A 133,728-nucleotide genomic window follows, 5' to 3' on the forward strand; every position below is an offset into this window, starting at 1 on the left:
GACTTAGTAGATGTTACCAATACTACTTATTTGGTGTTGTTTAGTTGAGGAATCAGTGGTGAGTTGGAAGTGATTCAAGAATTAGCTTCTGTGAATAATCTGGGTGGAATAACAGGCAAAAATATTTTTAAAGAAATTGAGGAAACGCTAATTCATTACAAACTGAAGTGGAACCTGCTAAGATGTGTTACCACCAATGCTGATAAAAATACACGTTGAATTGAAAAGGTCTTCATCAAACAAATTTACAAACCTTGTGATAATGAAGGGTGTTTAAAGCCTGTAATTATTAATTGTATTATTCATCGGTAGATACTTTGCAGAAATTATTTGAATCTATTACATGAATTTCATTTGTTCTTGTGGACTTAACCATTATAAATTTTTGTTAGAAATAGAAGCTGAATGTTCTGACTTACCCTACCACATAGCAATTTGATGTCTTAGTACCAAAGTTCTACTGGGGTGTTTTGAGCTCAGGGTTTAAAAAAACTTTTTTGGGGGCGCCTGGGTGGCGCAGTCGGTTAAGCGTCCGACTTCAGCCAGGTCACGATCTCGCGGTCCGTGAGTTCGAGCCCCGCGTCCGGCTCTGGGCTGATGGCTCGGAGCCTGGAGCCTGTTTCCGATTCCGTGTCTCCCTCTCTCTCTGCCCCTCCCCCGTTCATGCTCTGTCTCTCTCTGTCCCAAAAATAAATAAAAACGTGGAAAAAAAAATTTTTTTTAAAACTTTTTTGTAATGTTTATTTATTTTTGAGACAGAGAGACAGAGTGCGAGTCAGGGAGGGGCAGAGAGAGAGGGAGACACAGACTCTCAAGCAGGCTCCAGGTTCTGGAGTTCACAGACTCCAACACAGGGTTCAAACCCACGAACTGTGAGATCTTGACCTGAGCCGAAATCTGGTGCTTAACTGACTTAGCCACCCAGGCGCCCCTGAACTCAAGGTTTAGATTGAAGTGTTTCTGAATGAGAAGACCCACTCCCAGCCATTACTGTCAAACACTGAATGGCCTTGGTAACTAGCTTTTGTTGCAGACTTGACAAGGTTTCTTAATGAATTCGACCTAAAATTATAAGGCAAAATAGCACCTATATACATAACTTATATTGCTATGAAGTAATTTTGATAATACTGTTTGAATTACAACTAATGTCAAGCTGCTTTATACACATGATGTAAAAAGTAAAAAGTAAAAAAGATCTCCATGCCCACATACATTTGTAGTAGCTTTATTTTCCAAACTCAAACTACAATTCCAGCAGCATTTTTAGGACTTCAAAACAAGTACAAAGCAAGTTTCCATATTTCAAAATCCACTTGTGTGATTGAGGCAATTCCACTTAACCTTCAGTTGGAAGTGATCAAACTCCAGTGTGGTGAAATGCTAAACAGCAAATAGCAGATGAACACTCTAACAGGATTCTATAATTGATTTTCAAATGATGAATATGATGAAGTAAAATCATATACTTATGAATTGACATCTGTATTTGGCAACACCTAATCTCCACGTCCAGCATGGGGCCCAGTCCAGGGCTTGAACTCACGACCCTGAGATCAAGACCTGAGCCAAGATCAAGAGTCAGACATTTAACCAACAGAGCCACCCAGGAGCCCCAGTGTGGAAGACATTTTTAAACATTGTGTTACAAATCAGATTTAACAGATAAATGTTGGTGATAGATTTTGATGAGAGGGAACACTAAGTCTGAACATCAATTAAATAAAATGTTATAGAAACTTCTTTGCATTAGTAGATTTGTATTACAAAAGTTGGACTCAATTATTGTTCTTTTAATCTCACAAATAAATTTTTTTTCTCTCTTGCTATACAAGTACCTATATAATATCTTCATTTTTGCCTGTTATCCACATCTAAAATATTTACTATTGGCCCTTTACAGAAAATGTTTGCTGACTCCCATTCTAGAAAACGCAAATAATCTGTAGTGACAGAAAGCAGATCAGTGGTTTCTTGGGGATGGGGGGTTGTGGAGAGGGGCAGGTGGGAGAGATTACAAAGGGTCACCAGGAAACTTTTGGAGTAATGAATGTGTTCACTATTTCTGCTGTGGTGATGGTCTCACAGGTATATGAATATGTCAAAATATATCAAAATTTTCACTTGGTATGTGTTCAATATGTTGTATTTTACTTATGGATTAATTAAGCTGGTTTTAAAAATGAATTCTGTGGGGTGGCTGGGTGGCTCAGTTGGTTGAGCATCCGACTTCGGCTCAGGCCATGATCTTGCAGTTCGTGGGTTTGAGCCCCACGTCAGGCTCTGTGCTGACAGCTCAGAGCCTGGAGCCTGCTTTGGATTCTGCCTGTGTGTCTCTCTCTCTGCCCCTCCCCCATCTGTGTGCTCGTTTTTTTTTTTTTTTTTTTCCTCTCTCTCCCTCTCTCTCTCTCAAAAATAAATAAATAAACAAACATTTAAAAATTAAAAAAAAAGAATTCTGTGAGTTAATGAATTACAATAACAGTTAAATTCCCAGTCTTACAAGTTCCTTATGTGAAATTCTGGACACTGATTGTGAAAGAATGTGATCCTAGGGTACCTGGGTGGCTCAGTCGGTTAAGCATCTGACTTCTGCTCAGGTCATGATCTCACGGTTCGTGGGTTCAAGCCCCACGTTGGACTCTGCTGACAGCTCAGAACCTGGAGCCTGCTTCGATTCCATGTCTCCCTCTCTCTTCCCCTCCCCTGCTTATGCTCTGTCTCTCTCTCAAAAATAAACAAACATTTAAAAAAATTTTAATAAAAATGAAAAAATTTAAAAAATGGGATCCTGAAACCTGGAATAGGAACGCCTTATTGAACCATGATGAAGCTGAAAATCAGTTTTCTGAGTGCTTGCCAGTAGAAGTATCTTGCCTTCCAATATCTGGGGAGATTATTGAAAACTCCATGATAACCTCACCTGGGACAGATTCCTTGGAAGAAGATGTTCATCCTCCTTAAAACAGTCACACGATTTGCAACTACGTGGATGGAACTGGAGGGCATTATGCTGAGCGAAATTAGTCAGAGAAAGACAAATATCATATGACTTCACTCATATAAGGACTTTAAGACACAGAACAGATGAACACAAGGGAAGGGAAACAAAAATAATATAAAAACAGGGAGGGGGGCAAAACATAAGAGACTCTTTTTTTTTTTTAATTTTTTTTTAACGTTTATTTATTTTTGAGACAGAGAGAGACAGAGCATGAACGGGGGAGGGTCAGAGAGAGGGAGACACAGAATCTGAAACAGGCTCCAGGCTCTGAGCTGTAAGCACAGAGCCCGGCGCGGGGCTTGAACTCACGGACCGCGAGATCATGACCTGAGCCGAAGTTGGCCGCTTAACCGACTGAGCCACCCAGGCGCCCCAAGAGACTCTTAAATATGGAGAACAAACAGAGGGTTACTGGAGGGGGTGTGGGAGGGGGGATGGGCTAAATGGGGAAGGGGCACTAAGGAGTCTACTCCTGAAATCATTGTTGCACTCTATGCTAATTTGGATGTAAATTTAAAAAAATAAAATTTAAAAAATCATAGAAATGTAAAAAAAAAAAAATGTTATCAAAGATTATTTCCCGGGGCGCCTGTGTGGCTCAGTCGGTTGAGCCTCCGACTTCGGCTCAGGTCATGATCTCATGGTTTCATGGGTTCGAGCCCCACGTCAGGCTGTGCACTGGCAGCATGGAGCCTGCTGGGATTCTCTCTCTCTCTCCCTCTCCCACCTTGTGCTGTCTCTGTGTCTCTCAAAATAAGTTTAGTTTTTTTTTAAACTAAACTTAAAAAAAAAATTTTTTTTAAACCATCACAACCCCTTCTTGATGCCATCAGACCCATAATAAGGGTCAGATTTCAGTGAGTCCAGAGGATTTAGGTGCACCCTATAGCTTAGAAGGAAATAACTTACACAGTAAAAGGACAAGACTTGACCAAGACATATCAGCAAACACCTGGAGAATATGTATGGAAGGGGATCCTAAGGATATTAGGCCAAGTTGAGCAAAATAGAGCACCAGGTTGGGTCAAATTCTTTGATGTGGGTGCACTTACTAGAGAGTCTGGAGATGTGTCGACTCATGCAGATGGAAGTGGTCCTAACAGTTTACTTGGTAAGCTGACTGAAATTTAAACTCAGCACTGGCCTACCGTAATGGAGTTGGGATGCCCGAGCTCCCTTCATAATGTGGAATAAAGAGTCCAAAGGCTTAGCGAGATAGGAGTATCGGAGTAGACTTATCATGTGCAATCAACATACCTCCCTCCTAACCGCATTCCACGACAATTCCTAGAAGATATTTCCTTCACTAAGGCATTGAGAAATACACTGGGGAGGAAAGTGCCTGCATCACTGAAAAATCTCTGTTGTTGCTCTGTGTTTGTGTAAGCCAGGTATTCCATAGAGGATTCACCACGCAATGGGTTTATCACGTGGGCTCCCTGATTTCGGTGAGGACAGGAACCTGAAGTAGCAGAGGCTATAGACAGTATATTTCCACCAAAGATATGATGGGTACATCTGCTGTAAAGGGCAGCAGGGACATGCCAGTAATCAGAAGACTTTGGCCCACAGCAATCTTTGGCAGTGGCTGATTGGTCACCATGTTCTTTTTTTTTTTTTTTTTTTTTAATTTTTTTTTTTTAACGTTTATTTATTTTTGAGACAGAGAGAGACAGAGTATGAACGGGGGAGGGTCAGAGAGAGGCAGACACAGAATCTGAAACAGGCTCCAGGCTCTGAGCTGTCAGCACAGAGCCCGACGCGGGGCTCGAACTCACGGATGGCGAGATCATGACCTGAGCCGAAGTCGGCCGCTTAACCGACTGAGCCACCCAGGCGCCCCTGGTCACCATGTTCTTAAGAACCAAAGGATGAGCAGCCTACTAAAAAGTTGTTTGATCTGTGTAACAGAAAAAAAAAATCTTGCTCTGGTAGCCAAGAAATCTAACTTGAGTCACTACATTGGGAAGCCACAGTCTCTCTCCCAGTTTCTAGACCTAAGTCAGCATAGACTCAGAGCACCTTGATTAAAAGGGAGATTACATCTCCTTGAGAAAGGAACTGTGGAGGTTTGTTGGAGTAACTGTGTATTAGGGGAAAGAAAATACCCAGACCTTTTGAGAATTACTAGATACTGGCTCTGAATTGATGCTAATTCCTTGGGGGATCCAATGGTGCTATGGCCCACCAATCAAGGTAGGGGCTGAAGGTGGTCAGGTAATAGATGGATTCTTAGCTCAAGTCCAACTCCAAGGGGATCAGCTGATCCACGGTCTCAACCTGTGGTTATTTCCAAGTTCCTGAGAGTATACTTTTCTTTTATCTTTGTGAGGTATTTTTTTCATTGAGTTTTTAATTTTAATTCCAGTACAGTTAACATACAGTGTTCTGTTAGTTTCAGGTGTACCATAGAGTGATTTAACAGTTTCATACATCAACCTGTGCGCATCACCACAAGTGCACTCCTTAATCCCCATCACCCATCCCACCACCCCTCTCCCTTCTGGTAACCATCAGTTTGTTCTCTATAGTTAAGGGTCTGTTACTCGGTTTGTCTCTGTCTCTCTCTTTTTCCCTCTATTCATTTGTTTTGATTCTTAAATTCCACATATGAGTGAAACTATATGGTATTTATCTTTCTCTGTCGTATTTCACTTAGCGTTATACTCTCTAGTTGTGTCCATGTTGTTGCAATGGCAAGATTTCATTCTTTTATGGCTGAATAATATTCCCCTGTGTGTGTGTGTGTGTGCGTGTGTGTGTGTGTACCACATCTTCTGTATCCCTTCGTCTATCGATGGACACTTGGGCTGCTTCCATAATTTGGCTGATGTAAATAATGCTGCAATAAATGTAGGGGTGCACATATCCCTTTGAATTGGTGTTTCGTATTTTCTGCGTAAACACCTTGTAGCGCGATTACTGGATCATAGAGTAGCTCTATGTTTAAATTTTTGAGGAGGTTCCTTAATATTTTCCACAGTGGCTGTACCAGTTTGTATTCCAATCAATAGTACAGGAGGGTTCCTTTTTCTCAACATCCTCACCAACATTTGTTGTTTCTTGTGGTTTTGATTTTAGCCATTCTGACAGGTGTGAGGTGATAATGTCATTGTGGTTTTGATTTGCGTATCCCTGATGATAAGTCATGTTGAGCATCTTTTCATGTGTCTGGTGGCCATATGGATATTTTCTTTGGAGAAATGTCTGTTCATGTCTCCTGCCCATTTTCTAATTGGGTTATTTGTTTGAGGGCTGTTGAGTTCTATCAGTTCTTTATATATTTTGCATACTAACCCTTTATTGGATATGTTATTGGCAAATATCTTCTTCCATTCAGTAGATTGCCTGTTAGGAGTTTTTTGTTTTTACTTTTTCACCTTATAGTTTTGTTGATTGTTTCCTTTGCTGTGAAGAACCTTTTTATTTTGAGGAAGTCCCAACAGTTCATTTTTGCTTTTATTTCCCTTGCCTGAAGAAACATCTAGAAAAATGTTGCTATGGCCAATGTCAGAGAAATTACTGCCTGTGCTCTCTTCTAGGATTTTTATAGTTCCAGGTCTCACATTTACGTCTTTAATTCATTTTGGGTTTATTTTTGTGTGTGGTGAAAGCGGTCCAGTTTCATTCTTCTGCATGTTGTACAGTTTTCCCAACACCATTTGTTGAAGAACTATCTTTTTCCCACTGGACATTCCTTCTTGCTTTGTCAAATATCAATTGATCTTATAACTGTGGGTTTATTTCTGGGTTTTCTATTCTGTTCCATTGACCTATGTGCCTATTGTGGTGCCAATACCATACAGATTTGATTACTACAGATTTGTGATATAACTCAAAGTCTGGAATTGTGATCCCTCCAGTTTTGTTTCTCTTGTTCAAGATTCCTTGAGCTGTTTGGGGTCTTTTGCGGTTCCATACAAATTTTAGGATTGTCTGTTCTAGTTCTGTGAAAAATGCTGTTGGTGTTTTCATAGGGAGTTCATTAAATCTGTAGATGGCTTTGGGTAATATAGACATTTTAACAATATTTGTTCTTTCAATCCATGAGCATGGGCTATCTTTCCATTTCTCTGTGTCATCTCCAAATTCTTTCATCAGTGTTTTATAGTTTTCAGAGTGCAGGCCTTTCACCTCTTTGGGTAAGTTTATTCCTGCTATTTTTTTTTAATTATTGGTGCAATTGTAAATGGGATTGTTTTCTTAATGTCTCCTTCTGCTGCTTCATTATTAGCGTATAGAAATGCAACAGATTTCTGTACATGTATTTTGTTCCCTGTGACTTTACTGAATGAATTGATCAGTTCTAGTGATTTTTTGGTGGAGTCTTTTCTATATATAGTATCATGTCATCTGCAAATAGTGAAAGTTTTACTTCAATTTGGATGTCCTTTATTTCTTTTTGCTGTCTGATTGCCATGGCTGAGACTACTAAAGTACTACACTGAATAAAAGGGGTGAGAGTGGACATCCTTGTCTTGTTCCTGACCTTAGGAGAAAAACTCTGTTCACTGTGGGTTTTTCATATATGGCCTTTATTATGTTAGGTACATTCCCTCTAGACCTACCTTGTTAAGGGTTTTTATCATGAATGGATGTTGTACTTTGCCCAGTGCTTTTTCTGCATTTATTGAAATGATCATATTGTTTGTATCCTTTCTCTTATTGATGTGATGTATCATGTTGATTGATTTGTGAGTACTGAACCACCTTGCATCCTGGAAATAAATGTACTTGATCATGGCATATAGTTTTTTTGATGTGCTGTTGGATTTGGTTTGCTAGTATTTTCTTGAGGATTTTTGCATCCATGTTCATCAGAGATATTGACATTGCAGTTCTCTTTTTTCGTGGTGTCTTTATTTGGGTTTGGTATCAGGCTAATACTGGCCTCATAGAATGAATTTGGAAGTTTTTCTTCCTCTTCTATTTTTTGGAATAGTTTGTGAAGCATAGGCATTAACTCTTCCTTAAATGGTTGGTGGGATTAACCTGTGAAGCCATCTAGTCCTGGGGTTTTGTTTGTTGGGAGTTTTTTGATTACTGATTCAACTTCATTGCTGGTAATAAGTCTGCTCAAATTTTCCATTTATTCCTGCTCCAGTTTTGGTAATTTATGTTTCCAGGAATTCATCTATTTCTTCTAGGTTGGTCAATGTGTTGGCATATAATTTTTCATAATATTCTCTTATAATTGTATTTCTGAGAAATTGTGGTGTTGGTTATTTTTCTTCTTTCATTTGTGATTTTGTTTGAGTCCTCTCTCTCTCTTTCTCTTTTTCTCTGTCTGATAAGTCTGGCTAGGGGGTTATCAATTTTGTTGATCTTGTCAAAGAACAGCTCCTGGGTGTTCTATTGATCTGTTCTATTGTGGGTGTTTTTGTTTGTTTTTATATCATTTATTTCTGCTCTAATCTTTATTATTTTCTTCCTTCTGCTGGTTTTGGGTTTTGTTATTGTCATTGTCATCGTCCTTCTTCTTTTCTTCTTCTTCTTCTTCTTCCTCTTCCTCCTCTTCCTCCTCCTCCTCCTCCTTCTCCTTTAGGTGTAAGGTTAGGTTGTTTATTTGAGATTTTTCTTGCTTCTTGAAGTAGGACTGTATTGCCATAAACTTCCCTCTTAGAATCACTTTTGCTACATCCAAAAGATTTTTGGACCATTATGCTTTCATTTTCATTTGTTTCCATGTAATTTTTTTATTTATTCTTTGATTTCTTGGTTGACCCATTCATTGCTTAGTAACATGTTATTTAAACTCCACGGATTTGTGCTCTTTCCAGACCTTTTGTCTTGTGGTTGACTTCTAGTTTCATAGTGTTGTGGTCAGAAAATATGCATGGTATGACTTTGATCTTTTTGATTCGTTAAGACTTGTTTTGTGGCCTAGCATGTGATCTATTCTGGAGAACGTTCCATGTCAAGATCTCTGGCAATCCTAGAACACAACCCTACTGGCAGAAGTTGATTGGAACTGAGAAGCAGGTATCTCTTTCATTCATTCATTCATTCATTCATTCATTCATTCATTCATTATTTCTTTATTTAACATGTTTATTTTTTTTTTTTAATTTTTTTTTTCAACGTTTATCTATTTTTGGGACAGAGAGAGACAGAGCATGAATGGGGGAGGGGCAGAGAGAGAGGGAGACACAGAATCGGAAACAGGCTCCAGGCTCTGAGCCATCAGCCCAGAGCCCGACGCGGGGCTCGAACTCACGGACCGTGAGATCGTGACCTGGCTGAAGTCGGACGCTTAACCGACTGCGCCACCCAGGCGCCCCTAACATGTTTATTTTTGAGAGAGAGAGAGCTCACATGCACATGCATAACCTGGGGAGGGGCACAGAAAGAGGAGGACAGAAGATCTAAAGCAGGCTCTGTGCTATCAGCAGAGAGCCCAGTGCAGGGCTCAAACTCATGAACCGTGAGATCATGACTGAGCCAAAGTCAAAGGCTTAACTGACTGAGCCACTCAGGGACCCCTTTTAGAGAGAGCGCATGCTGTCCAGTTTGTCACGGTGCCTCCTTGCTTCACTCTTTTTTATTACCAGCTTTCTCATGTAGGCATTTGTATTTGGTACCCTTCGTCTATTCTGACCTCTCCTTTTAGACAGAGACTGCGGCCTCAGAGTTCCAATCACTTGCTGTAGTCGGTAGACTTAGTAAAAGGCAAAGGCAGAGCTAGAATTCTTCTCTTCTGGGCCATATCCTGTTAGGCCTGTATTGTTTCTGCTACCAGATGCTGCCTCTTCTTGAAAAACATTTTGGCATTTATGGGGGAAGAGTGTCCTTGTAGGATGTGTGTTGGGGAGATAGAGTCGAATTTTCATCATAAGGAACATCTCATCTCGTTGCCCCAGCCACTCTCTGACATGTCTTAAGTGAGGAATATGCCCTCACTGTTTTGTATAAATGGAGTCCTAGTATCATTTGAGCCTCAAACTGGGACTACTTCTCAGATACACGCGGATAAAATGCCGTGAACACTGGTGTAGTGCCTAAGGGTATTCCTGAGAATTAAAAACTCCTCGCTTAATTCATCAATGAGTTTGTGGATGTTTAGTAGATATAATTACGTGGTTTACTCCTTTCCCTAACTTTAGGGGTGTTACAATGACATTTACTTATTTATATGTAAATTCTTTATTTTGAACATAATTTCAAACTTACAAGGAAGTTGAAAGGCTACTACAACGAACTTCAGTATGAAGTTTACCCGGAATGGGGCCCCTGGCTGGCTCAGTCAGAACATGCAACTCTTGATCTTGGGGTTGTGAGTTTGAGCCTCACATTGGGTGTAGAGATTACTTAAACATAAAATCTTAAAATAAACAAAAAAGAAAAATAAAGCTTATCCAGATCCACTAGTTAACATTGTGCCATATTTGCTTCATCATTTTTTCTGTGTGAACATAAAGAAAATACATACACATAATTTGAACCAGGTGAAAGCAGGTTGGATATATCATACTCCTTTACCCCATAGAATACTTAAATGCATATTTACTAAGAATATACTTTTACACATCTACAATAGTTATCACATTCAGGAAATTATCCTGGATGTATTATGCAGTCTATATTACAAATTTGTCCATTTTCTCCATGTCTTTTATAGCAGTTTTTTTTTTTCTTCCTGGATCTAGGCCAGGATCTAGTTCACTTTTTTTTTTAATGTTTATTTATTTTTGACAGAGAGAGAGAGAGAGAGACAGAGAGACAGAGAGACAGAGACAGAGCATGAGTGGGGGAGGGGCAGAGAGAGCGGGAGACAGAGAATCCAAAGCAGGTTCCAGGCTCTGAGCTGTCAGCACAGAGCCCGACACGGGGCTTGAACTCACAGACCACGAGATCATGACCTGAGCCGAAGTCGGACGCTCAACCGACTGAGTCACCCAGGCGCCCCTCTAGTTCATTTATTGTTAGTCATTTTAGCCTTCTTTAACCTGGAACAGTTCCTCAACCTTTCTTTGTCTTTCATGCCATGGAACAGTTTTGAAGAATACAGTCTTGCTATTTCTCTTGTATGTTTCTTTTTGTGTGTGTATGCATGTATATTTATACCTATTAACAGTATGGATGTATGGATTCCTCTTTTATTCAATGGGTTATAACCTATTACTATACTTCTATATTGTGGATCCTCAAACTGTGTCAGGTTTGGCCTCTTCACGATGGTTCCTATGTCCCTTTAATGCCCTAATACTTTTTTTAGTACTTACTTCCTGGCACAACAAAATATTCCAAACTCCCTTGGTATCTTCCTTGCTCCTCCCCAAGCTGGAATCAGGAAGGAAGCTTCAAAGGGCCCTGGGACCTGGGATCTTTCTGTGGAATATTTAGAAGCCAAGATCTGGGAACTAGGTATGTGTAAATCAGTCAATCTATCATCTATTTTTTCCCCATAAATCTTATACTGATATTTCCTGTTCTGATCCAGCCCCACTAAAGTTTTGCTCACTTCTTTCCTTCCATATTTGCTTTTCCCTACTTCCGCATGATAATCCTCCTTCTCAGCAATGTCTGTTTACTTGCATGTTCAATCCCCATACCCAAGGTAATTTCAGAATTGCTATGCCACTATCACTATAGCAAACCTACTACTAAGAACTTAAGGTTTGCAGTTCTTTTTTCTGTAGGCAGAGAGTGCCTGAAAGTTACTTGAATTAGTTCTATTTTTCCTCTTTCAGTGGGTCACTTTCACTCATCTAAAATAGAGTTGGGATCGTTTATTTATGTCTATATTCTGATTTTAGCTACCATCCATCTCTGTTGATTTCACTTTTTGAAGAGGTCGACCATTAGGGGTGCCTGGCTGGCTCAGTCAATGAAGTATGAGACTTTTGATCTCGGGGTTGTGAGTTCAAGCCCCACGTTGGGCGTAGAGCTTACATTAAAAAAAAAAAAAAATTGGGGGCACCTGGGTGGCTCAGCCAGTTAAGCATCCAACTCTTGATTTTGGCCCAGGTCATGAACTCATGATGGAGCCCCTCGTCAGGCTCCATACTGAGCGTGGAACCTACTTAGGATTCTCTTTCTCTGCCTGTCCTCTGCTCATGCTTTCTTCTGCCTCTCTCTCTCAACGTAAACTTAAGAAAAGTTTTAAAAAAAGAAAGTGTTGACCATTAAACATGATTTGAAAAGTCCAAGTTATATGAAAAGGTATACTCAAAGAAGTGTCTTCCTCTCTCCAGAGCTCTGTTGTTTTCCTTTTAAAAAAATGTTTAATGCTTCTTTATTTTTGAGGGAGAGAGACAGAGTGTGAGCGGTGGAGGGGCAGAGAGAGAGGGAGACACAGAATCTGAAGCAGGCTCTGGGCTCTGAGCTATCAGCATGGAGCCCAACATGGGTCTTGAACTCACAAACCGCCAGATAGCGACTTAAGCCAACGTCGGAAGCTTAACCGACTGAGCCACCCACGCGCCCTCTGTTGTTTCCTTCCACAAGAACATAAACAACAACCCAGGAACCCTCATTAGGTAACCGATTTTATTAGTTTGGGGGTTATACTTTTTGTGCTTTCCTTTGCAAAAATTTGCAGATACATTTGTTTCTTTATTTTCCCTTCTGTGAACAAGAGGTAGCACAGACTATAAACTTTGCTTTCTTCCTGGAAATCATTCCATATCAAATCACAGTGATATAATTTCTAAATTGCATATAGTGAGACAACGTTCCATTCACTTACCAAATAATTTGAGTGACTGTGTGCCAGCCACTGAGCTAGACATAAAAGATAGGGAAATGAATAAATATAGTCCCTGCCCTTTATAACCTCGGGGTCCGTAGAAGCAAAACCATCCCAGTACTCTGAGAGCCTGAAGGAGTGAGTGGGTAACAGGCTGTTCAAAAGAATGGACACTTGAGCTTGACGAACGAGAAGGTAGGTGAAGAAACAGCACAAGTAAAGGAAGAGTTGGAAAAGAGCAAGGTGTGTCGTGAAAATGGGAGTTTCATGAGGCTAAAACTTAGGACTTGCTGCAGGTGGAGGAGACAGAAGTGCCCATAAAGAGGCTGGAGAGGTGGCAGGGCACCCAGTGGTGCCAGTGATACCAGGAAAACGCCAGATCTGTATTATTTAGGCATCCAGGAGACATAGTCTTTAAGCTACCACTCGGATCCATTTCTTTCATAACTATTCAATTGACTACCTGTATTGTGCGAGGCACTGCAGGTACAGTAAGAGTAGGATCCCAACTCTTAGGGAGCGGACACAAGCGAGACAGAATTAAAGGAGGTCTTAGAACGAAGCGGAGCAATTTGCCTGGCAAGCACACAGGAGGGGAACCTAACACACTCGATGCCTGGAGTGAGACACGGGTGAAGGCATACTTCCCAAAAAGGAAGGGTGACTTTTAGCTAGATATTGTGCGTGTTTGTGGTAGAGGGTTTGGGAAGGCTTCCAATGCTAATGCCTGGAGTGAAGGAACATTGACATACTGAAAGTTTCACTGGGATTAAGACCAGAGTCATCGCTGCTCTACTCCATTCTCCACATTGCAGAGTACTCCTCTAAAAATGTAAATCTGGCCTCTTCCTTTTCTGTGAAAGGCTCCCCACTACTTTGAGCATAATGTCCAACTCTCATTTTTTAAAAACTTCTTTAATTTTGGGGCGCCTGGGTGGCGCAGTCGGTTAAGGGTCCAACTTCAGCCAGGTCACGATCTCGCGGTCCGTGAGTTCGAGCCCCGCGTCGGGCTCTGGGCTGATGGCTGGGAGCCTGGAGCCTGTTTCCGATTCTGTGTCTCCCTCTCTCTCTGCCCCTCCCCCGTTCATGCTCTGTCTCTCTCTGTCCCAAAAATAAATAAAAAATAAACGTTGAAAAAAAAATTAAAAAAAAAAAACTTCTTTAATTTTGTATTCCTGCCACGTTGACGTTTTATCTCATCACATCCTATTCCCCTTGCCTAGCAATTCATCACCCAACGCTGGATTCAGTGGAACTCCTATCTGTGCTCATACGCTTCACCTGATAGATCTCATCTAATTGTCTGGGTCTACAACTAGCTTAAACTCCTTGAAGACACGAAGCGGTCAAATTACAGTTGTATCCAGTGCATCCAGCCTAATGTCCTAATGCCCAACTGATTTTGAATGGATGAAGCCTGGCTTCATCGCAGAGGTGAGTATCAAGAATTTTGAATTAGACCCTAAGTACTTTGACCTTCAAACATTCTCTCCGTCACTACAGTTTAAGGGTTCATTCTAGGGCACGGAGAACCCATTTAGGTCTTAAATCACTTACGTTTAAAATACTTCAGGATTTAGCATACATTTATCTACAGCATGTTGAGTGTCTGTCAGTCTTTTATTTAAAGCAGACAAGGTCAAGAATAGCTCCTCAAGAAGCCCACCACCACCCCCCGAAGAGGGGCAGTCGCTAGTCTATACCCGGGATTTCTTTGCACTTAGACTCCGCCCACGAGCACCCAAATGGCGGAAGAACTGCACGCTACGTCGTGACATCTCACACAAATGCGGAGGCATCCTGACGCTACGCCACCGGCGTGGGCGGGGCGGCCGGCTCTTCCTTCCTCTCGGCTACTTCGGCTCCTCCCCTAGCGCTTCACACGCTCATTGTGAAGCGACAGCGGGCATCAACCCCTAGGGCTGTTCGAGACCTAGGGATTCTAAATCTTTGGCGCGCGTGAGCGCCCGCGCTGCTCCTTCCCCACTCCAAAGGCTAGGGGTGCGAGATTCGCCTTTTTCTCTCCTCTCCCGCCCGGAGCCAACCGCCCCGGTGCGCGCGGACCTCTCGCGCCGCCGTTCCCTCCTGCCCGCCCCTCCCCCTTCGGGAGCTCCCGCCCGCGCGCTCCTCCTCTTTCCCCGGCGACGCGCACGCGCGCCAGGCCGGCTCGCGCCCTCTCGCTTTCCTCCGGCCCGCGGGACCCCCCTCCCCTTCCGCCTCGCGGCGCTTCCTCGAGCCGCGGTCGTCTCTGTCCACCCCCGACACCGCGGGGCTCCCCCCCGCCCGCCAACGGCGGGTCCCCAGCTTCCCAATCCCCTTCGCTTCCCGCGCTCTCCGGCGGGGGCCTAGCCCCAGCCTCCTCTTTCCCTCCCTTCCCCCTAATTCCCCTTCCGGACGCTGCCATCATGTTGAAGCCTCAGCCGCCACAACAGACCTCCCAGCCCCAGCAGCCGCCCCCCACGCAACAGGCCGTGGCCCGCCGGCCTCCCGGGGGCACCAGCCCTCCCAACGGCGGCCTCCCGGGGCCCCTGGCCTCCACCTCGGCTCCCCCAGGGCCTCCCGCGGCCGCTACTCCCTGCTTGGGGCCTGCAGCAGCCGCCGGGAGCGGGCTCCGCCGGGGAGCCGAGGGCATTTTGGCGCCGCAGCCGCCGCCGCCGCAGCAACATCAGGAAAGGCCAGGGGCAGCGGCTATCGGCAGCGCCAGGTGAGGAGGGGTGGGTTTCCGGGCGCTGGAGGCTAAGCTGCGGGGCGGCGGCGCCGCTCGGCTCCGGCCCAGCGGCCGGCACCCGAGGACACCGCGCGTGGCGGGTACCTAGCCTGGCCACCTTTGAGGGGCGCCCGGGGAAAGTGAGGAATTCCCGTGAGGCTGGGGGTGGGCCCCCTCAGGTCCTAACAGGTCAGAGGGAAGGGGTCCCCGGGCGGCCACCGGGACATTTAAGGGCTGTGCTCAGCTCTCAGAGCCTAGTCAGGGCTCGGGCCTTAAGGGCAGGCGGGGCGCATCCCGCCAGCGCCGTCAGAACGAGGAGTTGGGGGGGTGAAGAGGTGATCGGGTCCCCGGCTCCATTACCACGAAGGGTCTCGCGGTCCCCGGCTTCAGCCAATGGGGAGTCAGCTGCGGGAAGGGGTCCCCGGCCGTAGCCAATGGAGGGGGGCGCGCGGCCCACAGTTTGGCCAATGGGGAGGGAGGGACTTGGGAGCGGGTTGCTACCACCTCCTTCCCGGTCTGGCCAGTAGGAGGGGAGCGGGGTGGGCGGGGGAACGGAAGGAGGGACAACTGGGAGGACTGCGGGCAGGGAACCTCCAGCGCGCGCGCGCTCTTCCCGTACGTGCGCGCGGATGCTCTGTCTTATGACCCGGGCATTCGTGAGCCGCGGGTAACCTACAGGGCAGGGTTTGGGAGTGTGCGTGGCGGGGTTCGCCTGGTGTTCATGGATGAGTGGTGGGCACCCCACTCGGCTTCTTCTGCGTGTGGGTTAATGGACTTGAGAGTGGCGGTACACGCAGGCGCAGTGGGTTCTGGCCGCGGAGGGGGGATTTTGGAAGCCCGTGGGCTTTAATGCGCAGGCGCAGGCCGGGCGAGGCCTCCCGGTGGATGGCTTTTGCGGCTGCGCTGTCCCCCAGCCCCGCCAACGGCCCCCTCATCGCCCTCCTCAACCGCCGGTTACATCAGCCAGCGAAGAACAGGGTTACCGGGCGATCAGTGACCCCTCCCAGAGTGGGTAATATTGAATGAGTAAAAGAGGTCGAGAGGAGGGTGGGTCCTAAAAGGAGTACCCTCCTCCCAGAGTTTGGGGCGTAAGGCTGGTGAAAATGATTGTCTTTTCTGTTTTGAGAGGTAACGTGCGTAAACTGGGTAGTTCTGAATCTGCTTTCACTTTTATGTTTGAGGTGGATTATTGGTTAACGATTACTGTAGCGTTTTTGGGGGAAGCCTGTAGTCCTGGCCCCTTGGAGGTGAGAAGGTTGTGTTGAATTGACAACCATTGCTGATTGAGGTCTGTTTTAGTGGCATTTGGAGGAAATGTGTTTACTGGCTTTTACTGTCTATGCCTTCTTCCTCTGTAAGGTGAGAGTTTGAAAATCTTGTTAATTGGTTTGTAGTCTAAATAGGCATGTTCACAGGGTATGTGATTGTCGGATACCACGTTCTTTGAAATAAATCGTATAAGAGGGATTAAACACTTTTAACTAGTTTTTTGTTTCCTCTCATAGGGGACAAAGCACAGGAAAGGGCCCCCCACAGTCACCGGTGAGTGCCTCCTCAACACACACACCCCAAAGTACAGAGGTACATGTGGGCATATGGGACAGATTAGGTGCACAGATAGTTGGGCTCAGAATAAGAAATGATGTGAGGGGAGTGTGAATATTCAGAAGGAAGGGGAGGTGTCAAGTGTCTATTTCTTCTGTGTTACTGACAGGTGTTCGAGGGTGTTTACAGCAATTCCAGAATGCTGCATTTTCTTACAGCTGTTGTGGTAAGTGGGTTCCTAGCCCGTAGGTTGTTTGAGGGATGTAGTACGCCAGTTTGCTGGAGACACTCTTCTTATTCCTCTGTTCCAGGGCTCCACTTGTGATGTGAAGGTGAAGAATGGTACCACGTATGAAGGTATCTTCAAGACTCTGAGCTCAAAGGTTAGTGGACTCAAATTAGCTTATTTTTGCAGTGGCATGTAAGGAGAATGAAATAGACTCACTGAAGATGTGAGTTGAGTGGTGTTGGACAGGCTTGTGGTGTGTGTTACTCATTTCTCTAGGCCTGTACCAGAGTAGTGCTGGAAGCACTAAAAATATGTGGATTGGAAAATTGAGGGCTGGGTACTTTAGTGTTAAAATACTAGTCCTGTGGCTAATGTTCAGAAGACTATTTGTGTGACTGTGGTGTTGGAAAAAGGTTAGAAAGGGTAGGAGAAAAATAGTCCTATTTTGACCATCACATTTCTTGATATTGACCCTTTACTGTTGGGAAATGGGATTTTTATAGTTTGAACTAGCCGTGGATGCTGTACACCGGAAAGCATCTGAGCCAGCAGGTGGTCCTTGTCGGGAAGACATTGTGGATACCATGGTGTTTAAGCCAAGTGATGTCATGCTTGTCCACTTCCGAAATGTTGACTTCAATTATGCTACTAAAGGTACCGTGTCGAGTTTTTATGCCAGACCCACTCTTTGAGTAGAGGGCATAGAGCAGTTACGTAAGGACTTGTTCTTCTTCTTCCCCCTTTACAAACATCTTTTTTTTGAGGAGGATGGCCAGATTTTTCTTTTTGAAACTGTATCTCGATACCTAAGATGCAGTGGGATGAATTCCGGCCTGTGGTGTAGTTCTTCACATTTTCCTTGCTTTGCTTTTAACTCCTTGCTTCTTTTGGACAGTTAAGATGTGGCTTGTTATGTTGCATCCACCCTCACCCACCTCTGACACACGCAAACTTTTCTTTGCTCCTGAACTACTCATTGGGGGCAGGGGGTGTTGGAAGAAGGCTATGAAGTATCTCTTGACTCCTGATCTTCAACTCTGCCCCCACAGACAAGTTTACGGATTCAGCCATTGCCATGAACTCAAAAGTGAATGGGGAGCACAAAGAGAAGGTGCTTCAGCGCTGGGAAGGGGGTGACAGCAACAGTGATGACTATGACCTCGAGTCTGACATGGTACGGTCCCCTTCCCTGAGAACCCGAGAGCTGGGTCACTCTACTGTCTGAGTGTGGGTTGTTGACTGTGATGTCGTAGAACCAAGAGTTGCTTCTGGGGAAGGGGAGAAAAATCTCTTACTGTTGCCTGTTGTTGGCAGTCCGATTCCAAATGGAAAGGTACAGAAAATAAAACAAAAATACCTGTTCTCCCAACATCTGCGATTGACAACTATTAACGTTTGCTTGAAGGTGTTTTTTTTTTTTTTTTTTTTCCTAATTAACAAAGTATAGACAAGATCGAGGACCGTGTGGACCCATGTCCCTTCCAAAAACAAGCACTACTATGAATCATTTAAAATTCCTCATGAGTTAAGGCATTATGATGCTATAGTTAATCCATACAAGAATTTTCTTTCCCTTTCTGTTGTTCCTGAATTATTTCATGTTTGAGGCATTTCATGATCTACTCAATGCTTTTAGTGATTTTGTCTTATTCTGTTTCTATACGTATACATGGATATATATACAACAATGTATTTTTTTTTTCTTTACTGGTTGGTGTTTTGACTTATTATTTTGTTGTTAGAAATAGTGCCTTACAGGGGCACTTGGGTGGCTCAGTCAGTTAAGCGTCTGACTTCGGTTCAGGTCATAATCTCACAGTTCATGCGTTCGAGCCCCGCATAGGGCTCTGTGCTGATAGAGCCTGGAGCCTGCTTCAGATTTTGTGTCTCCCCTTTTCTCTTTGTCCCTCCCCTGTTCGGGCATTGTCTCTCTCTGTCTTTCAAAAAAAAAAAAAAAAAAAAAAATAGTGCCTTGCTGAACTTTAGAACATGTGTCCCCATGCACGTACGCTAAATTTTTCTGGGACATTAACCTGGTAAGGGATTTGTTAGGTCCTGTAAGACCTTGGTTTTACTAGTTGTTAGCAGTTTGTCCTACAATTGCTAGTACTAGTTGATATTCCTGCCAGCCTTGTTTCTATTTTCCACGCCTGGTTTGGTCAGATCTTTTTTTTCAGCCTGGTGGAGGAGAATGACAGGTCATTGTTGCTTTCCTTGTTGGGTTTTAAAACATTCTCCTTCCTTCCCACCTTAGTCCAACGGATGGGACCCCAATGAAATGTTCAAGTTCAACGAGGAGAACTATGGTGTGAAGACCACCTATGATAGCAGTCTTTCTTCTTATACGTGAGTGTCTTGGTACTTCCTAGATGATGCAGTTTGAGGCCTAGGGTCGTGGCATTTGTTCATTCTTTTCTGGGTATCTAGGATGTCCTCTCCCCACTCCTAATCTGTCTTGTGTATTGTCCCCTCAAAATACCAGGCCATCTCGTTGGTAGAATTAACTGCTTTTTTGTCCGTTTATCCATGCTTTTCTTCTAGAACTTAAAACATACTGATATGTGCGTGTAAATACTCCTCAGGTTCAGAGATAGGCCTTGTTGCTCTGCCTGGGACCTAGTAGATGCCCATTAAATATGTTGAGTTGTTGAAGGGATTAAACATCCACACGCCTGAACTGGTGATAGGACCGATAGAAACGTTTTTCCTTTTTCTTCTCTTGTCCCCTGGCACTGGGGTGGTGGTGATCTGTGGTGGTCCTCTTAGGGTGCCCTTGGAGAAAGACAACTCGGAAGAGTTTCGTCAGCGGGAGCTGCGTGCGGCCCAATTGGCTCGAGAGATTGAATCAAGCCCCCAGTACCGCCTGCGGATCGCCATGGAGAACGATGATGGGCGCACTGAGGAAGAGAAGCACAGTGCAGTCCAACGGCAGGGTTCAGGGCGGGAGAGCCCCAGCCTGGCATCCAGGTGATTGCTGGGGGCGGCCTGGTCTGTTTGGGGCTCTGTACGGGCTAGGGCTGGGGCCAAGAGCTTTGTACACTCCTTTCTAAGTTTCACAGCCATGTAAGATACAGGTTAGTACGTAGTTTTCCCCAATTTTCAGGTGTAAGAGTGAGGCCTAGAGCAGATAAGTAATTTGTTCAAGGTAACAAAGATTAAAGCTTGTGGGTTTAGGGAGGAAAAAATGAGTTTGATTCCCCTTTTTTGCTCTGCAAGTTAATCCATTTGTAGGTCTTATTCTTCCCTTCATGCAAATGAAATCAGAGTGTACATGATGTCCAGTAACAGTAACCTGTAAAAGCTGTACCTTGAACTATAACGTGATACTATTTTTCTCAGAGGTCAGGATGGTAGAATGTGGAGCTTTGGCCAGGTTGGTCAGGTCAGGGATTGGCACATCATAAGACCACAAGCCTTATAGCCACAGAACATTTAACTAGAACAGATTTTCAGGTGGGGCAGTGCAAAAAGCCGGAGCCAGGCAGGGTATGTGTGTGTATACATGTACACGTGTGTTTTGGGAGGGAAAACTTCATTTTTCCAAAATGTGTGGGCTTTATGACTAATCGACCTTGCTTGAACTCTCTCCCCTAGGGAGGGAAAGTATATCCCTCTACCCCAACGAGTTCGGGAAGGTCCCCGGGGAGGAGTTCGATGCAGTAGTTCCCGGGGTGGCCGCCCTGGCCTTAGCTCTTTGCCACCTCGTGGCCCTCACCATCTTGACAATAGCAGCCCCAGCCCAGGTTCTGAGACACGTGGTATCAATGGAGGTGAGTTAAGCGGGCTTTGCGGGGCAGGGGGCGGTGGTAGGGAAGCCGATAGGAAGGAAGTGGGAAGGAGAATTGAAAGGATAGGTGGGTTGGAAGGGTGATGCGTTGGTGATAATGTAATAGCAGATACTCTGCCTCTTTTTTCCCCATCTTAAAAAAAAAAAAAAAAAAATAGGCCCTTCCCGCATGTCCCCTAAGGCACAGCGGCCTCTGAGAGGTGGTGCCAAGACTGTGTCTTCACCCAGCAGTAGGACCTCTGGAGAAGCTTCTGTTCCACCTCCTCCTGCAGGTAAAATTTCAGCAGTGTTATATGAAGAAATAAAAATTTATGGGGGATGTAAATGTCAGTTGTTGGAAAGCTGGGTTGGGAGACCGTTCCCAGATGAAAGAGATGTTTTGGGGGTTTTGAGTTTATGCTTTTTAGGAAAGAAATTTGTTTCCCTCCCGTAGAAATACCAATGTAGCAATCCATGGTTTGTGTTTGGTTGTCAGATGTCTTTTGTTTAAATTAGTTGTCAGGGTGACTGGTTGGCTCAGAGGAGCATGTGACTCTTGATCTCAGGGTTGTGAGTTCAAGCCCCACATTGGGCATAGAGCTTACTTTAAAAAACAACAGTAACAAACTTTTAAGTTAACATTTTACTTATTTTTTAAAATGTTTAATATGAGAGAGAGCATGCTCAGGGGAGGGGAGAAAAGAGAGAGAGAAATATCCCAAGCAGACTCTGAGCTGTCAGCATGGAGCCAAATTCAGGGGCCCAGTCTCACAAACCATGAGATCATGACCTGAGCCAAAATCAAGAGTCTGGCCACTTAACTGACTGAGCCACCCAGGTGTCCCAGTTGTCAGCATTTTAAGACAGGAGAAATAGAAAATTTTCAACTTCTTTGGAAATACAGAAAGTTCTGCACAGTGAGTCTGCTCCTGTAAAACATTCTGATCTTTTATGGTGCCCAGGAATCTGTTTTACCTGATTAGGTTACCTGCCTTGCTCTTCTAGGAATTTAGGTTTGACCTTACATATTAAAGGAAAAGGGGTGGGGGCGCCTGGGTGGCTCAGTCGGTTGAGCATCTGACATCACCTCAGGTCATGATCTCCTAGCTCTTGAGTTCAAGCCCCTCTCATCCAGCTCTGGGCTGACAGCTCAGAGTCCGGATCCAGTTCTGCCTCTCTCTCTCTCTCTCTCTCTCTCACTCTCTCACTCTCTCACTCTCTCACTCTCACTCTCACTCACTCTCTCACTCTCACTCTCACTGCCCCTCCCCTGCTCATGCGCTGTCTCTCTCTCCAAAAATAAACAAACATTACAAATAATTTTTAAAAAAACAGATAAACTTGATTTGGTGTTTCTAGTAGGTTCCCTATGCCCATTGTGCACTGACCAGTAACCATCGTACAGCTTTCCCTTTTCTTCCAGTGGGCCGGATGTATCCCCCACGCTCTCCCAAGTCGGCTGCCCCTGCCCCAATCTCGGCTTCCTGTCCTGAGCCCCCCATTGGCTCAGCAGTACCAACCTCTTCAGCTTCCATCCCTGTGACATCATCAGTTGTGGATCCTGGAGTAGGCTCCATTTCCCCAGCTTCTCCAAAGATCTCATTGGCCCCCACAGATGGTAAGAGCCACATGGTTGAGGGCTTGTGGACAATGTGAAGTGTGGTTCTGGACAGAAGGACCTTCAGGCATGTGTCTCTTCTTGCTCAGTAAAAGAACTTCCAGCCAAGGAACCTGGGAGAACTCTGGAATCCCAGGAGCTGTCCCGGATAGCTGGGAAAGGTGAGGATTTCCACCCCCACCCCCCACCCCCCGCTGAGGTCTAAGTGTCCTTTTAATTAGGAGAGCACCTCAGTTAGTACCAAGAGTTTTGTTGGGGTTTGGGAAACAGTAGCTTGTCAGTCATGTGATCCTAATTTGTTCTATAGAACTCTCAAGCCTTTTTTTTTTTTTTTTTCCTTGTTTTCTTCGTCCTTTGGGCTACTGGCATTGTAGCCACCTTGAAAAAAGAAATGCGTATTTTTTCCTTTTTCACTGTTTTTCATAGTCCCTGGCCTTCAGAATGAACAGAAACGCTTTCAACTGGAAGAATTGAGAAAGTTTGGGGCCCAGTTTAAGGTGAGAGGAGTATGGGAGTGAGCCAGGGTGTAAGGATGGAGGGAGGGTGAGGGGGCTTATAGAAGAGGCACAGGACTAGGTGGAATAGAAGAGATGAGACCAAGCAAGGAGGAAGGAAGGAAGGAAGCCACGCCTGGGGTCTGGACCAGCTGTCTGGGCACTGTATGTGTGCTTTTCTCCTTCCAGCTGCAGTCCAGTAGCTCCCCTGAGACCAGCCTGGATCCTTTTCCTCCCCGGATCTTAAAGGAGGAGGCCAAAGGGAAAGAGAAGGAGGTTGATGGTCTATTGACTTCAGAGCCAATGGGGTCCCCAGTCTCCTCCAAGACAGAGTCCGTATCGGATAAGGAGGACAAAGCACCCCTGCCGCCGGCAGGAGCCACCGAGGGGCCAGAGCAGCCCCCGCCACCTTGCCCAAGCCAGACTGGCAGCCCCCCGGTGGGCCTCATCAAGGGAGACGAGAAGGATGAGGGCCCTGTTGCTGAGTGAGTAGGATGGGGAGCTGGGCAGGTGTCGGGGGAGATGAGCAAACTGTGAAGATTGACTTTGTTTTTCTCTCACAGACAAGTGAAGAAGTCCACGCTGAACCCCAATGCCAAGGAATTTAATCCCACAAAGCCTCTGCTGTCTGTGGTGAGATGGAATGGGCGAAGGTGGACTGGTTTCTCTGAGGGAGGCTTGGGAGTGGGGGGAGAGAGCATGGGGAGAGAGGTCGTGAAAGTAGGGCTGCTCTAGGGCAAACGTGTCAGGGTTGGGGGCGAGGGGTCACGATATGTGTGGCAGGTTTTTATGTGTTTAGGGTTTAGCTCAGGGAGTATGTGTGTTGGGCTAGTTCTGAACATAGGTTTCATTCAGATCCCTGATTTTGGCTTGAATGACAAGCCATTTAACTTTTTGGCTTTTGTTTCCTCACCTGTATTTTGAGAATACTCGTCTCAGGGGGTTCAGCGTGAGGCTTAAGCAAGATGAAGGGTAGAGTGTATCTGGCGTGCAGTGCTCCGTTACTGTTATAAGCCCAGGAGGGGCATACAGAGATCAAAATGCACGCATCCTCTGTTGTCTCTTACTACAGAATAAATCCACCAGTACCCCGACTTCTCCGGGGCCCCGGACTCACTCAACTCCTTCCATCCCGGTGCTCACAGCAGGCCAGAGTGGGCTCTATAGCCCCCAGTACATTTCCTACATACCTCAGATCCACATGGGACCAGCTGTTCAGGTAAGAGGAGAGACCGAGTGAGTCTAGGCTAAGAGGCTTGGCTGGGCTGGTGAGGACCGGGTCAGGCCGTTCTGGGCATTTGTTAGCAAGCTGCTCAGCCTCATTTGTATCCTTGTTCGTAGGCACCTCAGATGTATCCATATCCTGTATCCAATTCCGTGCCTGGACAGCAGGGCAAGTACCGGGGAGCAAAAGGTGAGCAGAGTTGGCAGGGCTGCTCCAGCGGCAGGGGGGTGGTGCTGCCTCGTTGCCTCCTGGCAGAAGGAACTTAAGCTTGGCGTTCTCTCCCTTTCCCCAGGCTCCCTGCCCCCGCAGCGCTCGGACCAACACCAGCCAGCCTCAGCCCCTCCGATGATGCAGGCCGCCGCCGCCGCCGGCCCCCCTCTTGTGGCTGCCACACCGTACTCTTCCTACATCCCCTACACCCCGCAGCAGTTCCCGGGCCAGCCTGCCATGATGCAGCCAATGGCCCACTACCCCTCACAGGTAACTGAGGCACGGGAGGGAGACGGGAGTACAGAGCTGAGGGTCACTCGGGTTTCGGTCCTGGCTCTGGCAGGACCCGTAGCAAAGCACTGGTACTCTCTAAAGCGCAGGTAAAACGGCGTCTCCTTGCTTGCACCCTTGTGAACGTTAAACAAGGTGGTTGCGGCAAAGCCGGAGTCGTGCCGTGTACGGGTTATCGGGCAGCGCGACATGCCCACCGCTCCTCTCTTGTCCTTCCAGCCGGTGTTCGCCCCCATGCTTCAGAGCAACCCACGCATGCTGACGTCGGGGAGCCATCCCCAGGCCATTGTGTCGTCCTCCACCCCTCAGTACCCTTCTGCAGAGCAGCCCACCCCCCAAGCCCTGTATGGTGAGTTCTGTGCCCTTCCCGAAGACTGCTCCTTAGCCCTCTCCGGTGTGCTTGGCGCTGATCCCTTCCCTCTTTCCTGCTGTAGCCACCGTTCACCAGTCCTATCCACACCATGCTACGCAGCTCCATGCCCACCAGCCGCAGCCGGCCACCACGCCTACTGGGAGCCAGCCGCAGTCCCAGCATGCGGCCCCCAGTCCCGTCCAGGTGCCTGCCATGGGGGATCCAAGTGGTTGGGGCAGGAGTGGGCGGCTGGAGGAGGGGGATGGAGCCGGGGGCTCATTCCCTTCGGGCATGGTCGGGAGTCGGTGGCGGGGGGTAGGCCTGGTACCCGAGGAGTGGGGTGGCACTCACCCTTCCCCTCCCCCTAACAGCACCAGGCGGGGCAGGCCCCACACCTGGGCAGTGGACAGCCACAGCAGAATCTGTACCACCCAGGGGCCCTGACAGGCACACCGCCTTCTCTGCCACCGGGACCTTCTGCCCAGTCCCCTCAGAGCAGCTTCCCCCAGCCAGCCGCTGTGTATGCCATCCATGCCCACCAGCAGCTGCCCCACGGCTTCACCAACATGGCCCATGTTACCCAGGTAAGAGCCCAAGGGACTTGCTTTCTATGGGTCTGTTTTGCCATCAGGACCCGGGTCCTGGGGCTATCCTGCTGCCCCTTTCCTCAGTGGTCTGAACACCAGGCTTCTCGGAGCCTGTGTGTAGCTTCTGGGGTGGTCCCAGCTGGGATTTTTTGTTGTTGTTTTCTGCAGGCCCATGTCCAAACTGGAATCACAGCAGCCCCGCCCCCTCACCCTGGGGCTCCCCACCCGCCCCAGGTGATGCTGCTGCACCCACCCCAGAGCCATGGGGGCCCCCCCCAAGGCGCGGTGCCCCAGAGTGGGGTGCCTGCACTCTCAGCTTCCACACCCTCACCCTACCCCTACATCGGACACCCCCAAGGTGAGCAGCCTGGCCAGGCGCCTGGATTTCCAGGAGGAGCCGATGACAGGATTCGTGAGTTCTCGTTAGCTGGGGGAATTTGGCATGGAAGAGCTGATGGGCTGCAGGTGGGGCAGGATGCACGGGTTCTGGGAGGGGAGTGAGGGGTCTTGGAGGCAGGGCTGTCCCACAGGGCGCCCGCCGACCTGCACCTGTCTGTGAAGTATGTAGGGTGGGCAGAAGCCACAGTCGCCGCCGCCAGGGGCTTGCTCCTGGCTCTGTCCTTTGCTTCCCTCCGTCCTCGCTCAGTTGTGATCCAGCAGCCCCCCTCCCCACTGCCTCCCCAGCTCTCAGTGACCCCGACTGTCTCCTGACTTAGCCGAGGTAAGGTCAGCGCAGCAGACAGGGCCAGGCTGGGGTGTGGGGGGCTGAGCTGGGCACACGAGTAAGGGCTCTGGCTCACTGGGAAACAGCGATTGATCTGTGCTTCTGACAGCCCCATGAGACACCTTGAGGAGGCCGCTCCTACCCACACACTCCCCCCACACCCCACACTGGACGGCATTGGATGAAGGGACAGCTGCTTGGGTTCTAATGCTCCTGCTCTCTTCTCTTTCCCCTCCAACCAGTTCAATCTCATCCCTCCCAGCAGCTCCCCTTCCACCCCCCGGGGAACTGAAGATTGTCCTGGCCGCGACCTGAGACCTCCATGAGTGGAGGGAAGAGTGATCTATGTCTCTTCCCCCAGCAGCTCGGACCAGTCCCAGCCCCCCACACCCCCCTTTACCCCGGGGGAGCTGGGGAATTCCTGCCAAGCACCTTGAAGGGGGGGCGGGGCTCGAAGTGGGCAGGGCCAGGGTCCAGCGGGGGTGGGGGGTTCCTGCTCTGCCCCTGCCCATCCCCACCCCATCTTGCCCTCCCATCCTCTCATCTATCCCCCGCTGGAGACGGAAGATCTTTTATTTTCTATTATTTATAACCTCAGACTTGGGCCCCCCTGTTTCTTTCTTCCCATTAACTTGAGTGACCGGCGTGAGAGACAGACAGACAGACAGATGCCCTACAAGGATGGTTGGACAAGGACTTTTACTTTTTATTACATAAAAATATTAAAAAAAAAAATTAAAAAAAATAAAATTTTAAACTAACTTAACCTGCCTGTGGTTTCCTCTGGAAAAAAGAGTAAGATAGCAGCTGTCAAGTCTTAGGTGTCATGAGGTGGCTCCCAGCAGTGGGTGGGGACAGAACCGCAGTACAGTCTGTGGGTGCTGGTCCTTCTGCCTCTCACTGCCACACATCACCCAGCCTCCCGGGGACTGTTCTCTCATGTTGATGTTGGCCTTGTCTTGAGGTTTCAGGTTTGTAGGTAGTTTTTAAGTTCACGTTTCTAAAAAGTTAGAACGTGTGTGGCGGGGGGAATCTCAGGCTCCACACCATCAGCACAGGGTTCAGTCTCCTGAACCATGAGATCGTGGTCTGAGCTGAAATCCCGAGTCCCAGTGCTCAACTGACTGAGCCACCCAGGCACCCGTTTTAATTGAAAATCATTTCCTCCTTAGAGCATCAGGGAGGTGGCACTAGTACTCGTGGGTAGGCAGGGGTGTTTCAGATGGGACCAAAGCCAGAGAAGGTGAGCTGAGGAGCAGGGCAGGAAAAGGATTACATACCAGGCTACAGATCCAGGGTGTGAGGGTTGGAAACCTGGTAGTTGGGGGGCATGATGTGGGTATATAGAGGTAAATAGAAAACAGATGTGCATGGGTGGGGGTCCCCAGTGGAAGAGCTCTCTTAAGGGATGGCAATTGTGGTTGGGGGTGGGGCACTGATGGAAGAGGCAGCAGCAGAAAGCCAGATGAGCTCAGAATGTCTCTGGTGCAGATGGAGACCAGTCTCCGAAGTACTGAGATGGAATTGCTGTGGGTGCTGGGTGGTCCTCCTCAGGGAAGAGAACTTGGCTTCGTCCCACCAGGAATCCCGGGAAACCTTTCAGCCTTGCTCACTGACTAAAGCAAACCTGCCCTATCTTTGGACAGGACTTCTCGTGAAGTGCTTTTTGTTGCTGTCCTTTTCTTGAGCCCACTTCCGTGCTGTGAAGTCACAGGTTGGATGGTGACTCTCAAAACAGCTCTTAGGTTGGGCCTAAGAACCTCCCCACTCTGGAAGGCTGGTCAGTGTGGAACAGGCTCATTTGTCAGGAAGCAAGGCTAAAAGGTGCCCGTTAGTCCCTGTTGGAAGCTAACCTTTTTTGTTTGGGGTCAGCATCCTGGTCAGTCATTTCAAGTTTTCAAGCATTTTACTCCCCATTTATCTGGTAAAAAGTCCTCTCAATTTTAAATCTCGGTACATGCTCTAAACCTTCATCTTTGAAGGTTTTAAAGTTATACAATGAAACCTCCAATTGAAGATTGTCCTGTGTTTGGAATTGGTAATATGTAGTGGGGATAACCTATCAAGCACAGGGACCTCCTTAGGTGCTGGGTGTTGGTCCTGGAGGTGAGCAGCAGCGTCCAGTATCTTAGCGCTTAGACGAGGGCAGGTAGACGTTAACAGCCTAGTAACTACTCCCCGGGCACGGGAGGTGTGTCTGGCACCTCAGCCGAACCCATGCTGCGTCTCCCCCAGGACAGCCAGCAGTCTCCTGCCACGGCACTTTGCTAGACGATCCGACCCAATTCGCTAGACCAGCTTTCCTCCTCTCCTTATGTCCCAGTGGTTCGGACCACTTGAAAACGCAAAGCTTTTCCAAAACGGTACCACAGACGTGAACTGAAGGGCAGCACACAAGCTCATGTGTCCCAGGCTCCCTGTTTATACTCCTCCATCCTCTCCAACTTAGAGCAAGGACACGAGAGACACAACCTCCCTATTCACAGAACAGTTTATTGACCTACCTCACCTGGCAGGCCATGGGCCCCTCCTGACCAGGAGAAGTGTCCGTCTAGCTGCACTGCTAGGCAGCAGCCCATGCCCTGGGAAGGGGGCATCGAAGCAGGAGAGAACGCTGGCCAGTGCAGCCTCAAACTCAAGAGAGCCCAAGCAGAGTCCAGACTCAACTCCATTTGATGTTCTTGTCTTCCTCAGTCAGGGCCGACGTCTCCGTGACGAGGCCAGTGCCGATGGTCCGGTTGCCGTCTCGCAGGGTGAAACGCTGGCCTTTTTCTAAGATCATGGGCTGCCGCAAGATTAGGCTGAGCTTCAGGTCCTCCCCAGGCATGGCAAGCTCCTGGACAGGGCAGAGACAGGGTTCAGGCATGGCCCTCGGGGCACCTTTCCCCCAACTGCTGCCTACCAAGGTTAAAAGTTACAGGAAATGGCAGCAGGGAGATCCTTTCTGGGGACAGCTTCACTCCAGCCACCAGCAGAGGTAAACATATTTGAAGACCAAAGGACTTGTGACCAGTGTTCCTAAGGTCCAATGTTGAAAGGAAACTAGGCCATGCAGGTTTCTTAGTCACAAGACTTCTCTGAGTTGTCATGCACAGTATATAATTCTTCAAGGGAGAATGCTTTTCTGGGAGATCTTTCTGTGGGTAAATGCTAGCATGGCTAAGTTCACCCAGGCAATACTAGATGAAGACAGACTTCTCCTAAACCCATTGGGTCAGACCCATCTATCACTAGCTTCATCTACACCAGTCAAGGAAAAGTCACCCGTGTTGTCACATCTTTGGCACCACGAGTGAGGTAGAGCTGGTATGAAGAGTGTCTCTGCCACTCTTTCACGTTCCCTATGTGCACTATACCTTCCCTGGTGGCAAGATGACACGACAGGCCATGTCCCAAGTCAGAGAGAACATGACAGGCATAAAGTGAGACACAAAAGGCTTGTGGCGGCCACCCTCCTCCTTGCTGAGGATGTAAACCTGGAAGAGAGAGCAGCAAGGGTGAAGCTGTGCTTGGCTGGAAACACTGCCTCTTTGCAGAGGACAGTCTGACTCAGTGATGCCCACCATCCCCTGGAGCCCTCACCTGTGCCTCCACCTTCTGGTGGGGTTGGATGGTCCCTGGCTTGGCCATGACCAAGCCACGCCTCAGGTCCTCCCGCTTCAAGCCTCGGACCAGGGCCCCAAGGTTGTCGCCTGCCTCTGCTCTCTCCAGGCTCTTGTGGAACATCTCAATGCCTAGGAAGGAGAAGAGACCAGGGAGGAGGATCAAGGACGGAGGAAAGGCACCAAGGAGCTACAAGGGGAAATCGTGGAGCCAGCCCCCGGGGTCCCAAGGCATCTTTCCTGTACCTGTCACCACGGTCCGAATGTTCTTGCTATGTCCCAGGAACTCACACTCGTCTCCCTTCTTCAGAATGCCACGCTCTAGTGTACCTGTCACCACGGTGCCCCGGCCTGGGAAGAAACAGAACACGACCTCAGGGACCCGGGGCCAGGCTACCACCAGAGAGGAGTGCAAGTAAACACACGGTCCTCACCAGGAATAGAGTAAATGGACTCTACAGGCAGCAGGAAAGGCTTCTCTAGGTCCCGGGTGGGCACTGGGATGTAAGTGTCCACAGCATCCAGCAGCTTCTGCACAGACTTCAGGCCTAGCTCAGGGTCACGTTGCTATGTGGGGGAGGTGACAGGACTCAAATTTTCATTCTGCTTCTCCTTACTAAGAGACGCTCCCCCGACTCCCAGCAGAGCTCCGGATGCCCCTCCAGCCCCATCCTTTGCCACCAGCAGCCCCTGCCTGAGCCCGCCTTCACCTCAAGGGCACAGAGGGCAGAGCCTACGATGACCGGGGTCTCCTCCCCTTTGTAGCCAAACTCAGTGAGCAGCTCCCGGATCTCCAGCTCAACCAGCTCCACCATCTCAGAGTCCTGGACGGCATCTGCTTTGTTTATATACACCACAACGTGCTCTACTCCAATCTGTGGACGGGAAACAGAGAGACATGGTGTCCTGAATGGACCAACTCCCCACTCTTCCTCTTTCCACCCCTCCCCAGGCTCTGAGTACCTGTCTGGCCAGCAATAAATGCTCTCGGGTCTGGGGCATAGGGCCGTCATTGGCCGCCACCACCAGGATGCAGCCGTCGAGGGGGGCGGTGCCTGTGATCATATTCTGGGTAGGAGAGGAAACAGCCTAGTTCAAGGACTTCCTCAGCTCCACGTCCATCTAGCCAAGCACAGCGGTTAGGAACTGAGGCCCACCTTTCTCTGCCATCTCCTTACCACCCACCTTGGAGTGGCCGTGCCCAGATATCCGTGACCTCAACCCACACATCTTGAATATCCTAACCTCCCCCACCAGTCCAACATTTTTCCTGGCAGGAGACAGCCCCTGGCCCCACACCCAGCAACTCTCTCACCTTTACATAATCTGCGTGACCTGGGCAGTCGGTGTGGGCATAGTGGCGGGCGGCAGTGCTATACTCCACGTGAGCTGCATTGATTGTGATTCCACGGGCTCGCTCTTCAGGGGCATTATCAATCTCTTCATATTTCTTAAACTTGGCTCCACCTCCCTCGGCTAAAACTAAGGGGAAGGAAGAGAATAAACCTCTCACGTAAAGTTCCAGGAGTAGAGGCAAGGCTCAAGCCACACCCCTGAATCTCCACCTACACAAAGGACGGTCTGGGGGAATAACACTTCCTTGACCCCCTCCCTCAGCTCCTGAGCAGAGGTAACTGGGGTCAGAAAGAAACGTTAGAAGGCCTCAAGGTCCAGCCCTGCGAATTCTCTAGGGTAAAAGCCTTTGCTTACAGAGCACCGGCCACGGCTAGAAAGAAGCCACTCGGGCTCCCCAACTTCTGCATCACAAACACTTTTGTGTGCAGGGGAAATGTGTTTCCTGCATCTTCCCGCCCACCGTTCGCCCAAGTTCTGGCCCCTGGGGCCACGCCACCTCCAGCAGCACCTCCCCGGCTCCAGGTCCCGCCAGCAGAGAGGGCGTTGCCGCACGTCCCCAACCAACCCCGCTTACTTTTCGTGATGGCCGCGGTCAGTGTGGTCTTGCCGTGGTCCACATGGCCGATGGTGCCCACGTTCACATGGGGCTTGTCGCGCACGTAGGTCTTCTTGGCCTCCACGGCCAGGCCGCGGCACAAGCGGGGCAGTGCCGGGGCCTTCAGCGGCCGCAATAGACCCTGCAACAGCGGGGTCGGGCCGGTGCCGAGACCTGCGGGGGAAGAAGCTTGGAATCAGAGCGCGGGTCCGAGCCCGGCCACTCCGGACGACGCCCCAAGCGTCCCGGGCCGCCATCGCCTTCCCCGCCCCCTCACCGCTCAAGAGGGGCGTCGCGCGCAGCAGGGTGGTGGCCGCCATTGTGGTCGTACTCGCGCCCGGAGTACCCGGTCCAGGGCGCCCGCGCGTGCAGAAAGGAAAGGGCACGGGAGAGCGGAGGTCACTTCCGGCGGAAGTGAAGACAGGGAGGGCATGCCGCGGTCCCTCTAGCCTCCAGTTTTTATGGCCATCTTTACGACTTCCGGGCGTGGGACCAAAGGCGACGCCCGGAAGGTGCTGGTGTTTCGCGGGCGCGGAGGGAGGGAGACGGTTTCCACAAGGCTCGCGGACCTCGAACCTCGCGGACTGACGGGGCAACGCAGGTGTCTTTGGCGGCGCCGGGGACCGACGTGGAGCGTCCGGTCGCGCACCAGAGCCCCGCAGGCTCACGGGAGTTGTAGTTCCGGGTGGGGCGTGCTGTGTTTGCGCTGGTGGTGGGAGTCCCGTAGGGCTAGGCCGGGTCTGGAGCGACGGTCCCTGCCTCCGGGAGGCGGAGGCGGCGGCGGCGGCCCCGGCGCGGCCTGCTCGGGAACGGCCTGGCTCAAAGCACCCTGGAGTCCGACCCACTGCGGGGGTCTGGCGAGAGATCTGGCGGCCCTTGAGCCGCCGCCGCCGGAGGTAGGACCAGGCCCTGCGGCCAGGCGAAGAGAGGCGGGCCTGGGAGCCTTTCGCGGGTGGGGCGCAAGTGTGACACATCTCTCCGCCGAGTCTTTGTTTTCTTATCTGTAAAATGGGAACAGTAGGATCTACTTCATGGGGAGAGTCTGACATCTGGCTCTGAGAAAATGAGCTGGACAGGAAGCAGGAAATACGGTCCAGGGGCCTCCAGGTCCCACAGTCCTTGACCCTCAAATCCCTGCCCGCCTGGGTCACACAGCTGGCGGGGACAGCCCTGCCGTCCACCCCTGAAGCCCCTCAGCAGGCCAGGAGCTAATTCCCTTGATTTTCGCCCCACCCACTCATCCAGTTTTACTAATGATACCAAGATTGAGGAACCGGCCTCAGGTGCCTGTAAGGGTAGCCTGTCATGTTCCTGCGGTATCCCTGGCACCTGACACAGGGCGGGGCACCCAGTGAGTGCCCAGTGAATTTCTGTTGACTGAGTGCAAGGCTAGCAAATGACCTTTAGCTTTCACATCTATCATCTCATCACCTTGCAATGATAACAGCAGCTGCTTAACCCTGATTGATGTTTCCGAAACTCATCAGATCCTAAGGCTCAGTTGACGGGTTTTGTTTCAAATAGATTTCCTAATTCCTCCCTGAAAAATTATGATTCAAGAGGGTCTCTGAGCACAGATGGGGAAACTCTTTATTTATAACACACAGCTTCCCAAGCTCAAAGGAGTTTGGGAAACTCAGAACTAGAGCTTTGTGTGGATCAGGCGTTGTGCAAATGCTTTATATTGGTTCACATTCAGCATTCCCAGTGTTCCCGCTTGTGGTTGAAGCCATTCTTTCCCCGCTTGTGGTTGAAGCCATTCTTTCCCCCGTTTTACAGGTGAGAAAACTTGAGCCTCAGGGTGATTTAGGAACCCAATACCGCTAAACTCCCAGAAAAGTATGCACTTAACCACTGTACTGTCCTTTAACTGCCAATATACTTTTCAAATAAAATGAAGAACTTGCTAAGACATCTGTCCTGGCCCTCCAACCCATCAGCTCCACTTAGGAAGGCCCGGGGCCATAATTAAAAGAGCTTCTTTGTCTTTATCCTGTATTTCATTCACTCCTCTCCTAGGAATGTCTCTTAAGACACTATTGGCCACTATCAGAATATGAGACTGGGGCGGGGGGTGGGGGGGTGGTATTTGAACGAATCCCTTCTATATTAGTTTATTCGAACATGTATTAGTTTGAAAAAAAGGGGGGCGCCTGGGTGGCGCAGTCGGTTAAGCGTCCGACTTCAGCCAGGTCACGATCTCGCGGTCCGGGAGTTCGAGCCCCGCGTCGGGCTCTGGGCTGATGGCTCAGAGCCTGGAGCCTGTTTCCGATTCTGTGTCTCCCTCTCTCTCTGCCCCTCCCCCGTTCATGCTCTGTCTCTCTCTGTCCCAAAAATAAATAAACGTTGAAAAAAAAAAAATTTAAAAAAAAAAAAAAAAAAAAAGAAAAAAAGGTAGCAAATACTGCACTTAAAAAAATGAGTCAACTTAAAAGCCAGTGTTGGTAAGTAATATGGGTGGTATAAATACATGGCAGAGTTGGGCGAATGTGGTGCACGAATGACTGAAATTTGAAAAACGCCACACTCGGAAGAGTCCAGAGGGAGAAAACCTTTTGTCCCGCTGTTGACTGTAGCATCCTCTGCAATAGTTAGGAGTCTTGATTTACAGATAACAGAGTCTACGTTGGCTGGTTTGCACAGAAGGAGGACGTGTTTAAGGGTTTGGGGCAGCTTACAGAATCGTGGGACAGGCCGGAGCAACAGCTCCCTTACGGAACTTCCGGAACCTGGTAAGACAGCTATTACCACCACTGCCACCAAACCCTAAACGCCGGGGCCGAGACTCGTCTGCGACGCCTCCTGCTCATGGCACCAAAACCACCTCTGCCTCAAGAAAGTGACCCGTCCGACTTCCCAACCCTCCTGCCCCCAAAGTCCGGCAGATTCAAAGCCCCACCTGAAGGTGTCTGGCCAGAGAAGCCTAGATCGTCATAGGTCAGTGTTCTTGTATCAGAGGAGTCTGAGAGATGTCGCCCGACATCTCTCTCTCCTGTCTCCTGTCTCATCCTGTCTCCTGATGGAGAGCAGGATCGCGAGCACGGAATTTCCCCAGATGTCCAGCCGTGCTCGTGAAGAGGCTGAAGAGCAGAGTGAACACAGCTGTCCATTACGGGGAAATGGGAGCATGAGTCTGGTGTAGCCACCGGCTGAAGTAGGAATGGAGTGGGCTCAGACTTGCAGAGGTGTGGGGAGCCAGCCACCTGGGAGTGTGCTCGTGAGTGGTGCCGAATGAAGGTGGAAGGCTGGCTGCCATAGAAAAACAGCATCCGGGGGAGGGGGCGGTGGGGACAGCGACCAAGGAAGTGGAAAACAATCAGGACTTCGGGAGGCTGTGAATTTGTGTAGAGAAAGTTTTTTCTCTTTCTGACGTGTCTTTTGTATGATTATAAAGAGAGAAACTGCATTCTTTGTGCAGAATGTTGCACTCTAAAAAGGCACGCTTGAAATCAAATGGCCTTCTGGGCCCCCCCTAGCGATCTATGCATTGGAGCTCCTGCTTAACAGCATTTTTCCGTCTTCCTCCAGGCACGGCCCTGATTTTGTTGAAGGTGGCCCTTCCCTGAGTTCCAGGAATAAATCCTGACAGGTCTGCTTCTGGTGGTCCTATTCTCCTTGCCAGGGGGGTTGTTTAGGGGGTGGCTTCTTTGGGGCCAGTGTTTGGTAAGAGGAATCTCCTTTGGGGGGCTTCCAGGGAAGGGTCCCTCTTTTTTTTTTTTTAATGCTTATTTTTATTTGTGAGACACACTATGAGTGGGGCAGGGGCAGAAAGAGAGGGGGACCAAGAATCCGAAGCCGGCTCCAGGCTCTGAGCTATCACACAGAGCCCGACGCAGGGCTCGAAACCGTGAACCATAAGATCATGACCTGAGCCGAAGTTGGACGCTCAACCGACTGAGCCACCCAGGCGCCCCAAGGGCCCCTCACTCTTAAGGAGACACCGAAGAGAGAGACCGCCATCTGACTCTGGGTGTTGCTGGGTCTGGGTGTGAAGCCTGGCACTACTCTGCCCTTCTTATTTCCAGTCAGTGATGAAGCCAAAATCCAGAAGAGGGCAAAAGGCAGAGGGTTTTAGATGACTCCTTGAGGTGTGGTGACTAATGTCCTTATTATTTAAGTCAGACTGTGTCAGAGTCGTCTGTCGTCTACATTCAAATACATCCTAACAGATAAGCTGTCTCACAGCATGTAATACCCTGAGGCCTAATTCTTGGTTTCCCCTCTCTGAGACTGAGTGGCCTGAGTAGGGCCAGGACTGGGCTTCCTTTATCTCTGTATCCTCTGCCTGGCCACTGTAGGCCTCTGAATGACTGCACTTGAACCATGGATGAGGCTTCTTCCAAGGGTGCCACCACGTGGTGCTACAAACATAACGTGTCCAAAACACGACCCTCCGCTCGCCCCAGGCTGTGTGCTTACACATCTGAATACACACAGCACCAGCACCCAGTCCTGCTGGTCATCTTTCCAAAACATACCTTGAAGGTGACCACTTCTGTCTGTCTCCACGGTTGACACTGTGGTTCGGTCCAGAATCATCTGTCACCTAGGTTAGCTCCCTGGCCTCTACAATGGGTCTCCCAGCTCCCATTCCCCTCAATATCTGGCCAATCCACCCTCCACACAGCAGTCAGACCAGGCTTTAAAATGTGGATCAGGGGGTGCCCGGGGGGCTCAGTCGGTTAAGCGTCCCGACTCTTGGTTTCAGCTTCACGATCTCCCAGTTCGTGAGCTCGAGCCCTGGGTCAGGCTCTGTGCTGACAGCACAGAGCCTGCTTCGGATTCTCTCTCTCCCTCCGCACTTTCCCTGCTCACACCCTTTCTGTCCCTCTCAAAAGAAATAAACATTTAAAAAAGATAATAAAATGTGGATCGGAAGGAGCACGTGGCTGGCTCAGTCAGTAGAGCACATGACTTGATTTCATCTCATGGTCATGAGATCGAGGCCCACACGGTATAGAGTTTACTGTAAAAAATAAATAAAGGGGCGCCTGGGTGGCTCAGTCGGTTAAGCAGCCGACTTCGGCTCAGGTCATGATCTCTCGGTCCGTGAGTTCAAGCCCCGCGTCGGGCTCTGTGCTCACAGCTCAGAGCCTGGAGCCTGTTTCGGATTCTGTGTCTCCCTCTCTCTGACCCTCCCTCATTCATGCTTTGTCTTTCTCTGTCTCAAAAATAAACGTTAAAAAAAATTTAAAAAAAATAATAAAATAAATTTAAAAAAATAAATAAAAATAAAGATTCCCTTTGAAATGTATAAAGTTTAAATAAATAAAACGTGGATCAGAAATTAACCCCCCCTCCATGACTCCTTACAACACGTAGAACAAAATCCCAACCCGTAGTTTAAATGGCCAAATTGGGGGCGCCTGGGTGGCGCAGTCGGTTAAGCGTTCGACTTCAGCCAGGTCACGATCTCGCGGTCCGTGAGATCGAGCCCCGCGTCGGGCTCTGGGCTGATGGCTCAGGGCCTGGAGCCTGTTTCCGATTCTGTGTCTCCCTCTCTCTCTGCCCCTCCACCGTTCATGCTCTGTCTCTCTCTGTCCCCAAAAAAATAAATAAACGTTGAAAAAAAAAAATTTTTTTTTTAAATAAATGGCCAAATTGTATGGTGGGTGGATTATATATCAATAAAGCTGTTATAAAATTAATAATCCAAACTCCTCCCTGTGGCCCATCTCTTGGAGCCTGTCTCCTGTGATTTCCCTCACCCTCTCTCCTGGCCACACTGGCCATTCTTCTGTTCCACAGACCTCCCACGATTGTTTCTACCTCAGGCTCTTTGCAGTGGTTGTTTCCTCTTCCGGCAGCGTCCTTCCCTGTAGCTTTCCCCCCAGGCTATTTCTTCCGCCATTAAGGTCCCCCTCAACTGTCACCTTTTCTTTATTTTTTTTTAATTTTTTTAACGTTTATTTATTTTTTGAGACAGAGAGAGACAAAGCATGAATGGGGGAGGGGCAGAGAGAGAGGGAGACACAGAATCGGAAGCAGCCTCCAGGCCCAGAGCCGTCAGCCCAGAGCCCGACGTGGGGCTCGAACTCACGGACCGCGAGATCGTGACCTGAGCTGAAGTCGGACGCTTAACCGACTGAGCCACCCAGGCGTCCCAACTGTTACCTTTTCTATCTAAAGTAGCCCCCAGCTCCCCTCTACATCAGTGGTCCTGTTTGGTTTTCTTCATAGCCCCTAAATATCTGAAATTATTTTCTCAGTTTGCCTGTTGGTTGGTTTGTGGGGTTGAAGTTGTTTTCCATCTCACCAGGTCATGACCGTAAGAGCTGCTTTTTTACCCCAAGAACAGTGCCTGACACGCAGGTGAAGAACCATTGGTTGAAGGAATTATGTGTTGAAGTATTTCAGTTGAGCATTTGCGTTGGGCTTATTAAGGGTCCTGACGTTTTCAGTGGCAAGAAAGTTATGAATTCAAGTTCACGCTAAAGATAAAGGTGAGCCACTGCAACTTTTGAAGCTCTTGCTTTATTATCTATAAAATGGGGATGGAGTGATGAAGTTAAATTTTACGATCTCTAGGATTTCTTACAGCTGTAACCTCTAAAGGGAGCGTGGGGTCTGATGTCACTGAAATAAGTACTGGGCTAGCCACCAACTCAGTGACAGATGGGGCACCAGAACCTAGAACTTTGTCCTAGTGCATTCAACAGACCTATTGGAAGCTCAAGGGCATTCTTCAGTCTTCCCCACCGGCCAGCCTGGAAGTGCCTCCTCAGCGATCTCTTTGGACGTTCTCCTTGGTTCTAACCCCACTGTACTGCCCTGGCCAGGTCAGCACCAGCCTCCTCTCTGCTTCCAGTCACTACCCACCCCGCTCCTGGCCCTGGATTTCCTTCCAGACACTGAATTCTGATCACACCCCTGTCACTCAGATGCGACTGGAGACATTCCGGTTGCAAGTGCTTTGTGAATGTCACACAAAAGCTACTGAGTAGAAGGCACTTCAGAGGCGGCCTAGCTGGGTTGGCTGTGCATGGCTTCCTCCAGGAGGCCACCCCTTGAAGCGTGAAACTAGAAGGAGAAAGACTGGCGGAAGCGAGGGGAATGGTGCCTGTGGGTTCAGAGGCAGAGCCTAAGCGAAGCGAGAGTACTTTGTGTTGTCAAAATACCCTGGTTGAGCACAGCATGATGTGGAGGGGCAGGAGGTCCTGACCAAAGCACCAAAGCTGAAGTTGACATCCCAGGAAAGAGGACAAAATAGGAGAAATCCCCACCTCTTGGCGCCAGGGGGGCGCTAGGGTCAAGATGACCTCCAGAAGAATCCCTCAAGCAACCACTTCCCCTTCTGACAGAGACCCTAGCTTTCCTTTGAAGAGCCACACTCCGCAGTGCTCAGCCCATCCCAGTTTCAGACGACGGGTCCGTGATCCAGCGCTTTACCAATCAGCATCATCTAACCTTGTGATCACAAATGTTGGTTCAGGGTTAGTATTTTTGTTCCAACCCGAGCTGGTGTGCTGAAGTTCAGTTCTGACACTAACTCTGAACTAACTAACCCAAAGTTAATTCAAACCCCACAAGTAAGGGCTCCCTCCTCCACAAGAATGTCCCCGTTTGAGACGCCAGCTGCAAGGGGAGTCCCATCCGTCTTCACTTCTGACCAACCTGCTCCAGATGCAGGAGTTTCCCATGACCCCCCTCAGGTGTGATAATTTGCTAGAACAACTCACAGAATGCAGGAAAACACTTAGGATCACAGTTTTATAGTAAAGAATACAAATTAGCAACAGCCAGATGAAAAGATCACGTAGAGTGAGGTGAGGTCTGGGAGGGTCCACAGGCAGAGCTTGCGTGCCCTCCATGGAACCAGGGCATGCCACCCTCCCGGCACATCAATGTGGTCACCAACCAGGAAGCCCCATTGAGTTTCAGTGCCCAGAGTTTTTCATTTCATTTCTTAGACGTGATTGATGAAGTCCTCGCCATGTGACTGAACTCAATCTCCAGGGAAGGCAGGGGTCCAGCTGCCTCAAAATCCCAAACCTCTTGGGAGCCTGGCTGGGTCAGTGGGAAAAGCATGTGACTCTTGGTCTGGGGGAGGGGGAGTGAATTTGAGCCCCACGTTGGGTGTAGAGATTATTTACATAAATAAACGAACTTTTAAAAATCCCAAGCCTCTAATCACAAAGTTAGTCTTTCTGGTGACCAGCTTAGTGCCTGAAGCTATCTAGGGGCTTGCCCTCAGTTACCTCATTAGCAAAAACTCTGTGCCAGGGGGTGCCTGGGTGGCTCAGTCGGTTGAGCTCTTGATGTGGGCTCAGGTTATGATCTTGTGGTTCAGGAGTCCAAGCCCTGCGTCGGGCTCTGTGGAGCCTGCTTGGGATTCTGTCTCCTTCTCTCCCTGCCTCTCTCTTTCTCTCCTTCTCTCTGTCTCTCTCATAAATAAACAAACAAATGTTTTTTAGAAATTAAAAAAAAAAAGCTCTGTGCCGGGAAGCTGGGACAAAAACCAAATTCTTCACTATACAGCAGACAGTCGGGTGACCCAAGCTGAGCCGATGAGACTCAACCCTGTTGCGTTTACTGGAACTATTGGGAAAGCTATGATCTTTCCCCAGGACGATTGTTAAGCTAGTAGAAAGTACGCTTGGAGCTGCTGGTAGCCATCTGGCCACCCATGAGGGGACCATCTGCCTAAGGATTAAGACAGTCCAGAGGAAAACAGAGCTAGGAGACTGAGACCCAAGTTCAAATGGACGTTTATAAGAGCCTCTGGCTTCAGCCATGCCCGAAGTCATCCCACCTCTGATTTTTTTCAATTCTGTGAACCAGTAAGCTCCTCCTCTTTTCGTGCTGAGACCTTGAGTTGGGGGGGGGGGGGGGATGCTCTGTTACTGGTAGCTAAAAGCATCCTGAGTATCACATCCTCTGTTCCTGCGGAAGAAGTGCTTCTCCCTTTTATATGAATACTTTGGCTTAACGTGGGTCCTGGATCCTATTGTTCTACCGTCCCCCAAACCTCACTCCAATTACTATCCTTTCTACTGGATCCTCTCTCTTTAGACTTTCCATGTAATCAGGTCTCCCTCAGGACTCGGCTCTCCATATTCCTCCTCCTGTTTCTTCACCTTCACCTTCATTCCTCAATCCACCACCACTTGGCTTCTGCTTCTCCCACTTCCCTAAAATCCCTCTCACCGAAGTTGCTGAGCAGTCGCTAAGTTGCCGAGGGATAGAAGCAGAAAAATATTCACCTTCAGCCTAGAAGACTAACCTAAAGCCTGCAGAGTTCTGACAAGGATCAAATACGTGCTGGCTGCTATAGTCTTAAAGGGTCTCGTGACTGTCAGCACATCTCACCGATAGTTAATATTGAACCGAATGATAAGCACCAGAGAAATCTTGCGAAAGTGGTTTTATGAGTAGAAATTCGAAGAAAACATTTGTGATCTAATACTCCCTGCACACCCCCTCCCCCTTGAACACTAAGCATATAAACACCACCGTCATACAGCAAAAGTGCAGATCTTTCTGCCCATGGGTCTTGTCCCCGTGCTATAATAAAAGCACCTCTTTGCGTCAAAAACATCTCAAGAATTCTTTCGTGACCGTTTGTTCACGGCCACACGTCATTAGCTGTCAATGTTTTCTGTAGGAGACCATGTCAGGACCATGGATTCCTTTTTAATCGTTTGCCTGTGATGTGTCTGCCCAACTGCCCCACCCTCCCAACTTTGTTGTGTGGTTTCTCTCCCGAGAGTAAGAATGCCCAGCTTTTTTTCTTTTTTGGAGGAATGCCCTCAGGCCACTGGGGGCTTCACCTTGATAAACTGATGTCTCCAGGAATATCCCTTTGTCAAAAGCTGAGGAACGTGGGTATATGTCCCTTGTTTCTGGACAAATCTGAGGCATAACCTTCATCCAGAGCTCCCCTGCAGGATCAAGTTGAACTACTCTCTGCCTGAGGTCATACGTTTGCTTCGTTTCCTTTCCTTCCCTCTCCCGCTTCTCCCACTCTTACTGGTTTCTTCTGGTAGCACTTTTTGACTAAATCACTTGCACACAAATCCTCCTCTCAAGGTGTGCTTCTGGGAAACGTGACCTAAGACATCATCTCGGCGCTTTCTACTCCCGTGTCGCTGCCTACCTGTTAAGTGCGGCTTGTTTTCCAGAATTAGGTCTGGGGCCCTATTCTCTCTACCGATATTGCCCGCACACTCTCGCTGATGTCCGTGGCTTCAACCACTACTCACTTCTGATCGCCACCAAACTGCTTTATGCAGCTCAGTGTAGCTCTATCTCTGCTGGACAGCTCCGCCTAGTTGTCCTTGACCGCTCCTGCACTAATACAGTCGTCATTACCTACATGTGGCTACTGTAATTAATTAAAACTTAAATTCCATTCCCTAGTCACACCGGCCACATTTCAAGTGCTCAATAGCTACACACGGCTAGTGGCTTCCACATTGGATAGTGTCGATACAGAACATCTGTCGTTGCAGAAAGTTTTATCGGACAACTGAGACACATTTCCAAACCTAACTCATCATCACTAGACCCTTGCCTTTCTGCATTCCTCAACTGTGCCTCTCTCCTAGAAACAGCGGGGAGAAACCTCAGAGACTACAGACACTGGAAACTACAGAGGAAGTGTGTGTAAGGGTTTCAGGGAGGAGGGAGGAATTGACATCCTCCTCCGAACTGGGAAGATGCATGGACAAAGACAGCAATGAAGACCTTAGCCAAGGCCACCTGCGGGCTGATGTCAGCTTGGTTAGAGCAGAGGCAGAGCTGGGGGAGTACAGCTGGCTAGGCAGGAACTTGCCTTCTACAACGAATTTTTCCAACTCCAGCTGGCAGCCTCAGCCTTGAATAAACATTCTTGTGTGAGTCAGGGGATTTATCCATCTCCAGTCTCTTGTGTTCCGGGATGAGTATTTGATCCAAGCCAATCAGCTAAGGTCAGTTCTGGAAATTTGATTGCAAATCTCAGAAAAGAAGCATGCTGCTTCTACTTGAGTTGCTAAGCTATTAGGACTTAAGTTTGGAGCCAAAGAAAGCCATTTTACCACTGAGATAGGCCGGCCTGCGAGTGAGGCCAAGTGCATGGGGAAAGAAGAGCCTAGAGAAGAACCACAGGTTTCTCCTATCTTTTGGCTCTTTTATTCAACTGTCCCTGAAGAAGCTAGAGCCGCTCTTTTCAATCGCTTCGGCCAAGATTCCCCCCCTATTGCTTAGTTAGGCCAGTTGGAGCTGGGTCAGCGAGAGACCTGAGATGACTGATCTCATTGTGCTTATGATTTCAACGGCTCTCTATACCTTAATGATTCTCCATTTCTGTGTCTGGTCTTTATGTCTCTCCTGAGCTCCAGACTGTATGTCCTCTGTATGTCCACCTGCCCCCCGCGACGTCCCACAAGCACGTCCAAAGTGAGGTCTTTATTTCTGCCCTTCATCTTTCCTTCTCGTCTCAGATGGAGCCTCCTAGACCTCTTTTCCTCCGGGAAGCCAAGGTCGTAAGTTCAGGCTCCGCCTCTTCTCGGGGCCTCCACCAAGGTCACCCGCGTCTTCCCTCGCCGGGCTCCGCGGGGGCGGTGTCTGCGAACCCCGCAGCCGCAGGGCCAGACGCTCTAGGCTGCGGCGGGCCTTGGAAAGGGCCTCCTCATCTCGCTGGTTTCCGGTACCCGGTGGCTCCTCTAGCCTGCACCAGGGCCTCGAGACTCTATTCCCTAAGGTGGCTTCTCGTGGTTGACGCCTCTTCCTTTGTCCCGACTTTCCTTCGAGAGGCCGCCTGGTGGCATCCACCCCCTGCCCATGATTGCTTTTGGGGTCCCTTTTAGGAGCAAGCGGAGAAGCCCCTCAGCCGTCCGAGGGTCACCCCCCTCTCAGCACTCGATGGGTTTGCACGGACTAGGAAGGTGGCGGAACTGAGCGTATAGGTGCCCTTCCCTCTCGCAGCTCTTCTCTATGGTCGCTTCCTTCGGTGACGGGAAAAGGGGTCCCGGCGCCTGCGCAGAAGCGGCCTGGGAGCTAGTCGCGGAGTGCGGGGGGAGGGGCAGGGAGCGGGAGCTGCCGCCGCCGCCGGAGCTAACCGCGGGGACCGAGATGCAGGTGGGACCGGAACCGGAACCCCCCCTCTTCAAGTACCTCTTCCCTCGCCGCGACCCGGCCTCGGCGCCTGAGAGGAGCCCTGGGTGGGGGCGGGCGTGGGGGGTGGAGGCAGAGGCAGGAGGGGCGCTCGGCCCCGGAGAGTGCAGCAGACGGAGCTGGTCCCGAGGCGGCTGCGGCCCCGGGGAATGGGCGGGTCGAGGGTGTCCAGGGAGTAGGGTCGGGTCGCAGTGCATTGACCACCGGGCCCAGAGGGTCCGAGCCGGGAGCGGAGCCTGCACCCTCCACCACCCGCCCTTCGGGAAATTTCAGAACTGAGCCCAGAGGCAGGTGCACCGGGGGAATGTGTCTGAGGCTTGCTTGGCAGAAGAGAAACTGAGTCACCAGCTCAGGAGCCGCAGGGTCAGCGGGCCTGAAGGGGGCCGGGTCTGCCAGTGGTGCAGAGGGTTGGGCGGGCCTGTGTGAGCCGAGGTGGCCACTGCCTGGAGATCGCTCTCCCTGCTGCGTCTGCACCTCTTGGCTCGGTTCCCCTGTGCTCCATGACTCTTGCGTCTCCTGGCTTCTCGTTGGTTTGGAATTGTCCCTGTGGTTGGAGCCATCTGAATGTGTAGGATCTAGGCCAAGGAGGAAGGGGAGGGGTCGCTGGTTGTGGGTCTGAGCAGGAGTCTGAGGTTTGGGGAGACTTTCCTGAGCTGTCCTCCCCGCAGCCCTGGTGCCAGTCATCATCCAACGTAATATGGGGGAGGAACACTAACAAAGAGCCATGGGTTATAAATGCCAGGCCCAGCTCTGCCACTTGCTAGTTGTAAGAGCTTGGGAAGCCTCTTCCTTTCTCTGATTTCTCTCTTGGAAAAATTGGAACCCATAAAGATAGTAATAACGGGGCAGGCATTTATGGTGTGCTTGCTTTCTGCCAAGCCCTGACAGGTTCCGTTTGATTCTCCCCGAGAGTCTAGGAGTTAGGGATCATGAGCTCTGTTTTATAGATACACGCCCGCAGTTCCGAGAGGACATAGGATCTGTTCAAGATCACGCAGCTAATAGGTGGCCGAGCTGGGATTTCATCCCAGGTCCAACTCCACGTCCCACAGCCTTAACCACCAGGCTCACCAGCCTTTAGGGCACCCTCCCCAGTGAAAGAAGAGGAAGTGAGAAACCCTAGGGCCCCAACTCCCTGTTATGTTTTATTTACTTTGTGGCCAAGAAAGACTTGCCCTGACCCAACCCACAGTCTTCCCCCGCCTGGTGCTGCCTGGTGCTGCTGCTTCTGGGCCCCAGGCTGAAGGCACAAAGAACTGGGCTGTGGCCATTCCAAGCCTCTGTCACACCGTGCTGGGGTGCTGGGCCCTGGGGTCCGCTTTCAGGACAGTTCTGGTTTCAGTCCATCATCCATTCCGCCTCTTGACTGAGCAGACTCCCTCCCCAGAGCTGGACCTCAGGACGTGCGAGGCAGGGTCTCTAAGCGCTGCAGACCTAGCTCCCTGAGAGCTGGGGCAGGGAGGGGCTGTGACAGGCTGGTCCAGCCAGTCCCTGGGGACGAGGACTATGCAGTGGGCAAAACCGTAGACTTGGAGTTCTGAGACTTCTCTGAGCTTCGGTTTCCTCACCTATTATCAAGGTTATTAAAGCCTGTTGCAGGGAAAGGTAAGAACACATGGGAAGCATGTGATAAACCTCGAAGGACCTGTTTTGGAGAAGGGAGGTGGTGTGAGTGGTAAAGACTCCTTTTTAGAGGAAAGTGCTTTGCGGCCGCGTGTCGCTCCTGGAACCAGAACCAGGGGGAGTGGGTTGGGAAGGCAGCGGGGCAGGTGCACCTCCCTCCCCCCAGGGAGCCAGCTGAATGGGGTGGGTGGGGTGTGAGGCTCTGGGAAAGGGCAGGGAGGCGGTGTGGTGTGTTCCCCACTGCTTTCCGAGGAGTCCAGACCAGAGTGGGGAGTCCGCTCGGGGTGGGGCTCTGCCCCCAGTCCCACCTCAGCAGTGACTCGGTGTATGTGCCTCTCTTCCTTCTGCAGCTGCTGTCGCTCACCCCGTGTCTTCTGGCCGCTTCCCTCTTTGCTGCCCCTCCCCACAGGCTCCCCCTCTCCACCTCCTGGGGACCATCATGAATGGTGCCCCTTCCCCGGAGGACGGGGCCTCCCCCTCCCCTCCCCCTTTGCCACCACCCCCTCCCCCGAGTTGGCGGGAGTTCTGTGAGTCCCACGCCCGGGCTGCCGCCCTGGATTTTGCCCGCCGTTTTCGCCTCTACCTGGCCTCCCACCCCCAGTATGCAGGGCCCGGGGCTGAGGCTGCCTTCTCCCGCCGTTTTGCTGAGCTCTTCCTGCAGCATTTTGAAGCTGAGGTGGCCCGGGCCTCCGGCTCCCTCTCACCACCCATCCTGGCTCCCCTGAGTCCCGGTGTGGAGATCCCGCCACACGACCTGTCCCTTGAGAGCTGCAGGGTGGGCGGGCCCCTGGCTGTGCTGGGCCCTTCTCGATCATCTGAGGACCTGGCCGGCCCCCTCCCTTCCTCAGTCTCTTCCTCTTCTACGACCTCCTCGAAGCCGAAGCTAAAGAAACGCTTCTCTCTCCGCTCCGTGGGTCGCTCGGTCCGCGGTTCAGTCCGCGGCATCCTGCAGTGGCGGGGGACCGTTGACCCACCCTCCCCAGCTGGGCCCCTCGAGACCTCATCGGGCCCCCCAGTCCTGGGTGGAAACAGCAACTCCAACTCCTCTGGCGGGGCTGGGACCATTGGCAGGGGACTGGTTAGTGATGGAACATCCCCCGGGGACAGATGGACTCACCGATTTGAGAGGCTGAGACTCAGTCGGGGCGGGGGGGCCTTGAAGGATGGAGCAGGGATGGTGCAGAGGGAAGAGCTGCTGAGTTTCATGGGGGCTGAAGAGGCAGCCCCGGACCCAGCCGGAGTGGGCCGGGGAGGAGGGGCAGCTGGGCCTACCTCAGGGGGAGGAGGGCAGCCTCAGTGGCAGAAGTGTCGCTTACTGCTTCGAAGTGAAGGAGAAGGAGGAGGAGGAAGCCGTCTGGAGTTCTTTGTACCGCCCAAGGTGAGGCCCCGAGGAGGGTGGGGAACCGAGGAGGGTGGGGAACCACCAGGAGCGGGGCGATTGAGCCACCGGAGTGGGACAGCCCACACGCGTAGCCCTGCTCGCTTTGGTTTCTAAAGCTCCTGACTCTGGGGGAGCAGCTGTGGGCAGGACCGCAAAAGTAGTGCTGTGGTCCTTTGTCTGACTCCCTTAGGGCTTGGGAGGAAAGATGGGTCTCTGGAGGGAAGTGAAAGGGGGTCCCTGCACACCGAAAGTTTGGCTCTTGCTTTCTTTCCCAACTTAGGCGTCTCGGCCTCGACTCAGCATTCCCTGCTCTACCATCACAGACGTGCGGACAACCACAGCCCTGGAGATGCCTGACCGGGAGAACACGTTTGTGGTTAAGGTAGGGGCTCTGGGCTCCTGCCCCCTCGGGGAGCGCTTGTTCTGGGGAGAAAGCTAGGATAGCACACTGAAACAAGGAACTTGGTGACAGGAGGTGCCTGTATGTTGCCCAGGGCCTCGAGAGTGTGTCTGGGGCAGTAGCCCCTCTGGGAGGAGGAAAGGGGGGGAGGGTGTTCTTGTTGTCAGCAGGGGTGGCTAAGGGCCTCCGGACCTGGAAGTGGCCCGTGGGCCTCCTCTTGTCCCCATAGGTGGAAGGCCCCTCCGAGTACATCCTGGAGACAGTTGATGCTCTACATGTGAAAGCCTGGGTGTCTGACATCCAAGAATGCCTGAGCCCGGGGTGAGTGAGGAGCCTGACTGCTGTCACTGAGGGGACCCGGTGGGGGTGGGGAGCAGCCTTGGGGCTGCCACTGGTGAGTTGCCTCACAACACCATTTTCCCTGTCTCTGCAGACCCTGCCCCGCTACCAGTCCCCGCCCCATGACCCTCCCCCTGGCCCCTGGGACCTCATTCCTTACGAGGGAGAACACAGACAGCCTGGAGCTGCCCTGCCTCAATCACTCAGAGAGCCTGCCCAGCCAGGATCTGCTGCTGGGACCCAGCGAGAGCAATGACCGCCTGTCGCAGGGTAAGGGCGGAGCCTTAGAGCGCTGTGAACTTCAGAACCCCACCGTGCCAGGCCCAGGCCCTCCCTCCCGACTCTACCGCGCACCCCAGTCCCACCCCTCAGCCGCCTGTTGTCACCCACCGACTGCCCGTCCCTTGTCCCCGTACGTGCCACACCGCAGTTTGCCACTTAGAACCGTCGCCATCGCCGCCTCGCACGAACCCCAGGCGAACTCCCGTCCAGCCTTCCGTGTCCGGCCTTTTCTCCTTTTCCGTAAGCCTTGTGCAGATGTCCACTCTGGCTGGACATAGTGGTTCTCTTCTCCGAGCTCCCGGAACACTTTGTACACATCTTTGTTTTGTTCTTACCGTGCATTTCTGTACACGTGTCAACGGCACGAGATCTTCTCTCGACTCTGTACTTCTTGGCCTGACTAAAGATGCACAGGCCCTACCCACACACAGGCACGCCCAAAGACGTGCATCTGCCTGGCCCAGTTCACCTTTGTAGACTCCGTTATACTCTCTCTCCTGCTCCTCTGTTCTGGGTCTAGGGTTCATGGTGCCTGGCTGTGATCACTGAGGAAACAAATGGGTTAAAGAATGTTGGAGCTAAGATGGACCTTACGAGTCATTAGGTCCAATCTCCTCGTTTCCAGACCCCTCAGGCAGCTAAGACCAGGGAGGGGAAATGGCTTTTCTGAGGTCACCTGAGAGTCACTGACAAAGACGGGGGCCACGCCGGTCCGCTTCCTGCACCACTACACCTGTCTTCTGAGTGCTGACAACGTACGCCATTGCCGTAGGCTCAGGCCTGCCACCGGCAGACATTCAGCAACGCCCTGCTACCTCCCTGACCTTGTGCGAGGCTCTGGGGCAGGATAGGGGAGCCCGGAGATGCCTGAGACGAGCTTCTTGCCTTCCGTGGGCTCCCGGTCTAGTTGAGTTGACGGGCTCTCGCTCCCTCTGGAAAGCAGGACGCTAACACGGAGAGCCTGTACTTAGTGTTCTCTGAGCAGCACAGGCAGAGAGCTTCCCGGGAGCTCAGAGGAAGCGGAGAGTCGGGGAAGGTGGGATAGACAGGATACTACACAGAGGAGGTGAGAGGAAAGAACAGGGCTTGGAGGAGGAGGCAGAGGGCGAGAGCACAGCCCTGCAATGGGGGCGGGGGAGCCCGGGAGCCCTGGGCAAATCGGACAGGATGCTCAGGCTAGCATGGAGGGCACAGGAACACGAGTTAACGTGAAGGTCAGGTCGCCTAGGCTGGGCACATCGGTAGGAGGATCTCTGACGTCTCTGAGGGTTGGAGAGTTGGTCCTGAAGGCCGGAAAAGGACCCTATGTGATGCGAAAATATCCGAGGGATTCTTCGGGACGCCTACCTCCGCGACAGTCACTGTCATTTCAGCTGTCGATTCAGAGAAACTAGAGGTGCGTTGGACTCCAGGCCCTCCGGACGGTCCGTCTGTGGTCCCTCAGCAGGGCCTGAAGCAGAAGTCAGGAGCCGGAGGGGGAGAATAGCAGCGGCCGCCGCCGACAGAAGGACCCGGCATTCCGGCCGGCCGGCTGACCGTGCCGGTGCGCGCAGGACAGACTGGCTGGTGGCCGACCAGTCCTGGCAAAGAGTAGTTTCTCGGCTTCTCAACCTGGCCCTCCTCCCTTGTTTTCCAGGGGCTTACGGGGGCCTCTCAGACCGCCCCTCGGCGTCCATCTCCCCCAGCTCCGCCTCCATCGCCGCCTCCCATTTTGACTCCATGGAACTGCTTCCCCCAGAGTTGCCCCCCCGTATCCCCATCGAAGAGGGACCCCCAGCAGGCACAGCCCATCCCCTGTCAGCTCCCTACCCACCCCTGGACACTCCGGAGACGGCCACAGGTACCAGAGGTGAGAGTGTGTGTCTGCGTCCGGGCCCGGTTGCCCCCCCTCGGGAGACTCTCCTCTCGGGATCCTGAAGGATCTGACCCGGGGGAGGGAGGTGACGTGTGAGGGGAAAGCAAGGCTTTTCTTCTCCCAGGATGGGGGAGGCTTCCCTGACACCCCGGTTTCCCTCCCTCTCTCCTTCCTGAAGGATCATTCCTGTTCCAGGGGGAGTCAGAGGGAGGTGAAGGGGACCAGCCCCTCTCAGGGTATCCTTGGTTCCACGGGATGCTCTCTCGACTCAAGGCCGCCCAGCTAGTGCTGGCCGGAGGCACCGGCTCCCATGGCGTCTTCCTGGTACGTCAGAGTGAGACGAGACGGGGTGAATACGTCCTCACTTTCAACTTCCAGGGCAAGGCCAAGGTGAGTGAGGAAGAGGCCGTGCGGCACGCAGTGAGCCCGCGGGTGGAGCGGGGGAACGTGGCCGTGCAGGGGAGAGGGGCTCCCGCTTCACTCTGCTCATCCTGCCCTCAGCACCTGCGCCTGTCGCTGAACGAGGAGGGTCAGTGCCGGGTCCAGCACTTGTGGTTCCAGTCCATTTTCGATATGCTCGAGCATTTCCGAGTGCACCCCATCCCTCTGGAGTCTGGAGGCTCCAGTGACGTTGTTCTTGTCAGCTATGTCGTGTCCTCCCAGCGACAGCAGGGTGAGCAGAGCAGGTCTGCAGGGGAGGAGGTGCCCGTGCACCCAAGAAGCGAGGAGGTGTGTGTGCCAGCAAGACGGGGCGGGGGGCTGTGAGGAGGAGAGGCTTCGTTAGGGAGAGTAGGGCAGAGCAGGCTCCTGGGTGTTGGGCTTTCGGAGGGGAAGCAGGACACTGAGGACGTAGGGAGGCAGAGGTTCCTCACTGGAGCCGGGAGGAAGCAGAAGCTGGGCCGGTGCATCCCCATTCCATCAGACCCCTCTGTTCCATCATCTGTGTGTCTCTTGGATCGGTCCTCTCCAGCCTTGTCTTTGCCCTTTGTCACAATCTCACCTTGGGCCTGCCCTCCTGGGGGATGCTCGGTCTGATCCCCCTCCCCCCTCCTCCCTCGATGTCTGACGTCCCTGTCTGATCTCTCCTTTTCCCCACCCCAACGTCCCATCTGTCCCCACGTTGCCCCTCCCCCTCCCCCAGGCCGGGAGCAGGCCGGGAGCCATGCAGGGGTGTGCGAGGGAGATCGATGCTACCCCGATGCCTCCTCCACCCTCATGCCCTTCGGAGCGAGTGACTGTGTGTAAGTGTGGTCCTCCTCTCACCGCCGCCCATGATCCATCTTCCATGGACGGGGGGGGTTGCTCAGGAGACGGGATGTGGGGGAGATAGCACGTGGCTTCTGGGGGGATGAGTGCAGGGGAGGCCGCCGCAAGAGCTGGCCTCCCCTCCACAGTCTGTCTTCTTACCGTTCCTATCCAGAACCGAACACCTCCCATGACCCACCCCAGCCCCCTGAACCCCCTTCATGGACAGATCCCCCACATCCTGGGGCAGAAGAGGCGTCGGGGGCGCCAGAAGTGGCGGCAGCAGCAGCCGCAGCAGCCAAAGAGAGGCAAGAGAAAGAGAAAGCGGGCAGTGGAGGGGTCCAGGAAGAGCTGGTCCCCGTGGTTGAGCTGGTCCCCGTGGTTGAATTGGAAGAGGCCGTAGCACCAGGCATGGAGGCCCTGGGAGGCGCTGGATCTGGTGGGGACCCCGGGGCCACCCCAATGGTGCAGCTGCAGCAGTTACCACTAGGGGGCGATGGAGAAGAAGGGGGCCATCCCAGAGCCATTAATAACCAGTACTCCTTCGTGTGAGACACCCTACCCCGCTCTTTCTCCACTCTTCTTGCTCCCCAGCCCTTAGTTCATGAGATTGGGGCTGGGCAGGGATGTAGAGGAGCGGTAGGAATCCCCTCCCCACGTGCTTCCTGACCCTTGACGGCCAAGGGCATATATGTTGGTACAAGAAGAGGTTCAAGAGCCCTGTTAACTCCCCGGTTCGTACACTACAGGTGCCCCATCCCCTGGGCAGGGGATTTGGGCTCCATTACCTCCCTGAGGGGCTCTTATGGTCAGCCCCACCCCTGGGGGCCTTTTCCCCATTAACCACCCCCCCAGCCCGAGGAAGGGTGAGGGGGAAGGGCTGTCCGTTATATTAAGGTGGTTGTTGTTGTTGTTTTAAACAAAATGGAGAAGCATAAATAAATAAAAGGGTTTATCTCAGTTCCATCGTGATGGCTGTGGCCACTGTTTGCAGCGGGGGCTGGGGCAGGTGGGGCAGGAAAGCAGCCCACTTGGCGTTGCCCGCTTCAGAGCTGAGAGGCCAGAAGGCTGCGTCAGGTCAAGTCCCTGTTGCCCTCTAGCCCTGTGCTTTCGGCCCATTGCTCCCCCGTGGGCGGTCCTGTTTGTTGAGCGGTAAGTGCAGAGCCCAATAGTGCTTCTCGGGGTTTGCGGCCAAGTTCTCTTAACGGGACCGGACAGTGAACAGCAGGATCGGCAACCTCCAAGGACCCTTCTTGCTCTAAGTTCTTCAGTTAAGGCTTCCCACCCGAGGGAGAAAGCAGGCAGAGGGAGATCGTGGGGGCGGGGTTGGGGCACAGTGGCCGTGTTGGGAGAGGTTGAACGTGGCAGCCACAGAGTCTGGCTGCGGAGGGGCCCAGGGCAGGCTGGCTGCTCCCCTTCTCGGGGCCAGGCTGGGAAGCTGGGGGGTAGATGACAGAGAGCACTGGCTTTCACTCCTAGCTTTTCCTCTCCTTTGCTGTTTGGCCTAGGCCAGGTGTTAGCCTCTCCAGGCCTCAGTATCCTCACCTGTAAAATGGGAAGTTTCGTTTGGGTTGGAGCTGCTGATATGATTTGCTTGGCCTGGATAGTGTTTCCATTGGGATTTCACCTACAAGTTCAGATGACTGGCTTCTCCAGAAAATCAGAAGATCCACCCTCACGTGCTCCTCCGCTCTCTTGCCGCATCTGCTCCATCCCTACTGGCCCACTTCACTCACGTGGGCTTCCCAGCCCCGTGGGCAGGAGTTTGCAACCCCTTTCACTGCTTGCAGCGCCCCCATTAAACCCAGGCTCTGCTCTCTGAGCTGAATTGCAGCCATGGGTTTCCCAGCCCTGTGGGTGGTGGGTGTCCACAAGGAGGGGCCGGGTTCCGAAGAATCCCGCCTGTTGTGCTTCGCCCTCTCCCCTCCTCACCTCCACCCAGCGCTGCCTCTCACCTTCCTTCCCCGGGGAAGCAGGGAGCCTACGTTCTCACGCCCCTCAGCCACCGTTCCCCCACCTCCAGGAGGCCCTACCCATGCTTATGACCTTGCTATTCTGGGCCTTGCGTCCTGTTGGGAGATGGACAGGAGACAGCTGGGCTCACAGGCCACCCAGGCTGGGGGCTAGCTGGGGGAAGCCTGCTGGCTCTCCCAGTTTTGTCTAATCCCTGGGGCTCCCCCAAACCTTGGCCTCAGGAGACTGGGGATAGACTTGACCTTGCAAAGGAGGGGATGGTATGGACATCTGGGTGCTGTATTCTGGAAAGTGAGGTGGTGAGTGAAGGCTGTGGCGCCCCAGGGTAAGGAAGACATGATCCCCTCCTAATCTAGCAGCAACTGGTGCTATGAGGCTCCCCCTCCCCCTAAACCCCCGCCAGCGTCAGGAACCTGCCTTCTGAAGTGGGTGGGGGAGGGGGACAAGGAGCACCCCGCACTCCAGGACCTGCACGTCTTGGCTGGAAGAGCCTCAGAGACTGTTTCCCTCTAGCCTTGCTATAAGGATGGTTGAGCTGAAGTTTGGGACCGGTCAGGGAGTGGCCAGGCTCTATGTCCCTGTCCTTCAGAACCAGGCCTCTCCCATTAGCTTCAGCCCTCATAGGAGGGGAGGCACACCCACAACCGTGGGCTTGGAGACCCCAGCGGGAGGGATCCAAGAGAACCAGTGCCTTCCCGGTCCGCACCCCCAGGCTCCCCGACGGCCAGCCTTTTGCAGCTCTTGTCGTGTGGCTCTCCCTCTCTGGCTTCAGCTTTCCCTCTGGGAAGTTGGGGGAGGTAGGAGTCACCTTAAAGGGCCCGGCTGGCAGCAGTGTCCTGTAAAGCCTTCCTCCCTTCGGCCTCCTGCTCTCAACTCCCTCGAAGCTGCGATCCCTTCAGTCTTCCCCCCCCTTCTCCATGTTTGGGCATTCCTGCTCCTTTAAGACTGTGCCCCTGTCACTTCTCCAGGTGGTGGCGGGGAGAAGCCAGAGAGCACCAAAAGGCTTGGCAGATGCTGAGCCTGATTCTGGCCTAAGAAGGTGGGTGCTGGGCCAGATGGAGGTGCCTGTGGATGTGACCCCACTGTCTTGAGCCCCCATCCCCAGGTCACAGCTTAAGGGAGGGGTTTGTTAGAACCGTGAAAAGGGGGACAGAAGGAGCACCGTGTCCTCAACTCACCCAGAAGGCTCCCCTCCCCCCCCAAGTCCAGGCAGAGAGAAGGATAAGTATGGGGGGCTAAATCCTTAAGTGCCACCCACCCCTGCTGGCCAGCCCGCTCCCCCAAAGTGAGGCTTCCCTTTCCTTTGCTCGCCGTCTCCTCTGTCATTGTCTGCTTAGGAACTTGAGTGCCAGGGAGGGAAGCAGCCTGGAGAACCCTTTCTGTGGCCTGGACTGCTGACTGTCCATCTTAGGAAGCCGGAGGCCTAGACGCAGGAAGGACTTGAGGCTCCTTCTTCCCTTCCCTGACCTTCCACTGCTGCTCTCACTGAACCTCTCTCCTCTCTCTGCCCTCCTTTCCTCCCCTGCCCACAGCCCAGGCTACCCTCTGCTCCTCCAGCAGCTGCCCTGGTAGCAACCAAAAGACGCCCCCATCCCGGAGCAGGGGTGGGGGTGGGGGGCTCAGAGCAGCTGCTTCTACCAGGAAGCTGACACCAAGGCCAGCCGCTCAGCAACAACTTGTGGCTTTGCACCCAGCCCTGGGCCCCCACCCACCTGGCTGCCGCATGCCAGCTCCCTGCTGTCCCTTTTCCCCATTGCTCCTCAGACTTCCCTCTGACCCGGGCAGCCCTGTCTCTGTTTCCCCAGCTCTGTTCTGTCCTTATTTCCCCTAGACCTGTCCCCATCGAGCTGCCCCCTCCCCATTCCTTCCGTCTGGGACCTCTACCCTATCCAGCTTCCCAGCCCCCTTCCCTTGACACCCCTTCCTCCCTCATGCCTCTTCCTGTGGGATGTGCCCGGCACCTGAGCAGCTCTGATCCTCTCTCCCCTGGAGGAGATACTTCGGGGTCGGGGGGAGTGCAGACCACACATCATCTGGGGTCTGCCATGTGAGCCCCTTGAATTAAAGAATACAGTGGGGGATGAGGTGACCCTCATTCCATGACTGGGGGTGACTCCCGCCCCCAACCTGAAACATTTATCCCTCTCCCTCTGCCATCAGCACATTCTGTAGCCTCTTGGATTACCTGGCTGTCTGGGTATCCCGTTTTCTTGGGGGGGGGGGATTCCCTATCAGGGATGGGGGGGCCCCCGAAGGCTACATTCCCAGAGGCTGAGTTAGAGCAATGGGGAGGGGGGGTAGTTTGGGGGAGAGACAGGCAGTCCTGGCTTTGCTCACCAGGGCTTGGACACTAAATCCCTTGTTGATGGCTGCAGCAACCCCTCCCGAGGGTAGGGTTACCATCTTCTGCCCTGTCCCCTTGACCCTCTCCCCTCCCTACTTCCCCTTGTCCCTCTAGAACCATTTCCTCTGGCCCCCAAAAGGATGTTGTCCCCCTCTCCAGTCCCCTGAAGGTTGGAGTATCTGCAGACTGGGTGAGGAAGAAGGAGACTGTCACAATAGAAACAGGTTGAGAGTAGGTGGAACGGGATGGGGGTCGGGGAAAGAGAAGGGTGGAGGCCTGAGGGTAGAAGTCGGGAAGAACTGGGGGCATGAGTTTGGAACAGGAAGTTCGGTACAACCAAGGAAGTCCAGGCAATTGGGGGAGGGGTCAGCAGAAGACAGAAAGTGAAGTCTTTCCCTGCCCCCCCCTTCCCTGGGGCTGGGGCCACCTTAGCTTCCCTCATGAGTGACATCTCAGGCTGCAGCCCCACTGTTCCCCCTCTGTCAGCAGAAATATCTCTCTTCTGACCCCTCCTGCCGGAGTCTTAGCCAGCCAATCCCTGATCTGGGCGGGGGGAGCCTGGCCCCCCCTACTCCCTCATAAGGACCAGCTGGGGGCTGGGGGGGTGGCCGGCTGCTGCAAGTGGGACAGGGGTCAGAGCTTCGTGGAGGGAAGAAAATCCTGGGGGGGGGCAGGAGAGAAAAAACAAGAAACCCAGACAAACAGGCAGTTGGACGCACTGAGGAAGACCCCCAACGCGTGAGAACTCCCCAGAAGGAGCACACCGCCCCCTGGCCCCCAGGAAGGGAGCACAATGGAGGCTGCACACTCCAAGACCACAGAAGAATGTCTGGCCTATTTTGGGGTGAGCGAGACTACAGGCCTGACGCCGGACCAAGTGAAGCGGCACCTAGAGAAATACGGCCCCAATGGTAAGTGTCTCTTAGATGAAAGGCTGGTAACGCCCTCTTGCTCCCCCACAACACAGACATAGACACACACTCACACACTTAGACACACTGGAGTCTCTGCCTCCCGAGTACCTCAGGGAAGAGGTTGGCCATGGTCCGGTGACTGCAGGGGTTAAGAGGATACTGACAAAACAGGGTCCCTGAGGCTCAGAGTTTTGGGAGGTTTTCTGGGATGACCTTGGTGAACCTCAGATGCCCTTTTGGTGACCTGATTCTCTTACCTTAGCCACAGAATCCGGGGGGGGGGGGGGGGCATCAGACTGAGCCCCAAATGAATGTGTCTTTTTCTTCTTTTTCCCTGGGTAGAGCTCCCTGCTGAGGAAGGTAAGTTACTGGAATCTCTGGACTCTCTTAATGACACTCCTCCCCACACCCCCCACTCCCTTCTCCCCACCTTCTCCCGACTGACTCCTGGGGCAAATACCCTCCCCAAAGGTTAAATAAAGGCTGGCTGGGGGCAGGAGTTTCCAGGTACTTTCTCTGTGAGGCCTCCAGCCCTTGAACAACTAACCACAACTTTGGGGAGCCTGTTTCTGGACTCCTGGCGAGCTCCCTCAGTCCTTCTCTCAGTACCAAGCGGCTTGCCCATCACCCCCAGAACCTTCCTGCTTAGGCTGTGGAAATCAGGCCACTCTCAGCCCCTGGATCCCAGCCTGCACCTGGAGTCCCAGCCATTCATCCACCAGACCTTAACCGTGGGGGCCCCCTCCCCTGCCTCTTCTCCCAGGGAAGTCCCTGTGGGAGTTGGTGATAGAGCAGTTTGAAGACCTCCTGGTGCGGATCCTTCTCCTGGCCGCCTGCATTTCCTTCGTAAGTGTGGGAGGGCATCTGGGGCCGGCCGGGGTGTGGGTCGGGGATCTGGAGCATCCGGGGGGCGGAGGGGGGGCTCCGGCCCCTCTGGTCCAAGCCCTCGGCATCCTGTTCCCCAAACCAGAGCCGAGGAGGGTATGGGGGGGGGGGGGCGTGCTGATGCGCATACGCCTCGGTCCTCCCCACACCCCACAGGCAGGTTTTATTTTAAGCTTTAAGGGTGTTCTCGGCCAAAACACTGAAGCTAAGCCACCCCCGCAGCTTCAAGGGCTTCGAGGGCTCGGGTTACCCCCCCCAAACGCTGGGCTCCCCGGCTCAGGGCTCAGACACGGCTGCGCTCAGGCCACCGCCGCTCCCGGCATGCCCCGGGGCGCACAGCCGCTCCACCAATCCCCGAGCCTCCTGGCCCCCCTGCCCCGCCCTCTCGGCGCCGATTGGTCAGGGCAAAGACTCCCTCCCAGAGGCGGGAAAGAGCTGCTGGTGTGAGGGTGCCCCCAGATGTGCCAGAAGGCCCAGCCGGACCCCTTACCTGTCTCCGGGCTTCGCTGCCGGCCGCTGTCCAGACTGGGACTCCTGGGGCCCCCCCCTCCCCCCTTCACCCCGCTGGCCTGACCTTACTCGCCCTCGCCGGGCCCCTCCTAGCGGCAGGACCAACACCTGTCTGGCCCAGGAGCCCCCCTCGACACCGAGCACTCCAGCAGCCCATCTTTTAGAGTTTCTTCCTTAACATCTTAGTCCTGCTGGAAGACAAGACTGGGGGCCAAGATGTCTCCCTGTCCCCTGCTCTCCGTCATGGAGGCCCTGGAGGCCCCTGAGTACTAGCTGGCAGGGCCTCCCTTCTCCCTTCTCAGATTTGCTCCTTGACATTTGCCTGTAGCTGTTGCCCGGCAGTGGCAACAGCTGGGGTGGGGTGTGTACAGGAGGCCCCGTAACACTATCCCCCCTCCTGCTCCCTCATGAAATTGGAGCTTCCCTGCCTTGGGCTGCTGGGGAGGGCTGGCGGGGGGGGGGGGGGGGGGGGCGGGCGGGGGGCAGCGTCTGCGAGGACCACAGAGTTTTCCCTGTGGAGTTTTGTCTCCCATGGGATGGTTGTGGGGGGTCGCTGGCCTGGGTGTCCTGCGAGCTTTGTTTCCAGGCCAACAGCTCGGCCAGGGAAATCCGAAAGCATTCCCAGTTAAACCCCGAGCTGTACACGTCTACACCTGCACATTCCCGCTGCATAACAGCAGTGGCTGTGCCCCTGTGAGTCTGCACTTTGGAGCGCGTAGGACCTCAGACATGCGGGGCTGCGGTACCCGCGTGATGCCCAGCCCTGTTGCCTCCTGCACACTTTCGCAGCCTCACTGCCTTTCTTTATGTGTTCGGGGGGCTATATCACCTGTTATTCTCCCTTCCCCTGCTCCCAGGTGCTGGCCTGGTTCGAGGAAGGTGAAGAGACCATCACTGCCTTTGTTGAACCCTTTGTCATCCTCTTGATCCTCATTGCCAATGCCATCGTGGGGGTTTGGCAGGTTAGCAGTGACCCCGCCTCAGTCCTTACATCCTGACACTAAACATGAAGCCATCCTCCCTCCCAGTCTCCTCCTCCTCCGTCACTTCCTCTGGGCTTGCCTTGTTCTCTGTTCCTAATGCCAGGTTTGGAAAGGGGATGGAGTGTGGGAAAGGGGGGGGGGGGGTGGGGAGACTGGTGTTCCCACTGTCACTTGCTGGCTGGATAACCCAGGCAAGTTCCTTCACCTCTCTCAGCCTCAGTTTCCTCATTCATAAAGTGGGGTTAACAATCCTGTCCCTCAGAGTTGTGGTGAAATGTACCAGGATGAGTGTGAAGTAGCCAGCCCCGTGCCTGGCATATAGTAGCAGCTCAATAAATGTAGTTTGATTTTCCTTCTTACCTTACCACCCTCTACTTTTCCTGCCCCTTGCTTTCAGATTTTCTTTGATTCTCTTTTCTTCTCTCCTCTGAACATCCTTACCTGTTTTCAGCCATAAGTGACAGTTTCCTCGACACACACACCTACCTTCACGTGGTAGGTGTGTCTTACTCCCCTATGCCAGAAGTCAGGGCTGCATAACCTGCTCTTCCTCTGTCCTGTCCCTGTTTCTCCGAGGACTCTGGCCCCTGACCCTAATCCTCCCCGGCCAGTCCCCTCCCCTTCTACAACCTTCCTCCCTCTGATGACCCTCCTCTCCTCCACCCTGTCCCTCCAGGAGCGTAATGCAGAGAATGCCATTGAGGCTCTGAAGGAATATGAACCCGAGATGGGGAAAGTCTACCGGGCTGACCGCAAGACAGTACAGAGGATCAAGGCTCGGGACATTGTCCCTGGGGACATTGTGGAGGTGGCTGGTGAGTGATGGGAGTGAGTGGTCCAGGAAGGGAGGCCTTGAGTTCAAGACAGGGAGGATGTGTATGTTGAGGGTGGGGGCCGCTGATTCTGGTGTCTGGGAGGTAGCCAGGATGGTGGAACTTTTGCCTCTCCTTCCCAGACTCCTCAGGAGGTCACCCCAGGGCACTGTGGCCACAGCACCCCTCCCCGTCAGAGTCTCAGCAGGAACAGCCAGTCCTGTCCCTGACGCTCCAGGCGGACCCCTTGCTCCCCCTCCTCTCACCCAGCACTTGCAAGCAACAGGTGGAACCTAGTCCCTGCCAATGGCCCCGTCTCCACCCCCCTCCCGAAGCCTGGCTTCCCGCTCCTTCCACCCACCCCCAAGCTTGGTCAGCTTTAAATCTTGACCTCTCAGTGCCCTTGAGGCCTCTTGAAGGGGAAGGAGTGAGGGTAGAAGGGAGAAGGGGGGCCGGAGGCTCAAGCCCCCAACCATGTAAGGGAAACTCAGGGCCCAGCAGGGAGCACGAGACCTGGGAGGAGGGAGCTCAAGGAGGGGCCCCGCCTCTCCGGTGAGGGACACTTAATGCCTGACCAGGGAGGGGTGGGGGCCGGGTGGCTAAGATTACTGGGATTCTGCCCCCTTCAGCGGTTTTTATATTGGCCCCGCACAGGCCTTCCCACATCTCTAGGGCCCTGGCATAGGGGGATGGATCTAGGCCTCCTTCCTTCCACAAGACTCCCAAGTTGCCACCATGGGCAACCTGGGGAGAGGGAGGGAGGGCGGGCTGAAGACCCCGCTGCGCCATTACAGGGCCGCCCTGCCACGGTGACAGTTTGGAGTCAGTGCCATGAACGTCTATAAATATCGCTGGGGCTTGGGTGACAGGGTGTCCCGCCCAACTCCGTGGCCACCTCCTCCCTCCTCCGTCAGCTTCCTCCGGCATAGGAGGAGGGACCCTAGAAACAGGGAAAGGGAAACGGCCCCGCGAACCCTGTCCCCAGTACCATCTGTGGGACCAGGCGGGATTAGCAGAGCCTCTGGGGGGGTGATTAGCCTCCCCAGAGGCCCTGAAGTCCAGGGGGGCGTTACCCGCCTTGTCAGCCCACCCACGAGGTGGTTTCCCTGTACTGACCCACCCCCGTGGATCTCCCGTGGCCTGCCCCACGCTTGCTCGGCTTTCCCCAGCCCACCCCCTATTCCTTGTTTCCTGCAGACCTCCCCTGCTCTCCCATCATCTCCCCAGCTCACTCACCGAGGCTTCCTGCCTTCCCTCAGGTGCTCAGACCAGGGCCTGGCGGGTTTCTAACGTGCGTGCGGCCTCCGCCAGGCCCTGCTGGACCTGCGCCCTCTGCCCCTGCGGCTCCTCCCTCTCCTCCTGCTTCTCCCCTTCTCCCCCTTCCCCCTTGCTCCAGCTTTTGTCCTGCTTGACACTGATTTTCTCAATTTCCATGTTTTCTCCCGTTTCTTGTTGTTCCCCTGCCCCATGATTCCATGGCATTCTCTCCCCCGGATGCGCGTCCCTCAAATTTACCGTTTTCTTCAGTTCTTTTCTTGCCCTTCTCTCCTCACTTTTCTCCCTCTTGTTTCCCTCTCTGTTTTGCTGTCCCGTTACACAACTGGACCATTCCTAATTTTCCTTTTGGCTACTCGGTGCACGTTATCCAGCACGTGCTATGTGCCAGGCAGTGCCCAGGGCCCACTCACGGGCTCACAGCCCCAGGGGGAGAAAAGCGACAAGGGGGCAATTGGAATGAATGTTGGGGGGGGGGTGCTTGCTAGGGCTTCAGCAACCCACACCAAGGGCCTGACACAAGCCCAGGGTGGGCACCCAGCCCTGGCGACCCGAAGGACGAGGTAAGGTAATCAGACGAAGATTGGGCTTTTCTTGGGAAGGAAGAAAACTCCTTCCTCAACTGACTTCACTCTTGTCTGCTCTTCCCACAGTGGGCGACAAAGTGCCTGCAGATATCCGGATCCTGTCCATCAAATCCACCACCCTCCGGGTTGACCAGTCCATCCTGACGGGTCCGGGGGCCTGGGTGGGAGGATGCTTCATGCAGGGGTGGGGGGGGGAGGATTTGATGAGGCGGGGAGCTGAGGGGACACACAGGGAGGAAATTCCAGGTGGATGACAGAGAACACCCAGCAACACGACCCACTCAGAGTGGCTCAGCTTTGTTCACTGTCGCAAGCCTGAAACAAGGGGTCATGGGAGAGGGCAGGATGTTTATGCTGATGGTCCACTCTCCAGATGGTCATTGACCCCGTCCTTCCTCATGGGCATTCAGACACCCAGAGAACTCTCCCGTTCCCTCAAAAGCCCCCAAGTGAGGAACCATAGATTCTAGGACATGACGGAGGGTCTGGATGGTTAAAACCACAGCTGCTTCTGTTTCTCCACTGGGAGAGGGAGGGTGAAGAGCCAGTGAGCTTTCCCTGTGGGCCAAAGAGGCAAGGATGGGCCGGCCCGGGGCAGCTCCCTGAGCCCCTGCCCAGTGGGGTGAGGGAGGCACGGTAGGGACGTCTCCTTCCCAAGAACGTGCTCTGTCGTTGACTGTGCACCTTCACTTACGTCAGCTCGTTCGACGTTCGCCAAGACCCTGTTCCGAAGTCTATATATATATTGTCTCCATTTTACAGAGGAACAGAGGTTAAGAGATCCCAGTTTATGCAGCTTGTAAGTGGTTAAGCTGGGACTCAGGTCAACTTTTACTCTAAGTGCAATGGATTTCCCATCGCTTTTTCCAGAGTTCAGACGTCCCCCAGAACTGCTGCTCGGTCCTTACCAGGCCCTGTCCTGCCAAGCAGGGCGGGAGTTAGGGGCGGGAAGGATGGGAGAAGGACATGATGTCATCTGAAAACCCCTTGGCTCCTTCTCCACAGGCGAGTCCGTATCTGTCATCAAGCACACAGACCCTGTTCCTGACCCCCGAGCTGTCAACCAGGATAAGAAGAACATGCTTTTCTCGGTGAGCCATGCAGGGCCAGCTGTCGTGTGCTCAAGCCAGAGGCCCCGGTGTGGGAGGGACATGGCGGCATGAGAAGAGATGAGGCCCGCAGTTCGGAGGATGCAGCATGAGGGTCTCCTCTCGCCTGATTCCTCGCCTCTCATTCACCCTCTCAGGGTACCAACATCGCAGCTGGCAAGGCCTTAGGCATCGTGGCCACTACTGGTGTGAGCACCGAGATTGGGAAGATCCGTGACCAGATGGCTGCCACAGAACAGGACAAAACCCCTCTGCAGCAGAAGCTGGATGAGTTTGGGGAGCAGCTCTCCAAGGTCATCTCCCTCATCTGTGTGGCCGTCTGGCTCATCAACATCGGCCATTTCAACGATCCCGTCCACGGCGGCTCCTGGTTGCGGGGTGCCATCTACTACTTTAAGATTGCCGTGGCCCTGGCTGTGGCTGCAATCCCAGAAGGTATGGCGAGCTCTCTCTCTCCTCCCATCTGCTAATCTAATCTGCAAAGACCCCTTTTCCAAGTAGGGTAACGTTTACAGGTTCCAGGGATCGGGACCTGATTGCCTTGGGAGCTATTATTCAGCCTACCACACAAAGTCTCCCTCTCTCCCCTGTCACTGAGTCCTCACTCCTTCCTCTTCCTCCCCACAGGCCTTCCTGCGGTCATCACCACCTGCCTGGCCTTGGGCACCCGGCGGATGGCAAAGAAAAATGCAATCGTGAGGAGCCTGCCCTCCGTGGAGACTCTGGGCTGCACCTCCGTCATCTGTTCCGACAAGACGGGCACCCTCACCACCAACCAGATGTCTGTCTGCAAGGTCAGGGAAGGGGGGGCAGCTCCCTCTCCGAAGACTGCCTTTGGGATGAAATGAGCCCTTCAAAGATGGGGTTACCCCTTCCTCACTGGCAGCTTCTCATTCTGGCCAGGGAAACAAATGCTCATAGGGCAGGTAGAGTGTGATCGGCCAGCTGCGAAAAAGGCTGAGAGAGACCCCTCTGCTCACCCCACCTGCTAGAATGGTCCTCCATGGCCACACGAATCTTGAACAGCATTTCCTAAACCAGGGCTCTTAATCTTTTCTTTCTCTTTTCTCTTCTTTTCTTTTCCTTTCTTTCTTTTTTCTTTATTTACTTTCGAGAAAGAGAGAGAGAGAGAGCATGAGCAGGGGAGGGGCGGTGGTGGGGGATAGAGAGAGGGAAAGAAAGAGAATCCCAAGCAGGCTCTGCACTGTCAGTGTTCACGAACCACGAGATCATGACCTGAGCCGAAACCAAGAATCTGACGCTTTATCGATTGAGCCTCCCAGGCTCCCCGGGCTCTTACTTTTTTCTGTACCTCAGAAGACTCTTTGGCAGTATGGACAACAGTTGAAATGTAGAAAAGAAAATACATAGGATTCTGTTTAAAAAAATGCATCGGGTTACAGGGAAACCGGTGATTGCAATACAGTTACCAAAACATTTTAAAAACAAATTTGTGATTTGGTCACACACAGACAGGCTTTGGAACTAACGCATTAAGTAGCAGGAAGCCGCGATGAGCAGAGATGCTATTGTGAGGGTTCTGCAGCAATGCAGCCTGATAGGAGAGTATCTGTGATCACACTGGTGGCAAAAGCACGGCTGTTGCTAATACTGATGTGGTCCATTGCCTGCATTCATAATTGGAAGGAAATGCTCAATGTCAGAAAATAAGAGAGGTTTTTGTTTTTTGTTTTTTGTTTTGCCATCAAAGTTCACAGACCTCTTGGCAGAGGGTTGGGGTCGGGGGTCTCATTCATGGACCCCAGGCAGAGAACCCCGGCTCTAAGCAGAGTTCCGGGGGCTGGCATATCCAGGAAGAATAAATTGTTCTGAGAATCGAGGGCCGTGTGGTCAGGCGAGGACAGCTGTACCCTTAGCTCCTTTGGGGACACCCACATGCTTGCTGGCATTTGAAAGCCTTGGAGAACGCTGACCGTCAAGAGGGTGGATTCCGCTTTCTTTAACCCAGAGTTTTGCAAATTTAACTTGACCACAGAACCGCTTTATCTCGGAACTCGTCTTTAGCCCCATCCTTTCCCCGCTGGCTATAGCTCAGAGCAGGCTTGCTCCTCTCTGGGACCTTCCAGAGCCCAGGCTTCAAAGCCAGACCGCAGGCTTCTGCAACTGGGCTCCTGTCCTGTTCCCTAAAAATGAATTGATTGCCCTCATTTGAAAGTCTGGAGATGGCACAGGAAAATAACCTGACTTTCTGGCTCTTCCTGCAAAACTGGAAGATCTGGCCGCAAGCACCTTTTACCGTGCAGGTCGCTTTTTATTAACTGATCTGAAGGAGCCTCCAGTGGTGGCCTGCAGAAACCAATGACTTATTTTGGGGCCACTAACGCTGAACCCGGAGAATGGTGGCAAGGGAGTACCAGGAGAGGGGAGGCAAGCAGCCAGGAGTCTCCCATTAGTCTGTGAGCATGGGACAGGGCACTGGCCTTCGGGGATGGTGACAGACCTCTGTGCGCCTGCCCTTCTCCCTGTAGATGTTTATTATCGACAAGGTGGACGGAAACATCTGTGTCCTGAACGAGTTCTCCATCACTGGTTCCACTTACGCTCCGGAAGGAGAGGTGTAAGTCCCCCCAAAGCTCTCCCCTTAGCTTCTCGCCACCCCCCAGACACACACCCTCCACTTCTCTCCCTGGGGCCCTGCCTCTAGTTTTGTCCTTCTTCTCGTCTCCTCTTCTGCCCCAACCTTGTTCTCTCTCCCACCTGACCTCCATGTCAGTCGCCGTGTCCCTGACTGTCCCTCGCCGCTTTCCCCACGTTCTCTCTGCATCTCAGTCCCTGTTCTTCTCTCCCTGTCTCTTTTCCTTCCTTCCTCCCTGCCCCGCTGCCAGCTTGAAGAATGATAAGCCAGTCCGCTCAGGGCAGTATGATGGGCTGGTGGAGTTGGCCACCATTTGTGCCCTCTGCAATGACTCCTCCTTGGACTTCAACGAGGTAACCTCTCCACGCCAGAGGCAGCCCCTCCACCCCCTTCCCACTGACTCAGGCCTCCTCAGCAGGCCACAGGGGAAGGGCCTGCCTTGTCCCGAGTCCTGTCCTGGCCTGGGTGGAAGGGGGACGGCGGGCGCGAGAGGTGGGAGCGAGGGGCCGGGAGCACAGGGCACCTACTTGCTCTTCCTCCTCTGTCCTCTCAGGCCAAAGGTGTTTACGAGAAGGTGGGTGAGGCAACAGAGACGGCGCTCACCACCCTGGTGGAGAAGATGAATGTGTTCAGCACAGACGTGAGGAGCCTCTCAAAAGTGGAGCGGGCCAATGCCTGCAACTCAGTGAGTCTGTGCGCTGCCTCCCGTGGGGTCCTCCTTCACCCTGGCTCGCACAGGTCAGGATCCAGGGAACCTCAGGACACAGAGGCCCCCGGTCCGGCCCGGCAGGGCCTTGTGCCCCATGCCGGGACCCCAGTCAGCACAAGCAGACGGCCTCTCCACAGCTTTTCTTGGCCAGGCTGGCTCTGGGTGGAACCTCCTGCCCCTGGACTTTCCACCGCCAACTGCAGCGCCCCTGGATGGCACTTCCTCCTGCGTGTCCCTAGGTGGAAGGGACAGAGCTGGGCACACAAAGCACAAGCCCTCCATCGCGGTGCTTCCCCTTGTCCAGATGAACAAACTCCATTCTATGGATTAATATTTACTTAATGTGTATATCAAGTTCCTCTTCTATATTGTGTTTCAGCATCGCTCATTCCTTTTTTTTTAAATGTTTATTTTTGAGAGAGAAAAATTATTTAAAAAAATTTTTTTTTTAACATTTATTTATTTTTGAGACAGAGAGAGACAGAGCATGAACGGGGGAGGGGCAGAGAGAGAGGGAGACACAGAATGGGAAGCAGGCTCCAGGCTCTGAGCCATCAGCCCAGAGCCTGACGCGGGACTCGAACCCACAGACCACGAGATCGTGACCTGAGCTTAAGTCGGACGCTCAACCGACTGAGCCACCCAGGCGCCCGAGAAAAATTATTTTTGAGAGAAATATTTTTTTTTATTTTTTTTAAACGTTTATTTTTGAGAGACACAGAGAGAGAGAGACAGAGAGCATGAGCAGGGGAGGGGCAGAGAGAGAGGGAGACATAGAATCCAAAGCAGGCTCCAGGCTCTGAGCTGTCAGCCCAGAGCCCGACGCAGGGCTCGAATCCACAGACTGTGAGATCATGACCTGAGCCGAAGTCGGACGCCCAACTGAAAGAGCCACCGAGGCACCCCTTGAAAGAAATATTTTTAAAATGTTTATTTATTTTTGCGTGTGTGTGCAAGCAGGGGAGGGGCAGAGAGAGAGGGGACAGAGCATGTGAAGTGTGCTCCGCACTGACAGCAGAGAGCCTGACGCAGGGGCTCAAACTCACGACCGGTGAGATCGAACCTGAGCCAAAGTCGGACGTTTAACCGACTGAGCCACCCAGGCGCCCCTCACTCATTCTTTTTTTCTGTTTTTAGTAAAATGCTCATTGCTGCTTTAATATAAGCATCAGCTTCTCTCTTATTTATTGTTACTGTCATTCCTGGTTTACTCTGAAGTGTCTATGATGCATCTGGTGAAAAAAGGCTCTCACTGATTTCGTGGAGTGCTTATTACAGCGTGCCAGGCTACTGGGTCTGCGTTGTCCGATGACACGTCTCTAGGAGCCCACGTGTAGTCATTTCCATTTGAATTAGTTAAGATTAAATAAAAGTAAAAACCCAGTTCTTCCCCTGCACTAGCCACATTTTCCATGCCCAATAACCGTGCTCAACTGTGCCATGTTGGATGGGTCAGATTACAGAACATTCCCATCATCACGGAAAGTTCTACCAGATAGTGCCATATTGTGCCCTCCTGTTTCTGCTGGGCTTTAAACTGGATGCTGTAAGAAGGTGGCCCCAGCAGCCTTGGAATTCTCTCCATTTGTGCCGTAGGTACCAGACTGAGCTTCAGTCTGAGACAGCCTGGGATCTGCTCTGACCTCCGGATCCTTTTTGACTGTGTTTTAAGGGGTCTGGGACTCTGCCCTTCAGGCACAACATCATCGTTCTGATTCCACCAGCCTCACGTCTGGCCTCTTCCTGTCTGTCTCCTCTCTCCCAGGTGATCCGCCAGCTAATGAAGAAGGAATTTACCCTGGAGTTCTCCCGAGACCGGAAGTCCATGTCTGTCTATTGCTCCCCGGCCAAATCCCGGGCTGCCGTGGGCAACAAGATGTTTGTCAAGGTCAGAAATCAGAATGTGCCTCGGTCCTCCTCTTCTTCCGAATCCCGAGGCCCTCTCCTATCCCTGCCCCCTGTCACTGTGCCCTGGAAGAAAGACAGTAGTCTCTGAGAGCCATTCTGGTCTCCTAGGGTGCCCCTGAGGGGGTCATCGACCGCTGTAACTACGTGCGAGTTGGCACCACCCGCGTGCCCATTACAGGGCCGGTGAAGGACAAGATCCTGTCCGTGATCAAGGAGTGGGGCACCGGCCGGGATACCCTGCGCTGCCTGGCCCTGGCCACCCGGGACAGCCCCCCGAAGCGAGAGGAGATGATCCTGGATGACTCTGCCAGGTTCATGGAGTACGAGGTGAGCAGACGAAGCCTCCCGTCACCCCAGAGTCATCCGCCTCACCCCTGCACCGCCCCGGTCCTTTCCTACTTCACACGGGCCCTAGAATCACAGGACAGGACCTAGAATCTGAAAGAACATTAGGAATCCCCTAGTCCAGTACTACTTTGCTTGTGATCATGGACCTGTGTGAAGTGAGGCGTGGCGCTTGCAGACAGAACAGAGAGCCACTCGGTCACCGGGCATTCTTGGTTCTGCCGATGTGTTTCCAGAGTGAGGTATTCCTGATTCGAGAAGCAGGGCATAGACCTGAATTCTGGCGCAAGCGCCTTATCTTGCAGTGGACTGGCTCTCTCAATAGCACCAAAGTCCACTCCCTTCGTTTTCCAGACGGGACCCCTTGGCCCGGCAGGTAGCGTGGATTTGCTCAAAGCTGTAGACTGAGTGAGTGGCCCTCCTGAGGGCAGAAGCCACTGTCCTCTCAGCTCGAGTTCTTGCCCTGAAATGCACATGGTCTATCAGCGACGACGGGCTTGGCGGCGTCAGGCCTGCAGGCGCACGTGTGAACAGGGAGGATCTCTTGCCCCTGGGCTTCTGAGGCCCCCCTGGGATTTACACACCGGGCCCAGGGTCAGCTTTCTCCCCATTTCCCCCTGAGCTTCCTCCCCAGCTCATTTTCCGAGTCCTTCCCCAACCCCGTCGCTCTCTGCTGTCTCCCCAGACGGACCTGACATTTGTCGGCGTGGTGGGCATGCTGGACCCACCCCGCAAGGAGGTCACGGGCTCTATTCAGCTGTGCCGGGATGCCGGAATCCGAGTCATCATGATCACCGGGGACAACAAGGGCACAGCCATTGCCATCTGCCGACGAATCGGCATCTTTGGGGAGAACGAGGAGGTGGCTGACCGAGCCTACACCGGCCGGGAGTTTGACGACCTGCCCCTGGCGGAACAGCGGGAGGCCTGCCGTCGCGCCCGCTGCTTCGCCCGTGTGGAGCCCTCCCATAAGTCGAAGATCGTGGAGTATCTGCAGTCCTACGATGAGATCACGGCCATGGTGAGGGGACGGCAGGGCTGCGCGGCGGGGCCCACGTGCATGGGCGACGAGCAGTCTGCACAGAGTCCCCTGAGATGATGGTCTCGAGAGCTGGGGGCCCCGGGGGACTAAGCGGGGACCCTGGCCAGATGCACAGGGGAGGGTCAACCCCGGAGGAGGGGTGTGTGCCAGGCTTCACATCCCACCTTCGCTTTCTCCCCTCAGACAGGTGATGGTGTCAACGATGCCCCTGCCCTAAAGAAGGCCGAGATCGGCATCGCCATGGGATCCGGCACCGCCGTGGCCAAGACCGCTTCCGAGATGGTGCTGGCCGACGACAACTTCTCCACCATCGTGGCTGCGGTGGAGGAGGGCCGCGCCATCTACAACAACATGAAGCAGTTCATCCGCTACCTCATCTCCTCCAACGTGGGCGAGGTGGTCTGGTGAGCGGCCAGGGAGGGCACCGCGGAGGAACCCAGGGCTGGGTGGGGGTGGGGGGCGACCCCAGGTCCGGAGGCAGGATGGACGTGTGACCCCCTCCTTCTGGCAGCATCTTCCTGACCGCCGCCTTAGGACTGCCTGAGGCCCTGATCCCTGTGCAGCTGCTGTGGGTGAACTTGGTGACTGACGGGCTCCCGGCCACAGCCCTGGGCTTCAACCCACCAGACCTGGACATCATGGACCGGCCTCCCCGGAGCCCCAAGGAGCCCCTCATCAGTGGCTGGCTCTTCTTCCGCTACATGGCAATTGGGGGTGAGCAGGACGGGACCCCACAATCCTTCCCAACCCTCCGGGACACCTGCTCCCTGATGCAGCCAACTCGAGGGGCCCTCTTCCTCAACCAGCTGTTCATGGCCAGGAGCCCTCCTGACGCCTCCCCTCTCCCGTCTCTATCATAGGCTACGTGGGTGCGGCCACTGTGGGAGCGGCTGCCTGGTGGTTCCTGTATGCAGATGACGGGCCTCATGTCACTTACAGCCAGCTGGTAGGGAGGACAGAGGCGGGAGGAGGGTGAGGAGCAAGAGGGTGGCATGGAGGCTTCTGTGGGATCCCAGCTCCTCAATCCTCCCCCTGCAGACTCACTTCATGCAGTGCAACGAGGAAAACGTCAACTTTGAGGGCGTGGACTGCGAGGTCTTTGAGGCCCCCCAGCCCATGACCATGGCCTTGTCCGTGCTGGTTACCATTGAAATGTGCAACGCTCTCAACAGGTGGGGCCTGCCCACCCACCCCTGCCCTCCCACCCCTGCCGCTTCCCACCGGCCACCGTGTCCTCCCTGTCCTCTCTCTGCTCACCACTGCTTTCTTCTGCCCCCCTCTGCCTCCACCCGGCCTCCGCCTCACAGCCTGTCTGAGAACCAGTCCCTTCTGCGGATGCCGCCCTGGGTGAACATCTGGCTGCTGGGCTCCATCTGCCTGTCCATGTCCCTGCACTTCCTCATCCTCTATGTCGACCCTCTGCCGGTGAGCCTCCTCTGCCAGGGACCTTGCTCTGCCCCTCAGGGAGCCTTCCTAGGCTGGGGCACTGACAGAGGAGGGCGTCAGGCCCGGGTGGTTCCTCCCGGGGCTCTGGGCTGTCCCCTCCCTCCCGGGGGCAGCGCTGGTCCTCACCACCCCCGCCTGCCCCTCCCCCGCCCCCTCCAGATGATCTTCAAGCTCCAGGCCCTGGACTGCACCCAGTGGCTCATGGTCCTCAAGATCTCATTTCCAGTCATCCTGCTCGATGAGCTCCTCAAGTTCATTGCTCGGAACTACCTAGAGGGTAAGCCACGCCCCCCGCCTCGGCACCCTGTTCGCCCCTGGCCCCACACGGCCCCTCCCTCTGCGCTGCAAAGGCGCCTGCCCCCCCCCTTCTCAGCTGGGTGCTCTGGCCCCTTCCCCGGGCCCCCACTCCCCTGCACCTGTGCAGGCACCCGCAGCCCCCTTAGCCCTCTTGGCCCTCCGCGCCCGCCCCCGCCCTCCGTAACCATCTCTCTGTCCTCTCTGGCCATAGGATAACCCGTTTCCCCCTCCTCCATCTCTTTGAACCGTGTCACAGGTATCGCCCCCCTCTCGCCCTCGCCCCTAGCTGCTGTGCCCCCCGCGCGTCCCCCTCTCCCCCTCGGTGGCGCCTGAGGTCACTTGCGCTCGCTGCTCCACCTGGAGCCCCTGCTGCCACTGCCGCTGCCACGCTTCCGGGGCCAGGCGGGCTGCTGCCCCTCACTGTGAGGTCGGCGGCGCCCCGCCTCAGGCAGCACGGTGCGTGCTGGGCTGCGCTGCTCTGGGCGCTGAGCTGTCTGCCCGGGCTACAGTGCTGGGGAGGAGTGGGCTCTGGGACACAGGTGAGTCCAGGGGGCTGGGGAGACCCTCCAGGTGAGTGTGCCAGGGGCCAGGGGACACAGAGCCCGGGAGGGACTTTTCCCCTCCTCTCCCACCCCCTGCCTCATCCTTCCCTTTCTCCTTCCAGATCCAGAAGATGAAAGAAGGAAGTAATCAGTCCTTTTTGCCCCTTCTTCCCCGCCCTGATAGTGACGCATCTTCAGGCAGAGCTGTGGCACAGACTCCCACGTGCCCTCCCCGTCCCCCGACCCCCAACGTTTTTCTGTTTATAAACACCATGGTCCCTTTCACTTTTCCAACCCCCTCAACAACCCACCTTCCCTCCCTCCTGCTCTTGGAAAACCTCCCCTCCCCAACCCCACGGGGCTTGCAGGGACAAGGCGACGGACTGAGCTGAGCTGCTTATTTATTGAAAATAAATGACAGAAAAGTCTGGCCTTGCCTCTGTGCACATCTTGGGGCCTGGGTTGGGCCCCTGGGGACAAGCATCTTAGTGTCATGCAGTCCAGAGAGCAGCTGCCCGTCCCGGGGTGCACGGGTGGAGGGACCCGCGGCCACGCGCCAGAGGCCCCCAGCTGCCGCTCACAGCTCGGCTGTGCGTCGGGGAAGCGATGTGGCTATTACTCTGGCTCAGGAGACAGCGGCAGGAGGACCAGGACCCAGGAGGCAGCATGGCAGCCAGGAGGCCGCAGGGCTAAGCCTGCACCTTTGGTTCCCGGAGGGGGCTGGGACTCCCACCCAGGCGTCATCCTTGGGGGCAGGAGGCCAGCCACCCCTGGGAGGAGGCGCTAGAGAGACAGGGAAGCGGCAGCCCCGGCACCTCAACCCTAGGTTTGGAGAGGATGAAGACACTATCCCGAGACCCCCAAAGCCCAGGCCTCTTGGTTCAGGAGTGGGGAAAGGCAGTCTCCCCCGGGGTGGGTGGGTGCTAGCCCCTCAGGTGTCCTTGATGTCCCTGATGTCCCTGAGGGGCGCCTCATCCACGATGCTGCGCACTTGCTCCAGACTCTCGGCCTGGCGGATCCGTTCTAGGCGCACCTGTGGGGTCCGGCGAGGCAGGAGAAGGGTGCTTGGTGGGGAAACGTAGCCCCCGCCCCACCTGCCAGCCCTCCAAGGGACGAGGGCCCGGGACCAGTACACCCAGGCGCCCCATCTTCCCAACCCACAGTGAAAGTGGGTCCAAGGGAAGAAATGGGTCCTGACAGAGTGGCCTGATGCAGCGCGGGCTGGGCAGGTGGGGCTGACACACGTGGCATGCCAGGCTCTGGGCCAAGGACTCCACGTGTCCAAAGACAGACACGCACGGCCTTCAATTTCTTTTGAGCAATAACTCAGAGGAGAGGAGGACGCCGGCCTCGGGAAGAGGAAGGGAACTCCCCTAATTGGAAGGCTGTCCTCGCAGGATCTAGAACAAGCCACCTGGATCATGCCAGCCTGATGGGAAGGGGACACACTGTACCTGCAGGGCCTGGGACAGTCGTACAAAATCCCTCTGCACCTGTTCACTGGTCTCCAGCTCAGCCTGCAGCCGCAGCACCTTGGCCCTCTGTTCTGAGAGGAGGTCTGTGAGCTGGGCCTGGGGGGACAGGACGCAGAGCTGGGGCTGGCACCAGATGGGACGGCGTGCGGCCAAGGAAACAAGATGTCTGGACAGGGGTGCCCCTTCCACACCGTCCCTGACCCTGACCTCTTCTGTGAGGCCGGAGCCCGGTGGCTACCTCGGGGCCTTCCTGCCACCCGGCCTAAAGGCGACAGAAAGGGCGGGAGAGGCCGGTGGGGGTCTCCACGCTGCCGCCCCTCCCGCCGTCATGGAGTCTGGCTCCGGAGTCCAGCCTCACCTTGCTCTGTTCCTGCTGGATCCGCTCCATCTCCGTCCTCAGGCTGCACAGGGAGGCTGGGAAGTCAGGCAGGGGCCGGACGTCAGACCCGCACCCTCCCTGCCCTGCCCGCGCCCCCCCCCCCCCCCCCCCCGCCCGGCCAGGCTCCAGCCCATACTCACCCTCCATCACCTCTGCGTGGAAAGGAAAAAAGAGAGGTCAAGGCTTGTTCTTACACGGTCTCCTCTCTCTCCCCAACTGGTGCCCGGGTGCTCCCCTGTGGGGAGGTCAGCCTCCCTGGGGGCGAGGCCGGGGCGGCTCCCCTCCTCTGCCCTCACCTGTCTCCTCCCGCTGCACCCTCAGCTGCCCCTCCAGGCTGGCCCTGGCCGCAGTCTCCTCCTCCAGCGCCTCCCGGAGCGTCACGATCTCAATCCGGAGGCGCTCAGCCTCGTGCTCCCGGGCCTGCTGCTGGGCCCGCGCCTCCTGCCTCGTGTGGTGCACCAGCTGCTGCAGCTCCTGCAAGGGAGGCCGGTCACCCGCCCGGCGGGCCGGAGGCCACAGGGGCCAGCAGCCCGATTGGGACGGGGCGGGGAAGGGGACAAAGGAACGGAGGGAGGGAACTGAAAAGGGGAAAGGACCCCCGTGGCCGCTCCCAAGGAGAGTGGATGGACAGAGCCGGCAGTGAACACGTTACAGCGGCCACACCGCCAGGGCTGGAGGGACCCGCCGGCACGGCGCTGAGGGCAGAAAGTTCCCGAAAATTGCCTAGAGCGGGACACCGTTTTGTAATGCTCAGAAAACAAAAGTTAGCACTGCGCTATTTGGACAGACGCGCATGTAGAACAACAAAAATGATACCAAAAGAGAGCAAGAGAACGACAGGGGATCCACCAGGATCTCAGAGACACTGAGAGTCCCCCACAGTCCCATGGGGACACCCAGTTGTAGGATTACCCTTAGTTCAATCAAAGGTCAGGACGGCAGAAACAGAACCCAGGGGTTTACGGGGGCGCACGGAAGGAGACAGAGGCCGTAGCTCTCAGGGTGGGCAAGGGTTCCGGGTGACCTTCAGGTTCCTAATGAACTCAGTCCACAGAGCCACGCACAGGTCAACGAACACAGCTTGGTAATAAACCAAGATGACGATGAATTCAGTTTTGTGGCTCTCGCTTCAAAATAACAAACCAGGGACGCCTGGGTGGCTCAGCCGGTTAAGCGTCCAATTCAGCTCAGGTCGTGATCTCACAGTTCGTGAGTTCGAGCCCCGCGCCGGGCTCTGTGCTGACAGCTCGGAGCCTGGAGCCTGCTTCAGGTTCTGTGTCTCCCTCTCTCTCTGCCCTCCCCCACTCTCACTCTGTCTCTCTCTCTCTCTCAAAAATAAATAAACATTTAAAAACTAAAAAAAAAACCAAAAAAAACCAACAACAGTCAAATCACTGCCTCCTTCACGTCAAGCGCTCTGCAAACTCATCTTCTCTTTACACCGAGGCTGGGAAGGGGGGATGGTCCCAGGCCAATGCTCTGCTATGCGTGGAGGATAAGGGCCAGCAGGGGGGCCCCGGGCTGTCAGCACCCACACTCCCCTTACCGGCACCAAGCTGGGCAGTGACTCCTCGTGACCCTCATCCTGCTCCAGGCCCCGGGGGGCTGAAGACAGCGGCTGCTCGGCCCGGAGTCCTTGGTTTTCCTCAGTCAGCCGCTTTACCTCGTGGCTCAGGCACTTGTGTGATGTGGCCAGCTCTGCCTGGGGATGCATAGTCAGTAGGAGGGGATGAGGGGGACAGGGTGTCGCCAGAGCCCCGTGAGGCCAAACCCTGACCCCTCCTCCTGACACCCTCCGCTGCTGAGAAAGGAAGAAGCACCCTTTATTAAGTGCCTTTGACCCCCAAGCTTCTTATACACTCTTCTTTTAATTTTTTATTTTGAGAGAGCGTGAATGGGAAGGGGCAGAGAGAGACACAGAGAGACAGGCAGACAGAATCCCAAGCAGGCTCCGCGCCATCAGCACAGAGCCCGATGTGGGGCTCGAACTCACAAACCGTGAGATCATGGCCAGAGACGAAATCAGGAGTCAGATGCTCAACCGACCGAGCAACCCAGGCATCCCCTTTATACACCTGCCTCGGTGGCTTGGAGGTTACAAGTGGAGGGCCACCTCGAGTGTTTTATTTGGTCCATACTTTTTTTTGGTTGTTTTTAAGCTTCAATTACGTGCCAACTTTAGGGGCGCCTGGGTGGCTCAGTCGGCTAAGTGTCTGACTTCAGCTCGGGTCATGATCTTGCGGCTCATGGGTTCGAGCCCCCTGTCAAGCTCTGTGCTGACAGCTTGGAGCCTGGAGCCTGCTTCGGATTCTGTGTCTCCCTGTATCTCTGCCCTTCCCCCACTTGCGCATGCACACGCGCGCGCTCTCTCTCAAAAACAAACGTTAAAAAAATTTTTTTTAATTAGTTGTCAACTTTAAAAGTCAGGAGACAGCACGCAAATACCCAGGCTTCTGGCTTCTCTGGACAAATCAGAAAACCTGGCAGCATCGAGCCCGCATTCCCATGTGGCCCCGGTCACAGAGCCGAGGGGCAGCGGCGCCCTTTGCGGTCCTCTCGGCTCGGCCGCAGCGCGCCTTCCTGTCTACACCTGGCCCGGGAGAATCACGTACGTTTCCCGGCTGGACTCGGGGAGTATCCGGTTCTGCAAGCCTTGCTTTTAAGCCGCACGACTGTGCACGCCAGGTCCCACCATCTCGATTTCAAGGAGCCGAGGCAGAGGCTCCAAGCTTGTGGGGTCAGCTCAGGATCACCGAGCTGGTGCGTGGGGGGCCCCGTGCGAACGCAGAACCCTTGCTCTGACCGCAGCGCCCGGTGCCCTGGAAACCCTTCGCGCGCCCGACGGACACCAACTCCAGGGCACAGCCTGAGCCGCCGGGGGGCGGGGCAGGACAGGTGTCTTGACCTTTCCACGTGTCCCTCTCGGCCAATCCCCGTCACACTCCTCTACCTCGTGCCCGGCCCCCAGCCCTCACCATCTGCAGCTGAACCCGCTCCTGGGCCTGGCTCACGGTCCCCTGCAGGGTCCGCAGCAGCTGCTCTGAGTTCTGGACCTGGGCCAGGAGCACTTGCATCTGTGGGTGGAAGGAGGTGAGGGTGAGGTTGGGGCCAGGAGGCAGGCCGCCGCCGGGGGCCCTGCTGGGGCTGCGGCAGAGCGGGACCCACCTGCTTGGCACAGTCCTCGTTGCTCCGTCTCAGGCCCTCCTGCAGCTCGTCCCGCTCTCGGCTGATGGTCTCCAGGTCCTTCTGCAGCTGCCGGCCCTGCCACGGATGCCGGCCTCGGTCTCAGCCTCCGAGCGGAGGCCTGCCCTCCTCACCATGCCCCTTGGGCCTGCCTTCTACATCTCGGGGTGGGGGGGGCGGCATCTCTCAACCGGTCACCCTGCCTCTGTTGCCTGAGCCCCAGTTCGAGCTCCAGGGGTGGGGGGTGCCCGGGGAGCATCCGGGGAAGGGGGAGGTGGATGCGAGCACGTGGGCAGGCCGCTCCGCCCCCTCCACTCACCTCCATTTGCAGCTGCTCCCACTGGTTGTCCGGGACGAGCTGGTAACCAGGAGGGGGCAGGTAGATGCCCTCGGGGACCAGGGTGCCCGTGGACACCAGAGAGGCGGTCTCTTCCTGCTCGGGGCTCAGGGCCTGGCGGCTGCGGGGCAGGGACGTGCTGCCGGCCCCACCACCGAGGGAGAAGGAAGAGATGGAAGCGCTATCGTCACAGTTGTGGGCGAAGGCTTCGGCCGCCGCACCCCCGTCTCCACTCAGCTCCTCGAGAGGCTCCAGCGGGGGCGATGGGTCCCGGGACAGGGGCAGCAACTCCGTGGAGCCGTGTAAGGAAGGGGGAGGCCGGGGCCGTCTCTAGGGGAAGGGGCAGGGAAGAGGCTGGGGGGCCGGGGTCCTGCGGCGCCCCCTCTTCCCGCAGCAACCCCCCCGGCCGCCCCCTCACCTGGATCTCTTGAATGAGCTCCTCTGCCCTGAGCAGTTTCGCCTTCAGCTCCTCAATCTCCTGCTCCATGGGCAGCACGATCTCCCGAAGCTTCTCCGAGTCCTCGTGGGCCTGGAGGAAGGGAGGTTGGGCAGCAGCCGTCCACCTCCCGACTACTGGACCCCTAGGGTCTGTTCTGAGCCATCTCTCCAAGCATGTCAGCCCTTCTAACCCTCCCAAGAGGGTGCCGGGCCTCCCCATTTTAAAGATAAAAACACAGAGGCTCGGGGAGCTTATGCGACTTGCCCAGGTCACACGGCAGGTAAAGAAGCCAAAGTCGCGACTATCTTCCTGGTACCCACTCGCTCATTCTTTCCTTCCCCGGCATCCATTTTCAGTTGTTTCTTTTATCACAGAAGCTTGCATTTATAGTTGGGCGCATGCCCTAAATCCTACAACACCATCCACATTTCTCACCTTCCCTGTAACTAAGCATGGCCAGTCGACCAAGTTCCAGCAAAGGAGATGTAAATGCAAACTTCCAGGGCAACTCCTTAAAGGGAGAGGGTGGGCTTTTCTTTACTCCTCCCCCTCCTCCTCGACGGTTAGAATGTGGACATAATGGCTGGCACTCCAGCAGTCATCTTGGGCCATGAGGCAATAAGCTACCTACGGCAAGACAGTAACCTAAAAGGAACTTGGGCTCCTAGTGACTTGTTGACCTGGCATCAGTCCTGGAATGTCTACCTGTGGACTGTAAGGAAAATAAATTTCTATCTTATTTAAGCCACTGTTGGTTTGGGTTTTCAAATTTCATCCTAACTAGTACGTCCTTTAGTCCCATCACCCCTACATTGCTAGCAATTTCTTTTTGGTCTGCTTTCAGGTTTGGGATCCTGCTGAACCTGCACAGCCAATGCAATGGTCTCTGGCCATCCCTGAATGTCACACAGGCTCCTCTATCCAAGTACAGCCAAATCTGAACCACTCACGACAACGTTTCTCCTCCTCTAGGCGTTAGGTCACCTACCCAGCTGTCCAAGACTGAAATCTGCCGGTTACCCACCCTCTTCCAATCCATGCCATTTCTACCTCTTGAATCACTCAAAATCCTGTCTCAAGCAAGCTCAGCTTAACCCTCCAAATCCCTTGCGGGAACAGTTGCAACAGGCAGGGGAGGCCCGCGTGGCCCAAACAAAACACTTCGGTCCCATCTGAAGCCCGGGAGTATACGCTGTGCGGATGCCATGCGTTGGGTGGACGACGGCAGGACACAGGAGGCGGGCCGGGGCTGAACTGCCATGTCTCTAGGCCCCCTGTGCTTCTGCTCGCCGCACCAGGCCTCCACCCTGCAGAGCCCTCTCCCTCACCACCCTGTGTAACTGCTCCCTAGCAACACTCAAGCGCGAGCAGCAGCCTCTGCCCGCAAGCCGTGCGTGTGTCACTAGCCTCCTTTCTTGGGCTCCTATTTTGATCTTTGTCTTTCTACCCAGGCCGGTTACTACACTTCCCGAGCCTCAGTTTCCTCGTGCATGAAATGAGGGAACGATGTGAATTTGCTTTGAAAGATCAGCAAATCAGCTCCCACCCCCTGTTAATGACACCAGTAGTAATGGGGGGGGGGGGGGCGATGCGCCATAGAGATTAAGAACAAAAACCAGACCGCCTAGACAAACATTTTAGAACCAGACTGCCGGGGCGCCTGGGTGGCGCAGTTGGTTGAGCGTCCGACTTCAGCCAGGTCACGATCTCGCGGTCCGTGAGTTCGAGCCCCGCGTCAGGCTCTGGGCTGATGGCTCAGAGCCTGGAGCCTGTTTCCGATTCTGTGTCTCCCTCTCTCTCTGCCCCTCCCCCATTCATGCTCTGTCTCTCTCTGTCCCAAAAAAATAAATAAAACGTTGAAAAAAAAAAAAAAAAGAACCAGACTGCCTAGGTTTTGAAATTCCCACTCTGCTTTGTTTATGCGCACAACCTGGGGAGACCCACTGAACTCCTTCAAACCCCACTTTACTCATCTGTGAAATGGGTCTAACGGACCGCTCTTCCAGGGGAAAGACGGGGTCTGGCCCGCAGTTATCACAGTGCCCTGTGTATGAAAGCTGTCCTGAAGTGTCAGCTCCCTTCCGCCTACACGATCTCCTTCATTTTGGAAGTAAACAAACCTGGCCAGCCCTCCAGAAAGTGGCAGGGCCAGGACCTTGCCAAGTATGGAGCCAGTACATGCCACACCCAGAATTATGACTGGGTGCCCTGCTCCCAACGAGCTGCCCGACAATCCCTGTGCCCCGTGGTCCCCTTGACTGCCTCAACATCTTTCCATATCCTGGGGCCGGGGGGAGGTCACCCCAACCTTTTCCATCTGCTTCTCCAAGGAGTCCAGGGGGTGAGCCCGGGACAACAGCTGCTTCAGGCGCCCCAGCTCCCGCTCCTTCTCCTCACAGTCCTGCTGCTGCTGCTGCTTCAGAGAAGTGATCTGGGCTTCATAGCTGCTGATGGAGTCTGGAGGGGCAGGAAGGGCAGCGGAGAGGGAGGGTCAGCGTGCTCGCCCTCCCTGGGGGTGAGGAGGGGGTGCTCTATCACTGCCGCTCTCTGCGAGGCAATTCACCGGAGCGATGGAGACTGTGGGCTCTGTGGACAGACAGCCCCGGGTCATGAGCCTCTGCGCCGGGGTCCTCTGCCGCAAAATGGGGACACTACGAATACCCCGCTGGGTTATCAAATGAAATGACACCTGGAAGGTGTTCAGCCCTCCTCCCGGTGCATAACAAAGGCTGAAGACACGATATCTACTCCTGTTAATATGTACCAATAACGATCAACCTCCAACGACAGTAGTACGTTCTTACTCTGGGCCAGGCTCCGCGTGGGGCTCTGGAACTAGAGAAACGAATCGATCACAAACCCGGACGCCAGAAGCCCACGTTCCGACGGGGAAGGAAGCTGCGGAAATAGTGACAAAGCAGCGGGAGAACATCCCCAAGAGGACCACTCCGGGGTTTGTGGATCCTAGAGCACGGAGCTCTTCACTCTGCCTGCCTGGCCACGAGAGGACACCAGCAGGTGGCGGAGAGAAGGACACATTAGCACAGCACCAGTGCAAGCAGAGGCTCAGAGGTGGGAAAGCAGATGGTGTATCGGGGGCACGGTGGGCATGTCGCAAGAGCTGGGGTGAAGGCCCCCGCAGAGACGTGCTGGAAAGCGGGGACAGGGTGGCAGGGGATGGCTCTTGAGACCGTGCACGCCCTACCAAGGGGTTTGGATTTATCCTACAGGTCAGTGGGAGGTAGAGGTGATGGTGGGTGGAACGGGGCCACTTTTTAATTTTTTTTTTTTAAGCGTTTTTTAAAAGGCTTTTTAAAAACCTTTTAGGTGAGGAGCGTCTGGGTGGCTCTGTCAGTTAAGCGTCCGACTTCGGCTCAGGCCATGATCTCACAGTTCGTGAGTTCGGGCCCCGCGTCGGGCTCTGTGCTGACAGCACGGAGCCTGCTTGGGATTCTCTCTCTCTGCCCCTCTCCGACAAAAAAAAAAAAAAAAAAAAAAAAAAAAAAAAAAGTACTTAACTCAGAGCCTGGCCCACAGTAAGTGCTCAATAAACGTTAACTAGGATGATGATCGTGACCGTGACAACTACAGGTGTGCCCCACTTTTCAAAAGTTCCCATTCTACCACTTTGTTTTTACAATAATCCTACATTACTACCTGCTTTTACCAGGAGAAATCAAAGATTTTCACTTTTACAAAAAATAAACAAAACAGACAAAAAGTGAAACCAGCGTGTAGTGTTTGTTTTACAGGGATCCGTGACGGAGGCAGCACATATCCGGAACAGCAAGAGTGGCCCCAGCAAGCTCCCAGGGCACTACACTCAGCCTCTGGGGGCATCAAAGCTTCGAACTGTGTCTATGGTCATCCGTGCTTTTATCTCCATTTATTTTCTGCGTTCATCAGCCAAACATCTCCTACAGTATCAGAAAAGCCTAAGAGGGGCTATTTTTTGGGTCTGGGACCACTCGAACAATTTTCCACGTCAATTAATGGTAATTGTTTCTTCACTTTACATGCTATTTTGGCTTAGAAAATTTTCATTGCAATGTTCTACTTTTACATAGTGGGGGAAACCTGTATTATCATATTTAGGACACACTTGGTTTCTCTTAGGAAGTTTTATTTTTTATTGTTTTTAATGTTTATTTATATTTGGGAGAGAGAGAGAGAGCATGAGTTGGGGAGGGGCAGAGAGAGAAAGGGAGACACAGAATCGGAAGCAGGCTCCAGGCTCTGAGCTGTCAGCACAGAGCCCGACACGGGGCTGGAACTCACAAACCGCGAGATTACGACCTGAGCCAAAGTTGGACACCCAACTGACTGAGCCACCCAGGCACCCCTCTTTTATTTTTTACTTACTTATTTTTTTTAAACGTATTTATTTTAGTAATCCTATACCCAACGTGGGGTTCAAACAACCCTGAGACCAAGAGTCACATGTTCTAGGGCACCTGGAGGACTCGGGTGGTTAAGCGTCTGATTCTTGGTATGGGCTCAGGTCATGAGCTCACAGTTCCTGCAATCAGATCGGGCCCTGCATTGGGCTCTGTGCTGAAAGCACGGAGCCTGCTTGGGATTCTCTGTCTCCTTCCCTCTATGCCCCTCCCCAACTCGCTCTCTCTCTCTCCCAAAAGAAATAAATGAACTTCAAAAAAAAAAAAAAAAAGTCACATGTTCTACCAACTGAGTCAACCAGGTACCGTGGAAGTTTCTTTTATTATTTTTTAAAAAAATTTTTGATGTTTACATTTCGAGAGAGAGAGAGCACAAAAAAAGGGGGACACAAAATCTGAAACAGGCTCCAGGCTCTGAACTGTCAGCAGAGAGCCTGACATGGGGCTCAAACTCACAAACCATGCACGAGATCATGACCTGAGCTCAAGTCGGACGCTTAACCAACTGAGCCACCCAGGCACCCACCCAGGTATCATGGAAGTTTCTTTTAAAATAAACGTACGCATGGCGCCTGGGTGGCTCAATCAGTTAAGCATCTGACTCCTGATTTCGGCTCAGGTCATGATCTCATGTTTCGTGAATTCACGACCCGTTGTTGTCAGTGTAGAGCCTGCTTGCGATCCTCTCTCTCCCTCTCTTTCTCTCTGTCCTTCCCCTGCTCTGGCTCCCTCTCTCTCTCAAAAAAAATAAGCAAACTTAAATAAATGTATGCAGGTTTTTACAAAACGGTCTATCTAAAGAACGAATACTAAGTAGATGACAGAGTAGGTTGTATGAGACAGCCATGGCACACAGGTGCTATGTGGACGCCTGAAATGCAGGGAATGCGGCCCCAGAGAAGTCTGGAGCCAGCAGTGGTTGTTAGAAAAGGAAATGACGGGGCGCCTGGGTGGCGCAGTCGGTTAGGCGTCCGACTTCAGCCAGGTCACGATCTCGCGGTCCGTGAGTTCGAGCCCCGCGTTGGGCTCTGGGCTGATGGCTCAGAGCCTGGAGCCTGTTTCCGATTCTGTGTCTCCCTCTCTCTCTGCCCCTCCCCCGTTCATGCTCTGTCTCTCTCTGTCCCAAAAATAAATAAACGTTGAAAAAAAAATTTAAAAAAAAAAAAAAAAAGAAAAGGAAATGACTCGGTGAGATGGGAATTTTAGGAAGTTTACTCTGGAAGCCAATGTCAAGGCCAGACTATAGAGTCAGACCTGTGAGAAGGCCGGGGCAACCATCCAGGGGAGCTGTCAAGAGCTTCACTCCAACAGGGGCCACAGAAGCAGAGGGGTGGGACAGGGCTGGAGGCTATTTCAGAGACTCTGGACTCAGACTAGAGGAGAAGGGGGAAATAAGAACAGAGGCTGGCAGGGGTGCACCTGGGTGGCTCAGCCGGGTAAGCATCCAACTCCCGCTCGGGTCATGATCTCGCGGTCCGTGAGTTCGAGCCTTGTGCCGCTCTGTGCTGACAGCTCAGAGCCTGGAGCCTGCTTTGGATTCTGTGTGCCCCCCTCTCTCTGCCCCTCCCCCACTCATGCTCTGTCTCACTCTCTCAAAAATAAATAAATGTTAAACAAAAACTAAAAAAAAAAAAAGAACAGAGGCTGGAAGATCTGGGGCCCGGTGAGCTGGTGCATCTCAAGTACAGAGAATGGGAGGGAGGGAGGGAAGTCTGAACATGTGTGAGACAGTGCAAATGTAGCAGTGCTTGAGGAAGGAAGGAAACCGGAGGGTTAGACTCACAGGGACTGGGCCCAGAGAGGAGTCTGAAGCCCAGGGGCTTACATGAGGCCGGTTCCAGGAACTGAAAAGTTGCTCATCTTCAGGGTTGATCAGTCATCGGTGAGGGACAAGAAATGACACCAGGCAAGGGTGCAGGCAGAGGCTCGGAGCTAAACTTAGTGAAGTCACAGAACTGCTTCTAGCACAGGCAGGACCTCTATCCAAATCAGAAAGGGGCACCCCTTCCTCTGGGCCCTTAGGCCTGTCCTGTGCTCGGCAGCCGTGCTAACCTACCCCACAGCTTATCTACCCCTTTCTTGTCATGCATTTCCCTCTTAGGGGGCCGCCAGGGAGTCTGGGAAGAGTCCCTGCCTCACCTTTCAGGATGGCCTGCAGAGAAGCCACCTCCTCTTGGCACTGCCGCTGCACTGCAGCCACAGCCTCCGCCTTCGTGCTCTCGCTCACCTCCGCCACAGCCTTCATGGTCTCCATTTCCGCCAGGGCGCCTGCCAGCTCCGCCCGAAGCCGGCCAAGCTCCTCTGACTCGGCCTCAACCTTCGCGCCCTCCTGGGAATGGGGATCTGGCGCTGTGGAGGACAGGGGTCAACTTCTTTTCCCATCACTCCCACGTTCCCCATACCCCAGACTACGAAATCAGCAAGTCCTGCCACCTAGTACCGCAGCCGCGATCCTCGCACCTTCTCCTGGCCCCGCCCCACTCCCGACCCCGCCTCTTCCTCCGCCTCCTTCTCACCTCGTCGTGCCACGTGCTGCCTGGAGCCCCGCCCACCCCCCCTCTTTTTCCAGGCTAGACCCCTCCCTTCCAACGGCCCCGCCCCTCCCCTCCCCGAGCCCCACCCTTCACCTGCCACTGCCCCGCCAGACCACGCCCCCTCCTCCGGTGGCCGCAGGCCCCGCCCCCTCTCTCCCGGCGGCGTGGCCCCGCCCCTTTCTCCAGGCTCCCCTCACCACCCCCGTCCCCCGGCTCCGAGCTCGGCCCCGCCTCCGATTCCGTCGCCCCTCGCGTGCATGGACGCGCCCTCACGTACCGGCCCCCTGCTGCCGTCGCCGGCCATCCTCGCCCGCGACCGCCGGCGCAGCTGCCGCCATCGCCTCCGCGCAAACGGCGGGTTCCAGCACTCCCTGGTGACGGCGCTCACCCCTTCCGGGTCCCCTCGGCTGTTTCCGGATCCGCTCGGCTGTTTCCGGATCGGCCCCGGGCTTCAGGCCCAGGCCGCAGCTGGAGGTTGATTGCCGAGCCTGGGCCGAAGATTTCCGAGCCGCAGCCCGGCCGCGGCCCCAGGCCCCGCCCCTCCCCGCCTTCTTTCCTGGGCAGCGATGTTCGAGAAGGGCGCTTGTCCTTCAATCCCCGAAGTTCTTTCATCAAAGGTCTTCTGGCTTTTCCTCGTGACCTTGGAAACTCTGCTCAAGTTACACCTCCTCGGAGACGCCCGCCGGCCTCAGCCTAAAGAAGGCGAAGCTCTCGCGGTGTCTCCCGAGTCCCGCAGCCAGCCCCTAGATGGGCCCCTGGTCCCCTGCTGCCGAGGCCTGGCTTACGTTACAGCGAATTGTAATGTACCCCTGCCTGTACCTCCGCGGCAGGGCTGGGTCAGCTTAACTTTTCTGGGCGCCGGGGTCCCCTTATCCGTTGGAGAAGTCAGAATCTTCCACGTCCCCACCCCCACCTTGATACTCAACCATTAATCCCCCTTCTAATCCTCCTTCCCCCTGCCTGTGCCTCGCAAATCCCTCTCCTCCCTGGGCAACTGGCCTAAATCAAGGTCTCTTTATCTATGAACTTGGCCACCGGCGACCTGACATCTTCCCTTAGACGGTGACGGGTGACCGGCAGCTCAAACAAGTGCAGTATCCTGATTCCCGTTCTCCCAAACCCGTTTCTCCCGCTGTGGAGTACATTCCAGGAGCCTCCAAGTCCTGGAAGCTCTACCTCCAAAGGACAATATTCCAGAAGGTCTCCCTTTTTCTTCAGCCCCACCACCTATCTCCCGAACTTCCACAATGCCTCCTAACTGTTCCCTGTGTCGCCTTTTGGCTCCTTCAGTTAATTCTCAAAGCAATTAGAGTGATCTTTGCAAAACCGATATGTCATCCCTGTTTAAAATCTTCTAGAAAATTATGATTTGAAAATGGGCAAAGGACAGGAATAGATATTTCGCTGAGGTCAGAGATGGGAAATCTATGCATGAAAAGATGTTCAACATCGTTAGCCATTAGGGAAATGCAAATTAAAACCACAAGGAGATAATCACTACACGCCTCCCAGGATGGCTTAATTTATTAAATTTAAAAAGAGTGATAATACCAAATGCAGGTACGTATATGGAAAAACTGTAGTTCTCTTACATTCCTGATGGGAAATGCAAACGGTGTAGCCTCTCTGGAAAAGAGTGTGATGGTTTCTGGGGTGCCTGACTGGCTCAGTTGGAAGAGCATGTGACTCTTGATCTTGGGGTCCCAAGCTCAAGCCCCATGTTGGGTGTAGAGATTAAACAAACTTAAAAAAAAGAAAGTGTGACAGTTTTCTTTATTTATTTACTTTGAGAGAGAGTGGGGGAGGGACAGAGAGAGAGAGGGAGAGAGAATCCCAACCAGGCTTCACACTTCAGCGCAGAGCCAGGTGTTCAGCTCAATCCCACGAACCTCGAGATCATGACCTGAGTTGAAATTGAGTGGGACGCTCAACCAACTGAGCCACCCAGGTGCCCCAGGAATATGACAGTTTCTAATGAAACTAAACATGATCTTATTTGAACACACCAAGCTGTTCCCCACCTCAGAAGACACCTCCTCAGTGAGACCTTCCTTCACCATCCTGTCTCAAGTAGGTCCCTCTATCACCTGTCTGCCATTAGATGATTTCTTACCATCTGAAATTGTTTATTGATTAACTTATTACCTGTCCCCCTTTACCCTTCCAGGTCCCCAAAACTTGAATCAAAGCTCCATGAGGTTGGTAACTTTGTCTTGTCCCTTGCTATTTCGCCAGCACCTGGCACAGTACCTGATTTAGAAAACAAAAAAAACACACATAGTAAACATTTGGTGAATAAACAAATGAATGAACACTTTCCTTACTGATCTCTCTGGCTTCCCTCTCGCCACCCTGCAGCCAGGGGGAGTTTTAGAAAATGCAAATCTGGCCAGGTTAGGGGCTCCTGGCTGGCTCAGTGGGAGGAGTGTGAGACTCTTGATCTCGGGGTCATGAGTTTGAGTCCCAAGTTGGATGTAGAGATTACTAAATAGACAAACAAACAAACTTAAAAAAAAAAAAATCTGAGGGCATCTAGGTGGCTCAGTTGGTTAAGCGTCCGACTCTTGGTTTCCGGCTCAGGTCATGATCTCGTGGTTCATGAGTTCGAGCTCTGCATTGGGCTCTGTGCTGAGCTCCCGTTGGGGTTTTTCTCTCTGTCTCTCTCTCTCTCTCTCTCTCTGTCTCTCTCAAAAATGAGTAAACTTAAAAAAAAAAGAGTATTAAAAAAAAAATCAGGCCAGGTTAACTCCTGCTTATAAATCCCCAGCAGTTTACTGCCCTCAAATTCCCTGTGTGTGTGGCAGAGTATCTTGGGAAGGAAATGAAATGGGGACTATAAATAAGGCTCCAGTCAATTGTCAGGCTTGGATTTTATCCTGAGGCCCCGGGAGCCTTTGAAGGGTATTGAGCAGGAGGAGCACATGACTGACTAATACCAAGGAAGTTCTTTCTGTGTGGAGTGTAGGTAAAGAGCAAAAGATAGGAGACAGCTCACAAAGGAGGCTATTGAATTGGTTCTGGTTGGGAAGGGAAGAGCCCCCAAAGAGGAGGAAGTTGATTCTAGAAATACTTAGGATGAAAACGGACTAGCCCTGGTGACTGAGCGCATGAGAGAGAAGTGAAGAGAAAGTTTTCTTTTACTCTTCCTAACTTCCTTTTGTTGTTTTTGTCTTACCAGCAAAAAACGGTTTACTTGGGAATAGCAGACAATTGCAATTCAGGATAAGCAAGGGACAGCAAAAACTATATGCTAGCCCAGCAAATACAGGAGAGGGATGTTATTTTATGGAGAAGAAGAAGTTGGGAGAATCCCAACTGGGCGCCTGGGTGGCTCAGTTGGTTAAGTGTCGGACTCGGACTCCAGCTCAGGTCAAGATCTCACGGTTCATGAGAGCTCCGCGTCAGGCTCTGTGCCGACAACTCCGAGCCTGGAGCCTGCTTCAGAATCTGTGACTCTGTCTCTGCCCCTCTCCCGCTCCCGCTCTCTGTCTCAAAAAATAAATAAGTGTTAAAAAAAAAAAAAAGTTGGGAGGGGTTGTATTGAATGAAAATTCATTGGAGAAAAGCAAGAATTCAGGATGATAATGGTTTCTCTTTGGCTGAGTTGCAGGGATGGTCGATTTCTTGTAGGAGATGTAATGTACATCTTTTCCTGTTGGGGCCTGTGAGGATGATTCTCTCCTGTGGAGGGGTCTTCCCTTGGGTCTGTAATTGACAATGCTTCCTACAATAGAGGTAGAACGGTTATGGCGGGAGTGCTCCCCCTTCTGGCCTGGTTTCCCTTCATTCATTTTCACATTTTTATGTAACAGATACTTAATGAGCACCTACTAGATGCCAGGGAACAAGCCAGTAAAGATTCCTGTTGTTCAGGAGTGAACAGTCTGGGGCAGGAAGTAGTTGAGAGAGTAACAAATAAACAAGCATATTTGGGAATTGGGGCAAACGCTGGGAAAAAAAATAAAACAGGGGTGTGAAATCAAAGGTACCTGGAGGGTCAGGGAAGGCCTCCTTGAGGAAATAACATTTGATCTGAGGCCTGAGGGATAAAAAAGGAGCCAGTGAAGTGAAAAGCTGAGGAGTGATCAGGAAGGAAAGCAGCAGGTGCAAAGACTTTGTTTGGAGCGAGGGACAGAGTAGTAGAGGGTTGAGATGGGAAATGGAGGCAGGTGCAGCCTCACTCAGACTTTGGAGGCCATGGTGTGGAGTGTTTATTTTGGTGTGGAGTGTTTATTTTAGGTAGAGGAAACAACACTACAGTGTTCTTTTTTTATATATAAGTTTATTTATTTGGGGAGACAGAGAGCGCAGGGGAGGGGCAGAGAGAGAGAGGATCCCAAAGCAGGCTCTGCACTGTCAGCGCAGAGTCAGACGCAAGGCTCGAACCCACGAACCGTGAGATCACAGCCTGAGCTGAAATCAAGAGTCAGATGTTTACCCGACTGAGCCGCCCCGTGGTGTCCCGCCCTATGGTGTCCTAAGCGGGAAAGTGCAGGGGAGGCAGCTGGAGAGCTAGTGAGGAGCTAGCGAACGGAGCCTCCTCACCCTCTCGATTCCCCAATGCCCCACTCTTCCCCCTCCTAGCCACCCCAACCCGACCAAAGGGAAGTGGGGCCCTACCAGCTGGAGGGTCCCCTGGGGTTCGCCTGAAGCAAACAGGAAGCTGCCGCCCAGCGAGACGAGCCTGGGAACTGGCAACTGAGAAAGCAGGTCTCCTGGGTCCCTGGCCCCTTTCCCTGAGTGACTGCAGAGTGAAAGTGGAGACACAGCCACGTATGCAGAGAGACAGATAGCTGGAGGAAGAGGAAAGGAGGGGAGAGACGGGGTGGGAGTGGGGGCAGAAAAACAGATTTATTAAGAGTTAGGATGCCCGAGTTCTAGAGCTCCCTGTGTGATCTCAGGCAACACCCTGCCCTTTGGGGGCCTCAATTTCCCCATTTCTAAATGGGTTCCTTCCATAGCTGAAGCAGGCAGGGGCTTCCCAAGTTCTTCCCCAGGAAGCAAAGGGGCACTGATCACCAGTCATCTCTCAGGACTGCTGTGCGGGAGCTGCAGTAGCAACCTGGCACTCGCCCTTGGCCGCTGGCTGATGCTGCCTCTCACTAACTGAGGGCCTACTATGCGCCAGGCGAAAAATGCTGCACGCATGCTGTCCTGTTGCCTCTTCACAAACAGGATTTTCATCGTGCTATCACTGTCCCCAGTTTACGGAGAAAGAAACTAAAGCTTAGATGAATGAAGGAACTTAGCCAAGTGGTAGACGGGGAGGATTCAAAGTCAAGTCTGCCAGATCCCAAAGTACGTGTGACGGGCCAGCTGTACAGAGTGGGAAGGAGGCCCAAGGCGTGTCGGCTGAATGAATGAATGGGGTATGTGTGTGAAGGGAAAATGATTTAGAGCCTGAGGTTGAAAGAGGGAGGGGGAGAAGGAGGGAGCCCCTAAAACTGGAGCCACTTAATTCAACAAATATTTATTGGGTGCCGGCGATGTGCCAAGACTGTCCCAGGGCACTGCGCATTCAGTGGTGAGCAGGACCAAGTCTCTGCCTTGAGGGCTTATACTCTAGTGGGAGGAACAGAAAGGGATACGCAAATAAGCTCATTTCACATGGTGTGAGGTGTCGGGATGAAAATAAAAGTGTGTCAGGGTAGAGACAGGTTTTGTGGGTCCGGAGGGGTGCCAAGGGAAGGGGACTGGAGGCGTGACCACCCCTTCCTCCCCCGGGGGTGTGGGGGGGAACTGCCTGCCCGCCTGCCCGCCCCCACAGACACTCATGGTTCAGTGCCCCCCAGGCCCCCACCTGCCCCCAGCATCCACCGCGCGGCCAAGCTGGGTGCCCCGGGGAGTCTGGCCGCCATGCCACCTCCTCTTCTCGTCTTCTTCCTCCTCTTCCTCACCCCTGAGGGAGTCAGGCCCCAGAAAACACTGCTGGTGGAGGCTAAAGGTACGTCCAAAGGGTACAGATGGAAGGAGTTGGGGCTGGAAACTTGGGTCTGCCGGGGTGCCCTTGACCAAGTAACTATCCTCTCTGGGCCTTCATTTTATTATCTGTAAAACTCAGAGAGGGGTTGGAAGGACTCTGAGTTCATCCACTTCCAGCTTGTGGGTTCGCTGGGTTATCACCCAGTGCGAGGAATGAAGGGGGCTAAGAGTTCCTCCCTCTCTCTCTCTCTCTCTCTCTCTCTCTCTCTCCTCAGAGGGAGGCAAAGCTGAGCTGCCATGCCTCAAAGGTCCCTCAGATGGTCCCCCTGAGCAGCAGGCCTGGTTTCAGGGGGCTCAGTCAGAGCTGGACCCAGGTTCACAAGGCCTGGGCATCCAGAAGGGGCCCCTGGGCCTCCAGCTCCTCATCTTCAACGTCTCTGACCAGATGGGGGGCTTCTACGTGTGCCAGCTGGGGCCCCCTTCTGAGCAGGCCTGGCAGTCTGGCTGGACAGTCAGCGTGGAGGGCAGCGGTGAGGTCTGGGCTAGGGCAGGGAGGGGTGGATGAGAAGAGGGAGGCCCCACGGATGGAGGATGGTCCGGCAGTGAAGACAGATTTGCAGGGAGGGGTCGGAGGGTCTGCGGGACAGGCACGCAGCTAGTTTTAGGTGGCTCCTAAAAACTCCTGTGGCTTCGTGACTTCCACCCTGAGCTGTTCCAGATGTCTTTCACTCTTGTCTGTCTCTGAGTTCCATTTCTCTCTCTGGCTCTCTCTGGGTCTTTGTCCCTCTCTGTCTCTCTTCCTCTCCTGGATGTGTCTGTATCTGGTTCTGGGTCTTTTCCCAGGGGAGCTGTTCCGCTGGAATGCTTCATACCTAAATGACCCAGGCTGTGGCCTGGGGAACAGGTCCTCAGAGGGCCCCAAGCCCTCTTCTGGTTACCCCACAAGCTCCCAGCTGTACGTGTGGGCCAAAGGCCACCCTGAGATCTGGGAGACAGACCCTGACTGTGCCTCGCCCAGGGGCGGTCTGAACCAGAGCCTCAACCAAGGTAAGGTGCTGGGGAGATGCCAGGGAGTGGGGGTGCCAGGGAGGCGGGATGGTGATTGGGACCCGGAGGGTTTGCAGGGAGGAGACCCCAAGGATTACACTTTCCTAGCCTTGGCTCTCCCTGCCCCAGACGTCACCGTGGCCCCTGGCTCCACATTCTGGCTGCCCTGTGAGGTGCCCCCCGCCTCCGTGGCCAGAGGCCCCATCTCCTGGACCCTCGTGCGCCCCAAGAAGCATAACATCTCATTGCTGCACTTAAACCTGAGGGAGGATGCCCCGGTCAGAGAGATGTGGGTCCTAGACACCCTCAGGGGAGGGGCTGTTCTGTTGCTGCCCCAGGCGACCGCTCAAGATGCTGGCACCTATCATTGTTACCATGGCAACATGACCATCGAGATGCAGCTGAAGGTCACTGCCCAGTCAGGTAGAGTTTCTCCCAATTGTGGGGCACCCGTGTGGGGCTACTGGGAAGAACTGGAAGCCGGTCAACCTTGGCGCCCCAACCTGAGAGCTAGTACCAGACTCTTCCCAAACCCCAGCTTCCATACTGAACACTGATTCCATCTCCGTCCTCCCTTGTTTCCAAATCACGACTTTTCTGGGTCTTCTCTTCCTACTGGTTGCTCCTTCCCATAAGCTTTGACAGGGTCCTCCTGCCTCCCCAGTCCTCACCGTTGGAGCTCTGAGGCCTCTTCTTACACCGTCAGCACCCTCTCATCCTGGTCTACCCATTCTTCTTGTTTGCCCTCCTCTACTCCCATGGGTCCTTAGGCCACCGTGCCTTAGTGACTCGATTCTGGGCTCCATAACCTCACACCCAGCCATTTCCTGGAACTGCCATTTGATGTTCCATAGACACTGCAGGCTCAAAATACACAAAGCCAAACCCCACATCTTCCTGGAGTGTAGTCTTTTGGGTGTCCCTGTGTTAGTGAAGGGCACTACCACCTGCCCACAGGCCAAAGCCAGGAACCTGGGTATCTTTCCTTTTCCTCACCCATCCATCAACCCAGTCACAAGTGCTCTGCCCATTCTGTCCCCCTTAATACAATCCTGTGGTACCCCAACCACAGTTCTCAAACTCAGCCTCAACTTTCACTCCCATCACACTGTGGCTTCCCACCTCTAACCCTGTGAACTTGACTCTGTCCTTCACTTTGAAAATGACTGTCCTTAACATGCTCCCCTTAATCCTAACATAGAGTCTAACTATAGTCATGGTTTGTTCAATAGATACTGCCCCAGGCCCCATGTCAGGCTCTGGGGCACAGTCTGTGACCTCAGAGGGAGGGAGAAGAGCTCTCCTTGTAGCTTGTGATTTTGAGGACCTGTGTCTTGCTCATGTTCCCAAGATTTACGGTCCTTTGAGGTCCCGAGGCTGGGAGGCAGGATGCCAGCCTGGGGCCCTCGTCTCATACCTGCTTCTCCCTATCAGTAAGACACTGGCTGCTGGAGGCTGGTGGCTGGAAAGTCCCCGTTGTGCCATTACTTTATCTGATCATCTGCCTGGGTTCCCTGGTGAGCTTTGTTCATCTTCGAAGAGGTGAGTCGTGTCCCCCAGCCCATCTGCCTAACCCACCCCATCTTCCTCAGGACAGCCAACACTGGCCAGTCTGACAACCAACCATCTTTCTCCCCTCGCATACCTTCCCCACAGGCCTCCAGTCCTGTCCCCAACTCCTCTAACCGCCCTCCAAAGTTACCGGGCCCCTTGGATTTTGAAGTCCCATCCCCTCCATGGACCCAAGTGGCCTCCCCGGTGCCCCGCAAAACTTCACCCTGCCTCCTCTGATCACTCCTCTTAACTCCCACCAGCCCTGATCCTCAGGAAGAAAAGAAAGCGAATGACCGATCCCACCAGAAGGTAACGATGCGAGCGCACCCGCAGTCTCCCATTCCTGCACTTTTGCTTTATGCTTTGCACTTACTGTTTCCTCTGCTCAGCATGTCTTTCCCCCTTCTCTACCGTTGAAATACTGCCCAAGCTTCAAAGCCCAGCTCCAAAGCTACCTCCTCTGTGAAGACCTCCTTGGAGTGATCCCAAACCCCTCAATAGGCTGTGCCAGAACACAGGAGCTAAACACAAGTGGCTACATCTTATCTTCCAAGGGCCTGGCCTCACTGTGCAACCCCTCTTCCTTCGCCAGGTTCTTCAAAGTGACGCCTTCCCCGGGAAGCGGGGCCCAGAATCAGTACGGGAACGTGCTCTCCCTTCCCACGCCCACCTCTGGGACGGGTAGGAGGCACCGCCCGCTCTGACTCCAAGCTAGGACCCCACCCATTTTCCCCGGTCACTCCAATCCCCTGAGGGCCCGGCCTTCCCGAGCTCCGAGCGCCGCCTTCAGGAAAAATTCCGCCCCCGGGCGCGGGGTCCCGCCCAGATTGGAGCCCCGCCCCTAGCGCCGTGGCGGTACCCCAGGGCTAATAGCCCCGCCCCCAGGACGCGGGCCCCGAGGTCCAGTTCCGAGAGCCGCACCTCCCCGGAGACGTAGGCCACGCCCCCAGCTGGCACAGCCTCCAGTGCCCCGCGGAGCCCGCAGCTTCCTCTCCTTTGCCCAGCCTCGCAGACCCTTAGCCTTGACCGCCCCCATCTCTTTTCTCCCGCCCCGTTACAACGTTCCTCCCGCCAGGACGCGCCCTAAGGTGGGCTGCAGGCCTGGGGGCCGCCGTCCAGTCGTACGGAAACCCGCGCAGCGACGTACAGGAGGTCGGAGCCGCGGGGCCCCGGAGCCCGCCACCAGCAGGTGATTGCGGGGCTGGGCAGGGGTCCCCACGTGGAGCGTGTGGGAACGGTCTGTGTCAGGAAGAGTGGACCGGGGCCTGGAGGGGGGGGGGCGGGGGCTGTGACTCGGTTCCCACTTGTGTCCCCAAACCCCAGGCCCAGAAGAAGAGGAAGGAGAAGCCTATGAGGAGCCGGACAGTGAGGAGGGCTCCGAGTTCTACGAGAATGACTCCAACCTCGGGCAGGACCAGCTCTCCCAGGGTAAGACTGTGCTCCCCGCGGCTGCCCCACCTTCTCAGCGGCGGGCTCTGGGCCCTCGCTGGACCCCCTTCCTTCTCCACCAGATGGCAGCGGCTATGAGAACCCTGAGGACGACGCCTTGGGTCCCGGGGATGAAGACTCCTTCTCCAGCGGTCAGTTGGGGTCCTTGCGGGGCCTCAGCGACTTGGGAGGACCCAGAGGGCTGTGGCGCCCCTACAGGGCAGGAGTGGTCTCTGGAGTTCTCTTTTTTTCCTGCAGCAGCCGAGTCTTATGAGAATGAGGATGAAGAGCTGGCCCAGCCAGTCGCCAGGACAGCAGGTATGTGTGAGGATGGTCAGGGTAATGTGGGTGTGTGTGTGTGGGGGGGTGGGGGGGTGACCTGGAGGCCAGCAGGAATAACTTCCTTCTTCCTTCTCTAGACTTCCTGAGCCCCCATGGGTCTGCCTGGGATCCCAGCAGGGAGGCAACCTCTCTTGGTGAGAAATGGCTAGGGACCCTCCTGCCTTGCCCAGATTGGGTTGACCTGGCCTCAGCGCTGACTCCACACTCAACCTTGACCTTGACTCCCACCCCAGGCCTAATCCTGGTCTTAGATGGACTCCTAACCTTAACCTCCACCCCAATCCTGATCCCAGTATTTACCCCATCCCCAACTGTGAACATCAGCTCTGATCCCAATCCGATTCCAGCCTGGATTTTGACCTCCACCTCACTGCAGCCCCAGCGCAAACGGCAGCTTTGACCCCAGTTGTCTCTACAACCTCCTCGTGACTGTGACTCTGACTTTGACTTCTTCCCGTTGGGTTCTTGACATGGATTATAATCTAATCCATACCTGACCGTAATCACTCCTTCCTAGTACCCACGGATCAAGCCTTCCACCTTCCTGCCTCTCAGATTCCCTCTGTATGTCAGGCCGCACTTCCCTTCCCCAAGCCCCCAGCATGGCGCTAGGCCTCCCAACTCTCCTGCCCACGCAGGGTCCCAGTCCTACGAGGATATGAGAGGGATCCTGTATGCAGCCCCCCAGCTCCGCTCCCTTCGGGCCCAGCCGGGTCCTAATCATGAGGAAGGTGGGTGCTTCTGCTGCTGTCCCTGCTGTCCTCTGAGACTTACCCCCTCCCAGTCTGCTCTGTCTCCACCTGTACCTTACTTCTCCCGGTCCGAATCAGATGCAGACTCTTATGAGAACATGGACAATCCCAATGGGCCAGAACCAGCATGGGGAGGAGGGGGCCGCATGGGCACCTGGAGCACTAGGTGATTCCTTCCAGGTGAGCTGGGAAATGCCCTCTAAGGAAGGGGGAGAAAGCGGGGGAGGAGTAGGGGTGGATGTGGTCCTCGGGGAGGGAGAGGGGAAAGGTTTCCCGAGGCCTGGGGTTCAGGGGAAGGGCTCCCGGAACCTCCTCGTCACCATTTCTTCTACGTAGCCTGGGCCTCCTTAGGCCCCCGAGATCCATACTGGATTCTGAAATCTGGGACCCCAAGCAGACAGTGTCGACTTCTGGAGCAGCGTTGACTCGGATGTGTATATCTGTGTGTGTGAGCGCACGTGTGTGTGTGTGTGTGTGTGTGTGTGTGTGTGTGTGTACCAATGAAACTTTGGCTCTCTTTACTTACTCCAAATAAATTCAGTGACTTCTTCTAATCCTATGACGTAAATGCCCTTGTATGGGAGGGGGAGGGAAGGTGACGATGTGTGTACTCCCCTCTCGAATCCAGCAGAGGACGGAGAGCTGCATCCTGGGTACGATGGGGCCTTTTCCCTCCTGTGATTTGGCCTGCATCTGTTGCCCTCACTTGCCTGCCGCTCTCTTCATCGAGTTGTTTAGCCACCATTCATTCAGCAGCTGGGGGTGCCCAGTGAAGAGAAAGCCATCCAGGAGTTGGCAGTCATCGCTGACATGTACTGAGCATCTCCTGGGGTGCCCGGGTGGCTCAGTTGGTTAAGCGTCAACTTCGGCTCAGGTCATGATCTCATGGTTCCTGAGTTTGAGCCCCGCACTGGGCTCTGAGCTGACAGTTGGAGCCTACTTCAGATCCTGTCTCCCTCTCTCTCTGACCCTCCCCTGACCGCACACGCGCTCTCTCTCTCAAAAATAAATAAACATTAAAAAAAATTTACTGAGCATTTCCTACGTTCCAAAACCAGTTAACTCATTTAATCTTTAAAAGTATTTTTTTAACGTTTATTTATTTTTGAGAGAGCGTGTGTACCTGTGCGCACGCACACGGGCACACAAGTGGGGGAGGGACAGAGAGGGAGGCGGAGGAGCCCCGTGCCAGACTGGAGACCCAGCCCCTCTCCTGCTCCAGAAGGTTCAATGTGCTATAGAAGACTGACTAGAGTTTTCAGTACTTACACACTTTATTGCCAGAATTTCGCTTAATGTACCCGTTTTTTCTTCACAATGCCCTGTTATTTCGAGACCGTCTTCCTTCTTTATCTCTCAACCTTTACAACTTACTTTCTGTGTGTTAACACTATTATTCTGTGCCATGCATTGTGCTAATAAGTGCTTTACAGGTAGCATCTCATTTTATCCTTACAACAATCCTTTGAGGGAGGGACGCTAAAATTATTCTGTTTACACCTGGGAAGCCTGAGTCATGGAGAAATTAAGTACTTCCTGCTAACTGACCTTAGGTGACTTACTTAAGTTCAGGGACCCTCAGTTTCCCCGACTGTCTAATAGCATTAGGGAGGGGGCATGGTATGGTTACCATTATCTGTATAATGGGTTGAATTTCCCCATGGTGATGTCAAGGTCTCTTTGACTTCTTCATGTTTCTCCTGAGCTTCCTGGGCCCCACTGCCTGGGGGCCAGCAGTGACTTTTTCCCTCCACTGTCTGTTGGGTGACTTGCTTCCATTCTGCATCCCAGGGCCCGTGGGTGGATTTTTTTCTGTCTTCTGTGCCCAGCCCTTTCTCAGCTCCTGGTTTTGGGCAAGACACTCAGTTTCCTTTCTCTGCTGTCCCTGGGGCCTCAGCTTGACCTCTGTCCCCTTGTGGGTATGAAAACCCCAATCCTAGGGATCTCGGTGTCCCTGTGGAGTGCTAGACTTCAGCCACCTCTCAGCATTGTGGCTTTGATTTCCTTCTTTATTTCTAGCACCTGGAAGATTGTGTTGCTGTTGAGCTCAGATATCTATTTTAAAAAGAAGAAGAAGGCGTGCCTTGGTGGTTCAGTCACTTGAGCATCTGACTTTGGCTCAGGTCATGATCTCATGGTTCATTAGTTCGAGCCCCAAGTCAGGCTCTGTGCTGACAGCTCAGAGCCTGGAGCCTCCTTCAGATTCCGTGTCTCACCCTCTCTCTCTGACCCACCCAGCTCACACTCTGTCTTTCTCAAAAATAAACATCTAAAACAATTTTTTTAGGGGCGCCTGGGTGGTTCAGTTGGTTAAGTGGCCAACTTCAGCTCAGGTCATGATTTCGCAGTTCATGAGTTTGAGCCCCACGTTAGGCTCTGTGCTGATAGCTCAGAACGTGGAGCCAGCTTCAGATTCTGTGTCTCCCTCTCTCTGCCCCTCCCGTGCTTGTGCTTTGTCTCTCTCTGTCTCTTAAAAAATGAATAAACATTAATTTTTTTTAATAAATAAATTTTTTTTTAATTAAAAGAAAAAGAAGAGGGGTGCCTGGCTGGCTTAGTCAGTAGAGGACGCAGCTCTTGATTATGGAGACCCATGTCGGATGTAGAGATTACTTAAAAATAAAACATTTAGGGGTGCCTGCGTGGCTCAGTCGGGTGAGTGTCCGACATCAGCTCAGGTCATGATCTCATGGTTCGTGAGTTCGAGCCCCACACTGGGCTTTGCGCTGATAGGGCAGAGCCTGCTTTGGATTCTCTGTCTCCGTCTCTCTCTGCCCCTTCCCTGCTCATGCTTTCTCAAAAATAAACATTAAAAAAATTAAAAACAAAATCTTCAAAATAAAAGCAAACTTCCTATGTCTTGCATAGTATATGTTTGGAGTGTGGGAGGTGGGATATGTACCTCCAGCATTACCTGGGGTTTCCATTTTGGAATGGAGTTTCTGTGGCAAAGAAAAAAAAAATGCAAGAATAAGAAATCCAGATCTAGCTCAGCATTCAAACACCCACCTTACCCTTCAGTCAAAAGAAGCTCTCCAAATCGCCATAATCCCCACCTTTCCCTATTACCTTTCATCCACCTGCTTCAGTCCATTGAACTTTCCTGCCTGTGCCTGAAGCATTCGAGCACGTGACTCCGGGTAAAAACATCCTGCCTTCTTGAGGGCAAATCCATGCCGGGGTCTTCTCTGTGCCCCTGGTACCTAGCCGGGAGATGGCAAAGATCAGGAGCTCCAGAAATAAGTGGGGAAGGAAGAGTGAAGGGACAACGCAGGAAGCCCTGGGATTCAGAGCGCACAGGCTGGAGCCGCTCCTGGGAAGTGTGGACAGAAGTTGGGAAACAGAGGAGTGCCACTTCCAGCCCAGTGCTCCAGAATTAGACCATCTGCTCTTTTTCCTTTTTTTTAACTTTTTAAATGTTTATTTTATTTATTTTGAGAGAGAGAGAGAGAGAGAGAGCGCAAACAAGGGAGGGCCAGAGAGAGAGGGAGAGAGAGTGAATCCCAAGCAGTCTCCGTGCTCAGTGCAGAGCCTGACGCGGGGCTTGAACTCATGAACCTTGAGATCGTGACCTGAGCTGAAATCAATTTCAGATGCTTAACTGGCTTAGCCACCCAGGCACCCCCGGACTATCTGTTTTTGTTTTAAGTTTATTCATTTATTTAGAGAGAGAGAAATAGAGCAGGGGAGGGGCAGAGAGGGAGCGAGACAGAGAATCCCAAGCAGGCTCTAAGCTGTCAGCACAGAGCCTGACGGGAGGCTGGAACTCAGGAACCGTGAGATCATGACCTGAGCCCAAACCAAGAATGGGACGCCCAACAGACTGAGCCACCCAGGCGTCCCCCCTCCTCTTTTTTTAAAGTGTCAGACTATCTGGGTTTGCACCCTAGCTCACCCCTCTCTAGCTGTGTGACTAAAGCTCTGTGCTGTGGTTCGGAGGTCTGTAAAATAGGGGTGATTTTACCTACCTTAATGTGTCTTAGATGTAAAGCTCATGACAGTGATATAGCAAGCACGCTGAATATTAGTTTATTATGATTCGGCATTTATTAGGGGCCTACCGTGTGCCCGGAACCAGAGGGCACCAAGATCATTTGCACGGGGGCTTCCTCCGGTGTAGGGCCTTGCCCAGGAGGAAGTCACACTCCAAAGCTTCTCCACATCCACAGGACCCAATTTTTTGGCAGGGGCTGGACCACTTATAGCTCTTGAACAAGGTTTGAGAAGAAGGAGGCTTGAGGGAAGTTCCAGGTCCTCAGGGCTACCCTCTGCCTCCCTAGTTTGCAGTGGCCTCGAGGTGGGGCTCGAGGCTGGCCGAAGGGTTTCTGGTGCAATCTCTGTGCCCTCAGCCTGGCTACCAAGAGTGGCTGAAGATCTCCTGGGACTGCGAGGTCCTTGGAGTCCCGTCTACTGGGTCCGAGGTGCCTTTGTCCCCTGGTAGACAGCACCACCTGCTGGGTGTGTGTTTGTGTCTGTACTGTGTGTGAGGTGTGGCGCGGGTGAGGTGTCAGGGGCCATACGGTTGGAGGTGATGTGGGGGGTGTGAAGTGTCGCATGATGTCCAGGAGTTGCCAGTAAGGTAGATGTGTGGAGGATACGTAGCTCCCGAGGCGCACGATGCTGTCGGTGGGTGTGTTGGTGTGAAAAAACAAAAATCTTCTTCCAATGCAGAAACCCCCCACCCAGGTGATAGAGACAGAAAACAGACTTTATTACTGGAAGCATTAAACCAGAATGGTATATACATTACACGTGTTAACCTTAAGAATAAAACCGTTGGGGCGCCCGGGGGGCTCCGTCGGGTGAGCGCCCGACTTCGGCTCAGGTCATGATCTCACAGCTCGTGAGTTCGAGCCCCGCGTCAGGCTCTGTGCCGACAGCTTGGAGCCTGGAGCCTGCTTTGGATTCTGTGCCTCCGTCTCTCTCTGCCCCAACCCACTCACAGACTGTCTCTGTCTCTCTCAAAAATAAATAAACATTAAAAAAAAAAATTTTTTTTTTTTTTTTTTTAAAGAATAAAACTGTTAAGGGTGCTCATCCGACTCTTGATTTTGGCGATGGTCATGATCTCAGGGTCATGGGAGCAAGCCCTGTGTTGGGCTACACACTGAATGTGGAACCTGCTTGTGATTTTCTCTCCCCCACTTTCTCTGTCTCTCACCCCTCCCTCGTGCTCATTCTCTCTCTCGGTCTGAAAAAATAAATTAAAAATGAGAGTAACAGTGTCAGTTATTTTTTCCCAGCAGAAATAGGTTTATTCAGGAATAGCAGAGAAATACTACTTAAGACTTGTAAGTTCTGACAAAATTATATGTAAGGCTGGAGAGGAACCGCTGTTCTATAGAGGAAAAGAGGGGGCCTTGGGAGAATGGCTGTTACAAACAGAGTTCATTGGACTGAACCGGCGGTTCCAAGCATAGGGGCTTCTCATTGGCTGAGTTGTGCCAGTCTCACATTGACCCGGGCTCCTGCTGGGTGAGGAGAAAATCTCCTGCTGGGTAGGCTCTTGCCTCTTGCAAATACAACTTAAGTCTCTTGCTGGTTCTGGAAAAGGCTGTACGGAGTGGTAGGATATGACAGCTCCCCCCCTCTGGCTTCCCAACTTCGTTTTTTTTTTTTTTTTTTGTAAGCTCTGATGAGGGATAAAACAGAAAATGTTCAACTTTAGCCCGGAAGGCTGATCCAAAGCCTACATAATTCTGATGAGGCTAAAATACGTGCTGGCTGCTATATTCTTTTTTTTTTTTTTTTTTTTAGTTTATTTATTTTGAGAGAGAGCATGAGTGAGCACACACGTGACCTGGGAAGGGGCAGAGAGAGAGAGAGAGAGAGAGAGAGAGAGAGGGAGAGAGAGAATCCTAAGCAGGCTCCACACTGTCAGCGAGTAGCCCCATGCTAGGCTCGAACTCATGAACCGTTAGATTATGACCTGAGCCGAAATCAAGACTTAGAAGCTTAACTGACTGAGCCACCCAGGTGTCCCATGGCTGCTACATTCTTAAAGGGTCTCATGACTGCCTGTACAACCTACCCATAGTTAATATCGAACTGAATGATAAGAGAAATCTTGAGAGGTTTATGAGTAGAAATTCAAAGAAAACATTTATGATCTAATACTTGCATGTCCCCTCCCTCTTGAGCATTAAGCATATAACCGCCAGCTTCATACAGCAAAAGTGCAGCTCTTTCTGCCCACGGGTTTTGTCCCCTGCTATAATAAAGCACCTCTTTGCACCCAGAATATCTCAAGAATTCTTTTCTTGACCTGTAGGCTCGTGGCCCCACATCAAGTTCTACAACCAACCGTGGGGCTTGAACTCAGGACATGGAGATGGAGAGTCACGTGCTCTACCCACTAAGCTGGCCAGATGTCCCCCAACTTCATTTTGAATAAGGTGTTTTTGTTGTTGTTGTTGTTGTTGTTGTTGTTGTTTTCCTTCAGTTTCACACAAGCAATTCTACAGGTAGCCAAGCAGGTACAACCCCTTGTCCTGTTTTCAAGATAAAAATTTCAAAATCCACCGTCTTTAGTCCTGTCTAGTTCATCCTAACTTTATTATGGTTTATTGGCTTATATCCAGGGGAGAAACAAGCTTCTCACCTATTACTGACCTGAGGTAGTTTAGTATATCATAGCAAGGCCCCCACCAAAGTGAGGCTCTTAATCCCTCTCCCAGGAACTGGGAGATCTGGATCTATCATCTATCGCTAGGAGGTTTGCATTTCAAAAAGATGGCTTTCAGCCCCCGGGAGTCCTGAGTTTTGAGACTTGCAAGAGGCTTATTTAACCACAATAGAGACTTACAATCATTTTAAAAGGACGAAGAAAGAAATTCTGAAACAAACGTGGGAGAGAGGGAAGTCACACCCCTTCTTTTCAACGGGGAGAATCAAGCCTGTCATTTTTCACTTGGATTTGTTCCACCAGGTGTTGTTTTCGAGGCGTGTTGTGCTTAGGTGTGCGCTGTGGGCGGGTGTTGCGCGAGGGCGTGTGTTGTGTTAACACTGCGCGTGAAGCCCGTCTGTGGGGGCAGTCGGGTGTGAGGGAGGGTATGTGTGATATGTGTGATGTCGGAGGTGGTTCAGAGTTGAGTGGCGTTGAAGTGCTGGGCCGGGGTGTGTACCGGGTGGGTTCTGCACGGAGCAGGGGCGCGTGTGTCGGGGTGGCGATGAGTGGAATTAGCCCACAACGTAGTTGCGGGAAACGATAACGGCGATAATGGAGAGGACTAAAGCTTGGTTCCGCGGTTTCTAAAAATTCGGAGGCCGTCTTCCTTCACTTTGTAGTCGGAGGGCTTGAGGACTACAATTCCCAGGATGCCCCGCTCGCTCACCAACCAGGAACACGCGTCGATTTAATGGGCGGGCCTGGAGTGGGCTGGTCAGGAAGAGAGGCAGACGACCAATGGGCGAGCCGGAACGAATCGAAAGCCACGCTGATTGCGCCGAGGCTGATTGGAATCTTTGGCGCCTTGGTTTCAGTGGTGGATGCATGGTGGGCGGATGTAGCGACCAATGAGAAGGCGGGGAGGAGGAGCCAGGGGGTGTGGGCAGGGAGAGGTGTTGACTAGCAGGCGGTTTACCCAATGAGGAGCGCAGGTCGCTGAAGGGGGCCGGGCGAGGCGTCTAGAGGCGGTGGACTGTGGTCGGCTGGTGTGTGCCATGGCGGAGCCGGTGAGGAAACGGGGCCGCCGATCCCGGGGCGGCGGTGTCGGCCGAGGGGCTCGCGGGTCTCGGGGCGGCCGGGGCCGGCGTCCTCGCGTCCCTCGGTCTCCAGGCCGGCCCACCCTGGACTCGGTGTTTGTGGACTTGGTCAGCGACAGCGACGAAGATATCCTGGAGGTCGCAACAACGCGCAGCGCTGCGGACTCGGTCGAAGTCCCTCACCCGGAGCCCCCAGTGCCGGCTGCCCCCCGGGACGACAGCGACAGTGACAGCGAAGGGGCGGACGCACCGCCCGCCGGAGCCCCGCGGGCCCCGGTCAGGCGGCGGCGGCGGCTGCTGCTGGATCCGGGGGAGGCACCGGTTGTTCCGGTGTACTCCGGGAAGGTGCAGCGCGGTCCCCGGGAGGGCTAACGCAGAAGGGCTGGGTCTAGGGACTGCTCAGATTAGGCTTCTGGGATTGGTCTTGGGGGACTAAACGGACGCGGGAGTTGGGGCCTTGGAAGCAGAGAGATGCAGGGTTCCTGAGGTTTCTGCAGTTTGGAGAGGTGAAGAGGTTTGGAGTGTGTTAGGAGTTTGGGATTCCTGGGAGCTGGAGTGTCAGAAGCAGAGAGAGGCTAAGGGGCCGGGATCCCTTATGCTTCTGAGAGGGGCTGGCAGGACCTGGGGCTGGGATTTGGGGCATGTTGGGTTTTCAGGTTGGGGCCCATTGCTAAGGATCCAGGAAGCTGGGGTCATGGAAGTTCAGAGAAGATTGGGGACTCCAGGAAGCTGGGTCCCCTGGTGGGAGGGTGAGCTAGGAAGCTGGGATTCCCCAGGATTCCAAGGTAGCAGGATGGCTAGCAACCTAGTAAGAGCGTAAAAGAAAAACTAATGCCTTAGGGAAAGGGCTTGTAGCAGTAAGGGTACTCTAATTTGGATCTTGTGGAAGCTGGGCTCCTAACTCGCCCAGAGAGGACTTGGACTTGAGAGCTGGAGGAGGGGATGAGTCATCCTGTTTCCCTTTCAGTAGAGGGAGGACTTGGGACTGATTCACTTTTGTCTTTACAGGTGAAAAGCAGCCTTCATCTCATCCCAGATCACCTGTCCCTCCTGAAACTCTGTCCTCCAGAAGCTGAGGAAGGTAGGGGCAGACTTCAGAGAGGAGCCCAGTGCTGGCCTCTCTGAGGAAGCTTCCTGGAGTTTACATCTCTGCGGTTGATTATTATTCTTTTTAATGTTTATTTATTTTTAAGAGGGAGAGAGAGCGTGAGCAGGGGAGGGGCAGAGAGAGAGGGAGACACAGACTCCGAAGCAGGCTCCAGGCTCCGAGCTGTCAGCACAGAGCCCGATGCGGGGCTCGAACTCACAGAACGTGAGATCATGACCTGAGCCGAAGTCGGACGCTTAACTGACTGAGCCACCCACGGATGCCAGAAATTCCCAGGCGCTCCTGCGGTTCATATTTTTCCTGAGGCTCAAGGGAAAGGCATGACTCCTTCAACCTAGCCAGACAAAAGCTTCTGTCCTGAAATGAGATGAGTGTTAACCAGGAGGCACAGAAAGGGCTGTCAAACTGCCCTTCCCCCAACCTGATAGGCACAAGAGTGTGCTAATCTCCAGATTTCTAGGCCATCTCCAGAGATTCTGATTCTGTATTCCTGGGGGCAGGGGAGGAGGAGGGGTTGAGAATCTGTAACATCGTGGTACATCTGCAACAAGTTCCTTGGGAACACTCTGGAGCCAGCATGGTGTTCTTTGAATCTTATCAGAACTGGTCCTCCCTCAGTGATGTGATGTTTTGCGAACCACCCAAAGGCAGTGAATAGGAGTCAAGTTTAATGAGGAAGGGATCCAGTGGGCAAATGCAGACCTTGGGCCAGGCCTTCTGTACCGGGAGCAAGTATGGTAGGGTGATCAACAGCTGATTTAGGAACCAGCTGGCCTGGGTTTGAATCTCAGCTCTACCTTTTAGTAGCTGTGCGACCTTGTTTCGTCACCAGAAAACTAGGGGTAATAGTGGTCCTACGCCAGAGGATTTGGGTGAGAATTAATTAGAGAGTATACATAAGGAGCCCTCTCTTGGGCTACATGTATGGTTAGGACGGTACCTGGAACGTAGTTGTGCGAAGGTACCTCTGTCCTTGCTGCTTCAAATGTAGGCCCAGGTGCGCCAGGCATCTCCCGGGAGCTTGGCAGAAATGCAGAATCTCATGTGTCTACCAGCTGCCACATTTATCGAGGACAGAGTTGCTCAGCCTTGACCTTACTGACATTTGCACTGAGTAATTCTTTGTGGGGACCTGTCCTGTGCATTGTAGGATGTGTAGCAGCATTGTGACCTCTACCCACCAGGGGCCAGCGTCACACACTCCGACTCCCTCCGTCTCCTCATCATGACAACAAAAATTGTCTCGAGACATTGCCACATATCCCTTGGGAGGCAAAATTGCCTCTGGTCGAGAACCACCGATCTAGGATGTATTATCATTGCTTTGTTTTTGCAGTATTTATTTATATGGTTAATGATGATCTTTGGTTAATGGCAAACAAATGAAAAAAGAGGTTCTGTGTTCTAGAATAAACCTCTAGTTTCCTGTTATAAGGAGTTGTAGTTAAAATGAGTGATTAAAAAAAGATACTAAGTATTACAGAGATATGACAAAATGTGTAATCATGCTCACATGGAAGAAATTTGAGAAACGTGGGCTCAGAGGGCCTATACTGCTCTGTACCTTGTTCCCTCCCTGCGCCATGCCGCCTCCTGCCCCATACCTACGTGGTCTGTCTATGCCCATCCAATCCAGTACAGGAAGAAAATAAGAGGAACAATTAAAAAAAAATAAATCATCCTTTGCCAACATCTGGTTTGAAGTTTGTTCTGTCACATACACGGTAGTATGTGCATGTGTCATAAGGAACACGTGTGTATTAAGTAAATAACATATTTCCTAGATCGTGTGTATTTTATATGTGGGCGGCATGTGATCAAAAAAGGAGATTAAGTTAATCATAACTTAGTTGGAGTGGCCCACCTTCCGATCGTCCCCACTTCCGTGCCGGCTCGTGCCTTAGCATGAGGTTCAGACACCTCCGCTCATCGTTTTCTCTGCACCAGGCATTTCCCTATGACTCCTGCCCCTTGAGCACTTCCCCAGCATTATTGTGTGTGTGTGTGTGTGTGTGTGTGTGTGTGTGTGTGTGTGTGTTTCTTGGGACCCCTCAGTCTCCAGCTTTCTCAGGACCTTGTGAAGCCCTGACTTGCCTCTCCTTGGCCTCTCGCTGCCCTCTCTTAGCTAACCCCTTCCACTTGTCCTCCTTTGTTCCCAGAGGCCGATATGGCAGGTTCTAGCAGTCCGCATGCTGAAGATGCCCCGTTTCCAGATTCGCCCTGGAAGAAGAAGCTGAGGAGTAGAGATGCAGAAGAGAAGACAAAGGAGGTGTTTCTGTGAGTGAGGCTGGGGCACTGGGACCCCAGGAGCAGAAGGGGAGCTGGAGGCGTGGGCTGAGGTGGGCAGGATCCTTGGGTGGCTCCTGAAAGGGTAAGGAGAAGGGATGGAGGGAGTCTTGAGGCTCAGGGAGGAATGAAGTTGTTTTTTTGTAAACATTTTTTTAAAGTTAATTTACTTATTTTAAGTAGGGGAGGGGCAGAGAGAGAGAGGGGAACAGAAGATCCGAAGTGGGCTCTGTGCCGACAGTGGACAGCCTTATGGGGGGCTCGAACTCACGAACTGGGAGATCATGACCTGAGTCGAAGTCACACGCTTAGCCGACTGAGCCACCCAGGCGCCCCAAGGGAAGCAATTTACCTTAAAAATTAGGCATTTTTCTTGCTAATATTTGGGTCCCGTGGGTATAAAAATGATGGCTCAGGTCTTCTCTGACTTTACCTCCCCGTGTCCACAGGATGGTGTCACTGGAAGGTGTTCCCTCTTGATAATCCACTTCCCCGTGTTGGTGCCCAGGACCAAGGAGCTACCTCCTTGGTAGCTCAGGAGGAGACACATGGGACTGGGGTCCCTTCCTCTTCCTCCGTCCCAGCCCTCAATTCTCTTTGTAGGTTTCAAGACACCTCTCCTTTGTCTCCGCCTCCTCCGAGAACCAAAAGCAGGAAGCATACTCGGGCACTCCAGAAGTTAAGGTACCAAGGGCAGGGGGCTCGCCGGGGTAGAGAGGGGCGGTTTGGTGGGTGGCCCACCCTGGCTGACCCGCCGTCCTTCCTGCACCCCAGGGAGGTGAACAAACGCCTGCAAGATCTCCGTTCCTGCCTGAGTCCCAAGCAGCGCCAGGGCCAAGATCACCAGAACCAAGAGGATGAGGTGGTCCTAGTGGAGGGTCCCACCCTTCCATCGAGCCCCCGGCTCTTCCCACTGAAAATCAGGTGCCGGGCTGATGTGATCAGGTTGCCCATGAGGATGGTAAGTGCCTGAAGGGCCGTGGGAGAGGGATCCCCGGAGCTGCCTGTGGGCGAGTGTGGTGTCAGGGCAGAAGGGATCGTGTCTTGCTTTCCCCATCCAGCCAGTGCCCTTCCAGGTTCCCCGCCCCATGTCTTGGGTTCGCTCTTCCCTTTGTCTCGATTGTCTTTCCCTCACTCTCTCTTCTCCAGCAAACTTCCCACCCACCCTTCAAGGCTCCACTTAAGCCTCCTGAGAAGCTTTGCTTGGTAGCCCCCTCCTCCGTTCCTTCCCTCGGACCCCGTGCTGCCCCTTGGTGCCTGCTTTTTTTTTTTTTATTTTTTTTTAACGTTTATTTATTTTTGAGACAGAGAAAGACAGAGCATGAACAGGGGAGGGTCAGAGAGAGGGAGACACAGAATCTGAAACAGGCTCCAGGCTCTGAGCTGTCAGCACAGAGCCCGACGTGGGGCTTGAACTCACGGACCGCGAGATCATGACCTGAGCCAAAGTCGGCCGCCCAACCGACTGGGCCACCCAGGCGCCCCTGGTGCCTGCTTTTAAACTGTGTTAGTCACAGATGTCACCCGTTCACTCTGAGCTCCCCCAGCTTCCTGGTGGAAACGACTATTTTTGTAGGGATGAGCCCAATTCCAAAACAAGAGTGACAACAGAAATAACCATTTATTGAGCAGCAGCGACGTGTCAGGCAAGCAGCGAAGCCAGGCCTTGCGAACACGCAGCCCATGGCTTTTATCGACAGCGCGTCTTACTTTTTTTGTCTCGTGGACGCAGAATGCTTTTCAGACGTGTGTTCGTTGCCACCCACCTCAATGAGTGATTTCATCCAAAGGACCGGTTGCCTGGCTTCTCTTAAATAGGACGGAGTAGTTGCACTGGCCTGTGCTCCCACACGGCACCCATCAGCCAGAGCTGGGGACGGCTGGCCTGTTAGAGGGGGCGTATGAGATCCAGTTTGCCGCATTCCCCACCCCTGCCCTTTTCCCTCCTAATCCACGGCTGCTTCATTTCTTTGTGTTACCTCCCCGAACCCCAAATGGACGTGACTTTATTCTGTACTTTGCCAGGTAAATCTATGGGACTCCCAGCTGAGGAGCTCAGCGGGTAGCAAAGGCCAGAAACGTGGTGGGGAAGGGGGGGACGGGGCACGTCAGGAGGTGGCCTCCTTTGCTTCTTGTCCCCTCACCAGTCGGAGCCCCTACAGAGTGTGGTGGACCACATGGCCACCCATCTCGGGGTGTCCCCAAGCAGGATCCTTTTGCTCTTCGGAGAGACAGAGCTGTCCCCTACTGCCACTCCCAGGACCCTAAAGCTTGGAGTGGCTGACATCATTGGTGAGAGGAAGGCAGGGAGGTGGAGCCTTGAGGAGGCTTTGGCCACAGGGAGGGGATAGAGGAAAAGGCCCAGAGGGGGCCCTGCTTCCAGTCCCCCCCCTTAAGCCTGGCTTCCCGATCCTGCCTCCCACAGACTGCGTGGTGCTAGCAAGTTCTCCGGAGACCTCAGAGATGTCCCGCCTGCTCCAGCTGCGGGTGCAGGGCAAGGAGAAACACCAGATGCTGGAAGTCTCGCTGTCTCCGGTGAGTGGGAGAGATGGCTGTCCGGGCCCCTCACCCTTTCCTCTGCCGACCGTGTCTCTCTGGTCAGTTACCAGCGGGTGGCTCCCCCCGAGTCCCGAGCAGTTTGGGTTCCTGCCCGTCCTAGAGACTGGGGAGAGCCCACTGTTCAGCTTTGCTCCCCCTCGTGCTGGGAACCTCTGCTCTAGTCTCCCGACTCCTGCTTAAAATGGAAAGGACCCTTGGACGGTAACCAATGAAACAGAACAACAGTGCCAGGCTTCTGAGTGACAGTCCCCATGCTAGAGATAATTAACTTCCCAGTCAGGGTGTTGGTGAACTTCACGGTGACATTGCATGGAAACCACTGTCGTTGCCCTCATTTAGCACATAGGGACACGGGTCTAGAGAGGCGGGATAATTTGCAGTGTCTGTTCCTGGGGCTGCTGTAGCAAAACACCACAAACCGGGTGGCTTAAAACAACCGTATTCTCACACGGTCCTAGAGGCCAGGAGTCGAAGCTGAGTGCTCAGCAGGGGCCATGCTCTGTCCGAGGCTCCGGGCAGAAATGCTCTTTGCTTCTTCCTGACTCCTGGAGGCGGCCGCTGGTCCTGGGCACTCCTTGGCCTGCAGCTGCGCCCGCCCCCTCCCTCAGTGTCTGCCTCTGTCGTCACGGGGTATCCTCCCTGTGTGTCTCTGCCTGTGTGTTTTCTTGCAAGAATGCCAGACGCTGGTGCCCACCCTCAGCGAGTGTGCCCTTGACTTCACCTGATTACATCTGCAAAGGCCCTGTTTCCCATCTGGAAATGGGAAATGGTCACATTCACACTTACCAGGGCCCTTGCCCAAGGTCACACATGAGCCGAGCGGGAGAGCCTGGCCTGCAGCTCAGGCCATCCTCACTCTAGGATCTGGGCTGTCTTCTTCACTGCAACAGACGCCTCCATTGGTAGGTGAGGAGCTTGGGGCTTGCAGAACCCACCTGACCCGGAGCCTGCAGCCTAAGCCTTAGCCTCTGTGGCCCGGTCCCCTAGAGAGGGACCCGGCTGTGCTAGCTTCTCTGTCCACTCGCCTTCCCCTTTGTCCCCTTGTCCTCTCTGTCCTGAGTCCTCTGTACATCTCTATAAGTTCTCAGCCCCTCTTTTCAAATTCTTTTTTTCCTTAAGATTTTTTTAATTGAAAATTTTTAATGTTTATTAATTTTTTATTAATTTTGAGGTTTTTTTGTTTTTTTAATTTTTTTAATGCTTATTTATTTTTGAGAGAGAGAGAGCGAGAGACAGAGCATGAGCAGGAGAGGCAGAGAGAGCGGGAGACACAGAATCCAAAGCAGGCTCCAGGCTTCAAGCTGTCAGCACAGAGCCTAATGCGGGGCTCGAACTCACAAACCGTGAGACTGTGACCCGAGCGGAAGTCAGACGCTCATCCGACAGCCACCCAGGCAACCCGTTGAAGATTTTATTTTTAAGTCACCTCTACACCCAACATGAGGCTCAACCCCTTGAGCAAGCGTCACATGTTCTATTGACTGAGCCATCCAGGCACCCCCTCCCCTCCCCTCCCCCCCATCTTTTCGAATTCTTACATCCATTTTTTTCTCCTCTGTCCAGGATTCTCCTCTCAAGACCCTCATGTCCCGCTACGAGGAGGCCATGGGACTCTCAGGCCACAAGCTCTCCTTCTTCTTTGATGGGACAAAGCTTTCAGGCAAGGAGCTGCCCGCTGATCTGGGCATGGAATCTGGGGACCTCATCGAGGTCTGGGGCTGAAACCCCACGCCCTGTTTTGACGTGCCGCCTGGACTTGGGGGAGGACAGCTGCCCCTTTTGGCCCTGTATGGGCTTATCTTTAAGCTGAAGCAAAATCTAGCAGCGAACTTTGACCCCCTCTCCCGTTGACCCTGGTTTCAAGCCGTTAGTTACTTGGTTAGTTGTGTGGTTGTTCTTGCCGTCCTGGGTGGACTGTGGCTCCGCCCACTGGGTATGCTGCGTTCGCAGCCCCCCAGGACACAGGGAAGGTATCCCTCACTCCCACCGAGCCCCTTTCCTTCCTGGAAATGTTTTTATGCAAATGTTTTTATGCAAGTGCTCCTATTTAGAGCGACTGGGAATAAATAAGGGGTGGGTGTGGATTCCAGGCCTGGGATGTCTGGGAGCTGGGACCAGCAGTGGCCCCAGGGGGCTAGCAGGTAAAGTTTGAGGCACCTACACGAGTGTGGTTCCCCGGCCTGCAGGAAGATAAATGGTCCAGGCCCCACACGCGCTCACTTAAGCCCAGCAGACAGGGTCTAGTGGATCCTCAGCTTTGGATGTCTTCCTCACCCTAGGACCCTTTATAGGCACCTTCCTGAGGCACACACGTTGTTTAAGACATAATTGAACACCTCGAGCTCTTTTTGTTTGGATCTCCCGATGCTAGTCCACGAAAGGCTTCTCTGGTTTTACGGCTGTCTCTTCCCTGCTCATGCCAGCCTAAGCACCCATTCGAGTGTGCGGATCGCGCGTCTTTCAATACAAACGCATCTTCGTAAGACGCACTGATGTGTGTGTTGAATACACTTTTGCCACGTGCGGTAGCGCCGTGCTGTAGATCTCGTGCTGTTTCTTTCCTCACTCAATACGTGGTGCTTATTCTACGTGGGATTCATCGCTCGAAGGGCCCGTTGGTGTTCCTCAGGGGGCCTTGGCTGCATCTTACACGTTCATGGGTCTCCTTCCGCGCTTGCGTGGCAGGTTCTCCAACATAAGCCCCCAGGATGGGATTACGGGGCGGACGGGTTCATTTCCCTGTGGTTCTACCAAATTTTTCTCACGAATGGCCACGGAGCCTCCCCCTGGAGGGTCTCCGTTTCTCCTCATCCTCACCAGCTCTTGTTACTGCCCTGCTTTCCAACTTTTGCCAGCCTGTGGGGAGGAAAGTGGCGCCGTGTTTCGACGCACATCCATCCGCTCACCGGCACTTCCGGGAATTTCTTCGCACGTGCCCCGCAGCCTTTCGGGCTCCCTTTCTGTGCGCTGCCGTGACCGCTGCCGACGCTCGAGGACCGGCGCTCGCGCTTGATTCTTGAGGGGTGTCCTTCACCGAACAGAAATTCTCAGTTTGGATGTTACGTGCGTGAACTATTTTGTCGTATCATTTGTCGCTTTTTGATTTCTTATTTAAAAGTCGTTTAGATATTTTACATTTTCTGCTCTTGGCCCCGTAGTTTGCCCTTGCACGTTTCGGCCACTAAGTAGGGCCGAGGTCCAGCCATCACACCCCGCGATGCGCGTCGGCTGGCCTCTGTTCTGTGTGGGCGAACATTTGTTCGCATCGGCTGATTCCGGGCTGTACCGGCTGCTGAATATTGAACATTACTTTTAAACGATTTGCATTCAACTTCGCCTATGAGATCCAGGTTTTATTTTTACCACAGAATGAGCCAGACTTCTCAGCGCTGTCTACTAATAAAGCCATTAATTTGCCACTGATACGTGGTATCATTCTGACAAAAGTATGTCACCTTCTAAAAACTTTTGTTGGAATGTGGCATTCCTTTGACCTTCTAATGTGAGAAAAATAGAAGCCTCTATAACATTGAAATAATCCACGATATGGCATAACTCATTTTTTTCAGATCTTATTTTGTCCATTAATACGTTTGGACACGTTAAAATTGTGTATTCGGCCTTAACAAAATAAACGGGAGTACATTCACCTTGCGTCTCCTTGAGGGTTTCTGTCTTTGTAAACCCCCCCGCCCCCCCCCCCCACAGGACCCCCCACTACAGCCCCTGTGACAGTCCATTAGTTGTCACCTTGCATCCATTGTTACTCCTTCCAGGGTAGCAGAGACCCCGGTTTTTAGCAAAGCACGGAGACTTCAGAGGGAGGACAGCCAGCCTCCGTTGTAGCCAGCTGCCAGTTCAGGCTGGTGGGTGTAAGGGGGAGAGGGGCGCACCTCGCAGAGCATTTCCCAAAGAGGGTGGCAGGAGCCCCTCTCCTTCGCTGTCTTCCTGCTGCTGGACGTAGAACGGCCCTGCGGACACGCGGCGACCTTGGGGAAAGAAGCCGTGCAGGTGACACAGGACACGGAGAGACGGAGAGACGGAGTCCGGGCCCCAGCCTCTCTGCAGCGTCCTACCAGTCCTCCACTGCTGACCTCGGGGCTTTCCTGGGAGGGGGAGCTACTTCCGTCCTGCCTAATTCACTGCTATTTGAGGACTTCTGTCTCTGGTAACCCAGCCCAGTTCCAACCCCAGGATGTTGCCATTGCAACATTGTAGTGAGCCTGTTGGGGTCCCTGGCTGAGATTTTTCTCAGGTTTCTCTCCAGGAGTAGAATCACCGGTCACTGAACGTGTATCCTCCCGCCTGGTCTCTCTCTTCAGCAGTGCCAGGTTGCTGACCACAGTGACTGGACCTCTTTATAAATCCATTAGCAAGTACTAGAAGATTCCGGTTTCTTCTTCCCCAGCCCTGAATCTGGGGAGGAGATGGGAAAGACTACTTATTTTAAATTTTTTTTTTCAACGTTTATTTATTTTTGGGACAGAGAGAGACAGAGCATGAACGGGGGAGGGGCAGAGAGAGAGGGAGACACAGAATCAGAAACAGGCTCCAGGCTCCGAGCCATCAGCCCAGAGCCCGACGCGGGGCTCGAACTCACGGACCGCGAGATCGTGACCTGGCTGAAGTCGGACACTTAACCGACTGCGCCACCCAGGCGCCCCAAGACTACTTATTTTAAAAGAATTTGCATTTCTTCTATGTTGAGAGGTTATTCATCCTTTTGCTCAAAGGGATTGATCACTTCTCAGGTGGTCATTTTATTTTATTTTAAAATGTTACTTACTTTTATGGATTTTATTATTTTTTAAAATAATTTTTAAAAGTTTATTTATTATTGAGAGAGAGCGAGAGAGAGCGAGTGTATAAGCTGGGGAGAAGCAGAGAGACGGAGACACAGAATCTAAAGCAGGCTCCAGATTCTGAGCTTTCAGCACAGAGCCCCATATGGGGCTCAAACCCACAGACCCACAGACCTTAAGATCATGACCTGAGCCGAAGTCAGACACCTAAGCAATCAGCCACCTAGGTGTCCCTTAGGATTTTATTTTTAAGTAATCTCTTACACCCAACATGGGTCTCTAATTCACAATCCGGAGATCAAGAGTCGCACCCTCCACCAACTGAGCCAAACTGGCACCCCTATTTTCTTTTTTTTTTTTTTTAAAGATTTTTTAAAGACTGATCTCTGCACCCAGTGTGAGGCTTGAACTTACAACCCCAATATCAAGAGTCCCATGCTCTTCCCACTGAGCCAGCCAGGTGGCCTGTCAGGTGGTCTTTCTGAACTCTCCCGAAAAAAACCAAAAACAAAGCCAACAAACAGGGGTGCCTGGGTGGCTCAGTAGGTTAAGCTTCCGACTTCGGCTCAGGGCACGACCTTGCAGTTCATGAGTTCGGGCTCCGCATTGGGCTCTGTGCCGACAGCTCCGAGCCTGGAGCCTACTTCGGGTTCTGTGTCTCCCTCTCTCTCTGTCCCTCCCCAGTTCATGCTCTGTCTCTCTCTCAAAAATAAACATTAAAAAAAAAAAACAAAAAACAAAAAAAAAAACACAACACTCTCCTGATGAAAAACCTTCAAAACTGGGGTGCCTGGGTGGCTTAGTCAGTTAGGCACCCGACTTCGGCTCATGAGTTCGAGCCCTGACAGCTCAGAGCCTGCAGCCTGCTTCGGATTTCTGTCTCTCTGTCTCTCTGCCCCTCCCCTGCTCACGCTCTGTCTCTCTCAAAAATAAATAAACGTTAGCAAATTTTTTTAAAAGAACACCTTCAAAATTGTAGTAGGCCCTTACTCGGTGTCACGTGCGAAGCTTGGTACTTTTCGTGACCTCATTCATCCAAAGAGCACCTAGGAGGTAGGTGGTGGTATTATTCCCATTCTCCAGAAGAGAAACAGAAGCCCAGATTAGTGAACCCGCCCCAAACCTCACAGCCACCGGGCGCAGAGCCAGATGGAAGGCCAGGTGGGCCTGATCTACGACAAGACCCGTGCTGCTCACGCTGGAACCTGCACACAAGTGAGCTGGGAAGCTTGTGGAAACAGACATGGCGTCAGCAGTTCTGGGGTGCAGCCCGAGATGTTGCCGTTCTAACGAGCTCCTAGGGGTTGTGGCCGTGCTGGCCACACTTGGGGTAGCAGGATGCTGTTTTGCTTTTTTTTTTCTATAGCCTCACAGCCTCCCATCTCCCCACCCCTGCCATTCCTTCCAGAAGCCCCCCCCCCCACCCCCACCGCCATGGGACTGGCCATGTCCTCTGTGTGTCCCCACCTCAGTCCGGAACAGGGGTCTGGTTCAGCGGACTCTTCCTGCCCATCGATCTCTTTCTTCGGTGCTAGACTGTAAGCTCCTTGAAAATAAATACCCTATCTTGTTCTTCTCAAACATCCCTAGCTTGGTGTCTGATGCCTAGTAGTTACCTGACAAATGTTTGTTGAACGAACAACTTCCTCATCGCATGAGCCAGAAGCCTGTGTCACTCTGGACACCTCTTAACCCCCGTATCCTCTCCGTCACCCACAGCTGCCCTAGGTGGCTAAGAGCGACTCACTTCCCTCCATCCCACCGAGGCCTACAGCCCGGTCTCCTGCTGCAGCCGCCTGACAAGTTCTGCCACCCCTTTGGCCCCCTCCAACCCAAGGACAGTGTAGCCAGTGTAGCCAGAAGGATCTTAAATGCAAATCCAATTTTATTTTTTTATTTTTATTTTTTAATTTTTTTTTTCAAAAACGTTTATTTATTTTTGGGACAGAGAGAGACAGAGCATGAACGGGGGAGGGGCAGAGAGAGAGGGAGACACAGAATCGGAAACAGGCTCCAGGCTCCGAGCCATCAGCCCAGAGCCCGACGCGGGGCTCGAACTCACGGACCGCGAGATCGTGACCTGGCTGAAGTCGGACGCTTAACCGACTGCGCCACCCAGGCGCCCCTACAAATCCAATTTTAAAATGAAGGAAATGCTTAACGTGTCCTAGGCCCCAGGCCCAGCCTGGCCCCTGCCTGCTCCCTGGCCGGCCTCCCTCCCCTCACTGTCCTCCACGCTGCCCTCCTTTCAGATTCTGGTGTCCCTTATGCTTCCTTCTGTGGCCTTTGCACAAGCTTTCCACTGCCTGGAACTGTTTTTTCTCCCCTCTTAGGAAGTCAGTGTTTACCACTCCCCCGTATCTGAGCTCAAGGATCACTTCCTCAGCAAGACTCTCAACCTCCCTGACCAGGTCAAATGCCCCTGTTATCAAGTCCTTGTCATACCCATACACCTGTCTTTGTTATTTCATTTTATTTTATTTTATTTTATTTTATTTTATTTTATTTTATTTTATTTTATTTTATTTTATTTTATTATTTCATTTCATTTATTGTTTATTTATTTATTATTTAGTTTACTTATTTATTTATTTGAGGAGAGGGGAAGAGAGAGAGGGAGAGAGAGAATCCCAAGCAGGCTCCGTGCTGTCAGCTTGGAGCCCAACGCAGGGCTTGAACCCACAAACTGTGAGATCATGACCTGATCCGAAACCAAGAGTCAGACGCTTAACTGACTGAGCCACCCAGGTGCCCCCAGATGTCATTTTTTTGTGGCACTTGTCATAGGTGAACTTTTTTTTCCCCAAGAAATTCCACATATATTTTCCAGACCGGTTTCCAAATCAGGTAGAGCAAAATGTTGGGCTCCAGTTTAAATCAATAGACCTGTACAGACAGATTTATTTATCTGACCTAAAGTAATTTTATTCCAGAAATCCATCAGATTGAAAAAGCCTGAGCCCAGAGATGAGCACAATGTTTTTTTCCATTTGGCAAAAACAATTAGCATAAAGATATTTGCCTTTATAACCAAAAAGTTTTATTTTCATTAATGTCCAGTGGTACTGTATTTGGATCACGGGCTTTTTTAAAAATAATTTTTAGGGGCGCCTGGGCGGCTCCGTCGGTTGAGCTTCAGCTCAGGTCATGATCTCGCGGCTTGTGAGTTCGAGCCCCGCGTCGGGCTCTGTGCTGACAGCCTGGAGCCTGCTTCGGATTCTGTGTCTCCTTCTCTCTCGGCCCCTCCCCCGCTTGTGCTCTGTCTCTATCAAAAATAAATAAAGTTAAAAAAAATTAAAATAAAATAATTTTTAACTTTATTGGAGTTTAATTTACATGCCTAACCATTCATTCACTTGAACTGTAAAGTTCGATGAGTCTTAGTAGATGTACACGACCCCGGAAATGGTTCCCCAGACCGTTTGCATAATCTCCTCCCCCTGACCCCACCCATTGTATGGATATACTATTCACCTGTTGGTGGACACTCGGGGCTTTTTCATTCTGGGGGCTATTATGAATAATGATTCTTTTAAAAAAATGTTTATTTATTTTGAGGTGGGGGAGGGGCAGAGAGAGAGAGGGAGAAGAGAGAGAATCCTCAGCAGGCTCCATACCCGGCGCGGAGCCCAACATGGGCTCCACAACCACAAGGTGGTGACCCAAGCCAAAATCAAGAGACAGACGCTCAACCGACTGAGCCACCCAGGGGCCCCAGTAATGCTTCTTATGTATATTTGCATACAGGGTGTTTTGTAGCGGCATGTTTTCAATTCTCCTAGGTGATCATCTCCGATGATACCTAGGAGTGGAGTAATGGGCAAATGTGTGTTTAATTTTGAAGGAAACTGCCGGTTTTTTAAAGTAGCTGTACTGTTTGCATTCGTACAAGTACCGTGTGAGGGTCTTAGTTGCTCCATATCATTTCCAGTGCTTGGTGTGATCAGTTTTTCTTTTTTTATTTATTTATTTTTATTATTATTATTTAAAAAAAAATTTTTTTTTTTTAACGTTTATTTATTTTTGGGACAGAGACAGACAGAGCATGATCGGGGGAGGGGCAGAGAGAGAGGGAGACACAGAATCGGAAACAGGCTCCAGGCTCTGAGCCATCAGCGCAGAGCCTGACGCGGGGCTCGAACTCATGGACCGCGAGATCGTGACCTGGCTGAAGTTGGACGCTTAACCGACTGCGCCACCCAGGCGCCCCAGTTTTTCTTTTTTTAAAAAGCTATCCTCACACAGTGATATTGTGGTCTTAATTTGTGTTTTCCATAATGACTAACAATGTCATATACTTGTTGGCCATTCATGTATCTCTTGTGAAAGTCTGTAGAAATCTATTGCCCATTTAAAAAATTGTGTTATTCTCTTTAGTTTTAAGAGTTGTTTATATATCTAGATATACGTCCCTTGTCAGATGCGTGCTTTGCAAATATTCTCTTTCAAACTGCGGCTTGCCTTTTCACAGGTGCGATTTTACATATGTATGGATATCTGTCTCCTCCAGATCAGCCTCCTGAGGGTAGGGACTCAATCTGCATTGTCTGACACCTGGCATAATGCCAGGAACATAGTAATGGTTTGTTGAGTAAATTCAGGGACCACAATCGGAAGTTCCTTTCTATCTCTTTCTTTCCCTTAGACCCTCACGGGAGACCAGGCTTAAGGTTATAAAACATGAAATATCTCATGGGGTGTCACAAGTGAAGGGTCTTCGTGACTCAAATGGTTTCTTCTTCTTCTTCTTCTTCTTCTTCTTCTTCTTCTTCTTCTTCTTCTTCTTCTTCTTATTCTTCTTCAAGTTTATTTATTTATTTAGAGCGAGAGCACAAGGAGGGGAGGGGCAGAGAAGAATCCCAAGCAAGTTCAGTGCTGTCAGCACAGAGCCCTATGCATGGCTCAACCCCCTCCCAACCTGAAGATCATGACCTGAGCCGAAATCAAGCGTCCAATGCTTAACTGAGTGAGTCACCTAGGCGCCCCTTGCCTCAAATGTTTTCTTTTCCTTTTTTTTCAATTAGAATAATAAAGCTATTTTAATTACTATAAATCAGCATTTATGCCTAATATTTTCATTTTTGTCTCAGTGACCTATTCTCTTTTTTTTAATTTATTATTTTTTTAAATTTACATCCAAATTAGTTAGCATATAGGGCAACAATGATTTCAGGAGTAGATTCCTTAATGTCCCTTACCCATTTAGCCAATCCCCCCCTCACAACCCCTCCAGTAACCCTCTGTTTGTTCTCCATATTTAAGAGTCTCTTATGTTTTTCCCCCTCCCTGTTTTTATATTATTTTTGCTTCCCTTCCCTTATGTTCATCTGTTTTGTATCTTAAAGTCCTCATATGAGTGAAGTCATATGATATTTGTCTTTCTCTGACTAATTTCGCTTAGCACAATACCCTCTAGTTCCATCCACATAGTTGCAAATGGCAAGATTTCATTCTTTTTGATTGCCGAGTAATACTCCACTGTGTGTGTGTGTGTGTGTGTGTGTGTGTGTGTGTGTGTGTGTGTACCACATCTTCTTTATCCATTCATCCATCGATGGACATTTGGGTTCTTTCCATACTTTGGCTATTGTTGATATGCTGCTATAAACATTGGGGTGCATGTGTCCCTTCGAAACAGCACACCTGTATCTCTTGGATAAATACCCAGTAGTGCAATGGCTGGGTCATAGGTTTTTAATTTTTTGAGGAGCCTCCATACTGTTTTCCGAAGTGGCTGCACCAGTTTGCATTCCCACCAGCAATGCAAAAGAGATCCTCTGTCTCCGCATCCTCGCCAACATCTGTTGTTGCCTGAGTTGTTAATGGCAACATTATGACAGATGTGAGGTGGTATCTCATTGTGGTTTTGATTTGTATTTCCCTGATGATGAGTGATGGTGAGCATTTTTTCATGTGTCGGTTGGCCATCTGGATGTCTTCTCTGGAGAAGTGTCTATCCATGTCTTTTGCCCATTTCTTCTCTGGATTATTTGTTTTTTGAGTGTTGAGTTTGAGAAGTTCTTTATAGATTTTGGATACTCACCCTTTATCTGATATGTCATTTGCAAATATCTTCTCCCATTCTGTCGGTTGCCTTTTAGTTTTGCGGACTGTTTCCTTCGCCGTGCAGAAGCTTTTTATTTTGATGAGGTCCCAGTAGTTCATTTTTGCTTTTGTTTCCCTTGCCTCTGGAGACATGTTGAGTAAGAAGTTGCTGCGGCCATGGTCCGAAAGGTTTTTGCCTGCTTTCTCCTCAAGGATTTTGATGGATTCCTGTTTTACATTGAGGTCTTTCATCCATGTTGAGTTTATTTTTATGTCTGGTGTAAGAAAGTGGTCCAGGTTCATTTTTCTGCACGTCGCCATCCAGTTTTCCCAGCACCACTTGCGGAAAAGACTGTCTTTATTCCATTGGCTATTCTTTCCTGCTTTTTCAAAGATTAGTTGGCCATGCATTTGTGTGTCCATTTCTGGGTTCTCTATTCTGTGCCATTGATCTGAGTGGCTGTTTTTATGCCAGTACCATAGTGTCTTGATGATTACAGCTTTGTAATACAGCTTGAAGTCCGGGATTGTGATGCCTCCTGCTTTGGTTTTCTTTTTCAAGATTGCTTTGGCTATTCGGGGTCTTTTCTGGTTCCATACAAATTTGAGGATTGTTTGTTCTAGCTCTGTGAAGAATGCTGGTGTTACTTTGATAGGGATTGCATTGAATATGTAGATTGCTTTGGGTAGTATCAACATTTTAACAATATTTTTTCCTCCTATCCAGGAGTTTGGAATATTTTTCCATTTTTTGGTGTCTTCTTCAATGTCTTTCATAAGCTTTCTATAGTTTTCAGTGTATAGATTTTTACCTGCTTGGTTAGGTTTATTCCTAGGTATGCTTTTTGGTGCAATTGTAAATGGGATTGATTCCTTGATTTCTCTTTCTGTTGCTTCATTGTTGGTGTATAGGAATGCAACCGATTTCTGTGCATTAATTTTATATCCTGCAACTTTGCTGAATTGAAGGATCAGGTCTAGCAGTTTTTTGGTGGAATGTTTTGGGTTTTCCATATAGAGTATCATGTCGTCTACAAAGACTGAGGTCCCAGTCTTGGGACCTTGGGATGTCTTTTATTTCTTCATGTTGTCTGATTGCTGAGGCTAAGACTTCCAATACTGTGTTGAATAACAGTGGTGAGAGTGGACATCCCTGTCTTGTTCCTGACATTAGGGGGAAAGCTCTCAGTTTTTCCACATTGAGGATGATATTAGTGTTGTGTCTTTCACATATGGCTTTTAGATCTCAAGGTATGATCCTTCTATCCCTACTTTCTTGAGGGTTTTTTTTTTTTTAATCAAGAAGGGATGCTATATTTTGTCAAATGCTTTCTCTGCATCTATTGAGAGGGTCATGTGGTTCTTGTCCTTTCTTTTATTGATGTGATGCATCACATTGATTGTTTTGCGGATATTGAACCAGCCCTGCATCCCAGGCATAAATCCCACTTGGTCGTGGTGAATAATTTTTTTAAATGCATTGTTGGATCCGGTTGGCTAATATCCTGTTGAGGATTTTTGCTTCCATGTTCATCAGGGAAATTGGTCTATAGTTCTCCTCTGTAGTGGGGTCTCTGTTGGTTTTAGAATCCAGGTAATGTTGGCTTAATGGGAACAGTTTGGAAGTTTTCCTTCCATTTCTGTTTGTTGGAACAGTTTCAAGAGAATAGGTGTTAAACTCTTCTTTAAATGTTTGGTAGAATTCTCCCGGAAAGCCATCTGGTGCTGGACTCTTGTTTTTTGGGAGATTTTTGATTACTAATGTGATTTCTTTACTGTTATGGATCTGTTCAAACTTTCTATTTCTTCCTGTTTCAGTTTTGATAGTTTATATGTTTCTAGGAATTTTTTCAGTTCTTCCAGATTGCCCATTTTACTGGTGTGCTCATAATATTCTTTTATTCTTATTCTTATTTCTGCTGTGTTGGTTGTGATCTCTCCTCTCTCCTTCTTGATTTTATTTATTTGGGTCCTTTCCTTTTTCTTTTTGATCAAAGTGGCTAGTGGTTTATCAATTTTGTTAATTCTTTCAAAGAACCGGCTTCTGGTTTCATTGATCTGTACTGGGATTTTTTGGTTTCTGTAGCATTGATTTCTGCTCTAATCTTTATGATTTCCTGTCTTCTGCTGGTTTTGGTCAAATGGTTTCTGATAAGACCTCTTGGGGACCCCATGCTCTGCCCATGAGACTCTAGAATTTCACAAGAGCTTAGAGGTCAGCTTGGAAGACAGGTCTTGAAGCTACATTTGCATGGAACTATATTAATTTTACATCGAGTGTACATTTGTTACTGTAACTTGGAGACTGAGGCTGGGGGCACCGAAGAACCATGCCAAGCTATCCTTCGGTGCCAGGGCTCTGGTCTTTGAGTCCAGTAGAGCAGCTAGGAGAATCCCAGATGAGACCACCAGAGGGCGCAAGGGCTTCAGTCTTGGTTGAAGGTGAAGAAAACCAGATGAAGACGGGCGCTTAAGGGTCTGGGACGCTTCTTTCAGTGTCTACCAAGGAAGCTCAGGAGTTTACAGACAGCTGGCGTGGGGAATTCAAAAGATAGGGCCGGGGATGGGGCGGGTGGCGGGGTGGGGGGGGGGGTGGGGGGAGTGGAGGGGGCGGTGTTCAACTTTCAACATTCCTTCCACACTTCCTGAGCATGTATGAAGCTCCAACCGGACAAATTGCCGAGGCTGGGAACTGATCGTTGGGATTTCTAGAGATAAGCTACTTCCAGAACATTTTAAGATTCCATGATCTCGTTTCATCTCGTTTGATAAGAAGTGTGCCCGGTGGGAGCTGCAGATAAGGAAGCCGAGATTCCGAGGGTTGGGCGACTTCAGCGGTTCGCTGCGACTCCCTGGGGGAACGGTGCGGCGCGGGTCTGGGGCCGTCCCGGGTTACCCCGGCGACCCGGCGGCAGTCACGTGACGGGGGAGCAGGCGGAGAAGCTGGAGAGGCGAGCACGGTCTACTGCCGGGCTTCTGTAGTCCGGCGGCGGTCACGTGTCCAGGGGTCGCGGGAGGTGGAGTTGGCCTCCCGGCTCCAGCGTCACATGACCGGCTCCGGGACAACATGGCGGCGGCCGTGGTGCAGCGGCGGGGCTGAGCGACAGCGATTGCAGTGGGCTCCTAACAGGGGTGAGGGGTGGCTTCAGCCTGGGCGGGGGGGGGGGGGGGGGGGAGGGGAGAGGGGCGCGGGGAGGGGTCGGGCCCTCCTCAGCCTGCTCCCGTCCCCGACGTCACCCGCGTTCCACTCGTCCTCTCCGCGCGCTGCGTCTGCCGGAACGGGGAGGCATGACAGGCAGGGCCTGGCTTCCATCCCAGCCGCGCTTTGTGCTTTCGGGCAAGCGCCTGTCGGTCTCTGGGCGCCACTCCCTCGCCTGGGTTCCCTCCATCCTCTTTTCTCCAGCCTCCTCCCCTCGCAGGTGGGATCGTCGGTGGGACCGGAGCGCGGGCGGGCGAGGCCCCCCGGGACCATGTCCGGGTCCGACACCGCGCCCTTCCTCAGCCAGGCGGATGACACGGACGACGGGCCGGTGCCCGGCACCCCGGGGTTACCGGGGTCCATGGGGAACTCGAAGTCCGAGGATCCCGAGGTCCCGGACCGAGAGGGGCTGCAGCATATCACCGGCTTGTCTCCGGGCCATTCGGCTCTCATAGTGGCGGTGCTGTGCTACATCAACCTCCTCAACTACATGGACCGCTTCACCGTGGCTGGTACTGACTTCTGGGAGGAAGTCAGACTGGGGGAAGGGAAGGGGGTCCCGAAGGTGGGGCTGCCTCGTCGAGCCCATCTCGAGTCTTCTTTGCAGGCGTCCTTCCAGACATTGAGCAGTTCTTCGACATCGGAGACAGCAGCTCCGGCCTCATCCAGACCGGTGAGTGGAGGCCCTTCCTGGGCACACGGCAGCTTTTCTTCCTTTTCTGCCCCAAATGGGGTTACATGCCGGCATGCCTGGGGCCTTAATAGAGGTAGAGAAGCCAGACTTAGAGGAGGAGATGGTCTTTATTTCTCTGTGGGTTGCCCTGTTCAGTTAGAACACCACATTTTATTTTATTTTTTAATTTTTTTTAACGTTTATTTATTTTTGAGACAGAGAGAGACAGAGCATGAACAGGGGAGGGGCAGAGAGAGAGGGAGACACAGAATCCGAAACAGGCTGCAGGCTCTGAGCGGTCAGCACAGAGCCCGACGTGGGGCTTGAACTCACGGACCACGAGATCATGACCTGAGCCGAAGTCGGACGCTTAACTGACCAAGCCACCCAGGCGCCCCAGAACACCACATTTTAAAAGGCAGTTTAGTGTAATGGTTAAGACAGACCTGGGTTTAAATCTCAGCTTTCCACTTAGTGTGATGGTAGGCAAGGCCCTCAACCTCTCTAAGCCTTACTTTTCCTTGGTGAGAAAGAAAGAATAGCAACCCAGAACACCTCAGAGGGCTAATGTGAGAATCAGATGCGATAATTAACGCTGTAAAGTGCATGGTGCCGTGTCCGGAGGATGGTAGGCACCGAAAGATAGGGATGGAAGGCGGTGTCTGGAATGGGGAGAGTTGAGTTTTACTTGCTCAGAACGTTGTGGGAGAGGCAAAGCCAAGGCCAGATCCTCCTTTCCTTCCTTTTCCCCTTCCTTCGTTCCTCAAACATTTCTGAGCGCTTACTCTGTGCCAGGCCCTGGAGGAAGAGGCTGATAGCATACACAGAACTTGCCCAAGACCTTTTAGACCCATTGTCTCCTAATCCTTCCATCAGTCAAAGAACAGGTGGTGGTATTATTTTATAGAAGAAGCAGGTAGTAGTCGCTATGTTTTTATAGGGAAACTGAGGCTTAGAGAATTCGGCCTTGCCCAGAGTCACACAAATGAGAGGAGAGGAGGAGTTTGAAACAAGACCTCGAAGGGTTCTTTGCTCCACTCCAGGCCAGTAAGGACTGAGAAGTATTTAAGGCAAAGTCCAGAGGAATGAGAACAGGATCATAGGCCAAGGTCTGCAAAGCTTTAAATTGTCGAGTTAGAGAAGAAGCAAGTCTTTGTCCGCTCCATTCGCTTTTTCGTTCAACACATGTTAACGAGCACCTTTTTTATGCAACGCCATGTGTTCCACGGTGGAAACACAGGAGTAGTCATTATAGGCAAGGTCCTTGTCTTCACGGAGCTGACATTCTACTGGGAATGAGCAGGCCACCGTCCTGAAAAGCCTGAGCTGATAACGAGGTCATTTTCTGTAGGATTATTTTGTAAAAGAAAACAGAGTGACTGTGATCAAGAGAGATTGGATATGTGGGGGTTGGGAAGATGTCTGAGCTGGAGCCTAAAGGTTCTGTGAAGCTCAGGCGAGTGGAGAAACGTTCCCAGTAGAGAGGACAGTGGGTGCCAAAGGTCCTAAGACGGTATTGAGCTTGGCAGTTGGGCCATTGGGATGCAGAGAAGGGAAAGTGGATGAGCATGAGGTTGGAGAGGTAGGGAGGGGTTAGATCAGATCGTGGGCCATGGTGTGGAGAGTGGATTTTGCTCTTGGCTGGATGGGAGTCAGCTGGGCCATCCGTTCTACAGTGGAAGGTTTGAAAGATGTCAAAGAGGGGCCTGGACTTCTCTGGCAGGAAGCACTGATAGTTTCAGGGTTGGGAGTTATTCCTGAGCCCCCTTGCTCTCCCTGAGCTGGGGTCGGGGTGGGGAAGGGGTACCGGGGCTGGGCTGTGACTCTCTGCTTCTCCTCAGTGTTCATTTCCAGTTACATGGTGTTGGCACCTGTGTTTGGCTACCTGGGTGACAGGTACAATCGGAAGTATCTCATGTGCGGGGGCATTGCCTTCTGGTCCCTGGTGACACTGGGGTCGTCCTTCATCCCCAGAGAGGTGAGGCCCCATGCTGGCTCCTGTTTCTGCCCCACCCCCACCCCCCACCCATCAGTCTTTGCTGCCATTCTTTGGGGTCGTTGCAGACTGGGCCTGGGGAACTTATGCAGTTTCCTTGGTCCAGGCCGTCTTCTCCTCCCTGCTTGCCTGAGTTAATCTGCCCACCCCATCTACTTCCCCTTTCTTCTAGAACATTCTTCCGTCATCCCCTTTCCCCCTAACCATTGACTGCTTACACTCCACACTTAAACACTCCCGCTTCTATACCATGGGAAAGACCTTACCTGGACTGTCTGTCCTCTGTCTTCCTCTTCTGAGTCAGACTGCCCACAGGGTCCCCTTGACCGAGCTCCATCCTGGGTGAAGGAGCAGACAGGGAGAGGCTCTCACTTTGCTTGCACTTCCTCTCCTCCCACTCACCCCGGAACACTGCCGGCCAACCTGCCCCCACCACTCCATTGCCAAAGTGACAGAAACCTTTTGGTTGCTAAATGTAGCTCCTGCTTCCTAATCCTGCTCTTGCTAGATCTCCTGGGAGCCTCTGGCTCTATTGACTCACTTCCTCCTTCCGGAAACTCTCTCCTAACTTCTGTGATGCCACTCTTGTGGTTTTCTTCCTGCCTCCTTGGCTGTTACTTCTTTGCTCCTTTGAAATCCCTTCTGTCTGTTCTTACTCTCTGCCCCTGGAACTCTGTCCTCAGCCCCGGGTACTGCATACTCTCCTTGGGTGCTCATGCCCTGTCCTTAGCTTCAGGTGTCTTTGATAGACGAATAAACTTCCGCCTCAGATCATTATTCACGATTGGAGTGTCTTGGATGGTAGAAATTAAGATTTGTTCTACACCTGTCGGGGCACGAGATATTGAATAAAACTTGTATCGTCCCGTCCTGGTGATAGTTGTGTGAGCAAGTTATTGTTTTCCCCCTTTTCAGATGAGGAAACTGAGGCTCAGAGAGGTTAAGTTGCTTTCCCAAAGTCACAGCTAGTACGTAGTGGAGCCAGGATTCAAGCTCAGGTCTGTCCAGCTCAGGCCTCGCCCACCATCCCCGCCACCTCTCCCGAGCCAGCTGGTGAAGGCGGGGTGCCACCTCCCCCATGTTTCGTTCCCCAGCAATTCTGGCTCCTCCTCCTGACCCGGGGCCTGGTGGGGGTCGGGGAGGCCAGTTACTCCACTATCGCGCCCACCCTCATCGCCGACCTCTTCGTGGCAGACCAGCGGAGTCGGATGCTTAGTGTGTTCTACTTTGCCATCCCGGTGGGCAGGTGCGTGGGCCTGGGGCCTGGGGGGGAGCACGGGAGGCAGGAGGGCCTGGCGTGGGGGCACGGCTGACCGGCTATCCCCTCTCCTCTCCCATCCCCTTTCCCCAGTGGTCTGGGTTACATTGCAGGCTCCAAAGTGAAAGATATGGCCGGGGACTGGCACTGGGCTCTGCGGGTGAGTTTGGACACAGCCTGGGGGAAGGTCAGTGACATTGTCACTGCTTCTCCCTTTCCTACCTTCAGACATCCCCTCCTCCCCGCCCCGCCTTTTAAGGCAGCGCTCACTCTGCCAAGCCTGTGGGAAGCCATGTGCAGACAGAACTCTTGGTTGTGGGTGGTAGCAGCTCACTGTAAAACTGTAAGCTCCCGGATGAGACTCTATTGGCTCTCATAGTGGAAAGCCCCAGGGTGAGCGTCAGGTAAAGCTGGATCCAGGACTCCCACTCCGTCCTAGGAATTTGATCATCCTTTTTCTCAGTGCTGCTTTTCCTCTGTGTTAATTTCATTCTCAAGCAAGTGAAAGCTCCACGCATTTATCTTCCCATTTAGAAACCTCGCCACCCTGGATCCTTGAGCACTAAGTCCTGGATGGTATCTGATTAGATGAGCACGGGTCACGTGCCTGCCACTGAAACAATCACCGAGGCCAGGGAGGTTCACACCACTCTTGTCGGCCAAGTCTGGGTTATAAGCCCTGCCCTGTTTGAACCACATGGACTGAGAGAAGTTGGGGGGAATAGTTTCCCAAAAGGAAACTGGGGTGCTGTTACCAAAGAGGGAGCAGTTAGGCTTGCAGAAGCAGGGGGCCCCTAGTGGCAGTTGCTCTGCCCTCCAAATGCACGTTCAGCTTCCTTGAGCACGTGGCTTACTGGGTGTTTGAGGTCTTGGGGCCTGAGTTGCCTTCACACACCCTCACTTTCTCCCATCCCAGGGGTGTGGAGGTGTCCCTGCCTGTCTGTGCCTGTCCTGAAGCCCACTCTTTCCCCAGGTAACACCAGGTCTAGGAGTGGTGGCTGTTCTGCTGCTGTTCCTGGTAGTCCGGGAGCCGCCACGGGGAGCTGTGGAACGCCACTCAGACTCACCACCCCTGAACCCCACCTCGTGGTGGGCAGATCTGAGGGCTCTGGCAAGGAAGTGAGTTTAGTTCCATTCTAACCCAACATCTGAGGCCCCCCAGGGAGGCCTCCGTATCTGTTCTGAGATTTACAGGAGCATGGTCTTTGTTTTCTGCCAGCTGGCCCTCCCCCAAAGCCAGGTCACCACTGCCCCCTTGTGGCAGATGCTTGAATTACAGGCCCAGATCCTGGGCGCCAAGACAGCTTCCACACCCGTCTCCTAACCTTACTTTAAAAGTAAGCCGGGGAGAGAGAGTAGAAGTCCCCTACCCTGGCACCTCAGTGGAGTCTGAGTTCCTTCTTCCCACCTGTCTTCAGTCCTAGTTTCATCCTCTCTTCCCTTGGCTTCACTGCTGTGGCCTTCGTCACGGGCTCCCTGGCTCTTTGGGCTCCTGCATTCTTGCTGCGTTCCCGTGTGGTCTTGGGGGAGACCCCACCCTGCCTTCCTGGAGACTCCTGCTCTTCCTCTGACAGGTACCCAGATGGGGGCTAGGCTAGGGGTGGCCTGCAGGTGGCAGGGGATGGAGCGGAGAGAGTCATTGATTCAGGGTCAGGCTGCTTCTTCTCCCAGTCCCAGTTTTCCTGGCGGAGGAAACCGATGGTAGGATAATGCCTTCCTCTCAGAGCTCCGTGAACCATAGAGTACCTGGATAGACCTGGGGTCAGGGCGGCGGGATGGAGCATCTTCTCCAGGCGGTGGGGGCGAGGCGAGGGGGCTTTGCAGGCAGAGGGACTGGCTCCCATGTCCCTCCCCCTGCCCCCAGCCTCATCTTTGGGCTCATCACCTGCCTGACCGGGGTCCTGGGTGTGGGCCTGGGCGTGGAGATCAGCCGCCGCCTCCGCCGTTCCAACCCCCGGGCTGACCCACTGGTCTGTGCTGCTGGACTCTTGGGCTCCGCGCCCTTCCTCTTCCTGTCCCTTGCCTGTGCTCGTGGTAGCATCGTGGCCACCTATGTGAGTAGCCAGCAGGTGTCAAAAGGGGTGTTGTGGGTCTGGGGTGGTGGGACCGTGGGACGGTGCCTCTGCCGGGGCAGGACTGGGGTTCATCAGCATAGTGGTTCAGAGACCACTTGAACCAGAAGGCCTGCTTTTGGACCTCAACGCTGGCTCTTCCCAGCTGTGTGACATTAGGCAAGTGAGTTAACCTCTCTGTGCTCAGTCTTAGCATCTGTAAAATGGGAATAAGAGCTTTGTCTCACAGGGGTGTCACGAGGATTAAGTTGAATGAGTTAATATGCGGGCCTGGTCCAGGGTCATGTGTTTGCTCTTGTTGCGACGAGACCAACCCCCCCCCCCATCTCCCCGCTTCCAATCCCCCCCCCCCCCAGATTTTCATCTTTATTGGAGAGACGCTGCTGTCCATGAACTGGGCCGTCGTGGCTGACATTCTGTTGGTGAGTAGGCAGGCCACTGCAGGATTAGCCCAGAGGCTGTTGGGAGCAAGGAGTGGGGGCGGAGGCCTCACTTGCCTTAATTGTGGCCTTCACCCTTTCTTCAAAACCCAGCCCCAGACTGAATTCAGAGTCAGCCCCAGATGGGCCTGGAGTCTGGGCATTCACCCCACTCACACCTCAGGGCTGGGGTTCACCTTTGACCTCAGCCTAGACTGAGCCTTGGCCCCGTCCTTGCCCTCTGCCTCCCACCCCCCTTCTCCCCAGTATGTGGTGATCCCCACGCGACGGTCCACTGCCGAGGCCTTCCAGATCGTGCTGTCCCACCTTCTGGGCGATGCTGGGAGCCCCTACCTCGTTGGCCTGGTGAGCACCGCCCCTTGGCTGGACCCGGGGTGGGGATCGGGGGACCCTGCGTTCCTGGCACTGGCTGGCAGCTGTTGGCCTCAGCTTGAGCTGACTTACAAGGTCTGACCCAGTTGGATGTTCGTGTGCTCTGCGCCCGGCGCCCCTCACCTCGGAGCCTCAGCCAGGCGGGCAGGACTTCGTTTTGGAAGATTCCGCAGCGAGGCCACAGGGCTTTCCCTGGTTCTCCAGACCACCCTTCTTTGCCAGCTCCCGACTCCTTTGTTCTTCCGCAGTCTGGGGGCTCCCTGTCCGTGACTCGTTCTCCTGGCTCTCCTTTCTCGTCTCCCTGCAGATCTCCGACCGCCTCCGCCGGAGCTGGCCCCCCTCCTTCTTGTCCGAGTTCCGAGCCCTGCAGTTCTCCCTCATGCTCTGCGCCTTCGTCGGGGCTCTGGGCGGGGCAGCCTTCCTGGGCACTGCCATCTTCATTGAGGGTGACCGCCGGCAGGCTCAGCTGCACGTGCAGGGTCAGTGGGGGCCTTCCCTTTGTCCATCCCTGACTCCTTGCCCAACTTCATGATACCCCGTGCTTGTCCGTCCATCCGTCTGCCCGGACCTGTGTCCCTGGCTTCTCTCAGCCCACGGTTCTTCCCCCATCCTGCTTTGGGTCCGGCTGTCCAACGAGCTGAAGCTCCACTGTGCCCGCAGTGCTGGTGGCTCTGCCGCCCCGTGTCCACTTCCCACCGCCCGTCTGTCCCCTCCCTGGCTTTGTGTCTTTCCGTCCATCCAGCCCTGGCTCTGACCCCTCCCTTGGCAGGTCTGCTGCGTGAGGCAGGGCCCACGGATGACCGGATCGTGGTACCCCGGCGAGGCCGCTCCACCCGCGTCCCCGTGTCCAGCGTGCTCATCTGAGGGGCCGTCGCTCGCCAGAGCGCATCCCTATCCCAGCTGGCCCTGGGCCCGCCCCAGAAGGTGCCCGGGCCCGAACCCTTGGACTGGCCCAGCTTCTAGGAACGGCCTCGGGCCGCGTTCCAGCTCCCATACACTACACAGGCAGCGGTCGGTCGGGGCAGGGGGGCGGTGGGTCCGGGAGGGGCCTTCCTCTCTCCTGGAGCAGCCCCAGGGGCTTGGTGCTATTTGTAACTGAATAAAATTTGTAGTCAGACCCCAAGTGCCTGCTCGAGTCTCTCTGGGCGGTAGTATCTCTGGCTGGCAGACCCCAGGACTCCCCGGGGCTAGAGGGTCACTCCTGTGGGGACCTTAGGCAAATCCCTGCTCTCCGGGGCCTGGCGAACAGCAGTGTGGGGTGAGCGAGCTCAGTATGACCGTGAGTCAGAACCGTGGTTCCCCTGAGCCCGCCCCTCTTGGCAGGCCGGCCAGGGTGAGGTGGGGTGGGCACTGCCCTGTGCCCCTCAGCTCCCAGGGGCAGGGCCTCCCTCCTGGCTGCCTCCTTGAGCCACGGCTGTGGAGGCCGTGGCTGTGGGCTGGCCTGTCCGCGTCTTGCCCTTCTGCCCCTGGTAGGGCTCGCTCTGCGTCCTGGGGGCCAGCAGACCCCTCTCGAGGGCCTGTGGGTGGCCCCGCGGGCCTCCGCCTCCCCCTCCCCACTGGCTGGGTGGGGGTGGGAAGGGGGCGGGTGCAGCTGGCTGAGCCCGATGATTTCCTGCCCTCGCCCGGGCTCACCACAGCTTCCTGCCACAGGCGGGCAGGCGCTGAGGAGAAGCAGGCGCCTAGCCGAGCGGCAGGTAGGGCTGGGGCGCGCAGGGGCCGCGCCGCCGGGTGACGGGTGCCCCCGACTCCAGCCCGGACCCTGGCCGGACTGCGCAGGGAGCAGGGGTCTTGCACGGTCGGCGCTGACCCGCCCCCCGCTACTCAGCCCAGAAAGGGGAAGGGGCCAGTGAGTCCCCAAGGAGGGCGCGCTTGCCCCCCACCCCCACCCCCCGGTCGGGCTTCCAGGCTGTGCCCACCCGGCTCCCGCACCCCTGCTGGCCTGGCCCTCACCCCACCGCGGCTCGGCCCTTGAGGGGGTGAGCGGCGGGCAGCCGGGCCTGGTGCAAGCTCTCTCCCGCAGATGGAGGCGGTCGTCCTGATCCCCTACGTGCTGGGCCTCCTGCTGCTGCCGCTGCTGGCTGTGGTGCTGTGTGTGCGGTGCCGAGAGCTGCCAGGTGAGTGGGGGCTCGGCCCTCCTCTACCTCTCACTCCATCCCGACTGTCCCGAACTCTGCTTGCACGCGAGACCTGAGCCCCGTACTCCCAGCCTCTCCCCTCTTCACCCCGCTTCCTGCCTTACTGGCTTCTCTTCCCCAGGCTCCTATGACAATACGGCCTCTGACAGGTGAGTTGCCCGTCGACCCTAGGTGGCTCCCTCAGTGCCCTGTGTGGCCCCGGGGAGGGGAGGGGACTGGGATGGGAGCTGGGGTCTCTCCTGCCCCTTACCTATCTGTGTCTCTCCTGCCAGCTTGGCCCCAAGTAGCATCGTGATCAAACGCCCTCGTGAGTACATGGAGGGTCCTCTCCCTCGGGTGTAGGGGAGTGGGTCCCCTGGCATGTGAGAGAAAGCGTGCCTCTGTTCAGGTTCCCCCCCCACGGTGGCTGCCCACATGGCTTTGATCTGAGCTGGGGATAGGAAGGGAGATGGGTGTCCTCAGGCCGGTGCAGGGCCCAGGGGGTTCACAGAATTCGCCTGCCCTTTGAGGCCTCGATGAGTGTGGGGGCAAAATGTCTGGAGTCGTTCCTTGAGCTTGGTCTCGTGTCCTCAGCCACACTCGCCACCTGGACACCAGCCACCTCCTATCCTCCTGTTACCTCCTACCCACCCTTGAGCCAGCCGGACCTGCTTCCCATCCCGTGAGTAGCATCCTCCCCTCCAAATCCCCCTTTATACCCCCTCGCCTCTGAGGATTGGGGATCTCTTGCCCTGTTGCAACCCCTCTTGGTCCAGTGCCCCATCTCAGCATGACTTCTGACCTTTGACTCCCAGGAGGTCCCCACAGCCCCCTGGGGGCTCCCACCGCATGCCATCTTCCCGGCAGGACTCAGATGGTGGTAAGTGTGGAGCAGGGCTCAGGGGGCTGGGGCTGGGCAGAGGATAGACCCCGTGTGAGCTGACTCAGCCTCCCTCTTGCTCTCTCTCTCAAGCCAACAGTGTGGCGAGCTACGAGAACGAGGGTGCGTCTGGGGCCCCAGGTGCCCTGGTTGCAGGGAGGCTGGGGCCTGGGCTGGGCCCTGCTGATCGCTGTGTCGTTACCTCAGAGCCCGCCTGTGAGGACGACGATGAAGACGAGGAGGAGGATTATCCCAACGAGGGCTACTTGTGAGTGGCCAGGTGGGGGGGTGGGAGCTCCAGCTGGGGGTCCTTACTCACCTGCCCCTTGACTTGTCCTCAGGGAGGTGCTTCCTGACAGCATGCCAACGACAGGCACTGCTGTCCCACCGGCTCCCGCACCCAGCAACCCTGGCCTCCGAGACAGCGCCTTCTCCAGTGAGTTGGCCATTTCTGACACTCTGTGTTGCGGCCTGTCTGCTCTTCCCTCTCCTGTTATTTCTTTGATGCTTGCTGCCCCTCCGCATTCTCTCTCCTCTCTTTCTAGAACACCTGTCCCTCAGGGCGGACTTCCACTCTGATCTGCTGGTTTCCTTACTTTTTCTATCCTCTTTTCTGTTTCTTTGTCTTTCCCTTTTATTGTCTGTGAGATTTCTCCAACTTCACTATTCTTTGAGACTCTGTTCTTTTGTCTCTTATCTGAAAGCTCTTTTCTTGGTCTCTGGTGTTCCTTTTTCATAGCCTTCTGTTCTTGTTTCACAGAGACAATACCATCTTGTACATTTCTAAAGATATTGATTATAGATTGTCTTCTTTGAGGGTTTTTTGGAAGTTTTCTTCTGCTTCCGGCATCATTTTGGTTTCCTTTGAGCTGCTTTTCTCCCTTCGTGTTCGTCTCACGTTGCCTGTTAGAGGCTTCCTTCCATGTTTGGTGACCTTCC

General features: G+C 53.2%; 9 protein-coding genes and 1 non-coding gene across 51 annotated transcripts in view; 7 read left to right on the forward strand and 3 right to left on the reverse strand.

Annotated features, from left to right (window-relative positions):
- The first annotated feature begins 14,587 nt into the window (after window positions 1–14,587).
- On the forward strand, window positions 14,588–27,206 carry ATXN2L (ataxin 2 like). Of its 22 annotated transcripts, none has more exons than XM_086692529.1 (24): window positions 14,590–15,396; window positions 16,905–16,941; window positions 17,114–17,170; window positions 17,256–17,327; window positions 17,677–17,827; window positions 18,223–18,347; window positions 19,428–19,519; window positions 19,940–20,140; window positions 20,768–20,943; window positions 21,119–21,232; window positions 22,345–22,557; window positions 22,647–22,718; window positions 22,984–23,054; window positions 23,241–23,536; window positions 23,615–23,684; window positions 24,124–24,270; window positions 24,393–24,465; window positions 24,569–24,756; window positions 24,997–25,126; window positions 25,212–25,333; window positions 25,501–25,713; window positions 25,885–26,128; window positions 26,278–26,437; window positions 26,683–27,206. In XM_086692529.1, exons 1-23 carry the CDS (start codon window positions 15,098–15,100, stop codon window positions 26,430–26,432), a joined length of 3,318 nt encoding a protein of 1,105 aa, XP_086548655.1. In that variant the 5' UTR covers window positions 14,590–15,097; the 3' UTR covers window positions 26,433–26,437; window positions 26,683–27,206. The 22 variants fall into 22 exon arrangements, with proteins under 22 accessions (XP_086548676.1, XP_086548655.1, XP_086548656.1 ...); XM_086692530.1 differs by having other exon boundaries at window positions 26,706–27,206; XM_086692532.1 differs by having other exon boundaries at window positions 25,885–26,074.
- Window positions 27,207–28,913: 1,707 nt separating this feature from the next.
- On the reverse strand, window positions 28,914–32,461 carry TUFM (Tu translation elongation factor, mitochondrial). The gene is made up of 10 exons (XM_025920281.2): window positions 32,271–32,461; window positions 31,973–32,167; window positions 31,358–31,524; window positions 31,006–31,110; window positions 30,753–30,917; window positions 30,477–30,609; window positions 30,289–30,393; window positions 30,023–30,174; window positions 29,797–29,916; window positions 28,914–29,276 (listed from the first exon to the last, which is right to left on the reverse strand). Exons 1-10 carry the CDS (start codon window positions 32,311–32,313, stop codon window positions 29,103–29,105), a joined length of 1,359 nt encoding a protein of 452 aa, XP_025776066.1. The 5' UTR covers window positions 32,314–32,461; the 3' UTR covers window positions 28,914–29,102.
- An 11,440-nt stretch (window positions 32,462–43,901) lies between these two features.
- SH2B1 (SH2B adaptor protein 1) lies at window positions 43,902–52,174 on the forward strand. Of its 6 annotated transcripts, none has more exons than XM_086692555.1 (9): window positions 43,902–44,053; window positions 46,063–47,090; window positions 47,374–47,475; window positions 47,723–47,814; window positions 47,927–48,102; window positions 49,751–49,963; window positions 50,148–50,359; window positions 50,471–50,642; window positions 51,390–52,174. In XM_086692555.1, exons 2-9 carry the CDS (start codon window positions 46,152–46,154, stop codon window positions 51,764–51,766), a joined length of 2,283 nt encoding a protein of 760 aa, XP_086548681.1. In that variant the 5' UTR covers window positions 43,902–44,053; window positions 46,063–46,151; the 3' UTR covers window positions 51,767–52,174. The 6 variants fall into 6 exon arrangements, with proteins under 6 accessions (XP_086548681.1, XP_086548682.1, XP_086548684.1 ...); XM_086692556.1 differs by lacking the exon at window positions 43,902–44,053 and adding an exon at window positions 44,161–45,694; XM_086692558.1 differs by lacking the exon at window positions 43,902–44,053 and adding an exon at window positions 51,111–51,210 and having other exon boundaries at window positions 44,161–47,090; window positions 50,471–50,698; window positions 51,390–51,529.
- A 3,945-nt stretch (window positions 52,175–56,119) lies between these two features.
- ATP2A1 (ATPase sarcoplasmic/endoplasmic reticulum Ca2+ transporting 1) lies at window positions 56,120–71,922 on the forward strand. 2 transcript variants are annotated; one of them, XM_086692553.1, is made up of 23 exons: window positions 56,121–56,443; window positions 56,789–56,806; window positions 57,210–57,292; window positions 58,699–58,803; window positions 59,501–59,639; window positions 61,565–61,645; window positions 62,504–62,589; window positions 62,745–63,042; window positions 63,235–63,401; window positions 65,097–65,185; window positions 65,454–65,556; window positions 65,757–65,888; window positions 67,678–67,800; window positions 67,929–68,147; window positions 68,851–69,186; window positions 69,391–69,611; window positions 69,719–69,921; window positions 70,068–70,153; window positions 70,246–70,379; window positions 70,515–70,632; window positions 70,813–70,930; window positions 71,162–71,206; window positions 71,615–71,922. In XM_086692553.1, exons 1-22 carry the CDS (start codon window positions 56,326–56,328, stop codon window positions 71,164–71,166), a joined length of 2,982 nt encoding a protein of 993 aa, XP_086548679.1. In that variant the 5' UTR covers window positions 56,121–56,325; the 3' UTR covers window positions 71,167–71,206; window positions 71,615–71,922. The 2 variants fall into 2 exon arrangements, with proteins under 2 accessions (XP_086548678.1, XP_086548679.1); XM_086692552.1 differs by lacking the exon at window positions 71,162–71,206 and having other exon boundaries at window positions 56,120–56,443.
- TRNAL-UAA (transfer RNA leucine (anticodon UAA)) lies at window positions 66,476–66,560 on the reverse strand. Its single transcript has one exon. It is a non-coding gene; the product is annotated as a tRNA-Leu (tRNA).
- Window positions 71,877–85,132, reverse strand: RABEP2 (rabaptin, RAB GTPase binding effector protein 2). The gene is made up of 13 exons (XM_086692568.1): window positions 84,514–85,132; window positions 83,842–84,051; window positions 79,614–79,762; window positions 77,285–77,395; window positions 76,849–77,196; window positions 76,512–76,607; window positions 76,322–76,420; window positions 74,893–75,048; window positions 73,643–73,820; window positions 73,487–73,498; window positions 73,326–73,381; window positions 72,947–73,063; window positions 71,877–72,525 (listed from the first exon to the last, which is right to left on the reverse strand). Exons 1-13 carry the CDS (start codon window positions 84,572–84,574, stop codon window positions 72,424–72,426), a joined length of 1,695 nt encoding a protein of 564 aa, XP_086548694.1. The 5' UTR covers window positions 84,575–85,132; the 3' UTR covers window positions 71,877–72,423.
- Window positions 85,133–90,028: 4,896 nt separating this feature from the next.
- On the forward strand, window positions 90,029–95,835 carry CD19 (CD19 molecule). 7 transcript variants are annotated; one of them, XM_086692564.1, is made up of 15 exons: window positions 90,029–90,180; window positions 90,434–90,688; window positions 91,002–91,205; window positions 91,335–91,628; window positions 92,640–92,747; window positions 93,020–93,068; window positions 93,352–93,440; window positions 93,835–93,948; window positions 94,083–94,187; window positions 94,271–94,339; window positions 94,449–94,505; window positions 94,607–94,663; window positions 95,168–95,260; window positions 95,360–95,461; window positions 95,618–95,835. In XM_086692564.1, exons 1-14 carry the CDS (start codon window positions 90,093–90,095, stop codon window positions 95,449–95,451), a joined length of 1,674 nt encoding a protein of 557 aa, XP_086548690.1. In that variant the 5' UTR covers window positions 90,029–90,092; the 3' UTR covers window positions 95,452–95,461; window positions 95,618–95,835. The 7 variants fall into 7 exon arrangements, with proteins under 7 accessions (XP_086548690.1, XP_086548691.1, XP_086548687.1 ...); XM_086692563.1 differs by having other exon boundaries at window positions 90,030–90,180; window positions 94,446–94,505; XM_086692565.1 differs by lacking the exon at window positions 95,168–95,260 and having other exon boundaries at window positions 94,446–94,505.
- Window positions 95,836–102,897: 7,062 nt separating this feature from the next.
- Window positions 102,898–112,588, forward strand: NFATC2IP (nuclear factor of activated T cells 2 interacting protein). Of its 2 annotated transcripts, none has more exons than XM_025920419.2 (8): window positions 102,898–103,330; window positions 103,994–104,066; window positions 106,253–106,370; window positions 106,983–107,063; window positions 107,154–107,340; window positions 108,527–108,671; window positions 108,805–108,914; window positions 110,502–112,588. In XM_025920419.2, the coding sequence occupies exons 1-8, from the start codon at window positions 102,944–102,946 to the stop codon at window positions 110,658–110,660; spliced, it is 1,260 nt and encodes a 419-aa protein (XP_025776204.2). In that variant the 5' UTR covers window positions 102,898–102,943; the 3' UTR covers window positions 110,661–112,588. The 2 variants fall into 2 exon arrangements, with proteins under 2 accessions (XP_025776204.2, XP_086548695.1); XM_086692569.1 differs by having other exon boundaries at window positions 102,929–102,955.
- A 10,122-nt stretch (window positions 112,589–122,710) lies between these two features.
- Window positions 122,711–130,912, forward strand: SPNS1 (SPNS lysolipid transporter 1, lysophospholipid). Of its 6 annotated transcripts, none has more exons than XM_086692570.1 (13): window positions 122,734–122,917; window positions 123,205–123,496; window positions 123,592–123,657; window positions 125,499–125,635; window positions 126,748–126,899; window positions 127,005–127,071; window positions 127,885–128,030; window positions 128,330–128,485; window positions 128,776–128,965; window positions 129,340–129,405; window positions 129,670–129,768; window positions 130,103–130,274; window positions 130,565–130,912. In XM_086692570.1, exons 2-13 carry the CDS (start codon window positions 123,256–123,258, stop codon window positions 130,657–130,659), a joined length of 1,587 nt encoding a protein of 528 aa, XP_086548696.1. In that variant the 5' UTR covers window positions 122,734–122,917; window positions 123,205–123,255; the 3' UTR covers window positions 130,660–130,912. The 6 variants fall into 6 exon arrangements, with proteins under 6 accessions (XP_086548700.1, XP_086548696.1, XP_086548699.1 ...); XM_086692573.1 differs by having other exon boundaries at window positions 122,746–122,917; window positions 123,292–123,496; XM_086692572.1 differs by having other exon boundaries at window positions 122,819–122,917; window positions 123,288–123,496.
- Window positions 130,913–131,380: 468 nt separating this feature from the next.
- Window positions 131,381–133,728, forward strand: part of LAT (linker for activation of T cells) — a 4,278-nt gene continuing 1,930 nt past the window's right edge. Inside the window, exons 1-9 of one of the 3 annotated variants that reach the window (XM_025920679.2) lie at window positions 131,382–131,489; window positions 131,816–131,909; window positions 132,052–132,079; window positions 132,203–132,237; window positions 132,504–132,591; window positions 132,725–132,789; window positions 132,883–132,912; window positions 132,997–133,057; window positions 133,131–133,225. In XM_025920679.2, the coding sequence (XP_025776464.2) occupies window positions 131,400–131,489; window positions 131,816–131,909; window positions 132,052–132,079; window positions 132,203–132,237; window positions 132,504–132,591; window positions 132,725–132,789; window positions 132,883–132,912; window positions 132,997–133,057; window positions 133,131–133,225 (586 nt within the window). In that variant the 5' untranslated portion in view covers window positions 131,382–131,399. The other 2 variants (XM_025920662.2, XM_025920687.2) reach the window with 2 other exon arrangements.

This window comes from Puma concolor, chromosome E3 (assembly GCF_028749965.1).
Source record: "Puma concolor isolate L17-30 chromosome E3, mPumCon1.1.hap2, whole genome shotgun sequence".
Classification (NCBI taxonomy): Eukaryota; Metazoa; Chordata; class Mammalia; order Carnivora; family Felidae; genus Puma; species Puma concolor.

Coding starts and splice junctions, on each gene's coding strand:
- ATXN2L (XM_086692529.1), top strand. CDS start 15,098: ATGTTGAAGCCTCAGCCGCCACAACAGACCTCCCAGCCCCAGCAGCCG. Junction 17,171..17,255: donor ATTTTCTTACAGCTGTTGTG/GTAAGTGGGTTC, acceptor CCTCTGTTCCAG/GGCTCCACTTGTGATGTGAA. Junction 17,328..17,676: donor TCAAGACTCTGAGCTCAAAG/GTTAGTGGACTC, acceptor GGATTTTTATAG/TTTGAACTAGCCGTGGATGC.
- TUFM (XM_025920281.2), bottom strand. CDS start 32,313: ATGGCGGCCACCACCCTGCTGCGCGCGACGCCCCTCTTGAGCG. Junction 32,168..32,270: donor CGCGACGCCCCTCTTGAGCG/GTGAGGGGGCGG, acceptor CTTCCCCCGCAG/GTCTCGGCACCGGCCCGACC. Junction 30,175..30,288: donor CATTCGGACCGTGGTGACAG/GTACAGGAAAGA, acceptor TCTCCTTCCTAG/GCATTGAGATGTTCCACAAG.
- SH2B1 (XM_086692555.1), top strand. CDS start 46,152: ATGAATGGTGCCCCTTCCCCGGAGGACGGGGCCTCCCCCTCCCCTCCC. Junction 48,103..49,750: donor CAATGACCGCCTGTCGCAGG/GTAAGGGCGGAG, acceptor CTTGTTTTCCAG/GGGCTTACGGGGGCCTCTCA. Junction 50,643..51,389: donor GTCCTCCCAGCGACAGCAGG/GTGAGCAGAGCA, acceptor GTTCCTATCCAG/AACCGAACACCTCCCATGAC.
- ATP2A1 (XM_086692552.1), top strand. CDS start 56,326: ATGGAGGCTGCACACTCCAAGACCACAGAAGAATGTCTGGCCTATTTT. Junction 65,889..67,677: donor GGGCCAATGCCTGCAACTCA/GTGAGTCTGTGC, acceptor CCTCTCTCCCAG/GTGATCCGCCAGCTAATGAA. Junction 69,612..69,718: donor AACGTGGGCGAGGTGGTCTG/GTGAGCGGCCAG, acceptor TCCTTCTGGCAG/CATCTTCCTGACCGCCGCCT.
- RABEP2 (XM_086692568.1), bottom strand. CDS start 84,574: ATGGCGGCAGCTGCGCCGGCGGTCGCGGGCGAGGATGGCCGGCGACGG. Junction 84,052..84,513: donor GCGACGGCAGCAGGGGGCCG/GTACGTGAGGGC, acceptor TGTCCTCCACAG/CGCCAGATCCCCATTCCCAG. Junction 76,608..76,848: donor GGGAGCAGCTGCAAATGGAG/GTGAGTGGAGGG, acceptor CATCCGTGGCAG/GGCCGGCAGCTGCAGAAGGA.
- CD19 (XM_086692561.1), top strand. CDS start 90,093: ATGCCACCTCCTCTTCTCGTCTTCTTCCTCCTCTTCCTCACCCCTGAG. Junction 90,181..90,433: donor ACTGCTGGTGGAGGCTAAAG/GTACGTCCAAAG, acceptor CTCTCTCCTCAG/AGGGAGGCAAAGCTGAGCTG. Junction 93,949..94,082: donor CCGGAGCCCGCCACCAGCAG/GTGATTGCGGGG, acceptor CCCAAACCCCAG/GCCCAGAAGAAGAGGAAGGA.
- NFATC2IP (XM_025920419.2), top strand. CDS start 102,944: ATGGCGGAGCCGGTGAGGAAACGGGGCCGCCGATCCCGGGGCGGCGGT. Junction 106,371..106,982: donor AAGACAAAGGAGGTGTTTCT/GTGAGTGAGGCT, acceptor TTCTCTTTGTAG/GTTTCAAGACACCTCTCCTT. Junction 107,064..107,153: donor CGGGCACTCCAGAAGTTAAG/GTACCAAGGGCA, acceptor CCTGCACCCCAG/GGAGGTGAACAAACGCCTGC.
- SPNS1 (XM_086692575.1), top strand. CDS start 123,074: ATGACAGGCAGGGCCTGGCTTCCATCCCAGCCGCGCTTTGTGCTTTCG. Junction 123,497..123,591: donor GGACCGCTTCACCGTGGCTG/GTACTGACTTCT, acceptor TCTTCTTTGCAG/GCGTCCTTCCAGACATTGAG. Junction 129,406..129,669: donor TCGTGGCTGACATTCTGTTG/GTGAGTAGGCAG, acceptor CCTTCTCCCCAG/TATGTGGTGATCCCCACGCG.